Source organism: Archocentrus centrarchus, unplaced genomic scaffold (genome assembly GCF_007364275.1).
Source record: "Archocentrus centrarchus isolate MPI-CPG fArcCen1 unplaced genomic scaffold, fArcCen1 scaffold_64_ctg1, whole genome shotgun sequence".
NCBI lineage: Eukaryota > Metazoa > Chordata > Actinopteri > Cichliformes > Cichlidae > Archocentrus > Archocentrus centrarchus.
Window position 1 is genome coordinate 334,905 of NW_022060281.1, and position 144,179 is coordinate 479,083.

Here is a 144,179-nt window from a genome sequence, read left to right on the forward strand (position 1 = left end):
CACAGTCATTGAATTTACAAAATGAAATGTCAGAAATATTTAAAATAAAATTAAAATTGGACTGACATTTTTTCATGTTTTTATATGTTCATTAAAAATCAAATTTCCTAATCAAATAATTACCTAATAATATTAAATTATATTAAGCATCAATTCTGATGTTGCTGTCAGAAAGCAGCAGATGGTGCAGATGATCAAATCCTAAATATCTGTAACATCACTAATATTTGCAGTAATAAAGAATAACTTTGTTGTTTAGTGAGATTTAAACATGTTTTCAGAGATTATTGAGCAACAAAGTGATGCAAACTCTGTCCATACAGAACAAAATGTCTTGATGACATCAAAGCTTGGATGGCTTCAAATTTTATGAATTTTAACGATAAAACGATGAAGGTCATCGTTTTTGGTCCGGACATCACGGGGAGGGTCACTCCTGTGGATCTGGGTTCTTTATCTCAGTATGCTAAGCCCACGGTCAAAAATTTGGGTGTTAAAATGGATGAAAACCTTAAGTTGGAGGGTCAGATTAATGCTGTAGTTAAATCTAGTTTCTTTCATCTGAGACAGCTCGCCAAGATAAAAAATATCTTGTTGAAAGATCACTTTAATACAGTGATGCTTTGTTACAACCAGGCTGGATTACTGAAATTCTTTGTATTTTGGCGTTAATCATTCCTCACTGTCTCGTCTTCAGCTTGTACAAAATGCTGCTGCACGGTTATTGACTGGAACACGTAAGAAGGAACACATCACTCCGGTTTTATCTTCTCTGCACTGCTTCCTGTTTATTTTAGAGTTCATTTTAAAATTCTTTTATTTGTTTTTAAGTCCTTAAATGGCCTTGCACCACCCTACCTCGCAGAGTTGCTGCATCTACACTCCCCTTCCCACTGGCTCAGATCTGCTAACCAACTGCTTTTGGTCATACCGAGGACTAAGCGGAGGCTCAGGGGGGACAGAGCGTTCGCTGTGGCAGCTCCCAGGTTGTGGAACTCTGCCTATGCACATCAAACAGGCCTCTGCACTAGCTATTTTTAAATCTTCTCTCAAGACCCACCTTTGTCACCAGGCCTTCAATCAAGCTTGAGATGTTTGTATTGTTGTGTAGTTATTTCTTATTTTTATTTATTTATTTTTTAGTCTAATTTTATTCTGACTCTTGATTGTGTATTTTATTTTCTATTTTTTATTTTATTCTTGCTCTTTTATTTTTATATGTTACTGATGCTCTTATTTATTTTTATATTTTTTTGATGCTCTTATTTTTGGGTGTTGACTTTTACCTTTGTGTATTGTTGTTTTATTCTTTCAAGTTCAGCACTTTGGTCAGTGCTTACTGTTTTAAAGTGCTCTATAAACAAATTGGCTTTGCTTGGCTTTCTTATGGAACAATGGCTGCAGATGAATTCTCTACTAATTATGAACAAACTAACATGTAAAGCCTGAAGCAGCACAAACTGACTTTAAACACATTTTCAACTTCTACAATAAAACAACTGAAGGAAAATAAATGTTTGTTCTTACCTGTTACACTCAGTTTGGTTCCAGAGCCAAAGATGAGGTAGTAGTATCCTCCTCCCACAGTGAGACAGACTGATACAAAAACCTGTCTGCTGCTGAATGTGTCAGCTGAGGTGAATGAGTCCAAATGATGAAGCAGGATCATATTTCAGCTCCATGATGAGTTTCTCTAATGTTCATATCAACATGACTGTCTCTGCTTCTCTTTTCTTTTAGCCACACTAGCAGCATGGCTCTGATGTTAATGTCAGTCTGTTGGTCAGTCCACTACTTTAGTCCACATGGATTGGATCTGGACTAAAGGATGATGGACTGACTCCAGTTTTGTCCAATGCATCATCTGAGTGTGAGTGTGAGCCTGATAGAAAGAAGAAAATGCTTCAAGGCAGTGAATAAAGTGCTGTTTGAATGTGTGTGAATCTCTGAATGTGCCTTGTAGGAAAAACTGCTTTGAGTGCTCAGAGTAGCAAATCCCTCTATAAGTACCAGTCCATTGATCCATCAGTGATGCTCCCACACCTTTCTGATGTGGTTTTGTTGCAGCCTTCAAAGCACAGCTGCTGTATTTAGAAGTGAACCATGTTGGTCTGCACAGGCTCTTCTATTCTGAACACTGACAGGATTTCCTTTGCTGTTTCTGCTGCTCTGCCCATTTTCCTCTGTTTGCTGCAGCTTGATGGAGCTTCTGTAAAAACAGACCCAGAGTTATTTTTAGTGGAGCAAAGAGATGCTTCAGGGATGCTTCTGAAATGTGCTGCGGCAGGTCTGCTGGAATCATCAGTGTTGTATTGAGTGTCCTCGATCAGCTCCGGCAGCCTAGTTGGAGCACAAAGCGCCCATGCCTGCTGTTAAAAATAGTGCTTTGGAACAACCAAGTCCAACAGAGTCCAACAAAAACTGTGAGAAAGAGCTGGAAGAGAGCAGTTCATGAGAGAAAATCCAACATGTCAGAATTAAAGCTGCTCTCAGTAAAAATGGAGTCAAATTCTTCCAAAGAGCTGGACTGATTATCAGTTACTGCGGGTGCTCCAGCAGAGGAGGAGCGGGAACCACCAGAACTGCCAAACCCCACTGACACACATCACACACACCACAAATACCACACTCACAGACACACAACTATAGAAAACAGAGGAAGGAAAGAAAATAAATAAAAATATATCTGTTCATAAGTTTAAAAAGCATGTGTGTTAGTGTCTCAATTATAATCTGAAATAATGCCATTATTGCAGCAGAATGAGGAGAAACAGCTGTTCTCAAAGTGCACTGAAGTAAATAAGCGCATAATAAATTATTCCTTCAAACTAACCAAAGTGACATTTTATTATGCTTGAGAATTAATACTTACCGAATAAGCACGGATGAAATCTTTTTATTTTTTATTTTTTGGGCATTCATGTCTGGCAGTTTTCGCAGTCAGAATGATGATCCAATTGCACTATTGTACCAAACATATTTGTTTTTACAAGAAGAGCTCTATAAGTTTTCTATAGGCTATTCTTGTTCATTGTATTTTTATTTATATTTTATTTATTCTTGCTAAATCTGACAGGTAGGAAGAGAGATAGAGGAATGAAAAAAAGAAAGGGGAGATATATATGCACGCATATACAGATACACACATAAATACAGTCTTGCTGTAGTTGAAGTAATGTGTGTGTGTGTGTGTGTGTGTGTGTGTGTGTGTGTGTGTGTGTGTGTGTGTGTGTGTGTGTGTGTGTGTGTGTGTGTGTGTGTGTGTGTGTGTGTGTGCACGCCTCTGTGATGGAACGTACTCAATAATGAGGGCAAGAAGCCGCAACCACCCCCCTTCGGATCCAGAGGCAAGCAGGGAAAGACCCAGGGGACCCGGGTCATCCATGGCCCACCAGGAGCTCAGAAGACCTGAGGCCACACATCCTGATGGCAACCGTGTGCACACCTCAGAGGAGGAAGGAGGGAGACCCCAGATGGAGCCCCCACAGTCAACGAGCAGGAACTCAGAGAGCCTGAGGCAATGAGCAGCCCATCACCCTGGTAGGACAGCCCCCCCCAACACGAGCTGGGAATGCAGCCCCAAGACATCCAGTCATGCACCCCAGGACCCCCAGGCACCCAAACTCCAGGGGGCAATGGGGAGCAGTAGGGTGGGGTAACTCCTGCCCTCCGCAACTGTGTCCCACAGGGGCCAAGGCTCAGCAAGCCACAGACCCAGGTGCAGCTGTCCACACATATGCACATACAAACAGGTCATATACTCATACACACACACACGCCAGTCAGACATTCATGCACACACACACATGGACCATACATGGACATTAAGTGTGGGCGAGCGGGTACCAGCACCCCCCCCCCCCCCCTCCGCAAAAGACCCTACGTGTGTGTGATGTGAAGTTTGACTGAGTGGGAGCAGGAAATGGGTCAGGATACATATGACCGGGAGGTAGAAGACTACCCCCGGAGGGAGAGAGCCAGCAAACTACTGGCTCACTAAACACCCCAGTTCCCTACACCCAACCGCAAGGCAGGGAAGGCAGGTCCAGGGTCAGAAGAGGCCACACCCTCAGGCCACTGCCATGCCCAAGGCCAGCACACCTCCACACACACCTCCACACACACGCACACACACACACACACACACACACACACACACACACACACACACACAACAAACAAAAGACAACAACAAACATCAGGCCCACACCCACATACACAAACACAGCGGTCCTGAGTCCAGGACAAAACAGTCCCCCGTGGGAACAACTAAACGCCCCATCCAAAGGACATGCAGGCACCCCAGCATCCCAGAATGCAAGCCAGACATCTCAACATGGGCCAAACCACCCCAAACGGCGGCGCAACCAAGGGGGTGCAGACCACTACAGCACAGGAAGGGGAACAGCTGGGAAATGGGCGACCCTAGGCATCAGCGTCCCACACCCCATCACTCGCAGAGGAGGCAGGCCACCCGCTCCGGGGCCACCACTACCACCACCACCACCACAGGTACCCCTTCCCCCACATCCCAAGAAAATGACAGCATCCATCCAAGCCCCACCCCCCACCAACCAGGACCCGTACACAGACACCACAAAACGGCAGCCACCCAAATTCCCCCCAGCCTGCCCCCAGCACCCACAATCATATTTCCAGCATTTACTTCTGTGACCAGAACTGTATGATATTTCATACCATTGATAGATAGATAGATAGATAGATAGATAGATAGATAGATAGATAGATAGATAGATAGATAGATAGATAGATAGATAGATAGATAGATAGATAGATAGATAGATAGATAGATAGATAGATAGATAGATAGATAGATAGATAGATAGATCTCTTTATTGTCATTGTTACAAGAACAACGAAATTAAAAGTGCCATCAGTCGGTGCCTAAAAATAAATAAATAAATAAAAATAATAACCATAATAATACTAAGCATTTACACATAAAATAAAAAATAAATAACAAATAACATTCTCACATACATCCTACATGTCGATTTTGTGGTTTGTTTAACATTGCATTTAGTTTAGTTATAGCTGTGGGGTAGAAACTGTCTCTGAGTCAGTTCGTTTTTGTTCTTAATGCTCTGTATCTTCTACCTGAAGGCAACAGTGCAAACAAAGAGTGTCCAGGGTGAGAAGTGTCTTTTGTGATGTTTTGTGCTTTTTTAACACAGTGGTCATTATGCAAGTCCTCCAGTGAGGGAGGGCAGCCGATGATTTTTTGGGCTGTATTTACAACCCTTTTTCCTTGAGCCGCAGTACTGCTGTTATACCATGCACCAATACAGTATGTTAGTACGCTCTCTATGGAGCACTTGTAGAAGGATACCAGCAGATTTTGCTTGATATTGTTCCTCTTGAGAAACCTCAGGAAGTACATTCTTTGCTGGCCCTTTTTTGTCAGCTCAAAGGTGTTCGTGATGTGAACAAACAGGCTGCTGCCCTGTGTCTGCCACTCAGTGTAATGAAGTGAATTTATGAGGTGAAAATAGTCAAACAACAAGAGCGGCTGGAAGAGTTTTTGTTAAAATAAGAAAAGACTGAAGGAGGAATTGATTTGATTTAAACTCAGCCTTTGATAAATACTTCTTTTAATTATAAACTTAAAAGAATAATGTAATATTGTGTAGATTTACTTTTTCTTTTTCTTTCAATGCTTTGAAACCCTGTAAAAATTAATCCCCTGAGCTCTGTCTGTGACTCTGAGATGGAGGTGAAATGTGTGAACCTGGGCTGTGGTTTGCTGCTCTCTTCCTGTCACAAACACTGTTTGACATCTGTTCATCTTTTTGTTCAGGCTGCACGGATCATTTCTCACTGTGGGGACCAATCTTCACACAGGAGCAGTAGTAGGTGGCTGAATGATTGAGTTTAATTTGCTTAATCTCTAACTCCCAGCCTTTATTTGTATTTACAGAAGAGAAGTCATTGAGTTGAGGATGAGAAGAGTAACTTCTGTCTATGTTACCATTAGTCTTATCAATATCAAAAATCACTCTGAATGTTTCTTTCTTCTGGTACCAGCGTATATAGCTGTCAGCACACTGTTCAGTCCCTCCACAGCTGAAGGAGACTTTGTCTCCAACTCTCCTGGTCAATGTTAAATCGTCCTGAATCAGCTGTTCTGCTGCCATGGTAAGCAGTGCTGCAGAGACACAGACAGATAGATGAAGGTCAGTGTGACAGTGTTTGTTCCAGGTTGAGTTTGTTGGCTCCTGATTGGCTGCAAACACTCACCTGAACACAGACAGCACAGAGCAGCAGCTGGGAGGAAAAGCATTGTGTGCAGTGGTGTTTCCTCTGGTGAACCTGGGGAGAAGTGGCGCTCTGATGCAGCCGAGGCCAAACGAGGACGAGCTGCCAGATCAGACGAGGGCCACGTGCTTTCTAACGGCTCCTCAAAGCTCCCGTCGGCCCCTGCTGTGGGCGGCCCACAGATAAGACTGCTGCTGCTGATTGACAGCTCAGCTGAAGCTGCTGTGTGCTTTCATGGTCTTCATTTGAATCTGACAGCAGATCCAAAAATCTGGGTCACATGATGCAGAAAGACTAAAAACATTGATGTTCCCACAAACACATTCAGCTTGGAGCTGAATTTAGTAACACAGACTGTTACTGCTGAATCATCAGCTCATCCAGCAGACAATAGATTTCATTGTTCACACATTTGTTGCTCTTGTGTTATTGTTTCATACTTTATGTGTAGTGTGGCAGCTTTGAAATGCTTTAAGTGGAACAGCTTTTATTAAAAAATACATTTGATTTTCCATTATTGTTTGAGCTGATTTAACACTTCTATCTTTCTAATATTAGTTCTTAAAAATGGATCTCAGCTGAAAAGCCTCCAACATTTAGAGCTCACAGCACCGACTAAAAATAATCAAACTGTCAAATAAAAATAAATATAGTGTTCACAAAGATACAAAGATTCATGAATTGATCTAAAAGTTGTTATCTTTAATAATATATCAAACTAAACATTTTAATATACAGCACCAACTACAATAATAAAAACATAAAACACAGACTTTTTTCTTTTCCATTTATATTCTATTTTATTTAATTATTTTAACCATTTACTTTAATTAATATTTTCAATGACATTTAACATTAAATAAAATAGAAATTAATTAAATTAAAAATATAAATATAAAATACATAATACTATTAGCTTATTATAAATTAATACTTATATTAAGCTAATATTATTATGTAGTTTATATTTATATTTTTTCTTGTATAATTATGAAATTTATTTAATAACTTTTAGGTTTTTACATTTTTTTATTGGCTCTCGTGTGTTCAACAATCATAACGTACATTTACTGTTTATTTTAGTGTGAATATATAAAGTGTATAATTCTATTTAGAGGAGAGAGAAATTCATGCCTTCATCACAGTCGTCTGGACTATTGTAACTCTTTATGTGGGATGTGAACAGCGTCTTTCCGATCGCCTACAACTAGTTCAAAATGCAGCAGCGCGGCTGTTGACAGGCACTAAACGGTGTTTCACATTTCACCCATTTTAGCCTCTACACTGGCTTCCTATTTCTTTTCAAATCCAGTTTAAATACTATTTCTGGTTTTTAAGAGTATAAATGGATTAGTTCCTGTTTATTTAACTGAATTGTTGAGGAACTACATCCTGATTAGAGATACTGAGGTCCTCCGATCAAAAGCTATTGATCAGATATAAATCTAATTGAAGAGTAGAGGAGTTAAAGCCTTTGCTGTGGTTGCCCCTAAACTCTGGAATGACCTTCCTCTCCACATGAGAGAAGTTCATTCAACTACTTTTAAAAAACTTATTAAAACATTTTTATTTTCATCTGCATTTCTGACTGGTTGATAGATCTTCTTGGCATTACTATTACGGTCCTTCATTGTTTATTGCATTGATTGTGGTTTTATTGTGTTTTTATTTTTGTTTTATGTTCTTATGTTTTATATTATTTTATTTGTTGTTTTATTTGTTTTATGGCCTGTGAAGCACTTTAGTCAACAGCTGTTATTTTAATGTGCTATAAAAATAAATTGATTGATTTAATGCTTGTAGATATTTAAAAATTCTGATTAATTTTTGGTTCCTAGTATTAATGATCATGAACAGTTTTTGTATCAAGTTTGTCCTGATGTGTGATTATTATTTAATATTATAACAATGGTGTTCACCAACCTCACTGAAAACAATTCAGTTCATTTTTTGACTCCATCAAAGTTCATTTGTCAGCTCTGAGTTGAGGATTTGAGCTGTTTCTCTCACAGGTGAAGAACACAGATCCTTCCTGGAATCCTTCTTTAAGCAGAGTTCATGCTTGTAACTGTCATTGTGTTATTAAAGTGCAAAGCCACAGCTAACGGTGTGGAGGCTGCAGAGCAGAAACCCACACAGCCCGTCTGCTGCAGCACAGGAAGTTTGATCTTCTAATAACCGCTGACAACAGATTCATATCTGCAGCTCAAACCATTTTTCCACAACAGATTTTGTAATGCAGCTTTAAAATGTCATTTATATTTCAGTCTGAATGTGATCAAGTTTGACTGTCAAACAGTAATTAATGAGCCGTGTGGCACACCCACAGTTATGATAACTATTTATTAGGCCCGAGCCAACCGAAGGGTCGGCGAGGAGCCTATAGTGATTGTAAGGGGGTGGCGGTGCTAAAATGGGGGCGGTCGCATGGGACGCGGTCGCAAGTGACCCCGGACCTCATGGGGAGGTGCGCCAGGTCGAGACGTTTCCGAAAAGGTATATATGAGGGTGACTGGAAAAGCGGAATATTGGATTTGTTAGCGTTAGTCATTATTATTTTTCTTTATTCTTCCGATTCTTCTTCTTCTTATTTTTCTTTCTGCCAGTTTGACCTCAAATTTGACCCCCTGAACATGCACGAAAAGTCACCATTTTCGCTACAGTGGTCATGTCTGGTGAAAAATTTTGTTTTTTACTATCGCCAAGAGCAAACTCTCAAAGGGGGCTCCACGGCGCCCCCCGGAAATTTCATTTTTCGGCCCTCTATGGGAGAGGCCACGGACAACTTTCTCATAGAACCACGAAATTCGCGTCACACACAGATCATGTCAAGACAAGCAAAAAATCCTCTTGGAGCACCCCCACACAACAAAGAGGAAGTCAGCCATCTTGGCCTGAACTTTGACCTTTTCCAATTCAGCGATTGCGCACACCTCGTGTTTGAAACATCTCCTCCTAGGGCGTTATACCTACAGACACCAAAATTGCTGAGCATAATCTACACAAGTAGGGCATCAAAAGTTATTCATGGTTTTATAGAATATTAAACGGTCTTTTCACAAGGGGCCACTGAACTTGGCCTTTGTTTTGGCCTTTTTTTGTCTCACCTTTTCTGTCATCACTCGTACATGCTTTGCCCGATTCTTCCCAAATTTTAATGACTTATGCACAGTACCACTGTGAATCCATAAGTGGAGAAACAGTGGCAATTACTCCTATAGCGCCCCCTACATACTCAAACTAAAATTTACATGGAGCTCCAAAATTTTAGTTACTCCTAGAATTATGAAATTTGGTTTACACGTTCAGTATATGACCCTGATCAAAAAAGTCAATAAGACCCATGCCTCATTTTGCACCCCGCCCCCGTAACCACGCCCCCAATTCCCCATTCATTTTCAATGGAAAACCCCACATTTCTGCATGAGACACTTTATTCACGTCTTTTGAGCTGTACATTGACCACAAACATTTACAGTGAAGCCCATGATGATGTTACACTGCAGAGGGGCGTGGCCCTGGCGCCTCACGCCATGGCGAGCTTCGATCCTTCGCCATGACATTTCGATTGCCTCTCATTCTCACATACTTTGTCCGATTAAGCTCAAACTTCATAAGTGTGATAAGGACCCACCCCTGAACACATCCACAGGACATTATTGAATGCAGATATAGCGCCCCTAGTGCAACAAGGAAGTTGCTCTAATTCAAACACTCATTGTCCAATCTGCACCAAACTTCACAAGTGTGATAAGGACCCACCCCTGAACAAATCCAGGTGACACTGAATGACAGTGACAGCGCCACCTAGTGGAAACAGGAAGTTGCTCTAATTTAAACACTCATTGTCCAAACTTCGCAAGTGTGATAAGGATCTACTCCTGAACACATGCACATGACATTATTGAATGCAAGTTGCAACGCCACCTACTGGAAATACTCTAACTCAGGTTTTACATTCGGCAGACAAAGCGGATCGCTAGGCGTTTGTGAGGCTTGCATGTGGCTCACTGGGGGTTTGCGTGGCTCGCAGGCGGCTGGCTGGGGGTTTGCGAAGCTCATAGGTGGCTTGCTGGGCATTCGCAGGGGCTCACGGGCGGCTCTCGCGGGGTTTGGCGGGCGCGCAGGCGGCGAGGGCCTTTAACGCCGCTTGCGGCTTTAATTAATATTTGTAATTTACTAGAAGCAGAAAATTAAATCAATGACTTGTTTGTTTGTTAAGAAGGGTGGACTCAAGATACCTTTGAAAGTGAGGAAGACTATACATGAAGTACAAAAAAATTACACAAGAGCATAAAAATATAATATAATCTATGTGTGACTGAAGTTACTGTTTAGTACAAGTAAATTTAATGTGAAAACACTCGACACTACAGACTCAGTAACACAAACATGTGGATATGAGCTGAGAGTAAGACAAAGATCTCAGATGTGTGAATGGTGATCAAAGTGATGAATGAGATGAATGGATGAGATTTGATGGTGAGAAAAGGCGAGCAGAAAACAGTCAGTCAGCATGTGTGCAGTTGGTGGACGCTCCCTTGTTTCTGAGGATCATCAGCAGAGAGAGTCCACAGCAGTACACCAGACTCTTCACTATCAGCACTGTGGACAGCAGGCAGAGCAGCTTCACCCTGCACTGAGACTGGAAGGACCCTGAAGGACACACACACACACACACACACACTCACACACACACAGTGGGGTTATTCCTGTGAGATGAAGGAGAAAAAGTCCAAATAGAAACAGTCACAGCTTCTTCTTCAAGTGGATGAATGGATTGATTTGTGTTTGTGTCCACTTGGGGGCAGAAGAACTCCACAAGCAGCTAACAAACTGATCTCTGACATATTATGGTCTGTGTGCTGTTTGGTGCTGAGCAGCTAGTGTACAGTGGCTTTCTCAGAGCTTGTTTGATGAAGATATGAATGAGTGGAACAACTTTGAGACTGAGTCCCTAAAGTTGTTCCAGCTCCCTCATTGGACATTGGAGCTGTCCATGCAGAGAGGCAGCAGGTGATCTTACAGTCAGCTGGCTGCAGAGCTGGCAGGTCTGCTGGCTCTCTCTCTGGAGGACAGGAGGCTGCTGGAGCTGGAAGCTCTGAAACACAAAAGGAGTCAAATGTTTGGAGCTGCAGTGACAAATGTCAGTCCTCTGCTCCTCTGCTCTCTTTGACAGCATCTCCACATGAAGCTGAATCCCTGAAGCTGAACACAGTCAGCGAGCCTTCATTACCTTCTTGTGTTTGGGCCTCCACTGTGCCCCCCTCGTGCTTGACGGAGCAGCTGTATTTCCATGTGCTGTTCTGAGGGATCAGTAAGATGGAGGTGCTGTGTCCCGGCTCTTTGAGCTCCAGCTGCTCTCCCTCAGCAGGGGGCAGCTCCTCCAGCCCGCCGTTCTTCTTCTGTCTTTTCCAGGAGAACTGGACCAGAGGAGGAAACATGGCTGAGGCCACACACAGCAGGGAGCTGCTCCCCCATCACTTCCTTTAATTGTAATTTTTGTCTTAGACTTTTAAATTGATTTTTATGTTTAAAATCTGTTGAATTTTAGTTCAGTTTCAGTGTCAATCAGGATCTTTTCTCATTTATGTTTTTAAATATTCTCAAGAGAAAAATATTTGAGTCAAATCTCCAACTGTGGATGAATTATTTAAACTGCGTCAGGAGTTCATCTTCCTCTCAGGATGAACTGGAATAACTTTGTTTTCTGGTCCTTTGCAGTCATTGATGGTTTTATTTGTTCAGCATTTTCTCACCAAACTCTGATTTTCTGTTTGGTTTTTGGAAGAAGCTCAATATTGACCTCAATGCTTCAATCTGTTTCTTCACTTATTTTTTTATTCTACTTTTCTTTTTCAGTTCAAGGAACTTTTATGAGTTCTTCCTGATGATCTGCCTTCTGTTGCTCTTCCACAAAGTTCTTGTTGTTACAGGATGTTTCATCTTCACTCAGAGGCTTTTTTCCTTTATCATCATTATTTTTGTTGTTTCATTTTTAGCTCTCCTTAAACCTGATGACCCAAACAGCATACTCTTTGTACTGAACCTAAGAAACAGAGTCAGATATAACAGAGGTCTGCTCTACGAAGCAGGATTTGGGCTTAATCCTGAGTCCGCTCCATAACAAAGGCGGTTCGCTTATTATTGATAACCTGGGATTTTTGATGACTTTCCTTCCTGGTTTCAAATAAGCCAAACTTTATTAATACATCAGGCCTTTTCCAGTCTTACTGACATGAATGCTTAAAGCACAGACACATGCATGCAGATCTTTTAATACTACATACAATGTTTTTCCTGTTACAGACACACCACTGATCTGGCTGCAGCAGCTACGTCTGACTTTATGATAGCTTAGACATGCACAGGTGGTGAGGAGGGCTCCTCTTCAGCAGTGCGTGTCTCCACGGGGTCGCTGGGAGGCCCGCGGCCGATGTTGTTGACAGCCATGATGTGAAACTCATACTCAGAGTGTGGAGTAAGTCCATCAATCCTGTACTGATTGGTAGTCACACCTTCCACATCCTGGAAGTCCCTGTCAGAGGATTTGGCTCTGTATTGGATCGTGTAGGAGGAGACAGGTTCTGGGTCTCCAGAGTCCCACGTGAGAGTGACACTGGTGGCTGTGGTCTCAGTCACCATGAGTGAGGTGGGGGGCTTTGGTAAGGCTGGGGAGGCAGAAGCAAAGTGTTAGCTCTGATTATTAGGAATGATCTGTGGCCATCATTGACCATCCAAGAAAACTGCTCTGCTGTGTTGACTGCAGACAAACAGAGGGTCTGCATCATGGCTTCATTCAAAGAAGCTGGTCCAGACTGTTGTGATTCATCATCACTGACATTTAGTGTAACCATCAGTAGGCTTGTAAGTGAAATCAATAAACTGATAGATGACACAGTCACAATGATGCAAACACAGAGGTGGTTACAGTCACACACACACAGACCAAAAACAAACCAACATGCTGAAAGAAGAACATACAAGCCTTCATGAAGGTCCTAAAAACAGACTGAAACCAGAACATGTTCATCTTTTCCTCCTCAGCATCAGTAACATATGCTCTGATGCACTGAGGACAAAAACACTCAGAGACATTTAAATGTGGCTGATTCTGCTTAAAACAGAAGAATCCACACTGCTGTGGAGCCTCACAGAGAAACAGAAGCACTGCTGTGAAAACAGCTCTCACCTTTGACAGTCACCTGAGCCGTAGCTTCAATCATGCCCACAGAAGACACGGCCACACACGTGTAGTTAGCTGATACTCGAATGTTGGTGAGCTCCAGCTGATTGTGCCCCAATTGCATATCTTCTTCTGGAGTCAGGTCCACCAGGCCCCTGGTCCACTTGATATAAGGCATCGGTGAGCCCACTGCCACACATGTTAGGGTGACACTGCCGCCTGCTATCACTTCCTGGTTGGAGGGTAAAGTGGAGAATCTGGGCGGGACTCTTCGGACTAAGGAAATGAAAAGAATAAGGACGTAACAGGAGTCAACAGAAGGGCTCAAATCATACCATACCGGGGGTGTACGGGGCATTTAAGGGGAGAGTTTAAAGGCTGCATGATTTCATGAGATAACAGAATGATATTAATGATTAACTTGTTGGTGATATTTCTTAAGGTCTCCATGTTCCTTTTGTTCAAAGAGTCAAACCCAATTAAATCCAGAGTTTCCAAAAAATCACTGTTATGAGCAGGTTCTGGTGCAGGCTGTTTATTAAACATATTAGTTACACACAACACAAAGACAGTAACATAGTTTGTGTACTGTCTTTCCTTCTTTACATGGTTCAGAAGAAGGACTGGCAGCCAGGTTCAACACCTTTCTTCCATTAAGACTCTGGAGACATTTGCTCTCTGTCCACAGGTTTAACGTAGAAAGTGTGAAACTGAAACAAAAATGTAACACAATTACAATTGTAAAGTATAATCTTTAAATTACATTTTCTATATAGACTGTATCCACAACATAAAATAAACTAAATCGACATTATGTAACACACTGATTGCAAAAGTAAGCATAACTAAACTCTGAGTATGTGGTTCACCAGTTTATCAAAGTTACAAACCAAACTCCACTAATGTTACGAAATATGAGCACAGAACTAGAGGTAAGTATCAAATAAACAATATACATACAGACAATGCCACAAAGACGAAGGATGGAAGGCTGATGCATGAGGATTAGTGCCAGTCATCGAGGCCGTGTGTAAACCCCCATTAACTTCCTGTGGTGCCAAACTATTCACAAAACCACCTACTGGGGGTGCTAAGGATACATCTGCAACAACACTGTCAGCACACTCCCCGTCTGGCGTAAATGAACGCCACTATCAACATAAAACAAATAATTATATAACAGCTTAATCCTACTTTGAATGTAACAGAAGAATGAGCTCTGACACAGGTCTTAGAAACACTTTAGGTCCATCCTGTCTAGACACCTTGATCTCTACTTTGCGGACCTTGTTGTCCTGGCTGGGGAAAACTTGGGTGATAATTCCCAAAGGCCATTCATTTCTTTTAAGCTGCTGATCTCGAAGGAGCACAATGCTTCCAGGCTCCAGGTTGGGTTGATTGTTCTGCCACTTCCTTCTTGGCTGCAATGTCGAAAGATATTGTCGTCTCCATTTACTCCAGAAAGTCTGGGCCAAATGCTGGACTTGACGCCATTGGTGCTTGCTGATGTCTCTGATGTAAGAGTCTTCAGGTAGGGCCGATGGAATACCTGCCTTCTGAGTCAGAAGGGTTGCTGGGGTGAGCAAAATGAGGTCGCTTGGATCAGCAGATACTGGTATGAGAGGCCTAGCGTTGATGATCGCTGCCACTTCTGCCATCAGTGTAGTAAGCACTTCATGTGTCAAGCTTGATGTCCTGAGTTGTAGAAACATTGAATCGAGGATCCTTTTGGCTATTCCTATCATCCTCTCCCATGAACCACCCATGTGAGATGCATGCGGAGGGTTGAAGACCCACGAACAGCCCTTTTCTGCTAAGTACTTCTCAACTGCCTTAGAGTCAGTATTGGAAGGGATCTTTAGTTCAGTTGATGCCCCCACAAAGTTTGTGCCCCTGTCGGAACGTATTTGTTTCACGGGACCTCGAATGGCTTGAAATCTCCTGAGGGCATTGATAAAGCAAGAAGTGTCCATAGACTCTATAACCTCTATATGGACTGCTCGAACAGCCATACAGGTAAAAATCACAGCCCATCTCTTGCTATGTGCAAGACCACCTCTTGTGCGCCGTGCGACAACACTCCATGGGCCAAACACATCCAGTCCAACATAGGTAAATGGAGGTTCCATAGAGAGTCGATCTGCTGGCAGGTCGGCCATCTTTTGTTGTTCAGGGAGGCCACGGAGCTTTCGACAAGTGACACAGCGGTGCAGAAGGGTGCTAACCAGTCTTTTCATACCTACAATCCAGTAGCCTGCTGCACGGATGGCACCCTCCGTGAAATGACGTCCCTGGTGCAGGATTTGCTCATGGCAATATCTGACCAACAGTATTGCAATATGATGCTTGCCGGGAATGATCTTGGGGTTCTTTTCTTCTAGAGGAATCTTTCCATTTCTCATCCGACCACCAACTCTGAGAACATTGTGTGCATCGATGAATGGGTCGAGGGTCTTAAGAGGACTCCCATGAGGGATCATCTTATTCTTTTTAAGACATGCTACTTCTTCAGCATATGTCTCTTCCTGCACAGTTTGAATAATGATGTTTTCTGCCAGACTGAGCTGGTCAGGTGTCCATGCTTTCTGACACAGGTGCCATCCTCTACACTGCATACTTCCTGGGTCCTGATGTGTGCGAAAACTGTGCACAATATGAAGAAGGTGAGCGATGGCACGTCTTAAGGCTCGCCACGAAGAGAACTTGGTGAAGCGGTAGGACCCAAGCAGCCTAAGAGAGACCCGAGTTTGGAGAGTAGAGATTTGGGGGCGGATCTCCACATCTATATTTGGCTCAATAAGCTCAAAGGAATCTGGTTCTTGCGATTCTGTAGGTTGAGTCAGAAACAGAGGCCCACTGAGCCAAGAGGTGTCTGAAAGAAAGGCAGCAGGTACAGACCTTGTTGCATGGTCTGCTGGATTCTCCTCTGTAGACACATACTTCCACTGCTTAGGATGGGATGATCTTCGTATGCGCACAATACGATTGCTCACATATACATAAAAGCGCCTTGTCTCGTTATTTATGTATCCGAGCACCACCCTACTGTCAGTGTAGAAGGTGACAGCATCTATCTGCATGTCGAGCTCTGATGCTATAAGATCTGCCAACTCTACAGCCAGCACAGCTGCACAGAGCTCAAGTCTGGGTACTGTGTGCTCAGGTCTAGGTGCTAGCTTTGCCTTACCCATGACAAAGCCTGTATGGATGTTTCCTGACTCTTCCACCACCCTGAGGTAGGCCACAGCAGCGATAGCTTTTGTTGATGCATCAGAAAAAACACACAGTTCTCTTGTCTTTACTGTTGATAGAGAAACCTTGGTATAGGACCTTGGAATCTTAAAGCCTCTCAAGTCTTTCAAGGAATCCCGCCAAGACCTCCACTGTCCCTCCATCTCTTCAGGCAGTTGAGAGTCCCAGTCACATCTTTGTTGTGTGAGCTCTCTTAGAATGTGCTTCCCTTGGATGGTGACGGGAGCCACGAATCCTAAGGGGTCATACACGCTGTTTACCACTGACAAGACACCTCGGCGTGTAAAGGGCTTTTCTTCCTCTTCAACTTTGAAAATGAATATGTCTGACTCCAGATTCCAATTTAGTCCCAAGCTGCGCTGTACAGGTGGAACATCTGTGCTCAGATCCAAATCCTTCAAATCATTAGCACGATCTTGAGGTGGAAAAGCCACCATAACCTCTTTGCTGTTAGAGGCAATTTTGTGGAGCCTCAGGTTGGAATTTGCCAAAACATCCTGTGTTTTCTTCAGCAGACTGACAGCGTCTTTTACAGTCGCAAAGGATTTAAGCCCATCATCAACATAAAAGTCACGGTCGACAAACTGTTTCACCTCAAGGTCATGATGTGGTTCTCCATCCATCGCAGACTGCTTGAGGCAGTAAATGGCAACTGCTGGACTGGGGCTGTTTCCAAACACATGTACAGTCATGCGGTACTCCATGACTTCCTGTGTAGGACTGTTGTCTCGGAACCAAAAGAACCGCAAAAAGTCACGGTCCTCTTCTCTCACAAGGAATGAGTGAAACATCTGCTTAATATCTGCAGTTATAGCAATGGCTTCTTTGCGAAAGCGCATCAGAACTCCAAAGAGTAGGTTGTTGAGATCAGGTCCTTTCAAGAGAACGTCATTTAAAGACACTCCCTCATGTTGCGCACTTGAGTCAAACACGACACGGATGTTGCCAGGTTTCTTTGGATGATACACCCCAAAAATGGGTAGATACCATCTTTCCTGGTCTGGGATGAGGGGAGGAGCAACTTCAGCATGACCATTCTCTAATATTTTCTCCATGAATGAGAAGAAGTGCTGACTCATCACCGGTTTCCTCTCTAGGTTGCGTTTGAGGGAGCTGAACCGGTTAAGAGCTTGCTGTCTGTTATCAGGGAGGCGGCGTCTTGGCTGCCTAAAGGGCAGAGGGGCTACCCAACTATTACTGGTATCCTTCTTGAGTTCTCGTTTCATTATTGACATGAAGGCAAGATCTTCAAAGGATGGAGCTTGTCTATTATCCTCTTTGGTCAGTTGGAACACTGTGCAGCCTGGCTCAGTAACCTCCACATCATGGGCGTGATTTGGCTGCTTGGAACTGTATTTCTCCCTTACAAGTAGAACACTTGGACATGGTTCAAAAATGGTTGGGCGGTCCTGTTCAAGGGCATTGGTAAAGTAAGTCATCACACTGTGCGGCTTATGAACACGTCCCAGACAGACGTTGCCCACAATCACCCATCCCAAATCTAGCTCCTGAGCATAGGGAGCTTCAGGGGGCCCATTAATGCATTTGCGAACCTTATGAAGTCTAATGACATCACGGCCAAGTAGGAGCATAATGGGCACATCAGGTTCAAGCTCGGGAATAAGGTGGGCAACTGGTTTCAGATGATTGTGGTGAAGTGCAGCACTTGGCGTTGGAATCTCTGCTCTGTTGTCTGGTATGTCATTACACTCCAATAGGCTTGGTAGTAACTGCACTGTCTTACCGTCCAGTCATTCCACACAAAAACCTGCAGCCATTCTGCCCATGTTCTCAGTCATACCAGAGCAGGTTTTCAGAGAGTAAGACGTAGTAGGGCCTTGAATTTTAAACATTTCAAAGAAGTCAGAGTGAGCCAAAGATCTGTTGCTCTGCTCATCCATAATCACATAGGCTTTCATGGCTTTATTGCGTTCTCCCTTAGGGTAGACTTTGGCCAGACAGATCTTTCTAGCAGTTCTTGGCAATGCGGTCTCCTCCACAAATCTGAGTGCATTGGGTGCTGACTTCTACAGTTTGTGTGGGTTCTGGCTCCCCGCCATGCTCTTTCAGAGTCGGGTTTGAGTCCTTAACCCACGGTGCTTGACCTGGATGTAGAGCTGATGAGTGTCTATCACTGTTGCACTCTGTACACTTCACAGTGCTTTGGCACTCTCGTGCAGTATGTGCTGAGGAGTTGCAACACTTAAAACAAATGCCATTCTCCCTGAGGTAGTTCTTTCTTTCCTCCAAGGATTTCTCTCGAAATGCACGGCACTTCTGTAATGTGTGGGGTTTCCTATGTATAGGGCATCTCTTATCTGGATCCTCCACATTATTCCTGTGTCTGTCTTGGCCTGATTGTGCTGCAGCAGACACTTCTGTTCTGTGGACCAAGACCTCCCTTTGTTTGTTGACTTTCCAAGGAGGCTTTTCAGCTTTGACCACGTCAGTTTGACAAACAAAGTTGAAACTTGGATCATTTCTCATCTGTGCCTGTTGGTAGATGAAGGCGACAAAAACTGCGAATGGGGGAAATGCGACATGATGTGATCATTTGTAAGTGGATCCATGAGAGAGCCACTTCTCTTGTATACTGTACGATAGCTTCTGCACTATTGCATTCACACCTCTGGGAGTGTAAAGATAAGCAAGCCCAGGCAGATCTCCCTCTGTCTTAGCAGCATCTAGTTCCATCAGTAAGTCGCTAAGATCCTGCAGTTTGGAGTGGTCTTTATTGCCAATTTTTGGAAAACTATCAAGTTTTTGGAACAAAGCCTTCTCAATAGCTTCCGACGAACCATAACAAGCATCCAATCTACTCCAGATCATGTTCAACCCCTTAGCTGGTTGGTTTATGTGGATGGACCTAATGCGTTTTGCATGCTCGGTTGATTCCCTTCCCAGCCATTTGACGAGAAGATCCATTTCTTCATCATTTGTTAGGTTTAGGTCTCTTATTGCATTCTGGAATGAGCGACGCCAGGCCCTATAGTTTTCAGGTCTGTCATTAAACTGTAATAGACCGGTTGTAACTAGCTCACGTCGTGCTAGATATCGAACAAAGTCTGTCATGTGTGGATCAGCGGAGCAACTGGGCCACTGAGAGTTACCACATGGGAGAGAGGGAAGAATGTCCATGGTATTGGTAGTATTACAGGGTGGCTGATGTGCGGATAAGCCGCCTGAAGGCATCAACAGGTCCTTATAATCATTTTCTTTAATTGCTCTGTGCTGGTGCTCTCTCTGTTGAGCTGAGGTGTAATCCGCATCTGGTGTGACTAATGGATTAAAACTTTTCTGCTTACACACAGGATATGCGTGGGTATCGTAGATGTTAGTATTAGCAACATTAGGGGCGCTATCTCTCACTGTATTGAGACGTGGCGTGTACACCGAACTATGCAAAGGTAGCTCAGGAGGTGGCTGTCGTGTCTCGTCCTGCAAGTGTGAATCCTCCTGTGGTGCTATCTGTATATCTTCTGATACTTTTGCCTGTTTCTCCACATACTCTTTTGTGCGTTCAGCTGGGTCAAGTAATGTTGAATTGAGGGGAAGTTGACAGCTGTGTCTTCCTTCACTAGCTTCAACCACAGCTTCTAAAGCCTCTGCCTTTGCTACGGCTGCAGCAGTTTCTTTTTCTATAGTCAGCATCTCTATTGAAGCTTCTAGGTGAGCCTTTTCCATTTTTAACTTCATCTCCCTCTCTGCGAACAACAAACGTGCTTTTGCTGCTTCAGCATCAGCCCTGGCCTTTGCAGCTGCAGCACTTGCTCGTCCACTTGAACGTGTGGCTGACGTGGACACATAGGACCGTGTTGTCATTGAGGATGACTTTGAATCCATATCGTAGATAAGCGAAGGCTACGTAGCGTGATGACGATTGCCGTAGTCACATGCACCGTATTACCTTGTCTGTTAGTTGGTGTCTTTTCACTGTACTGTCTTTCCTTCTTTACATGGTTCAGAAGAAGGACTGGCAGCCAGGTTCAACACCTTTCTTCCATTAAGACTCTGGAGACATTTGCTCTCTGTCCACAGGTTTAATAACGTAGAAAGTGTGAAACTGAAACAAAAATGTAACACAATTACAATTGTAAAGTATAATCTTTAAATTACATTTTCTATATAGACTGTATCCACAACATAAAATAAACTAAATCGACATTATGTAACACACTGATTGCAAAAGTAAGCATAACTAAACTCTGAGTATGTGGTTCACCAGTTTATCAAAGTTACAAACCAAACTCCACTAATGTTACGAAATATGAGCACAGAACTAGAGGTAAGTATCAAATAAACAATATACATACAGACAATGCCACAAAGACGAAGGATGGAAGGCTGATGCATGAGGATTAGTGCCAGTCATCGAGGCCGTGTGTAAACCTCCATTAACTTCCTGTGGTGCCAAACTATTCACTAAACCACCTACTGGGGGTGCTAAGGATACATCTGCAACAACACTGTCAGCACAGTTTGTCTTTTTTTTTGCCCACAGCGGCTTTTGTCGACAGTGGAGAGAGACAGGAAATGGGGGAAAGATACAGGGGAAGACACGCGGGCAAACAGGCCGGGACGCAAACCCGCGCCGCCCGCACCGCAACACGGCATGTGTATGAGGTCGCCGGCTTCACCACTAAGCCACCCAGGAGCCCGACAGTAACATAGTTAAGACTGAGATACACACAGAGCGACAGAGAGAGAAGAAGAAAAGAGAGAAACAGAGAAAGATGCAGAAACAGGAAAAAGGAAAAAGAGAGGACCGGAAAGATAAAAGCAAACAAAAGTAAGTGTGAGACAAAGAGTGGCAAACATTTATATATTAAACATGATAACTGCCCACTTGCCTTTGACCCCTCCTAATTTACACAAAGTCTCAGCCCAGGAAACCTGAACCCCAACCAATCACCTGTTGAGGCTCTGCCAACTCTTGTCCCACGCGGGCTAAAGAAATCAGGGTATCTCAGTGGTTTACGACAGTGCAGGTGTCATAATGAAGGATCTTCTTTCTCTTAAAACCTCTGGTAAGATAACGCTTCTAGTGCCCACTTAGCCAGATTTTATCTCCCCCCTAATTCATGTTACAAAAACTCAGGGGAGGCCTAAGGAACTCCATTTTTGGAGCGTACCTGTCATAAGACTTTACAGAAATACAACCATGGGGTTACAAGAGTCATGTGAAGGAGAGATGTTCCTGCCTCCCACCAAGGCCTTGAGTACATGTGAGCATCAGCTATAACAGACCTTTCCTTCACCCCAGTAATATTAAAGCCTACAAGCGTTCATTAATTGAGTGTGTGTGTGACTAATATACTTTTATTACGTGATATAAAAATAGTGACAGTAGATATCAGTATAAAGGTGAATTCTCCAACACGCTCCACAAATGACTGAGACGTTTGACTTTACCGCGTACGTAGAGATTGGCAGGAGCAGAGTATCGGGTCCCAACGCTGTTCACAGCGACACATTCATATTTCCCCTGATCCAAATCCTCACTGTTCTCCATCTGCAGAGCTCCTGTGTGGAGGATCAGTCCATTTAGTGGCTGTGATAGTTCAGTGACCTCCCTGTTCATGCTCAGAAACAGCTTCACAAAGAAAATACTTAAAGCAATAAAAAGCATTTAGCAGGTCTGGCAGGTTTATAAAAACCTTTTGCTTTAAAGAGGAAAAATGACTCTGGGTCAGTCACAAATCAAACCCATCATAGTCACATTAAAATAAATAATAATTCAAAGAGACTGTGTGATAAAGGCCGAGTTATGCTGCAGAATAAACACATTAAAATGAAAAAAATCCTAAATGCAATGGAGCTGCATTTGAATGAAAAGTAATTAATTTAATTCATCTCAATTACCACAGGATTGCTGGTCTTTGAGATGGTTATGAATAATTTTTTCTCTAATGTCTAAAATTTTATTTGTAAAGAAATCCATGAAGTCACTACTAGTTAACGTGAAAGGAATACTCGGCTCTACAGAGCTCTGACTCTTTGTCAGCCTGGCTACAGTGCTGAAAACAAACCTGGGGTTGTTCTTATTTTCTTCAATTAATGATGAATAGTAAGATGTCCTAGCTTTACGGAGGGCTTTTTTATAGAGCAACAAACTCTTTTTCCAGGCTAAATGAGCATCTTCTAATTTAGTGAGACACCATTCCCTCTCCAGCTTTCGGGTTATCTGCTTTAAGCTGTGCGTTTGTGAATTATACCACGGAGTCAGGCACTTCTGATTTGAAGCTTTCCTTTTCAGAGGAGCCACAGTATCCAAAGTTATACGCAGTGAGGATGTAAAACTATTGACGAGATAATCGACCTCACTGGGAGCAGAGTTTAGGTAGCTGCTCTGCACTGTGTTGGCACTGAAGAGCATAATAATGAAGGAATTAGATCCTTAAACTTAGTTACAGCACTTTCAGAAAGACTTCTACTGTAATTAAACTTATTCCCCACTGCTGTGTAATCCATTAAAGTAAATGTAAATGTTACTAAGAAATGATCAGACAGGAGGGGGCTTTCAGGGAATACTGTTAAGTCTTCAGTTTCTATGCCATATGTTAGGACAAGATCCAGAGTATGATTAAAGTGGTGGGTGGGCTCCTTTATATTTTGAGAGAAGCCAATTGAATCTAACAATAGATTAAATGCAGTGTTGAGGCTGTCATTCTCAGCATCTACATGGATGTTAAAATCACCCACTATAATTATTTTATCTGAACTGAGCACTAAATCAAATTAAAAAGTCTGAGAAATCAGACAGAAACTGAGTAAGGACCAGGTGGACGATAGATAATAACAAATAAAACAGGTTTTTGATTTTCCCAATTAGGATGGACAAGACTAAGAGTCAGGCTTTCAAAAGAATGAAAACTTTGTCTGGGTCTGTGATTAATTAATAAGCTGGAATTGAAGATTGCAGCTAATCCTCCTCCTCGACCTGTGCTTCGAGCATTCTGACAGTTACTGTGACTCGGGGGTGTTGATTCATTTAAACTAACATATTCATCCTGCTGTAACCAGGTTTCTGTAAGGCAGAATAAATCAATACGTTGATCAATTATTAAATCATTTACTAATAGGGACTTGGAAGAGAGAGACCTAATGTTTAATAATCCACATTTAATTGTTTTATTTTTTGGTGCAGTTGAGGAGGCTGTGGCTCCCCCTAAAAGGGACCCACAGCCTCCCGTTTATGAGGAGCTGTAGCTCAGAAGGAAGAGCAGGTCATCTACTAATTGGAAGGTTGGTGGTTCAATTCCTGGCTGCCTGCATGCCAAAATTTCTTTGGGCAAGATACTGAACCTGATGTGTTCATTGGAGTGTGAAGGTTAGAAAGAGCTTAGATGTAAAAAAAAAAAAAAAAATGCAAACATGGATAAAGTGCTTTGAGTGCTCGACCAGAGAAGAAAAGTGTTATAAAACGAATCCATTCACCATTTATGATAAACATGCACAAATGAAATCACACAAAAACAAAGAATCAGAATATCCTCGTGTGCAAAATGACTTTTGTTGGTTGTATGAAACATTATCAATATGCCATAAAACCTTCAACATATTAAATCAGATCAAATTAAAGTGGACCTGAGCGAAGCTGTTTGATGCGCCCGTTGCTGCTGCTGATATTCACAGGAAGCATGTCCTTGAACCACGAGATCTCTGGCTGCGGGTCTCCACTGGCAGTACACAGCATTGTGGCTGTTCTGTTCTTTTCAACCACTTTAAGCTGGGGGCCCACATCAATGGAAGGAAAACCAAGAGGGATGTTGTTCTCTGAAAAATTGCAAAAGGCAGATTTACTACAGCCACAGACCCTGAGAGCTGCACAGATGGACAGACCAATCACTCAATAAGAGAGCAAATACATTAGAGGGGCTACAGCCCACAGAGTAATCAGACTACTGCAAGAGCAGAAGATACTACTGAGTAATACTATAGAAATAATGCTATAGATCTGCTACTGATTTGGATTAGGTTGGGAATAAGACTGCTGGTTAAACTTTATTAATAAAAAGGAATCTAATCAGATGTCTCATAAAAATCCTCCTGTAGTAGAAACATGATTGGTCTGATTTTCAGCTTGTTCTTAAACTGCTCGCGTTACATTTACTGACATGCTGCCTCTTTTTTGTCTGCTCTGTGACCTGCTTCCTGGCTGAGCAGAAAGTTCCAACATGTTTTAAATCAACTGTGATTGTTAGAAATCTAACCCGAGCTGCCCGAACAACCTGTAGCATTAACACCAGCTATCATGAAAATATTTGAATGCTTGGTATGTAGACACCTCTCCACTATCAGCCTAGAACATATCAGTCTGCATGCAGGGCAAATAGGCCGGCACTCTATTCTGCAACATCTGGAGCACATCTGTCAGACTCAAGGCCCACAGGCCTGCAAAATAATTACGTTCAGCCCTCAAGATAATTTCATTTGGATGCGATTAATGGCCCGCCGGCAAATAGCACTCCCACCACTTATACTGCAGTGCAACAGCTGCCGCGCAGGTCAAGATCTGCACACTAACCAGTTTTCCTGTATTGCCAATGATCATTGATCAGTGATCAGCAGATAAAAACATCATTCAGCACTTTTTACAATAACATTTAACCTGCCTGACCCCCAAATACAGCCAAATGAAAAGTGGCCTTTGAAAACAGGTGGGAGGCAGAGGACCTGTTTGCTGCCATTGGAGGCTTTAAAGAAAGTGCATCAGTGTGGTGTGGCCAACAGGAGCTTGGTGCAGTTTTATTGAGGAGCTGTGGAGACTTCTGCTGTAAGCGTCTGTGTCTGCAGAGGAGGAGAGGCAGCTGAACATGATGGTCCACGCTGCATCCAAAATTAAGGAGTGTGAAGTCCCAGTTACTGAAGTTTATGAGGACAGGTTGGACAGGAAGTGCCTGCTGAGCTTAAAGGCCCCTCCCACCCAGCTAACGGCCTTTTGAACTTTCTCCCCTCACAGAAAATCCTGAGCAGCATCAACACAAAAGTGACCAGATCCTGAAACGGTGCTAAGTAACTCTGACTCAGGCTGCCCGACTCCTCAACACCTCACAGATATTTTAAGCAAAACAACTTGAACTGTTCTATAAGCAATACTTATATATGATTTCACTTTGATGCTGCTATTCCCTTTACAGGAGTTTTAGTTTTACTGTTTTAGTATTTATTCTGTTTTATGGTCTCGAGTTTTATTTATTAATTTTTTTCAGGCGTTTATTTATTCTATTGCATCACACAGAGTGTTTGTCAGTCGATAATATCGTCATGGCAATAAAATATTCAACTGTGTGTGTGTGTGTGTGTGTGTGTGTGTGTGTGTGTGTGTGTGTGTGTGTGTGTGTTGCTGTATTTGATACAGTTTTGGATTTTGCTGCCTTTTTATTTTTGTACCTGATCAGCGAGTGCAGGCATTGTATTTATTCTTGAACCTTATAGTTTAGTACTATAGGGTTTAGTATTAAGTATTAAGAGTAATAGAAATAAATACAGAGCTCACTGTGTATTATCATCAACCGTGTGAGTTCTCATTATCATGTTTTAAATGAAGATGAGCTCCTCTGTGACACTGCCAGCAGCAGGAACAGAGTTGAAAACAGGACGGCAGTGAAAGTCTGATGGAGAGACGACTCAAAGAGGACCCATCTCACCCTGAAGCACTCTGAGTCTGGCACTGGTGCTGACCTCTCCAACACTGTTACTGGCCGTGCACTCGTAAAAGGCTTCATCTCTGGATTCACGCAGTGGCTGGATCCGCAGTACGAAGCCCGACCCATCTTCAAATTCAGTCACCTCAGAGAGGCAAAGCAAAGGAGGAGGGAAGTTATTTTAGGCCTCTTTTTCTTTAATAAAAACATGTTTGCTTCATTACAAGATTTGATCCAGTCCATCTGACAGCTTACACACAACTGATGTCAGAGTAACTAAATTCATATTTCTGAACAAATATGAGGTTATTAAAGCAGTCTGAGCCCCACCTCAGTAAACATTTGTCACATGTTGTGATTGGACATGCTCTGAGATGTGAAAGTCATGCATAAGTGTCCACCTCAAATCGCTGGGAGCTGATCTTCTTGCCTTTCTTCATCCAGCTGATCCTGGGCGTTGGCTCTCCGGTGGCCTGGCACACAAATGAAGCAGTTCCACCCGAGACGCCCGTCTGATCCTTGGGAGAGTTGATGAAACGTGGCAAGCCTGATGAAGATGATGTGAAGGAGGTAGAACAAGAGAAATAAGTTACTGCCAGGCGCAGAGGTTCAGAGTGACGGGAGAAGTTATGAAGTTATCATCACTGTGCATGTGACAGCAGAGTGTGTGATTGACCAGGACACCAGGAATCCCCGTCATCCTGCAGCAACGCTCAAACCAGGACACAGCATCAGGTTTGGCTGTGTCCCTGTGGCTCTGCTGCAGAGTACAGCCACTTAACGTGTTTCCAGAGTGGTTAAATTGTTTCCAGTTTAAAGTTATTTTATGTTTAAGATGTTTAATTTTATATGAATAACTAAGGAATTGTTTTACAACCCTTATGAATCTTGTACCTGGACTATATTTAATTGTATTTTGTCTAATAAGCAAAAGTAATCCACAGCGCCCTCTAGAGTTTATTCTTTGCCTCAGAATCATTCAGCAGTGTAGAAACTTTATTTTGATGCATCTCAAGATAATGAGCATATGGCAGCAACAGCTTTGTTTCTTTTCTAAGTTAAAAATAAAAATTTAAACCTTGTAGATTTTTCTCTCATTTTCCTAAGTGACGATGAAGCCCCTGCAGTCTGCTCAGCTCCCATTTCTGACAGAGTTTGAAGCCAAATACAAGATGAAGAGCAAAGATGACATCATGGAAGAGAAACCTGAAGGAAACTTGTCTTTTTAGTCTTTCTGCATCATGTGACCCAGATTTTTGGATCTGCTGTCAGATTCAAATGAAGACCATGAAAGCACACAGCAGCTTCAGCTGAGCTGTCAATCAGCAGCAGCAGTCTTATCTGTGGGCCGCCCACAGCAGGGGCCGACGGGAGCTTTGAGGAGCCCTCGTCTGATCTGGCAGCTCGTCCTCGTTTGGCCTCGGCTGCATCAGAGCGCCACTTCTCCCCAGGTTCACCAGAGGAAACACCACTGCACACAATGCTTTTCCTCCCAGCTGCTGCTCTGTGCTGTCTGTGTTCAGGTGAGTGTTTGCAGCCAATCAGGAGCCAACAAACTCAACCTGGAACAAACACTGTCACACTGACCTTCATCTATCTGTCTGTGTCTCTGCAGCACTGCTTACCATGGCAGCAGAACAGCTGATTCAGGACGATTTAACATTGACCAGGAGAGTTGGAGACAAAGTCTCCTTCAGCTGTGGAGGGAATGAGAAGTGTGCTGACAGGGATATAGACTGGTACCAGAAGAAAGAAACATTCAGGATGATTCTGCGTATTGATACAAATAATTGTAGTATTAATTCAGATTATGGTCATCCTCAGAAAGATGATTTTTCAGTTGAGGACAAACAGAATGGCTGTAAATTAAAGATAGAGAATATTAAACGTGATCATTCAGCCACCTACTACTGCTCCTGTTATAAATCTGCTCCCCACAGTGAGAAATGATCCGTGCAGCCTGAACAAAAAGATGAACAGATGTCAAACAGTGTTTGTGACAGGAAGAGAGCAGCAAACCACAGCCCAGGTTCACACATTTCACCTCCATCTCAGAGTCACAGACAGACTGAGCTCAAGGAGATTTTTCATTTAATAAAAATAAAAAATGTGGGTAAAATTTTTATTCTTAAAGTTCAAATTAAAAAAACCTTCTAAAATATAATTCAGGTAAATAATTGTTCAGAACTGAAATATCAGTGTCAGTTTGACTGGCGTTCTCTTAGGTTTAAACAAATAGCATGAGGCTGGAATCAAAATCATCCAAAAATTTGAGGACTTTATTATACGAGTAAGATTATTTCACTGACATAAACAACAACCCCTCTAACAGCAACCAGCTTCCTTCAGTACTCTACCTGCCACAGGTGAGCATCCAGATTAATCCACGTCTGAGTGTTGAAACCCAATAAACATGAAATAATCACAGACCAACAAAATATTAAAAACAGAAGGAAAATTTTATACATATATATATATATATAGATAAACTTTAACCTAACCTCCCCTAACCTGGAACTATGATTTGCTCCATGGACTCATAAGCAGGTGATTGAGCTCCACATCCTGCTGAGGAGACACCCAGAAGAAGGTGAGTACTGCTAACATTAATATACTCCAAATATTTATACTGCACAGAATCAAAGATTACACGACAAATAATAAACTGTAAACAGTTCTAAGGTTTTCTTTTCTACACAGGTAGGACGGCCAGTCCTCCATTTCTTCATCTTTCATAACTGTCACTTTAACAATAACACCAAAATATCAAACTCAGTAACTCCAATAAAAAATTCTCAAATAATAAATGTTTAATTATTTATTTTAAATATCGACCCTTCATAAAAGAATATAAACAGGTAAAGGTAATGAACCTTTGGTCTCCATTGCAACCAGTAAGAAAGTATGTAGACCCTTTAATGAGGTATTAATTATTACTGTATTAAATAGATATTATATCTCTCAGATGGCCTGGGAGTGCCTTGGGGTCCCCCTGGATTAGGTGGTACAGGTTGCTGGGGAGAGGGAGGTCTGGGCTTCTCTGCTTAGACACCCCCCCTTCCCCACTTGGTCCCAGGTAAGTCAGAGAGAATGGATGGATGGATATTTCAGATTTCTCCAGGCTTCATTTTTGTCCTTAACTGTTGTTGTGGCTGCTCTGTTCAAAGTGTGAGCAATCACATTTACTGTAGACAGTAAAAGGGAATCTAGAAAGATTCATTTTGTGGGACAGAAAGCAGCGTGGACGGCACTGAGACTGTACCGGTGTGCTGGGCAGGCAGGTGAGGACCCAAAGCAGGACACTGGACTCGATGTAAACTCAAAAGAACTCAGCTTTATGGCAAACAGGGAGGGCTGAACTGGACGAAGCAGGAGCAGAAACTCAGAAACAGGAACACACACGGCGACGATGACGAGGACACGACAACAAGCAGGGAAACCACAGGACTTAAATACACAAGTGCTGATGAGGGAAGAAGACACATTTGGGAAACACAGGTGAACAGCATAACACAACGACACAAGGAGACACAGGTGAAAACAAAAGTCAGAGGACCCAGGGCCATGACAGAGACAGCTGTTTCACTAAAACTCAGGTGTTCAGATCCCTGCATTACTTCCCAGAGGCTGTGGGTAAGTGTTGGAACATTCACACCTCATTCACACCTGTACCTGTATGGCAGCTGGTGTAAGCTCCAGCCACCCACCCCCACCCACCCTGAAAAGCATAAACAAAAGGAAATGAATTAATTCTCACAGAAGAAAGTTTCATGTGTCTTACAAGGCTGGACCTACAGCTCTACATTTTTTCTTGCTTATACCCACTCAGGTTGTCTCTGTGTAATAGTTTTTATATGTTTTATGGTGCTGTCACCTTGCTGTGCTTTCCTGATGGAAGCTGAAGCATCAAACTAAAAACAACACTTACATGTATAAATATAAAAATCTCATGTAAAATGCTGTTAAATCACTAACATGAGGAAGTGGCAGGGCAGAGGCCATGTACCTGAAACCACTGTTTTAAGGACAAAGACGGTAAAGTTCACACCCTCTTACATTGTTAAAGTAGTATTAAAACAAAACCAATGATGATAAGTCTAACAGTAAAAATAATATCAAATTTCAAAGTGTGACGACCCCTGACCTGTTTTCAGTCTCCAGGTGCTTCAGGTCTTTGGTGGGCAGGGATCGTCTGTGCCAACTGGGAACACCTGGGCCCTGTGTTCCCAGGATATAAATCAGAGGCAGGAACTTCTCCTGGGTGCTGTGCACCAGACTGCAGTCATGTTTTATTTACTACATTCACAACACTTACAAACATCTCTACACACATGCACATCATACACGACGGATTTTCACACCTGGCAGAAGAGTGTCGAATGAAGTGGGCTGAGGTTGAGATCTTGGTTATTCGATGGTCTGTGTCTGATACTATGTGGACATTCATGATTCCAATTTACTAGGTTGTTAAAAGTTGATTTATGAAATGTAACAAATAATCTGTATGATTTCTACCTAAAGTTGATAAGTGTGTGTGTGTGTGTAACACAGAAATGATTCAAGCATAGCATGATAAGGACGTTGTGTAATCTTGGAGATCACTGAGCAGGGGAATTGAGGAACTGAAACCTGTTGCCTAGGAATAAGAAGGAACAGAGGGGAAAAACAAGTTAAAAATAGTCTTAACTGGAAAGTACCAAACAAGCCATGCATTACGAGAAATGAAGTAATGGAAGTCAAATACCATAATTGGTAATCAAGCAGTGGAGTGATAATTTGTCATGATGATGTTTTAAAACTAGCCCTTCCTAGCACCAAGACAAGTCTGCACCTTGGACCAAGCCAATCCAGATGTGGACATTTAATTGACTTCAAACTGTCTTTGTGAGAACTCTCCCTGCATTGCCAGATGAAGATTGGAAGAACCTAAGCTGTTGGATTTCTAAAAGGACATCCGAAAAACAGTAAGGATTATAAAAGAAGGACAGTCAACTGAAGGAGGATAACATCTCTCTTTTGGACTTCTCCTTTTTCCCCCCAACTTCACTGAGGCAGCAACAGACTAGACTTTGGGTGTGGTAATGCGGCAGCTCGTCTTTTAACCGGTTTAAAAAAGCATGAACACATTACCCCAGTCCTGTCATCCCTTCACTGGCTCCCTGTCCATTTTAGAATCGATTTTAAGATTTTATTGCTTACTTTTAAAGCCTTAAACGGACTGGCACCTTTGTATCTGTCTGAGCTGCTTCACTGTCACACCCCTGTAAGAGCTCTGAGGTCATCGAACCAGCTGCTCTTACAGAGGCCTAAAACTAGACTAAAACAGAGAGGTGATCGAGCTTTTGCAGCAGCAGCACCAAAGCTATGGAACGATCTACCTCTCCATATCCGCACAGCTCAGACGATACACACATTTAAATCTCTATTAAAAACACATTTCTTTTCCTTGGCATTTGGCTGCAGTGCTACCTCCTTTTAGATGATTGTTTTATGGTATTTTATGGTACTTGTTTTAAACGTTTTAATTTTTAATTTTCTTATGTTATTTATTGTTCTTAATGTTTTTATTTATTTATTTTTATTTTATTATTTTATTTATTTATTTATATATTTTTATTTTTATTTAGTATAGTCCTTGGGGTTACAGATCTTGTACAGCACTTTGGTCAACGTCGTTGTTTTAAATGTGCTTTATAAATAAACTTGACTTGACTTGACTTGACTTGGTTGCTTCTGGCCAGGCACCAACTTGAAGTCTTTTCTTCTAAAAAAGGATTTTAAATGATTGGACAATTTCAAGCCCCTTCATCATCAACCCAGCTCATAAGTATTTACTCTGTTCAAGAAATGTGATTGTTTTACAATAATTATGAGATCTGATATTTAGGAGTGATTAGTGCATGTTGAGAATTGATTAAGGATTGATTCAGAGCTAAATGCACACTGCTTGAGCTGAAAACTTGCATAATAAAATTTGACTGTAAAAAGTCAATAAAATTCATTGAGAATTTATTCCCTTTTTATCGGTACACTTAATGTTCATGCAACAGTAAAGCCATAGACAAGTTAAGCTATAACATCAGGTTCTGTTTTGGACACAGTAGTCTCCAGTAATCCACTTCAACCTACTTATGTCCCTTGGGCTCATTGTCCGAGCCGATAAAAGAAACTGGTCGGTAACAAGCGCACTGATCAAAGGGGCTGGCTGCTATAACTAATTGGGCTGTATTCTGGGGTCGGCTGTGTGAGTCTTCTTGACCGATCGCATCAGAGTACAGAGGAAGCGGGGCAGATGTTAGGATTATCAGCAGTTAGAGCCAGACGAGCAGCCCCGCCACAGCTTAAGTAGTATCACTGAGTTACAGGAGAGGGTAATACCCCACTGACAGAATGGTAAATGGTAAATGGACTAGTTCTTATATAGCGCTTTTCTACTCAGTCAGAGCACTCAAAGCGCTTATACAACACGTTTTTTACATTTACCCATGCACACCCATTTATACAAGCACTTCCATGTTAACTAAGCTAAGTGCTTTTTTTTTTTTTAATTATATAACATCCACAAACATTCACCCTCCGACGGAACGGTCGGAGAGCAACTTGGGGTTAAGTATCTTGCCCAAGGATACATTGGCATGTAGCCTGGAGTAGCCAGGAATCGAACCCCTGACCTTCCGATCAGTAGGTGACCTGCTCTACCTACTGAGCTACAGCCAGTAGGTAGACCCTACTGGCTGTGATCAGGACCCTATGAAACGGAGTAGCTGTCACAGAGGTAAATACCTGTGGGATCTACCAAGAGTCAGAACCTTATCCCCAACTCGGAACTGTCTCGGTACCGCCTTCCTGTCGAACCTCTTTTTCATACTCCCCTGGGAGGATGCAAGAGCACTATGTGCCAGCTCACATACCTTATGCATAATCCAGCACATTTCGCATTGTAGACACGGGATCCAAAAAACATTGCTCTTTATACAACTGCAAGTGGCCACGTACTGTGTGTCCAAACACTAGTTCAGCAGGACTAAATCCAAGGGATTCCTGCACGCTCTCCCATACAGCTAAGAGAAGCAATGGCAGACTGTCATCCCACTCCTTGCCTGATTCCAGGCAAAACTTTCTCATCATCGACTTTAGTGTCTGGTGAAAACGTTCGAGTGCACCTTGTGACTCGGGGTGATATGCACTGGACTTACGGTGTTTTATGGATAGTGTTTGTAGGACTTGAGCAAATATTTTGGATGTGAAATTGGAACCCTGATCCGTTCGGATCGATTTCGGTAACCCAAACACTGAAAAAAACTAACGAGAGCTTTGACCACTGCTTTGACCTTCAGAGTGCGCAATGGAAAAGCCTCAGGGTATCGTGTGGCAGCACACATTATAGTCAGCAGGTACTGGTGTCCCGACTTTGTTCGTGGAAGCGGACCCACACAGTCGAGCAGGATGTGTTCAAACGGCTCCCCGATCGCAAGGATTGGGTGCAGCGGTGCGGGAGGTATGGTTTGATTTGGTTTGCCCCCCAGCTGACATACACGACAAGAGCAGCAGTAGTGAACCACATCACTCAAAAGAAAGGCCAAAAGAAATGACGTAAAATTCGGTGGTATGTTTTCTTTATTCCTAGGTGGCAAGAGAACATGTCATGAGTGAGGCTAAGAATTTGGGGTCTAAACTTCTGAGGTACCACTACTTGGCGAAACACGTTCCAGCCTAAATCATCAGACGAAGGAGGATGCCACATACGAATCAGCACATCATCCTCAATCCGGTAAACACAAGGATCCTGGGTGCTGGAGAGTGCGGCAGACAAACACTTGGCCAGCGAGGGGTCGGTCTGTTGCACGTGCACAAGCTCAGCCTTATTTAGGTCAAAAGAGACACGGCTTTCTCTGTGGGACGCTCCTTTTCCCCAGAGCCATCTAACGAACCAAGAAAAGTGTTGGACAGGTCAAGCCACTGTATTTACGGCTTTGTGCGCACATAACGACACAGGCAGGAAATGCTGGGAATGGATCCGCAGCAGTGCAGCCTGGCAAGTTAACGTTATCATTGGGGTTGTCGATCACCTCAGCGGATGGAAAAACTCTCTCTCTGGCCAAATCATTGCTGAGTATTAACGCAACCCCTGGCACAGGCAAACACGGGCGCACGCCAACCTTCACCAGACCCGACACAATAGACGAGCGTAAGTGAACATTATGCAGCGGGGCTCTCAACACACTCATTTTCAAGCCCCGCACCAAAACGTCAGCCCCACAGAACGAATCATCCGAAAAAGGCAACACTGACTGCAGAATAAGGGACTGCGCAGCCCCAGTGTCACGCAGTATGGCTACAGGCACCTGATCGTCCTCCCTCCCCGTCAGCGAAACTATCCCTTTTGTAACAAAAGGGCGGTAGCTATCCCCCACCTCCCCTCCATCCGATTCACACTCGTTTGGGCCCGGCGGAGCTACGGGGACAGACTGGACAAAACCCATGCTCTTCGGCCTCCTAGCGCTCTGATCGTGTTCTTTACGCTGGAGCGAGGGACAGTTAGCTACGAGATGTCCAATTTCGCGACAATAGAAACATTCCCGATTAGCCATGGGTACAGGGCTGGGCTGTGATCGTTTAGGAGAGGTCTTTCCCTGTTTCACGGGTTTGGAAGCCGGTGTAAGTTCGCGACGCGCAGACAAAAACATGCCGCGGTGCGTCAACACAAACTCATCTGCAAGCACAGCAGCTTTCGATAAAGACTCCACCTTTTGCTCATTCAAATACAACACCATGTTTTCTGGTACACACTTTTTGAACTCCTCCAGAAGAATCAATTCACGTAGCTGAGCAAAGTCTTTAACCTTACAAGCAGAGCACCATTTATCAAACAAGTGGGATTTTTCCCTGGCAAATTCCACATGCGTTTTGTTGGCAGATTTTTCACATGACCTAAACTTCCAATTCGTATGCATGCAGAATAGTGGTATTAACAAGGTCATAATCTAGGCTATCGTCTATGGATAGGCTTGCACATACCTCTTGCGCTTTTCCCACCAGTTTACATTGAAACAGCAGACTCCACACGTCTCTAGGCCATCGTAGAGTAGTCGCGATGCGTTCAAAGGCGCTAAAGTATGAATCAACCTCACTCTCCCTAAAAGGTACTGAATTGCTCAGGGACAGCTGCAGCAAAAAGGACATTAACAGGCGTGGAAGTGGCATTGGAATGCCATAAAGGCTCCAGCTCCATGGCTCGCAACCGAAGATGCATCAGCTCAACCTCCTTGGCCTTCATTTGGAGCTCTAACTCCTTCAGTTGCAATGCTAACCACAGGTCCTGTGCCCATACCTGCTGGCAAAAGACTGGCAGGGCCCGTGGCAGTACCCAGGCTGGTCTCGGACACCTCCACCCCAGCTGCCACCTGTCCGCCGGGATCCGCACGGCAATACCCAACCACCAAAAGAAAAAACCGCCAAGCAAAAAGCATCAACACACCAGCACACGCAAGAGAAAACAACAAACGGACGAGCCCCCACTTGATGTTACGCCCCGGTCTAGGGGTTAGAGCACAACACCAAAAGTTGGACAGGCGGCCCCCTTGCCTCAACCCCAAAAGCACCACACACTACAAGCAGGTCAGATATAACGATTTGACAGTTTATTGAATGTGCAAGAACTTAAACTCCTGGGTGGGCCAAGGCCAAACAAAACAAACAAAACAGCTAACCTAGGGGAGAGAAAACTAACTAAACCCTACCCAAACAAAACAAACAAATGACATTCACTATCCCTAACTCCCTAACCAAAAAACAGGAGAAAAGATCCCAAAAAGAATAACGCAGCGCAACCCTTCCGTTTCGCACCTGACACACGAGACAAAACACAACACTCTGCCCCCCCCCCCCCCCCGGGCGGCAGCTGCAAAGAGCCTTTGAGCGGTCAGCTGGCCATCAGCTGGTACCCGGAGCCAATCGCCAGTCGCCAGATGGGGCGCCAATCCCCCAGGACGTCCAATCGCCAGCGAAGGAGGCGGGGCCACCGAGAATGCCAAACTCCTGTGGACACAAACACTTGAAACATAGACATGTACACAAACAGTCACACACACAACTAACATTTCAGCCAGGGCCGTAACAATGTGGAGAATATCAAGTTCCCGGGCCTCCACGTAACATCTGACCTTTCCTGGTCTTCCAACTCCTCCCAGCTGGTGAAGAAGGCACACAAACACTCTTCTTCCTCAGGAAGCTGAAACGAGCTGGACTCTCATCTCAGCTGCTCCTGAACTTCTACTGGGCCACAATTGAAAGTGTACTCTGCCTCAGTGTGACAGTGTGGTTGGCAGCTGCACCGCACTGGAGAGGAAACAACTGGCCCGGGTGGTAAGTACAGCACAGGGTATTGTAGGCTGCCCCCTCCCAGACCTTGACTCTACATATGCAGGCCGGGTCAAAAAGAGAGCCAGAGCCATCGCTTCGGACCGCAGACTGTTTGCACCACTTCCATCAGGAAAGCGGTACAGAAACATACGGACTACCACCAACAGACCTCATCACCCTGCAGTCACTCATACTCAGACACCTCCCAGCAGCAACACCCAGACAATCACCCCCTCACTGCAGCCACACACTGCACTCACATACACCCCAACTTAACTTACTGTGTATTTTACTTATTGTTTATGTATAGTGTATATACATTTTTTTATATAACACGGTGGTTGCAATGGAAATTTCTCTGAATGTACAGTGACAATAAAGCTATCTTATCTTATCTTGAAGGTGAACCTGATCATGATAGTGCTTTATGAGAACAACCACTACATGGTGGTGGCCTGTAACTAAAAGTGGGTTCTTTTCACCTTGAGTTAAGTTTGAGACAGCGATGTGACCTCCTACTCTAAGGGGTCCATTTTTATGCAGATAAGGGTCTAAGTTCTTGAGAGGACTGGTTCTGGGTAGCTTCTCATTCTTTTGTACACACCTGATCTCTTCAGAATACACATCCTGCTGTACTGCTTTGTTGGACACGTGCTCCCTTTGTTTCAGTGTCCCCCCGAGTTCATTTATAAAGAAAAGGAAAGGTGAGACTTCTAACTTCGTTATTCAAGATTTATTAATCACCACATATAATACATGAGATCAAAAATAATGCAGAATAATAAAAGCATGCTTGGAGATTGCGAAATAATATCCCTTACCACGGTTAAGGTGTCACCTCTCAGTAAGCGCATGGCAATCTCAGAGTGTCTATGCGTGCCCCCATTGTTTTATGATTCTGGCCCCAAGCCAAATAAGGAGTTGTTTTTCCCAAGTTCTGACCAGAGCTCTCCCAGTTATGCGACCCCCACTACTGCCTAATGTAAACAATGGGAGACACACTCCTCTGAGACTTCTTCACATTCTTTCCCTGATCAGAATACTGCAACCTCCACAATAAACCTTATATTTTCACAAATCTGCAATAATCAATTCCTTCAATTCCCCCTTTTGAGCTCTTCTAGAGCTCACAATCAGTTGTAAATGCTTCTGCGGGCTCCCACTCCAGTTCCTCTGACTCCACTCCAAGCAACGGCATCTGATATGCTGGAGGTGGACCCTTAACCCCTCCTTCAATAGTTCTGGTAATACACTGAACACAGAGGAAACGGATGCAGGGCACACAACAGCATCCACAAGTGACCAAAATTCCTGCAAAAGTAGCCAATGACATCAACAGAGAGATAATGACACCCTTCCATTGCCCAAACACCCTATTGAACCATTCATCCACCGGATTCTCTAACCCGGAATGATCATGCATAGTTTTAGACAGTGTCCTAAGACCATCCAGGGCCCTAGCTACCGAGCCATCCGGAGCAGTATTATTTGGTATGAACGTGCAACACATGTCACCGAACATGGTGCACACTCCACCTTTTTCTGCCAACAACATGTCCAAAGCCATGCGATTTTGTACGGCCATTAACGACGTGGGGCCTAGTTGTTCCGCCAGGCCCTCCACGGCATCCCTGGTTAGATTTGCCAGTCTCAAGACATTGTAGTGTATATAATTTATGCGATCCACATTTTTATTTGGAGTAATTGGAAACAACGCCGAAATAATTGGGATATTCTCAAAGCCGGCCGCCACTTGATCTATCAATTTAAATTCATTTGGAACGCCCCGCGGTACACCAATTGCATCCAGATATGTTGGATTTCCGTTTCCCATGAATTCAGTTACCAAATCCCGTTTAATAAGAATATGTCGGCAACGTCGACGGATCAATCTCCGAGTGGATACTGGACTACCTCACTGACCGCCCACAGTACGTGAGGACACAGGGCTGTGTCTCTGACAGGCTGGTCTGCAGTACGGGGGCCCCACAGGGAACTGTGCTGGCACCGTTCCTCTTCACCCTCTACACTGCAGACTTCTCCATCAACTCCCCACGCTGCCATCTGCAGAAGTTCTCTGACGACTCTGCCATAGTTGGCCTCATCACAGGTGAGGATGACTCAGAGTACAGACAGTGGACTCAGGACTTTGTGGACTGGTGCCAGCGGAACCACCTCCTGATCAACGCCGCTAAAACCAAGGAGCTGGTGGTGGATTTCCGCAGGCGCAGACCCACCACACGGACACCGGTGAACATCCAGGGAGTGGACATTGAGATAGTGGACTCTTATAAGTACCTGGGTGTTCACCTAAACAATAAACTGGACTGGACTCATAACACTGATGCGCTCTACAGGAAGGGTCAGAGCAGACTCTACCTGCTGAGAAGGCTGAGGTCTTTTGGAGTGCAGGGGACACTCCTCAAGACCTTCTATGACTCTGTGGTGGCATCAGCCATCTTCTATGCAGCAGTATGTTGGAGCAGCAGCTTGTCTACAGCTGAGAGGAAGAGGATAGACAAGCTCATCAGGAAAGCCAGCTCTGTCCTAGGATGTCCTCTCGACTCAGTGCAGGTGGTGGGAGACAGAAGGACTCTGACCAAAATAACATCACTGATGGACAAGGTCTCCCATCCCATGCATGAAACTGTTGCTGAGCTGGAGAGCTCCTTCAGTGACAGACTGCTGCATCCTAAATGCACAAAGGAGCGTTATCGTAGATCCTTCCTCCCAGCAGCTGTAAGACTTTATAACCATCACTGCTCCCAACAAAAACCACAATAGCCTACACAATGTAGGATAATATATAATATACTGTAAATAGTCCGGCCTGTTAAGGTTCAACACACAGGCACATCATGTACATTGTATATAGTGTTATTATTAGTAGTATTAAGGTTAATATTGTTTGTTGATTTTATATATATTCTTTTCTTAATAGTGTGAATTATTATATCTTTATTTATATTTATAATAACTGCGGCTGCTGTTACACCCAAATTTCCCCTCTGTGGGACAATAAAGGCTGTTTCTTCTTCTTCTTCTTCAATGCTTGCACTGCGCTTCGCGAACCTACCTTAAGCGGGGTCACTCTTTCTCCCAATAGCAGCAGCGGAGTGGCCAATCGAACCATTGCACAAACTCCATCAGAGTTTTTTGGAATTCTTACAGTTAGCCGTCTACCCCCACAATAATAACACAACCCACTTCTAGCCCATGTTCCGATTTCATCCCCGCCTACCGTGGTGCTGCACCAATTTGAATCGATATTGCCCAACAATGTCCTAACAGAAGTTGGGTTTCCGGCTCGAGTTGTCGAGTTAAACTTGAAACAGGTGTAAGTTTGATTGCCCTTGACCGGTTCAAATGGGGCCGATTTGGTTTGGTTATCAATTGGGGGAAATATCGCCGCCAATGTAGAACAATTCAAGGGGGTCCCTTCTCGGGTCAATCCTAGCATACAATTATACCCCCATGTGTCATTCGGATATAATGGGGCGGGTTCAGTATATCTCCTCCGTGAATCGCCACCTTATCGTGGTGGAGGGGTTTGTGTGTCCCAGTGATCGCAGAAGCTATGTTGTCTGGGGGCTTGTCCCCCTGGTAGGGTCTCCCATGGCAAACTGGTCCTGGGTGAGGGTCCAGACAAAGAGCGGTTCAGAAGACCCTTATGAGTGAAAAAACAAGGGAACAGTTTACCCTGCCCGGGATAGGGTTACCGGGGCCCCACCCTGGAGCCAGGCCTGGGGAGGGAGCTCGAGGGAGAGCGTCTGGTGGCCAGGCATTAGCCCGTGGTGCTTGGCCGGGCGCAGCCCGAAGAGGTTACATGGGCCCGCCCTCCTGCAGGCCCACCACCCGCAGGAGGTGTCGTAGGGGTCGGGTGCAGTGTGTGTCGGGTGGTGGCCGAGGGCGGAGGCCCTGGCGGACTGATCCCCGGCTATCCAAACTGGCTATTGGGACATGGAATGTCACCTCTCTGGTGGGGAAGGAGCCTGAGCTAGTGCGTGAGGTTGAGAGATACCAGCTAGATATAGTTGGGCTCACCTCAACGCATGGCCTGGGCTCTGGAACCAGTCTCCTGGAGAAGGGCTGGACTCTGTTCCAGTCTGGAGTTGCCCTCGGTGAGAGGCGGCGAGCTGGGGTGGGTATTCTTGTATCCCCCCGGCTTGCTGCCTGTACGTCGGAGTTTTCACCGGTGGACGAGAGGGTAGTCTCCCTGCGCCTTCGGGCTGGGGAACGGGTCCTTACTGTTATTTGCGCTTATGCGCCGAATGACAGTTCAGGGTACCCACCCTTTTTGGAGTTGCTGGGTGGGGTGCTGGAGAGTGCTCCATCTGGTGACTCCATAGTCTTGCTGGGAGACTTCAACGCTCACGTGGGCAATGACAGTGAGACCTGGAGGGGCGTGATTGGGAGGAACGGCCTGCCCGATCTGAACCCGAATGGTGTTTTGTTATTGGACTTCTGTGCAAACCACAGTTTGTCCATAACAAACACCGTGTTCGAACACAAGGATGTCCATAAGTGCACATGGCACCAGGACACCCTAGGTCGCAGGTCGATGATCGATTTTGTAATCGTATCATCAGACCTGCGGCCGTATGTTCTGGACACTCGGGTGAAGAGAGGAGCTGAGCTGTCAACTGATCACCACCTGGTGGTGAGTTGGATCAGGTGGCGGGGGAAGATGCTGGACAGACCTGGCACACCTAAACGTATTGTGAGGGTGCGCTGGGAACGCCTGGCAGAAGCCCCAGTCAGGGAGATCTTCAACTCCCACCTCCGGCAGAACTTCGACAGCATTCCGAGGGAGGCTGAGGACATTGAGTCCGAATGGACCATGTTCCGCACCTCCATTGTTGAGGCTGCTGCTCAGAGCTGTGACTGCAAGGTGGTTGGTGCCTGTCGTGGTGGTAACCCCCGAACCAGATGGTGGTCACCGGAGGTGAAGGGAGCCATCAAGCTGAAGAAAGAGTCCTATCGGGCTTGGTTAACCTGTGGGACTCCGGAGGCAGCTGACAGGTATCGACAGGCCAAGCGGAATGCAGCTCGGGTAGTGGCCAAAGCAAAAACTCGGGTGTGGGAGGAGTTCGGTGAGGCTATGGAAAAAGACTTTTGGACGGGATCGAAGCGATTCTGGCAAACCGTCAGGCGACTCAGGAAGGGAAAGCAGTGCTTCACTCACACTGTTTATAGTGCGGGGGGGGTGCTGCTGACTTCAACTGAGGCTATAGTCGGACGGTCGAAGGAATACTTCGAGGACCTCCTGAATCCCACTGACACGCCTTCTGTAGTGGAAGCAGAGTCTGGGGATGAGGGGGATGACTTGACCATCACTGGGGGTGTGGTCACTGAGGTAGTTAAACAACTCCTTGGTGGCAGAGCCCCTGGGGTGGACGAGATTCGCCCTGAGTTCCTGAAGGCTCTGGATGTTGTAGGGCTGTCTTGGTTGACATGCCTCTGCAACATCGCGTGGAGATCTGGGGCAGTGCCATTGGATTGGCAGACTGGGGTGGTGGTCCCCATCTTTAAGAAGGGAGACCGGAGGGTGTGCTCCAACTTTTGGGGGATCACACTACTCAGCCTCCCCGGTAAGGTCTATGCCAGGGTGCTGGAAAGGAGGGTGCGTCCGTTAGTCGAACCTCGGATTCAGGAGGAACAATGCGGTTTTCGTCCTGGTCGTGGAACGCTGGACCAGCTCTTTATCCTCTCAAGGATATTCGAGTGTGCATGGGAGTTTGCCCAACCAGTCTACATGTGCTTTGTGGACTTGGAGAAGGCATTCGACCGTGTCCCTCGGGGTGTCCTTTGGGAGGTTCTGCGGGAGTATGGGGTGTCTGGCCCATTGTTGTGGGCCATTCAGTCCTTGTACAACCACAGTGAGAGCTTGGTCCGTATAGCCGGTAATAAGTCGGATTCGTTTCCTGTGGGTGTTGGACTCCGTCAGGGCTGCCCTTTGTCACCGATTCTGTTCATAATTTTTATGGACAGAATTTCTAGGTGTAGCCAGGTGGCGGAAGGCTTCTTCCTTGGTGGCCTCAGAGTCTCATCTCTGCTTTTTGCAGATGATGCGGTTCTGTTGGCTTCATCGGGGGGGGCCTCCAGCTCGCAGTGGAACGGTTCGCAGCCGAGTGTGAAGCGGCTGGCATGAGAATCAGCACCTCTAAGTCTGAGGCCATGGTCCTCAGCCGGAAAAGGGTGGAGTGCCATCTCCGGCTCAGGAACGAGTTCTTGCCTCAAGTGGAGGAGTTTAAGTATCTCGGGGTCTTGTTCACGAGTGATGGGAGAAGGGAACGGGAGATCGACAGGCGGATCGGGGCTGCTTCTGCAGTGATGCGGACGCTGCACCGGTCCGTCGTGGTGAAGAGGGAGCTTAGCGTAAAAGCGAAGCTCTCGATTTACCGGTCGATCTACGTTCCTACCCTCACCTATGGTCACGAGCTTTGGGTAGTGACCGAAAGAATAAGATCGCGAATACAAGCGGCAGAAATGAGTTTCCTTCGAAGGGTGGCTGGCCTCTCCCTTAGAGATAGGGTGAGGAGTGCAGCCATCCAGGAGGGGCTCAGAGTAGAGCCGCTGCTCCTCCACATCGAAAGGAGCCAGTTGAGGTGGCTCGGGCATCTGATTAGGATGCCTCCTGGCCGCCTCCTGGGTGAGGTGTTCCGGGCATGTCCCACCGGGAAGAGGCCCCGTGGTAGACCCAGGACACGCTGGAGAGATTATGTATCTCGGCTGGCCTGGGAACGCCTTGGGGTCCCTCCGGATGAGCTGGAGGAGGTGGCTGGGGAGAGGGAAGCCTGGGCTTCTCTGCTTAGGCTTCTGCCCCCGCGACCCGGCCCCGGATTAGCGGAAGAAAATGGATGGATGGATGAATGACTTCTTTTGAGTTTAGTCTTGTTTGAATGTTTCCCTGTATAATAATTTATGTGTAGTTACATTGTAATGGAAAAAGGCTTAAAAGATGATAATGTAAATTTGATTATATATATCTCAAAATAAAAATATGTTGGTTACAACTGTTGGGAGGGGTAGACCACTGGTGAGTACTGGTGACCACTGGTGAGTACTTGATTTGCATTTGTATGACTCACAGAAACCTCCTTTACATATGAGAGCCTGCCCTAGACCTGAGGAGAGGGGGGGAAGCTCAGGGAGCACTGACACAGAGAGTCCACGGCAGTTTCCCTACAGTTTATTGTTCTGGCCAAAGCCTCCTGCTGAGAGCCCTAAAGCTCAAGGCGCGCAGCAATATTACATACAAGAAACTGTGGAAAAACCCACTTTTCATGCAGTGTTATGAGCCTGGAGACGATGCTGTTATCCATCTGCTGGACAGAGCTCTGCATCACCTGGAGAAGCCGAGGAGCACTGTAAGAATCACCTTTTTTGATTTCTCCAGTGCCTTCAATACTATTGGGCCGAGTCTTCTGAGGGACAAACTGGAATACGTTGGAGTCGGTTGTAAACTGTCAAACTGGATCCTGGACTACCTAACCAGTCGACTACAGTATGTGAGGGCTCGGGACTGTTTGTCTGATACAGTGGTCAGCAGCACAGGAGCCTCCCAAGGAACAGTCCTGGCTCCATTCCTTTGCACCGTGTACACTGCTGACTTCAGGTACAGCTCACAGTCATGTCATCTCCAGAAGTTCTCAGATGACTCTGCGATCGTTGGCCTCATGATGAGGACAGCGAGTACAGAGGACTGATCTCAGACTTTGTGGACTGGTGTCTGAACCGGGATTATTATAGTTAACGAAAATGAACAAAATAACGAAAACTGAAATTGAAAAAATGTTGTTAACTTTAATAAATAAAAACTAAAATTAAAAGGAAAAAACGATAACTGACTAAAACTGTATTGTGAGTTTAAAACACTAACGGCACAGTGGCGCAGTGGTTAGCACTACTGCCTCACAGTTAGAATACCATCTGGAAGGCCTGGGTTTGATTCCACCTTGGCCCAGGCCTCTCCCTCTCTCTGTGTGGAGTTTGCATGTTCTCCCTGTGCTTGCGTGGGTTTCCTCCGGGTACTCCTTTTTCCTCCCACATTCCAAAGACATGCACTTACTGGGGTTAGGTTAATTGGCTACTCTAAATTGTCCATAGGTATGAGTGTGAAAGGTTGTTTGTCTCTCTGTGTTGGCTCTGCGACAGGCTGGCGACCTGTTCAGGGTGTACCCTGCCTCTCTCCCTATGACAGCTGGGAAAGGGTCCAGCCCCCTCCCCCCCGCAACCCTGAACAGGATGAGCAGAAGCGAATGGATGGATGGACTTAAACTAACTAAAATCGTAGATACAATGACCTTCCTTTTCTTGTTTGTCATTTGATTTCAAAGCCTTATGGATTGATCTTTGGAGCTTGAAAAAGGCGACTGGACTTCTTTTTGTTTCTTGAAGACGTTTCACCTCTCATCCGAAAGGCTTCTTCAGTTCTCAACCAAATGGTGGAGAGACCCAGGTATTTAAACCCCTGTGGGCGTAGTCCCCTGGAGGTGGTTATGACCCTCTATTGATCATGTGCGTGAACACATGTGCCCAGGTGTGAAGGGGGCGTGGGTCATATTTAATCAGTGGTTTCAGTTGAAACCAATTTAGGACTCCGCTCCATTGTTTCCTGTGGCCTATTGAGGTCACTGGAACAAAGGTGTGAATGGGGGTTGAGACGTCTGGGAAGGGAGCTCAGGACAGCACTGTAAGCGGGGGAAAGTTGGTGACGTAATCCACCTCCTCTGTTCAATGATGGTTGTTCACAGTGGACATAGATGGTTTCATAGATGTCCACTGTGAACAAATGATCACAAATGTCAGCAAGTTCCTGGAGGGAGCTGCTAAAACTGTCGGAATGGACGCGAGGGAATGAAGAAAGTGAACAAACAGGGACAAATATGTTTGCAGCCAAAAAACTGAGCGAGGACCAAAAGAAGTCCCAGCCGGCACCGCATATAAAACACCAGCACACGACCGTAAGGTAATGAACACACAATCCAGTTACACAAGCAGAAGTGCGACATGAGGTCGGCCACATATGGAGCATCTAACCAAGCTAGCTCCAAAAAAGAAGCTGCTGTTAATCTACTGCACTGACACTGAACTTTATTGGGAGTTTATTGTAGAATTTATTGAGTTTGGGAGTTCATGTTTTTCTTTGTTTCTCCCTGTTGACGTTCATGTGTGTCCTTAATATTACACACAATTAGCACATAGTGCTGCTGTCTGTGAACAGTTGGTTGTTGAATATATTTCTTTAAAGGTATCTTTGGTTGAGTTTTTATTACACAAGTGTTACTCTTGTACCTTGAATCTTGCACCTGACAAAGTATGAAAAACTAAAACTAATACAGAAACTAACGAAACTAAACTAAAGCTAACAGTAAACCAAAAATAAAAAATAATAAAAACGAGCAAAAACACTCTGAAAACTTATTAAAACTAACTGAATTAAAGAAAAAAAAGGAAAAACTAACCAAAACTAAATGATAATGTAAAATCCCAAACTATTATAACCCTGATACATACTGAGGAACGACTCCCACCCCATGCATGGGCCTGTGGCAGCACCAGCAGCTCCAACAGTGAGTGACTGCTGTACCCAAAGTGTGTAAGAGAGCACCATTGTAGGTCCTTCCTTCCTGCTGCTGTCAGAGGCTACAACCAGCACTGACCCACAGCAGACTGTTTACCTTATTACTCATTCACCCAAACTAAACAAGTGCAATAATTACTCCCTTTTACTAATGTGTATAAATGTGTATTTTTTACTGACGTATATAAATGTGTAAAGTGTGTAGAGATTTTTGTGGTATTCTAGTATTCTATCAGATTTTATATATTATTAATTCTTGTATTTGTGTTTTCTGCTGTCCCTTTGCTGTTGCAACACTGTAAATTTCCCACATTGTGGGACAAATAACGGATTATCTTATCTTTCACGTCTCCAAGCAATACATAACGCTGCAGCCAGATTATTAACACATTCTAGCAAACAAGCTCACAATAATCCGATTTTACATTCCTTACAGTAAGCTAAGCCTGTGGAACAGTCTACCTCTACATGTACGCTTAGTTGACTTTAAAACTTTTCTTTTAAAAGGCCTTCTGCTGAGAATTTTTATTGGTTTTTTTTTTGGTTTTTAGCTATTATGGTGTTTAATTACTGTCTTTGTTTTTTTTTTATTTACCATGTACAGCGCTTTGTGACAACTGACTGTGAAAGTAATAAACAAATAAAATTTGCTTACTAAAAGTAGTTTGTAGCCTTCCACAAGCTTCTCACAGTTGGTTTCTGTCCCAACTGCTGGATCTGGATCAGGTGTTTAGGACTCCTCTCTAACACATGATTTTAAAACTTATGACGACATTCATTTTTATTTATTTTCTTTCCTTCCTCTGTTTTCTATAGCTGTGTGTCTGTGAGTGTGGTATTTGTGGTGTGTGTGATGTGTGTCAGTGGGGTTTGGCAGTTCTGGTGGTTCCCGCTCCTCCTCTGCTGGAGCACCTGCAGTAACTGATAATCAGTCCAGCTCATCAGTTTGGAAGAATTTGACTCCATTTTTACTGAGAGCAGCTTTAATTCTGACATGTTGGATTTTCTCTCATGAACTGCTCTCTTCCAGCTCTTTCTCACAGTTTTTGTTGGACTCTGTTGGACTTGGTTGTTCCAAAGCACTATTTTTAACAGCAGGCATGGGCGCTTTGTGCTCCAACTAGGCTGCCGGAGCTGATCGAGGACACTCAATACAACACTGATGATTCCAGCAGACCTGCCGCAGCACATTTCAGAAGCATCCCTGAAGCATCTCTTTGCTCCACTAAAAATAACTCTGGGTCTGTTTTTACAGAAGCTCCATCAAGCTGCAGCAAACAGAGGAAAATGGGCAGAGCAGCAGAAACAGCAAAGGAAATCCTGTCAGTGTTCAGAATAGAAGAGCCTGTGCAGACCAACATGGTTCACTTCTAAATACAGCAGCTGTGCTTTGAAGGCTGCAACAAAACCACATCAGAAAGGTGTGGGAGCATCACTGATGGATCAATGGACTGGTACTTATAGAGGGATTTGCTACTCTGAGCACTCAAAGCAGTTTTTCCTACAAGGCACATTCAGAGATTCACACACATTCAAACAGCACTTTATTCACTGCCTTGAAGCATTTTCTTCTTTCTATCAGGCTCACACTCACACTCAGATGATGCATTGGACAAAACTGGAGTCAGTCCATCATCCTTTAGTCCAGATCCAATCCATGTGGACTAAAGTAGTGGACTGACCAACAGACTGACATTAACATCAGAGCCATGCTGCTAGTGTGGCTAAAAGAAAAGAGAAGCAGAGACAGTCATGTTGATATGAACATTAGAGAAACTCATCATGGAGCTGAAATATGATCCTGCTTCATCATTTGGACTCATTCACCTCAGCTGACACATTCAGCAGCAGACAGGTTTTTGTATCAGTCTGTCTCACTGTGGGAGGAGGATACTACTACCGCATCTTTGGCTCTGGAACCAAACTGAGTGTAACAGGTAAGAACAAACATTTATTTTCCTTCAGTTGTTTTATTGTAGAAGTTGAAAATGTGTTTAAAGTCAGTTTGTGCTGCTTCAGGCTTTACATGTTAGTTTGTTCATAATTAGTAGAGAATTCATCTGCAGCCATTGTTCCATAAGAAAAGCTCAATAATCTCTGAAAACATGTTTAAATCTCACTGAACAACTAAAGTTATTCTTTATTTCTGCAAATATTAGTGATGTTACAGATATTTAGGATTTGATCATCTCAGTAATTCTGCACCATCTGCTGCTTTCTGACAGCAACATCAGATTAGATGGAGAAAAGAATTTGATATAAATTTAAACTCAGAAAATTTTAACTTTAATTGTGTCAACGATTTTTTGCATTTATGTATTTTCTCTGTCATTAATTCAAAGAGTCTTTTTTTCTTTGGAAATGAATTAAAATATTAGCAATGATGAACTTAGAAGATAAAATGATCTCCTACAAATGTTTGATAAAATATGATGTTAAACTCAGATTTGTGTGTGTTTGATGTGTGAGTCTAAACTGCACATGACAGTAAAAACATTTAGTTTCATTTTGTTGTTTATTGTGAAAATGTAGAAAATAAGTTGACAGTAAAAATCTGCTGCTTCTACATTTATGTTAGTTTGTTGATGATGTGCAGAGAGTTCAGCTGCAGCCACACAGAAAGTCCTACAGCCTGAAATTACTGATATTAATAAATCTTTGTTTCCTTTAAGAATGAGTCATAATGCAAGTTGGAGCCAAAGATAAGAAATTAAAACTGAAATGAAGACGACTGATACACATTTTTATTTGTGTGTAATAATTGAATGTACTTGCTAAACAATTTATATTTTTATTATATTTGTATCATAGTGATATTAAATGACACATGAGGACTTTTGGATATATGAGTACGTTTTGAAAAGAAAGTATTTTGTGATGTAATTATATAAATAAATCATAATAAATGTAATTTATATAAAGAGAGATGTGCAAGAATATTCAAAGGAAAAACCAACTGTGAAAGTGGTAAATATAATTATACTAATTTCTGTTTAGTTATCAAATTGAAATCTAGCTGTATAACTTTTATTTTATATTTCTGCTGACATGAGGTTCTGACTGTGTTTGATCTGAAGCTGAATCCAGTGTATGTAGTGAACTTTGTGCTGTATTGATGAGTAGTTTAGTGATCAGAGTCCATGTAGTTTCCAGGATCAGACTGAATGCAGTGCAGTGCTGGAAGCTGCTGCTGACTGTGTGAATGTGTGTCTGTGCTGCTTGTTGCTGCTGTCAAACTTCAGATGAGCAGGTAGTGAAGCCCGTGGTGAGCGTGTACCCAGCAGCATCCAGAGCCCACCTGGAGGGGAGCAGCTCCCTGCTGTGTGTGGCCTCAGCCATGTTTCCTCCTCTGGTCCAGTTCTCCTGGAAAAGACAGAAGAAGAACGGCGGGCTGGAGGAGCTGCCCCCTGCTGAGGGAGAGCAGCTGGAGCTCAGAGAGCCGGGACACAGAGCCTCCATCTTACTGATCCCTCAGAACAGCACATGGAAATATAGCTGCTCCGTCAAGCACGAGGGGGGCACAGTGGAGGCCCAAACACAAGAAGGTAATGAAGGCTCGCTGACTGTGTTCAGCTTCAGGGATTCAGCTTCATGTGGAGATGCTGTCAAAGAGAGCAGAGGAGCAGAGGACTGACATTTGTCACTGCAGCTCCAAACATTTGACTCCTTTTGTGTTTCAGAGCTTCCAGCTCCAGCAGCCTCCTGTCCTCCAGAGAGAGAGCCAGCAGACCTGCCAGCTCTGCAGCCAGCTGACTGTAAGATCACCTGCTGCCTCTCTGCATGGACAGCTCCAATGTCCAATGAGGGAGCTGGAACAACTTTAGGGACTCAGTCTCAAAGTTGTTCCACTCATTCATATCTTCATCAAACAAGCTCTGAGAAAGCCACTGTACACTAGCTGCTCAGCACCAAACAGCACACAGACCATAATATGTCAGAGATCAGTTTGTTAGCTGCTTGTGGAGTTCTTCTGCCCCCAAGTGGACACAAACACAAATCAATGCATTCATCCACTTGAAGAAGAAGCTGTGACTGTTTCTATTTGGACTTTTTCTCCTTCATCTCACAGGAATAACCCCACTGTGTGTGTGTGTGTGTGTGTGTGTGTGTGTGTGTGTGTGTGTGTGTGTGTGTGTGTGTGTGTGTGTGTGTGTGTGTGTGTGTGTGTGTGTCCTTCAGGGTCCTTCCAGTCTCAGTGCAGGGTGAAGCTGCTCTGCCTGCTGTCCACAGTGCTGATAGTGAAGAGTCTGGTGTACTGCTGTGGACTCTCTCTGCTGATGATCCTCAGAAACAAGGGAGCGTCCACCAACTGCACACATGCTGACTGACTGTTTTCTGCTCGCCTTTTCTCACCATCAAATCTCATCCATTCATCTCATTCATCACTTTGATCACCATTCACACATCTGAGATCTTTGTCTTACTCTCAGCTCATATCCACATGTTTGTGTTACTGAGTCTGTAGTGTCGAGTGTTTTCACATTAAATGTACTTGTACTAAACAGTAACTTCAGTCACACATAGATTATATTATATTTTTATGCTCTTGTGTAATTTTTTTGTACTTCATGTATAGTCTTCCTCACTTTCAAAGGTATCTTGAGTCCACCCTTCTTAACAAACAAACAAGTCATTGATTGAATTTCTGCTTGTAGTAAATTACAATTACAAATATTAATAAATAGTTATCATAACTGTGGGTGTGCCACACGGCTCATTAATTGCTGTTTGACAGTCAAACTTGATCACATTGAATTCAGACTGAAATATAAATGACATTTTAAAGCTGCATTACAAAATCTGTTGTGGAAAAATGGTTTGAGCTGCAGATATGAATCTGTTGTCAGCGGTTATTAGAAGATCAAACTTCCTGTGCTGCAGCAGACGGGCTGTGTGGGTTTCTGCTCTGCAGCCTCCACACCGTTAGCTGTGGCTTTGCACTTTAATAACACAATGACAGTTACAAGCATGAACTCTGCTTAAAGAAGGATTCCAGGAAGGATCTGTGTTCTTCACCTGTGAGAGAAACAGCTCAAATCCTCAACTCAGAGCTGACAAATGAACTTTGATGGAGTCAAAGAGAGACGATGAAGCCCCTGCAGTCTGCTCAGCTCCCATTTCTGACAGAGTTTGAAGCCAAATACAAGATGAAGAGCAAAGATGACATCATGGAGGAGAAACCTGAAGGAAAGTGATTCTAAAACAGGCTGTTGTCTGTTTTTGAAGCTGTTTTCTTTGGTTTTAAACAGTGTTTAAAGTGACACCAAGAGAGCAACACTGACTCACTGAATGTGTGTTAATCAGGCGCAAAGAGCACAAACACAGCCACACAAACACAAACAGACACACAAAGCTGTTGGTTTCACAGCAACACATCATTATTTTAGGAGTTCAGTCCCAAAGTTGTCAGACATGTCAGAGGAGTCTGTGCATACTAGTAAGTTTGATTCTTTCAAACACAAGTATACTATGAACCATCAAATATCTATGAGACACTCAATGATGCAGCTACATTTATGGAAGATTTCCAAGCTTCAAAATAACTCTCAGAAACAGAAATGACACTAAGTCAGACAGATGTGCATTTCTATGTTTACAACAACTGCTTCTAATCTGCATAAAGAGAACATTTACAAGCAAACACAACATGTCAGCAGTCACATTTCTAAAGACGCATCATTTTAGGCGTCACCATGCATGAGGATTTTCTACAAAGCCAAATGGAAATGAGTGAAAAAGCTTTTTGGCGTTATTGAGGCTGTTCCACTTAAAGCATTTCAAAGCTGCCACACTACACATAAAGTATGAAACAATAACACAAGAGCAACAAATGTGTGAACAATGAAATCTATTGTCTGCTGGATGAGCTGATGATTCAGCAGTAACAGTCTGTGTTACTAAATTCAGCTCCAAGCTGAATGTGTTTGTGGGAACATCAATGTTTTTAGTCTTTCTGCATCATGTGACCCAGATTTTTGGATCTGCTGTCAGATTCAAATGAAGACCATGAAAGCACACAGCAGCTTCAGCTGAGCTGTCAATCAGCAGCAGCAGTCTTATCTGTGGGCCGCCCACAGCAGGGGCCGACGGGAGCTTTGAGGAGCCGTTAGAAAGCACGTGGCCCTCGTCTGATCTGGCAGCTCGTCCTCGTTTGGCCTCGGCTGCATCAGAGCACCACTTCTCCCCAGGTTCACCAGAGGAAACACCACTGCACACAATGCTTTTCCTCCCAGCTGCTGCTCTGTGCTGTCTGTGTTCAGGTGAGTGTTTGCAGCCAATCAGGAGCCAACAAACTCAACCTGGAACAAACACTGTCACACTGACCTTCATCTATCTGTCTGTGTCTCTGCAGCACTGCTTACCATGGCAGCAGAACAGCTGATTCAGGACGATTTAACATTGACCAGGAGAGTTGGAGACAAAGTCTCCTTCAGCTGTGGAGGGACTGAACAGTGTAGTAGCAGTATACCCTATGTGTACTGGTACCAGAAGAAAGAAACATTCAGAATTATTCTGCGTATTGATAGAAATAATTGTGGTATTAAGTCAGATTATGGTCATCCTCAGAAAGCTGATTTTTCAGTTGGGGATAAACAGAATGGCTGTAAATTAAAGATAGAGAAAGTTAAACTCGATCATTCAGCCACCTACTACTGCTCCTGTTATAAATCTGCTCCCCACAGTGAGAAATGATCCGTGCAGCCTGAACAAAAAGATGAACAGATGTCAAACAGTGTTTGTGACAGGAAGAGAGCAGCAAACCACAGCCCAGGTTCATACATTTCACCTCCATCTCACACAGACACACACTTCAGTCTGAATTTTTTACCACATTTTTTCTGTAGAACTATACTTACACTACTAGAGGATGACTCATGCTTCATCCTAACGTTTGTCAACAAAACTGAAAACAAAGTTTATACACACTTTTTTTTTTATCCTGTCATGTCTGGCAGGTTTTTCAAGCAGAATTATGATCTGAATGTGGTGTTGTGCCAAACATATTTGCTCTACTAAGATGAGGTCTATAGATTCTCTATTTTATTCATTCATGTAATTTTTCACATACATGCATATGTGTTGCAGCAATGCTGGAGTGGACAGGCTGGGAACAAAAGCAAGAAAGGAAAACAAGAAAAAGGGGAGAAAATAGAAAAAGAGGACAGTGACCAGTGGGGAGCAGTAGGGAGGGAAAACCCTGCCCTACTCGGCTCTGTGCGTGGGTTGTAAGGCACAACAAGCCCCCACATGTCTGGCCATACCCGCATGCACATGTTTATTATTATTTTGATTAACACTTGATAGAACAAACATCCTGACATCAAGGAAGAGGAAAAAAAACAAAGGCTCAGAATGAGCTTTTGGCTAAAAAGTCTCATGTCACTGGAGTAGTATAATAATGGTGACTCATAGGAGTGTTCATGTTGGTGTTTATGTGTTTAGTTACCAGCTGTGTTGTGCTGCTCTCTCATTGTTATTATTAGTTTGAGATGTGAATTACCCACGTTGTCTGGTATGGGGGGTGGCTAGTAATGGAACACCGTGACTGTGATGGCTGTAGCAGCGAATGGCTACGGACACCGTAACTGTTTCTCAGCATGGCTCTCCTCTGTGTGAATACATCTGTATTGACCAGTAATGGAATTCAGGTATTGGAAAGTTAGCTTAAAAGCTTTCTTTTCTTCGTTTTACCAGACCGTATATAACAGGGTTTTTGTGTGCCGCTTTAGTTTGTTGCACAATCTATTTTCTGTAAAAACCACAGAACTCACTGATTGGATTAAAAATATCAGACTATGTGTAACAATGCCAGTTCTTTGTTAATAGTGTTTATAGTTTACAGTTGTCTCTGCCAGTTATGTTCATATTTATTTATGTAGAATTTCACAAAGATTATTTTATTGAATTTACCTGACGTGTTTGTGTAGCTCCGGTTGGTGTGCGGAACCTTTCTTTTGTTATTGTTTTCTGTACCCCTACGTTTAGTTTTCTTGGACAACTCCTTTATAAGGAGCAGTCTCGCGCTCTCTCCCCCCCTTCTTCCTGTGGTATTCGGCGGGAGCGGGGCTTAAAGCGATCGTCACCAACCAGACTGTGATGTTTTGTTTACTATTTGGTCAGAAATAAAAGGAGATCGCCTCCAAATCACGTCGGTGGCCTGATCTGATCATTGAGGCACACAACGCAGAGAGCTGTAGAAGCCACCGGTTACACCCGTTGCATCGCCGGTCAGCGCTCGTCTGACCTCCCGGGTGTAGCTGCAGTCACCCTCGTCTCCTCTCCTCCTGCTGGGCGGCGCAGCCCGCGTGCGCCCTCCGGTCGCCGTGCACGCAAGGTGTGTCGTCACCATAAAGAGAGACTCGCACACATTCTCCCTCATTTCGTTTGTGTGTTTGTTATATCGAACTGCTCGTGCCCTGCCGCACATTAAGAGGACGTTCCCGACAATCCAACCCTCTTTTTCTGTTTTGAAATAGACGTGATAAACATGAATAAGGGATGTGTATTTTGAATGAAGAGTATATATTGGACTTCTACATAGAAAAGTAAAAAAAATTTTATTTCTGTTTATTGCTTTGAATTTTTTGAGGGATTGTGTGTGTTTATTTACATTCTGCTGCATATTTGATTGTGTGTTTTGATCATCCTTTTTAAAAATTTTTTTTTTTAATTTAATTTTTTTTTTTCTCTCCTTTGCCATTGATAATTTTTATTCATGATGTCAGGTGTAGACCCCTTTAAGGTTCAGTCTGTGGTGGGTTGTGGGCGTGGTGTCACCTTAGGGGTGGGAAGGGGCAAACAGATGCCTTCACAGTGTTTTGGTAGGGGTGGGTCTGTGTCCCCTGGTGTCCCCAAATATGCATCTGATCAATCTTTTGTCAACTCACCTTTGGTCCCCACTGCTAGCTCCATGCCCATTGCCCAGCCAAATTGTGAGCCCACACAGGTGGTTCCTGGTGAGGCCCTTGGTAGTCTGTTTAGTGATTTTGCTAAACAAATAGGGGATAGTATATCAGCAAGCCTTAGTGCTATACATCAACCAAGTGCTGTCCAGCCTCAGCCTACTCTGTGTCAGTCTACCAGTGATACATCACAGCTAAAGGTTGTTGTACAGTCTGATGCCAGAGCTCCACCTTATTTCAGGGGTGATCACACAGACACATTTTCTGTTCATGAATGGGAAGACATGATGAAAACTTACCTGAAGAGGGTTAAGTGTGACAGTCATGCTGAAATGTATGACTTGATAATGTCGAGACTGACAGGCAGAGCTAGAGATGTGGTTAAAGTATCTCTCCGCAGTCGTCCTGAGCTGTGTACGTCTGATCTACCCACAGCTGTGTTTGAGATATTAAAGGGGAACTTCAGTGAGCTGGCATACTCTAATCTGCCTATGAAAGACTTTTATGGAACCACTCCCTGGGCACATGAAAGTGCTCTTGATTACTGGATTCGTCTTGTTGTATAAGCGCTTTGAGTGCTCTGACTGAGTAGAAAAGCGCTATATAAGAACTAGTCCATTTACCATTTTACCATTAACAAATCCATCGATGCTGCTGATGAATGTCTTCGGAGGCGAGGCAAATTTGTGGAGGACCCGAGTGCTGAAGTGGTCATGATGTTCATTAATCACTGTCCTGACCCCACTCTTGCCTTGACTTTCCAGCTAAAGTCACCTGAGCAGTCGACCGCACCTGAGGTTCAGGAACGTCTCGACAATCACACGAGGAACAAGAGGAGGACTGTTTCACAGCCTCAGACCTCAGTGGGGTTGTCAGCTTTGAGCCAGAGCACTATGGCTGATTCTCTTCACCCTTGTGATTCTCAGGCTGCCCTAGTAGCGAACCAGCCAAAGACTCCTTGTAACTTTCCACCTGCAGTCACTGTGGTCTGCAGTCAGCCTGACTCTGATGATATTGTGGTGGGCCAAAATCAGTCTGCTCGCTTGTCTGTGCCCCCTGCTGTTCTTGATGTGCCTCCTGTTGCAGTGACCCCATCTGCTGCTGACAATGGCCTTACACAAGTTGTAACTATGTTTGACAGGGTTCTTTCTCTGTGCAATGCTTCTCTCACTGCCGGTGCAAGACCAAGCAACCACCAGCCTATCAGACGTCAGCCTGCCTGTTCCGGTAACAAACGGTGCCCTGAGCCTTGCAGAGTCTGTGGTTCGAAGGATCACTCGACACATGCACACTGCAGGCTTTATAGGTTATGCCATAACTGCTTCAGTCCTGGTCATATTAGGGCTCAGTGTTCACGTTCCACCCGTTATGGTGCCACTCCCACTCTTCCTCCCTCCAGTGCTGATTTAAACTAGCCTGCCTGTGTGATGAGAGGGGTAACATGGGCGATGCCGGAGACACCCTCAACAAAGAACATGATTTGCAGTCAGTCTATGTGAACTGTTGTAGCTCTCTCCCAGATGACACAGAAGTGATTGTTGTGGGCTCACACAGAGTAGCTGAAGCAAGTGACCTGTTTTATGCTTCAGTGACAGTCAATGGTCAGTGTACTCTGAGAGGGATGCTTGATTCAGGAAGCATGTCATGCACGCTAAGTGAAGAAGGGGAGTCCAAACTAAGAGCAGTAGGTGTTCTCACTGTTCCTCAACCTGTGCCTGAGAAGGTGGTCCTTGTTGGCTGTGGTGGCCTTGTAACAAAGCCCAAATGTATTTATGATCTCGACATTGAGATTCATGGCTCCAAGTTCTCTGTCCCTATGTTTCTTGTTCCAGGGCAGAGAGATGAGCTGATCATTGGAAGCAATGTCATCAGACCCTTGATCTAAAAGATGAGGTCTGATGTTAAGTACTGGGAGCTTGTAGGCTCCAGCACCTCTAATCCTGACTGTGAGCAATTTCTTGAATTGCTTTGTTGCACAACCCATTGGTCTGGGTCTGACATGCCTGACAAGGTTGGTACAGTTAAACTAAGACAGTCCATCACTCTTGCACCTCAACAGGAGTATCTTGTGTGGGGGAAGTTGCCCAACAATGCCCATCTATCACTTGGGAGCACTGTCATAGTGGAGCCCACCTCCTCCCGTTCAGCCCCTAGAGACATAATTGTTGGACGGGTGGTGACACCCATGTGGGGTGATCGCTGGGTACCAATGAAAATCTTGAACCTGACAAAGACTCCTGTGACACTGCATCGCAATGCAAAGGTGGCAGATGTCTTTCCATGTCTTGCTGTTGAGGACTTGCCCATCTCTCAGGGTGTCAGTAGACCACAGACCACTTGGACTGCTGAATCTGTCCCAGATCGGACGTCAAACCCATCCCAACGGCTGAAGGAATGTGGTTTGGCAGATATTGACCTGGAGGCGTGTGAGGTGTCAGAGGAGTGGACACAGCGGCTGGCTGATCTGTTACTTACCTACCAGGATGTCTTTTCTAAAGACAAGTTGGATTGTGGAGAGGCCAAGGGTTTTGTTCATCGCATTCACCTCACCGATGACCGCCCCTTCCGGCTTCCCTATCGTCGGGTCGCTCCAGCGCACTATCACAAGCTGAGAGAGGTTTTATCGGAGATGGAAATGAAAGGCATCATCAGTAAGTCAGTCAGTGAATATGCTTCACCATTGGTCCTTGTCTGGAAGAAGTCAGGTGACTTGAGGATCTGCACTGACTTTCGCTGGCTCAATGCCAAAACTGTCAGGGATGCCCACCAATTGCCCCATCAGGCTGATTGCCTTGCTGTCCTTGGTGGGAACGCCTTCTTCTGCACTATGGATCTCACATCGGGATTCTACAACATCCCCCTCCATGAGTCTGACAGACGGTACACGGCCTTCACAACACCTTTGGGCCTGTACGAATACAACAGGCTCCCCCAGGGTCTGTGCAACAGTCCTGCATCCTTTATGAGGATGATGATCAGTGTTTGGTGACTTGAACTTTTCTAGTCTCCTCTGCTACCTTGATGATCTGCTCGTCTTTGCCCCTTCTGAAGAGGAGGCTTTGAAACGTCTGGACATGGTCTTTTCACGACTCAGAGCAAACAATCTAAAGCTGTCACAAAAGAAGTGTCACTTTCTTCGCAGGTCTGTGACATTTCTTGGCCATGTAGTGGATAGCAGTGGTGTCTCAGTCGACCAGGGCAAAGTTAAGGTCATCTCAGCTTTCAGGAAGGAGGACCTCATGGACTCTGATGGGCTCACGCCATCTCAGAAGAAGGTCAAATCTTTCCTTGGGATGGTGCTGTATTATCAGCATTTCATTCCTGGCTGTTCTTCGATTGCAAGGCCGCTTTATGCTCTGACCGCTGGGCAGAAGAGGAAGGTTAAGGGCTCCCCCGGACGGCGGAGAGCGGGTACCTTCCGGGAACTGTCTCCTCAGGACTGGACACCTGCCTGTGAGGAGGCATTTGAGGGTCTTAAAAGTGCCCTCCTCAACAGTGTGGTGCTGGCACACCCAGACTTTGACAGGCCTTTCATCCTTTCCACCGATGCTTCCCTGGATGGTCTGGGTGCTGTTCTGTCCCAAGTGCCTGCTGGCGAGGAGAGAGCAAGGCCAATTGCTCTTGCCAGCAAGTCTCTCTCCCGAAGCCAAGCAAATTATCCTGCTCACAGGCTAGAGTTGTCTGTGACAAATTCAGCCACTGGCTCAAGGGTCACAGGTTCACTGTGTGGTCTGATAATAACCCTCTGACGTACATCCTAACAAAACCTAAACTTGATGCTTGTGAGCAGCGTTGGGTCTCCAAACTGGCCCCTTACTGCTTTGAGATTAAACACATTCCCGGACGTCTGAATGTGGTAGCAGATGCTCTCAGCAGGGACCCCTTTGTGAAGCCTCTGCGGGACCAGCTGTTGTGTGTCCCTTACTCTGAGCTGCTGGGACAGGCTCATGATGTCAGTGACGAACAAGTACAGGACACTTTCCGCTTTACTTGCCAGCCACAGTCAATGGGGGGCCCCTCTACTTCTGCTGCAGTTCATGGCTCACTGTCTGAGGATGATGTGTCCTCCCTTCTCTCCTCATTTGAAGAGTGGGACGCAGCTTCGAGACAACGAGCAGCCTCCCTTGCTGACCACCTCACCTCCTTGGAACCTGCTGGTCAGGATATGTGGCCTTTTTTGCCTCTCACTGATCTTCAGGCACAACAACAGAAGGATCCAGTAATCTCGAGGGTTGCTCACTATGTTGAGAGAAAGCGCAGACCCTCCAGACGGGAACGTTGTAATGAGAGTCAGCCAACCCTGAAGGTCCTGAAGCAGTGGGACAGGTTGACACTCATGGGTGGGATTCTCTACCGGGTCACAAAGGACCCTTTAACCAAACACAAGAGGTTTCAGTTTGTTGTGCCTGAGTCTTTGAAGGCTGATGTGTTATCGGGTGTTCATGATCATGCTGGTCACCAGGGTCAGCCTCGCACACTCTCTCTGGCTCATCAGCGCTTCTTCTGGTCTGGTATGGAGAAAGATGTGCGAGATCATGTGAAGAACTGTCAAAGATGCGTTCTCAGTAAAACTCCTGAACCTTCTGCCAGAGCCCCACTAGAAAACATCAAGACCTCTGCTCCTTTGGAACTTGTGTGTGTGGACTTTTGGTCTGCGGAGGACAGCAACAACAGATCGGTGGATGTTCTGGTTGTCACGGACCATTTTACCAAGTTGGCTCATGCCTTTCCCTGTCGAGACCAGACCGCAAAAGGGGTTGCCAAGAAGCTGTGGGACAATGTTTTTTGCATTTATGGCTTTCCCCAGTGTTTGCACTCTGACCAGGGAGCGAGCTTTGAAAGCGAACTTATTGCCGAGCTCTTGAAGTTGTCAGGGGCTGATAAGTCGCATACCTCGCCATACCACCCTATGGGGAACGGCAATACAGAAAGGTTTAACCGAACCCTGGGCAACATGTTGAGAGCACTGCTCCCTCGCTCTAAACAGAAATGGCCACAGATGATCCACACAATGACTTTTGTTTATAACTGCACCATTCACGAGACCACTGGATTTGCACCTTTCTATCTGATGTTTGGGAGAGTTCCTAGACTGCCAGTTGACCTAATGTTCAAGAATGTACTCCGTGATGAGACTGTGTGTGACTATAATGTTTATGTTAAGTCTCTTTTGTGAGACCTGCACTGGGCAATGACTCTGGCTCAAAAGAACTGCACAGCTGAACAAAAACATCAACGTGACCAGTACAACAAAAGGGTCAAAGGTCTGCCTCTGTCACTTGGTGATAAGGTGCTGCTGGCGAACAAAGCTGCCCGAGGGAAACAGAAGCTTTCTGACAAGTGGGAGCCGGTTGTCTACACTGTGGTGGCTTCGAAGCCTGCTTTGCACATCTATCGGATCAGGGATCAGGATGGGCACGAACGGGTAGTCCACCGCAATCTGCTGCTACAGGTCAACTTCTTGCCCCTGAGTGGAGTTCCGGATGGTGATGAAACAGGTGTGCCCTTGCCTGCCTGTAGTGTGAGCAGTGCCTCTCCATCTGACTGGAATGTGACTGAGATGTCTGGATTGAACAGCAACAGCTGAACCTGCCTTTGCTGGTTCTCTCTCTGGGGTTAGCGACTGGGATGGTGGCCGAACTGCTGCTTGGGTCAGCGAACAGTCATCTTTAGATGAACCACTTGGTTTGAAAAGTCCATCTCCTTCTTCCGCTGTGGTCGCCCCAGCTCCAGTTGGTCCTGCTGCTACTGTGGATCAGCCACCTGTTGCCCCTGCCCCCCTGCAGCAACCGTTGCTTGTCTACTATGGTCATCCTCGGGGACTTGATGCAGTAGACCGACTCACCTCGAGTTTTGGCAGGGTTATTCGACCCGTTTGCCGCTTAATCGAGTCCATGACACAACTTGAGTCTGTTCTGGGGGTGGAGCCAAGTTCTCCTACTGTTCTTCATGTGTAAAGCCTAAAGTTGCATGTCTAGCAATTTTGTTGTTTTTGTTTCATGGCATATTACATAACTTTTCATGTATTGCATTAGTGATGTACTGCTATTTGTACATCTTTATCTCATTTACCCTCTTTTGTCTGGCATGAGGATGCGCGGTGTATGAGGCACCGCACGTTATTTTTGGAGTACTATAGGTTTTTGCTGGGCGCCAAGCAAGCCTTTAGTTCTCCTATCCTTTTAATAGGAAACTTTTGATGTTGATTTTCTCTGCTTGAAGATTGTGTTTTTATGTGTATTACTGAGTGTAGTGTGTTGTACAACCCATAATTTTGTGTAATTCTAGGGGGGTGAATGTAACAATGCCAGTTCTTTGTTAATAGTGTTTATAGTTTACAGTTGTCTCTGCCAGTTATGTTCATATTTATTTATGTAGAATTTCACAAAGATTATTTTATTGACTTTACCTGACGTGTTTGTGTAGCTCCGGTTGGTGTGCGGAACCTTTCTTTTGTTATTGTTTTCTGTACCCCTACGTTTAGTTTTCTCGGACAACTCCTTTATAAGGAGCAGTCTCGCGCTCACTCTCCCCCTTCTTCCTGTGGTATTCGGCGGGAGCGGGGCTTAAAGCGATCGTCACCAACCAGACTGTGATGTTTTGTTTACTGTTTGGTCAGAAATAAAAGGAGATCGCCTCCAAATCACGTCGGTGGCCTGATCTGATCATTGAGGCACACAACGCAGAGAGCTGTAGAAGCCACCGGTTACATATGCTCAAACTATTCAACCCTCGTGTACGGCCCTGCATCCACATTCTCCTCTGCTGAAGGCAAAAACAGAATTTCAAGCTTTTCATAACCTTCTGCATAAGCTTTGCACAATGAGCAGTACAATATTTTTCCATGTTAAAGCATGAAGTGTCAGCAGGGTGATCAGCTGACATGGAGTTTTTGTTTGTTTGGAATCATTGTTACAAACGTGACTATTAAGAAAACGGTTTATACGCAGCAGTTTTTGAGGTGGGCAGTTGAATGTATCCTGACAGTATCTACTAAGCATAATTTAATAAATATCTATTACTAACGTGATTTTTAATTAAAGTAGATTTTTAGCTTGCACTGTAAACCCAGATTTTGATTCGACTTAAAAATATTGAGTTCATATTACTTAAAATTGCCTAGTATGTGAACATTACTTGTTAATGCTGAGTAAGCTGAACTGTTTCATGTCCTTATTTGTTGTAATTGTGTTTTTAAGTCCAATCAACAGCTCCTACTGAAATAAACTGACTTTATATTATTTAAATATCTGTCATTTTGCAATATTACTTATTAATGCTGAGTAGACTGTACTTTTTGATGGTCTATCTTATTGTAATTATGTGTTTGAGTGGCGTGGTGGTTAGCAGCGTTGCATCGCAGCTAGAATGACACCTAAAACCCTGCCTCTTGCTGTATGGAGTTTGAAAGAGTAGATATTTGTTTTTTGTGTTTATTTTTTGTTCACTCTCTGGTTCTCTACTTGTACAGTTTTTTATTGCTCCATGGACAAATGTTATTTGTAAATGTTAATGTACCAGTGTTCAGCGGGGCTGAGTTTTATCATGTTGATTCATAAATTTAAACAAACACAGTTCAACATCATAAAAAACATTGCTACAGGCAGCATGGTGGTGTGGTGGTTAGCACTGCTGCCTCACAGCTAGAATAGCTATCTAATGATCTGGGTTCAATTCCACCTTCACCTTGCTGTGCAGAGTTTGCATGTTCTCCCTGTGTCTGTGTGGATCTGAAGACAGCGAGTTAGTGGGGTTAGGTTAAGTGGTCACTCTAAATTGCCCACAGGTGTGAATGGCTGGCTGTCTCTCTTTGTGTTAGCCCTGCAATAAGCTAGCAACCTGTACTGTATGGGGTGTACCCTGCATCTTGCCTTATGTCAGCTGGGATGACATAAGTCCCCCCCCCCCCCCAAAAAAAAAAAAGATAGGGGATGAGGTTGGATGGAAAGATATATGTGATGGCATATTTTAATTTGTCCGAACTATAAAAAATAAGTTTGGTCAATTAGAACATACAATTTAGTCCAACTGGTAATGGAGTAGTGCTTACTTAACAGGCTGAGTTAAATAAATGGGTGGTGAATGATTGCTTAAACTAAGTATCTTCAGTTACTGAAACTCTGTTATTAGTACATTTAACATAGATCTTCCATTGCATTCCAAAAGGGCCTCAAATACATTGAACATAGTCCACTGCAGTTATTCAACTGATGCTCATTACTTAAAAAATTTAAGGCAACGAGTTACCTTGGTGTCTCTATTGGAATTTTTTCCACATTCTGTGTAAGCTTTGTGTGAAGAGTAACACAGCGCTCTGGCTGTTTCTTAGTTGTGAACACCACATTGTTTTCCATGTTAAAGCATGGAGCGATCACAGTGTGATCAGCTGACACAGAGTTTAGCAAGAAAAGTGTGATGCTACTATACCTATTAGTGCGTTAATTCTAATGTTTGTTTTCATTCGTGAGACAGTCACACAGCTGCTCTTTTAAACAATATCAGTCTCAACTATGCTGCAGCAGGGTTTCCATCGAGCCATAACGCTTCTTTTTAAAACAAAACGTCCCTTTTTACCCAAATCAACAGTTGGACGGCTCTCTATTCAGAGTGTTTCACTCCAATCTGCTAGGAGCATTATACAATGAGTGATTGTTTTACCAACATTTACTATGTTTCATGATAGCTGTTAGGCTCCTTAAACAAAGATTTGTAGTCTATCATAAACAGCAGCCATCCTGGCTACTTTATTATGTGGTTCACAGATACCTCACACAGAGTGCAGAATGTGCACCTACTCAAGCAGCTGTTTTACTCACATATTCATCTGCTGTATGAGTCTGTCAGTTTTAAGCAAATTTGGAAATGAAACATGTAATCCTAGTTTTTGTTTTAGCACCGACGCTGTTTCACTGAGCGTGATAAAACCTGTCAGTTTGGTGAAATCATTATGGCTGCAGAATCTCATTGTTTTTCTGACCACTTTATAAGTTTCACACAGGTTTACCCACAGTTTGATTCAAAGACACAACAGAATATCACACAGGGTGAAATAATGTCTCAGTGTTGTGTATAATCCTTTTTGTTTGTAAGTAAGAAAAATACAGCACTTTACCCATTAACCATGTTTCTATTCTTTCTCATCATTATCAGAGATTCTAAGTTTGTTAATGAAACATCTCTGCACAGTTTGTCTTCAACAGAAGTAACTCAATAGCCTACAGCAGAATAAAGTTGATTACAGGGTGTTGCTAAAACACATCAAATTGACTACTATGATTAAATCAACTTACAAAATTCCCACTCCTAAATAACCTTTTTTAAAATGACAATGCTAGCAGCCCTGTGCCTGCAGTCTGCAAAGGTTTAGGGTGTTGATAAATCAGAATGTACAGACTATCACGTTTTTCAATTCAGTTCAATTCAATTTTATTTATATAGCGCCAAATCACAACAAACAGTCGCCTCAAGGCGCTTTGTATTGTGGGTAAAGACCCTACAATCATACAGAGAAAACCCAAAAGTCAAAACGACCCCCTATGAGCAGCACTTGGTGACAGTGGGAAGGAAAAACTCCCTTTAACAGGAAGAAACCTCCAGCAGAACCAGGCTCAGGGAGGGGGGGTCATCTGCTGCCCCCCCAGCAGACTAGGCCTATAGCAGCATAACTAAGGGAGGGTTCAGGGTCACCTGATCCAGCCCTAACTATAAGCTTTATCATAAAGGAAAGTTTTAAGCCTAATCTTAAAAATAGAGAGGGTGTCTGTCTCCTGAATCCAAGCTGGAAGCTGGTTCCACAGAAGAGGGGCCTGAAAGCTGAAGGCTCTGCCTCCCATTCTAATCTTAAGTATCCTAGGAACCACAAGTAAGCCAGCAGTCTGAGAGCGAAGTGCTCTGTTGGGGTGATATGGTACTATGAGGTCTTTGAGATAAGATGGGGCCTGATTATTCAAGACCTTGTAGGTGAGGAGAAGGATTTTAAATTCTATTCTAGATTTAACAGGGAGCCAATGAAGAGAAGCCAATATGGGAGAAATCGGCTCTCTCTTTCTAGTCCCTGTCAGTACTCTAGCTGCAGCATTTTGGATCAGCTGAAGGCTTTTCAGGGAGCTTTTAGGACAGCCTGATAATAATGAATTACAGTAGTCCAGCCTAGAAGTAATAAATGCATGAATTAGCTTTTCAGCATCACTCTGAGAAATTTCAGAAATTTCAAAATTTCATCAGTCTTTTTTTTTTCTCCTCAGCTCTCAGCGGAGACGGTCGCACTTTTCTTCTCTCCCAGCCCTTCCTTTTTACCCTGCTTTGCTGCTTTAGAGCCTCTCTTCAGACAACTTCCGAATTGGAATTTATAATTATGGATCTGGTCAGCTGGTCTCTCAATGCCATTGTTTTTGATCAAATTTTCACCATGAGGAGATTGGGGGAAGGAGAACCCTATTCCGTCTTATTAATTGACATTCCAGCTGGCTACGTTATGGTTCCTGTGTGGTGTGGAAGATGACGTGCCTGGCCGTATTGTCAATGGAGGACACACACATTTGGCTTATTGACACTGGGGTTTCTCCGAATTGGACCTGGAATTACCTGACTTGTCGTTGCAATTCAGGAAGTCTAGGCAGCTGTCTGGCCTTGGTAAGGCTGCTTATGACGGGAACGCAGGAAGGTACAGACTCAAACTCAGACTCTGTATATCTGGAGCTGATTGGAGGGGTAAGATCTTGGAGATGTATCTACCGTATTTTTCGGACTACAAGGCACACTTAAAATCCTTAAATTTTCTCAAAAATCAGCAGTGCGCCTTATGTATGAATTCTTGTGGTACTTACTGACCTTGAACCAATTTTATGTGGTACACTGCGCTCAAAAATCTGTCAAAATGTTTAGTGCGACTTTGTTAAGGGACGCTTCACAAATATCAACATTTTCCAGAGCATACGACAGTGGGCAGGGGGGTAACACCCAGCGTGCGCTTTTCAAATAGTTAGAAAATGTCGGTCGGTCTGTGTAATTTGAGCGCTGCCATCTGACCGCCGATGCCCGAGGTATCCACACCACTGCACCATTACGTGGTCTGCAGTGATATTTCCTCCGCTCTAGCAGATCAGATCAAAGGCCTCATTGAATTCTGTAAAATAGTCCATCATCGATTCACAAAATGACTCTACTGACGATATTAGACAGGAACAAGCTGTGAATGCAGCACAGCAAGTATGGAAAGCAGCCGAAGCCACCGGAGATAAATTCAGCAAGAATTGGAAGCATTGTTCCAAAAATAGAAACCGTATGCAGTAAACTGCAGAAAACGATGATGGATTTTATTCAACATGTTCCTGGCCTATTTTCATCTATGCTGGCCCGGATATTTGTGCGTAATCTGGCAATCGGTGGCCGGCACTGTTGCCAGCTTTTGTGTAACAAAACTCGCTGTTGGCTGTCTCAAAAGTTGCTAAAGGACGAATCGAGGTCCGGGGGTGTGTGTGCGCAACCAAAACAAAACAGTAACAACAACAAGACTGACTCGGATAATGACGGGAGAGAACCCGGCATGCTTGATGCTGAAATCGCCCAACTGTTCAACTCAGAAACTGATGATGAGGACTTTGATGGATTTTTGGAAGATAAATGATTTAAAATGTGAGTATTTTTCTGTATTTGTTACAACCGAACAATATTCTGAGTTATTGTGAATGAGCTGAATAAAGTTCGACTTACCTGACCCTTTTGTTTCGCTGTACATATGTCTTATCATATGCCTTATAATCATGTGCACGGCTAAGGAACGAACCAAGAAGATTCGCATGAATTGGATTTTTTTCGCCACAGAGAGGTGCCAGAAAAACTGAAGGCTGTCAACAAATTAATCAATACAGTCTGTACCAAAACAAGTCGTAGAATCAGGAATTTGGCTCCCTGGCGTTCTTGGACTGCCGCTTATCAAATTGTCTCCTGGATGTTTTGTAGACAGATGCTCTATGCCCCAGCTGTCCCGTCTTCTTCTGACCTGTGTTGAACTGATCTCCCTGACCTAAGCTGCTGAGGAACTCTACGTCTTATCAGAACTGTTTAGGGATGGCACAATACCACTTTTTTATGTCCAATACTGATACCGATATTTTACATTTGGATATCTGCCGATACCGATACCAATCCAATCTTTTTTGTATTATTTTTTAAAAATTGTTTTTAAATGCCTGGATCAATTTTACATAAGTCAACAGTCTCTCACACAACAAAACTGAAATCTTTTAGTTGTCCCACATACAAGTATAAGGACTGGGGGGCAGAGCTTTTCAGGCAGTGGCGCCAAAGCTCTGTAACTGTTTACCACTCCATCTCCGCTTAGCTGACTCTGTGGCATCTTTTAAAAAACAGCTGAAAACTTTTCTTTTTAACCAGACTTTTTGTTGACTTTATTATTATTCTTTTTCTTCTAATATGGTAATGTTAGGTTTTTAACCTTTTGTTTTATCTGTTTTTTGTTAATATTGTGTTTTAATTATTGTACAGCACTTTGTGACTTTTTGTCTGTGTAAAGCGCTATATAAATAAACTTTACTTACTTACTTACAACAATCGCTCTATCACCTGAACCCTGTTGCTCCTATGTGAGAAGGTGATGCATTGGCTTATGGTATGTTGCAAATTTCATTAGGGCTGCAACTATTGATTATTTTATCAATCGAATATTCTATTGATTATTCCATCGATTACCCGAGTGACTGGATAAGAAATACTTTTTTCGTATTAACAGTTCATCTGCATATTTTAACTTCCATATTGCAGTTTTTCCCTGTGTGAAACAAACAGGGTGGATGGAGCAGCTACAAAGTTCTCTTTTCTTCACTTACTGATCAGGTGGTTGATGAAGGTCATTCAAGGCTCTTCTTTGGATGTTTCTGCCTGTTGTTCTGTTGTGTCCCACACTGCTCTGGGCTCTGGGGAGGCCAATCCGGGAGTTCCATTGTGTGCTTTTCCTATCCAAGTGTGTTTTTACTGCTCTAGCAGTGTGTTTAGGATCATTGCTGATAAATGAAGCTGTTGCCTATGTGGTGTCTGATATACTGTGTATTTTAAACTCCATATCTTTAAGAGAGATGTATTATAGCTGAGGCCCTTTGCCTTAAAGTCCTAGTCTCTTTGTATGCATTCCAAGGCTCCCTGTGTTGCTGAAAACTGGTGGAAACCAGTTCTATACATGGAGCATGCAGCAATGTAAACAGATGTTAGAGGCTATAAGGAACTGACTTTGTTCAGGAGAGACAAAAAAATGACAGTTGGTGGTCTTTCCCAAGCACAGACTTGAAAGACTATTCTTTCTTTTAAATAAATCTGCATTATTCTAACAAGAACTTTGTCAGTGGAGATTTTCTTCAATACATCAACATGGCATCAATATCAAAACACAACACTAATGGTGTCACAAACAGAGACCTGATGGCCGACAGCCTGAGCGGACCTGATCCACACCCAAGAATGCCGGCTTGTAGTGTGAGTTCTCTCTCTTCTACTTGAGTGTTGTTGCCTCCATTTGGCTCTGTGATGAGGCTGCTTCTATCACACTGTAAAGAATTTTTGTGTGGGATTTATGTTGTGTATGTTTTGGGAGTTAATCACTAAATTGGGGTTTTATTGTGGTGTTTTCAACCGCAATGAGGGGGGTATAGGCATAAGAGATGAAAAGAGGAAAAAGGAAAAGAAAAAGTAATTAGAAGAAACAGAAAAATAAAGAGAGAAAGGAAATAATAAGGAAAAATAAAATGAAGATAAAGAAGCTTATTAGTAATGAGTAAAGTGTGTTAAATAACATTGTACAGGTGTAGTATAGAAGGACCCTTGTCTATATTTAGCAGTATTGCATGGTGAAGATGTCTGTAGACACTCACTGTGTACCTGTGTGCTGACCTCTTCCATACCAGTGACGTGCGGTGAGGTTTGTGACGGTGAGGCACCAACTCGTCTGGAGTCGGATGTTCATATGCAAATGAGGAGGGCTGCCTTCTTGCTCCAGCTCCTCTACTATTGGTCAATAAACAGGAAGAAGCAGGATCCATGTGCAGGTTGATTGTGCACGCCTGCGCCTTTGACCTCATTTTAACAGCCCCCAAAAAGTTCGGCAATATCCGTAACTGACACACTCGCAAGCAAAAACGACTCCAAGGCATCAGCAGGCAGCAAATATCCAGGTGTCCCAGCAGTTCTTGTGTGGTACACAGACTTGTGCAAGCGACACGCCACCTCCTCCAAAATCTGGAGAACTAACGGGTCAGCTTCATTATCCATGTCTGCAGCTAAATGCAGTAGCCTCTCATTCAAAAATATCTACACTAAACAATAAATAGTCATCACTGACAGTATTGCTTTCAGTTAAGCTAGCAAGGTGACTTAATTCTTCTGGAATTGTCAGAGACAAGATCTGGAAAATTCACGGATGCTCATCATCTTTATGATATAGCGAAAGGTAAGGTTAACAATAACAGTATTTACGTGTTAGTTTGCCGTGGTAATGTTATCCAGCATTGTCATTTTATCATTCTGTATCTGTGTATAAAAGAAACAGTCTCTGATTGGAGAGTAAGCTAACATCAACTTTAGCCACAGGTAGCTAAAATATATACTGCTGCCTGTCAGTGCTGTAATGTTAAAAGGTTTACTTTCTATATTAATGTAAAAATCAGTGACATCTTCCAACACTGTTGTTTAGAATAGTGTTTTAAATATTGACCTGAAAGCTATATGCCAAACCATTTCCATGTTCTGTGATTCATAATTTTCTTTTTGCCTTCTTCTTGTGTCCATCTTTCTCAGCAGCAGCCCACCTAACAAGCATGTCAGTCATCAAGATGTTACTACAGTGTGCCATGCTGTTCCAATAATGAACAAAAAACTCTGTATTTGAGTTTCCACGATTTTCCAGTGGACACAGAAATACGTGTCTGTTGAGGGAGAGCGATCAGGAGAGATGAGGGCCAAGTTTTAAAATCCTTTGTGGAGGAGGACAGTGTGTGACAGTGTCTGAAAGGAGACAAACCAGGTCAGAGCCTCCCTACAACTCACACTTCTTGGATGAACATTCATTACTCCTGTGCTGGAAATCAAATCTCTCTGTACATCTAATCTGTGCTTTTTTTTTTAATAGCTATTAATGAATGAATTGATGTGAAGAATTCTGTAAAACGTTTTGTAAATAGCTTGTCTTGACTGATATGCATATGTACATCTTTTACATTTAAATTGCATATTTTTGTACATTTTACACATCTGGCAATGAAGCACATGGAGGAGAAAAAATGCTCAAATTAAAGCTTCCATTGTGGAACAAAGAAATGAGGTTTGTGGCAGTTTCTTGCAAACATTTATTAATTATATTAAACACTGTACATGGAGCAATGATGGTAAAAATATATATATTAGTACATACACAATTTAGGTCCATTTTGCATTGGCAGAGAAAATGTATTTACAAAAGGCATATCAATTGCATTTCAACATTAAACTAAATTCCTCAGGGTTTACAGCTTAAGAAGACATCCATGTAGATGTCATGATAGCAATGATCAAGTCTGTCTCACTGAGAGGATAAGCTCCTCATCCTCAAAATTTTATCATACAGATAATATAGAGGGCATATATGAAAGCAAAGCAATACATATACATACATATATATATATATATACATACATATATATATATATATATATATATATATATATATATATATATATATATATATATATATATATATATATTATATATATATATATATATATATATATATATATATATATATATATATATATATATATATATATATATATATATATATATGTATATATATATATATGTATATATATATATATATGTTTTTGACAATATTTATTTATTTACTGTTAATCTATTAGCATAACTTGTTCTTCAAATAGCCATTTAGATGACTGGGGGATGAATGAATGTGACTGCTGCCTGGGTCTTCTAGATTCTTATTTGTCTGCAGTGTTTATGTCCTGACATCAGACGGCTCACTGTGCGCCTTTCATCCTCGCTGAAGCTGTTCAGCCTGGGATGAGCGTCTTCCTACTCACGTCTGTATCTTTACAAGAGTTTAATTTCTTGGGACGTGGTGCAGTAGCGGGTGGACAGTAAAAAAATGCGCAGGTGTCTGTCTGTAGGCAACAGAAACTGCAGGACGCTCAGGCAGCACCGGGAAACCACATTTAACTTCTAAATAACAAACGATTGCATATTTTTCGTGACGGGTGGCAACCCTAGTCTATACTATAAGGATCTAATCAAGATTAGAGCCTAAAGATGTTCTATTTGCAAAATAGAAAGGTCACGTAATGTTAGCTAGCAAACAAATGCTATCCTAGTCTATTAATTAACAGCTAGAAAAGACAAAAACACGTACCTGTGTTCAATGAAGAATTTGTAGCCTTTGTCCAGTTGTGAACGTGTTGTTAGTAAAAACTTGTCTGCATGTCATAGCATATCCTAATACCGCATTAGACTGTGTAAACTCCATGGCCAAAGACTTGTGGCCAAAGGTGCAGGTATGCACAATCGACCTGCACATGGATCCTGCTCCTTCCTGTTTATTGACCAATAGTAGAGGAGCTGGAGCAAGAAGGCCGCCCTCCTCATTTGCATAATGAGGCAGAAATGCATACGGTAAAGGAAAAATAGGAGACAAGGAAATGTAAAAGAACAAAGTCTTGTATAAGGAAAAAGCAAAACAAAATATATACATTTCCTGATGAAAACGCACGTATAAGGAAAAGGAAAAACAAAATATATACAATATATATATATATATATATATATATATATATATATATATATATATATATATATATATATATATATATATATATATTTCTGCTTTTATTTCTAATTATGTCAGTTTTGATCCTCCATAACTGATGAAGACTTGAACCAAAAATTTCACATTTGGATTCATCACTCAATCAGACCTGTTAGCACTGATTTTCAGTCCACTTCTTGTATAATTTCATAAACCTCAGTCTGTCCTCCCTGTTTCCCTTCCTTATGAATGCCTTCTTAACAGCCAGACTTCCACTGAGACCATTGCTGATGAGGCTTCAGGGAGCAGTAGATGGATCAGCTCAGGGGTCAGATGCATCTCTCAGGTTCTGTTTCAGTTCTTTGCTAGATTTTTTTTCTATTTCTTAAGGACATGGCTTTCAGACACTGTTCATCTGCCGCAGATAGTTTTTTAGGCCTGCCATTTCTTTTATTCTTGACTTTTTCAGTTTCCTCAAATGTTTTAAGGACACACTGCACACCATGTTGAGATCTACCAAGTTTTCAGCCAATAATTCTTAGGGAATCTTATTGTGGATGAATGCTATTGAAAAGAATGGTATTTTCTTCTATGTCACCATGTTACCTTTGGCATTGCATTCTTGTTTCAGCAAGATCTCCCAGTGTTAATGTGGGAAAAACTCAGACTGTTAAAGTCTTCTCCAGCCCATCTCAAATATAAATGGGGTTAAGGGCTGGACTCTGTGCTGGCCAGTCCGTTGATCCATCCAGCCATTTGTTCATCCATCCATCCGTCTGTCCATTGGTCCATCCATCTATTTTCTTCCGCTTATCCGGGGCCGGGTCGTGGGGGCAGTAGCCTAAGCAGAGAAGCCCAGACCTCCATCTTCTTAGCCAATTCCTCCAGCTCATCCAGGGTGACCCCAAGGTGTTCCCAGACCAGCCAAGAGATATAATCTCTGCAGCGTGTCCTTGTCATGATCCTGGACCTGTGGCCCTGTGCGCCTTATTGTATTTGAGTTGTGGTGTTGGTTTTGTATTAGGATTTTAGTTATCATGGTTTTCTGTTTAGTTGTTTGTGATTAGTTCCTGTTTCCCTCATGTTGTCTTCCCATGATCTGTGTTCAGGTGTTTGTGTTATCCCTCCGATGTCTAGTCTGGTTTACCTCCCATGTCCTCCTGTTCCGTCAAGGTTCCTATGTATGTTTTGTTCACATGTCCTAGTCCCTAGTCTCATGTCTTGTGTTTAGTTTGACATCCCAGTATTCCTTGTGTGTTGTATCTAGTTTTCTGTTTTGGTCTGGTTTAGATTCCCTCTGTTAAGTTTACATGTGTGTCATGAGTAGTCACTTCCTGTTTTATTTTGACGATCTTGTCTTCCCCTTGTCTCATCAGTGTATTTCGTTCACCTGCGTTGTCACCTGTTTCCTTTTCCCTCGTTATTGCCTAGTGTATTTAAGGTCTCTGTGTTGTTTAGTTCCTTGTTGCATTGTCGTTGGTTTTTTCCCTTCTGTGCGCGCTTTATGCTACATTCATGTTTTTGCTGCCAAGTATTTCTGGATTAAAGCTTTAAGTTATCGTAACTTCCTCGTCTGAGTCCTGCATTGGGGTCCTCTGCCTCGCTGGCCGCAGCCTATACCTGACAGTCCTGGGTCTGCCCTGGGGCCTCCTCCCTGTACAACATGCCTGGAGCACCTCACCCAAGAGGCACCCAGACGGCATCCTAATGAGATGGCTGAACCACCTCAACAGGCTAATTTTAACGTGGAGGAGCAGCGGCTCTACTCTGAGCCCCTCCTGAATGGCCGCACTCCTCACCCTATCTCTAAGGGAGAGGCCAGCCACCCTTCGCAGGAAACTCATTTTTGCTGCTTGTATTTTGGATCTTATGCTTTTGGTCACTACCCAAAGCTCATGACCGTAGGTGAGGGTAGGGACATAGACTGACCAGAAAATTGACAGCTTCACTTTTAAACTCAGCGCCTTCTTCACCACAACACAGCAGATACAGCCCTGATCCATTTGTCAATCTCCCGCTCCCTTCTCCCGCCACTCGTGAATGAGACCCAGAGGTACTTAAACTCCTCCACCTGGGGCAGTAACTGTTCCCTGAGCCACAGTGAGCAGTCCACCCTTTTTCAGCGGAGGTCCATGGCCTCAGACTTAGAGGTGCTCATTCTCATACCAGCCACTGCAAACTATTCCACTGCGAACTGGAGGCCCAAACCTGCACTGTTACTGAAGAGCTCTGCAGAAATATTCCTATGTATCCAAACCTTGCATGTGAGTACAATTGGCAAATAAAATCTCTCGAATCTTGAGTCATGCTGATAAGAGCATTAAAAAAAACTCATCATGGAGCTGAAATATGATCCTGCTTCATCATTTGGACTCATTCACCTCAGCTGACACATTCAGCAGCAGACAGGTTTTTGTATCAGTCTGTCTCACTGTGGGAGGAAGATACTACTTCATCTTTGGCTCTGGAACCAAACTGAGTGTAACAGGTAAGAACAAACATTTATTTTCCTTCAGTTGTTTTATTGTAGAAGTTGAAAATGTGTTTAAAGTCAGTTTGTGCTGCTTCAGGCTTTACATGTTAGTTTGTTCATAATTAGTAGAGAATTCATCTGCAGCCATTGTTCCATAAGAAAAGCTCAATAATCTCTGAAAACATGTTTAAATCTCACTGAACAACTAAAGTTATTCTTTATTTCTGCAAATATTAGTGATGTTACAGATATTTAGGATTTGATCATCTCAGTAATTCTGCACCATCAAAATTGGGAAAAATACATTTTAAATATGTTGAATAAGAAATAAAGATTTTTTTTTTTCATGGTCCAACATTCAGCAACAGTCAAATGTTTAAACTTACCCATTAAAATGAATCGGTGTCTAAAGCTCTGACTGTTACTGTAACTTTGTTGGGTAATAAAGTCTTTTTGGAAATATATTAATATCTGAATTCACACAGAAATTTCAAACTGAGATGATGCCATAAAATTTAGGATAAAATCTGACTTTTTTTAGCATCAGATTTGTATTATTTCATAGTTGATGTGTGAGTGCAGTGAAACAAATTTCCTGTGGATCAATGAAGTATTTGTGACTCTGATGTTCTCCTCGTGCTTCCATGGATTCTCTCTGAGAACTCCCACTTCCTCCCACAATCCAAACACATGCATGGATTAGGATAATTTAAATTGGTGATTTTAAATTGCATTTATAACATTTATAGGTGTAAATGTTGTTTCTCTCTGTGATAGACTGGCAGATGGATGATAGATGGATATTTGGAGGGAACTAGAATTTCAAGATAAAATTAACAAAGTCATTTAATGAAGTTTCTTCTCTCGGGGCAGAGAATGTCTGTGAGATGTTTAGTGTCAGTCTGTTAATCCAGATCAATCCATGTGCTGCTAGTGAGGCTGAAAGAAAAGAGAAGCAGAGACGGTCATGTTGATGTGATTATCAGAGAAACCACAGCTGAAATTTACCTCAGCTGACACATTCAGCAGGTTTTTGTATTAGTCTGTTTCACTGTGAATAAAATCTTTGGCTCTGGAACTAAACTGTACGTAACAGGCAAGAAAAAATATAAATTTTCCTTCTGTTATTTATTGTAGAAGCAGAAAATGCAGAAACTGTGTTTAAAGTAAAACGTTGATCCTGGATTTATGTCATATTTTCAGAATTTGTTGATAGTTCATCTGTAATCACTGTTATTAAGGACAGGTTCTAAGAGTAATAAAAGTTTAGTTTTAGCAACATTATAATAATTTAGGATTTGATCATCTCTTTATTTCTGCACAATTTTTAGTTTTTGAAAATAGTCCAGAAAGTTTAGCAGAGTGTAAAATATGCAAATGTGTTTTAGAGATTTGTTTAAGTAGGTCATAAATCTTTGTGAGCTATCATGAGTTAAAACATGAAACAGAACAAACTTAATAAATTAAAATACTTATGGACACATGATTTCTTTAAATATTGATGGATAAATTAGGTTCAAACACATTATGTGTTTATCATGATGTCTATTTGTTATCAGTTTCAGTGAACATGTGTTCAGTAATATTTACATGCAAATATATATGATAGTGTAATTATTTTAAGATTAGAGATTTATGATATATATGAAATGCAAAAATGAAAAATATCAGTCTTTGTAATTTTGTTTGAAAGGCAGAAATATTTTATCTTGAATGATAAACTCTGTGATTAAAAATAGATACAATGTTAAAATTCTATTATCACTGAAATTATGTTTTTTTTTAAAAAGAAAAAAAAAATCAATCCATCCATTTCCAGTTCAGGGAGCCTTTGATGACAAAATACTGTCAAAAAGCTGTTTATTGACATGTAGCATAAATTAATATTGTACATGTTATTAAACAAATGTTTAGAACAATCTGTGGACGTGAATTTCAGTGTTTAAATTATGTTGAATTCTATTTTAACAAATGCTGAACTATGATTTTGTTTCATGTGTAATAAAGTACTTTATAAAATGACATTAATTCTTTGGAAGAAGAATTTGTTCAAATGTGTATAGAAGGTCTAACATGGAAAATATATTTTCAGTGTTATGAAGGTAAATGTTGATATTTTTAACTGTACTGAATCATTTGGAACTTAAAATAACAACAAAGCAAAAGTGAAAAAATTAAATGTTTTAAACATGAAAAATAAAGTTGAAACATATTTTATTTGAGTTTCTAAAAGCATGTTGTGTGTTGCTCATGTGAGCCGTGCTGACATGAGGTTCTGACTGTGTTTGACCTGAAGCTGAATCCAGTGTATGTAGTGAACTTTGTGCTGTATTGATGAGTAGTTTAGTGATCAGAGTCCATGTAGTTTCCAGGATCAGACTGAATGCAGTGCAGTGCTGGAAGCTGCTGCTGACTGTGTGAATGTGTGTCTGTGCTGCTTGTTGCTGCTGTCAAACTTCAGATGAGCAGGTAGTGAAGCCCGTGGTGAGCGTGTACCCAGCAGCATCCAGAGCCCACCTGGAGGGGAGCAGCTCCCTGCTGTGTGTGGCCTCAGCCATGTTTCCTCCTCTGGTCCAGTTCTCCTGGAAAAGACAGAAGAAGAACGGCGGGCTGGAGGAGCTGCCCCCTGCTGAGGGAGAGCAGCTGGAGCTCAGAGTCGGGACGCAGAGCCTCCATCTTACTGATCCCTCAGAACAGCACATGGAAATATAGCTGCTCCGTCAAGCACGAGGGGGGCACAGTGGAGGCCCAAACACAAGAAGGTAATGAAGGCTCGCTGACTGTGTTCACCTTCAGGGATTCAGCTTCATGTGGAGATGCTGTCAAAGAGAGCAGAGGAGCAGAGGACTGACATTTGTCACTGCAGCTCCAAACATTTGACTCCTTTTGTGTTTCAGAGCTTCCAGCTCCAGCAGCCTCCTGTCCTCCAGAGAGAGAGCCAGCAGACCTGCCAGCTCTGCAGCCAGCTGACTGTAAGATCACCTGCTGCCTCTCTGCATGGACAGCTCCAATGTCCAATGAGGGAGCTGGAACAACTTTAGGGACTCAGTCTCAAAGTTGTTCCACTCATTCATATCTTCATCAAACAAGCTCTGAGAAAGCCACTGTACACTAGCTGCTCAGCACCAAACAGCACACAGACCATAATATGTCAGAGATCAGTTTGTTAGCTGCTTGTGGAGTTCTTCTGCCCCCAAGTGGACACAAACACAAATCAATGCATTCATCCACTTGAAGAAGAAGCTGTGACTGTTTCTATTTGGACTTTTTCTCCTTCATCTCACAGGAATAACCCCACTGTGTGTGTGTGTGTGTGTGTGTGTGTGTGTGTGTGTGTGTGTGTGTGTGTGTGTGTCCTTCAGGGTCCTTCCAGTCTCAGTGCAGGGTGAAGCTGCTCTGCCTGCTGTCCACAGTGCTGATAGTGAAGAGTCTGGTGTACTGCTGTGGACTCTCTCTGCTGATGATCCTCAGAAACAAGGGAGCGTCCACCAACTGCACACATGCTGACTGACTGTTTTCTGCTCGCCTTTTCTCACCATCAAATCTCATCCATTCATCTCATTCATCACTTTGATCACCATTCACACATCTGAGATCTTTGTCTTACTCTCAGCTCATATCCACATGTTTGTGTTACTGAGTCTGTAGTGTCGAGTGTTTTCACATTAAATTTACTTGTACTAAACAGTAACTTCATTCACACATAGATTATATTATATTTTTATGCTCTTGTGTAATTTTTTTGTACTTCATGTATAGTCTTCCTCACTTTCAAAGGTATCTTGAGTCCACCCTTCTTAACAAAGAAGTCATTGATTGAAATTCTGCTTGTAGTAAATTACAATTACAAATATTAATAAATAGTTATCATAACTGTGGGTGTGCCACATGACTCATTAATTACTGTTTGACAGTCAAACTTGATCACATTGAATTCAGACTGAAATATAAATGACATTTTAAAGCTGCATTACAAAAGCTGTTGTGGAAAAATGGTTTGAGCTGCAGATATGAATCTGTTGTCAGCGGTTATTAGAAGATCAAACTTCCTGTGCTGCAGCAGACGGGCTGTGTGGGTTTCTGCTCTGCAGCCTCCACACCGTTAGCTGTGGCTTTGCACTTTAATAACACAATGACAGTTACAAGCATGAACTCTACTTAAAGAAGGATTCCAGGAAGGATCTGTGTTCTTCACCTGTGAGAGAAACAGCTCAAATCCTCAACTCAGAGCTGACAAATGAACTTTGATGGAGTCAAAGAGAGACGATGAAGCCCCTGCAGTCTGCTCAGCTCCCATTTCTGACAGAGTTTGAAGCCAAATACAAGATGAAGAGCAAAGATGACATCATGGAGGAGAAACCTGAAGGAAAGTGATTCTAAAACAGGCTGTTGTCTGTTTTTGAAGCTGTTTTCTTTGGTTTTAAACAGTGTTTAAAGTGACACCAAGAAAGCAACACTGACTCACTGAATGTGTGTTAATCAGGCCCAAAGAGCACAAACACAGCCACACAAACACAGACACACAAAGCTGTTGGTTTCACAGCAACACATTATTTTAGGAGTTCAGTCCCAAAGTTGTCCGACATGTCAGAGGAGTCTGTGCATACTAGTAAGTTTGATTCTTTCAAACTGTGGCCAATAAGTTCAAACACAAGTATACTATGAACAATCAAATATCTATGAGACACTCAATGATGCAGCTACATTTATGGAAGATTTCCAAGCTTCAAAATAACTCTCAGAAACAGAAATGACACTAAGTCAGACAGATGTGCATTTCTATGTTTACAACAACTGCTTCTAATGTGCATAAAGAGAACATTTACAAGCAAACACAACATGTCAGCAGTCACATTTCTAAAGACGCATCATTTTAGGCGTCACCATGCATAAGGATTTTCTACAAAGCCAAATGGAAATGAGTGAAAAAGCTTTTTGGCGTTATTGAGGCTGTTCCACTTAAAGCATTTCAAAGCTGCCACACTACACATAAAGTATGAAACAATAACACAAGAGCAACAAATGTGTGAACAATGAAATCTATTGTCTGCTGGATGAGCTGATGATTCAGCAGTAACAGTCTGTGTTACTAAATTCAGCTCCAAGCTGAATGTGTTTGTGGGAACATCAATGTTTTTAGTCTTTCTGCATCATGTGACCCAGATTTTTGGATCTGCTGTCAGATTCAAATGAAGACCATGAAAGCACACAGCAGCTTCAGCTGAGCTGTCAATCAGCAGCAGCAGTCTTATCTGTGGGCCGCCCACAGCAGGGGCCGACGGGAGCTTTGAGGAGCCGTTAGAAAGCACGTGGCCCTCGTCTGATCTGGCAGCTCGTCCTCGTTTGGCCTCGGCTGCATCAGAGCGCCACTTCTCCCCAGGTTCACCAGAGGAAACACCACTGCACACAATGCTTTTCCTCCCAGCTGCTGCTCTGTGCTGTCTGTGTTCAGGTGAGTGTTTGCAGCCAATCAGGAGCCAACAAACTCAACCTGGAACAAAGACTGTCACACTGACCTTCATCTATCTGTCTGTGTCTCTGCAGCACTGCTTACCATGGCAGCACAGCTGATTCAGAAAGATAAAATATTGACCAGGAGAGTTGGAGAAAAAGTCTCCTTCAGCTGTGGAGGGACTCGCCAGTGTGGTACCTCTGTAGACTGGTACCAGCTGAAAGAAAAAGAAACATTCAAATATCTACAGAGTATAAGTACGTACACAATAGAGAACATCAGACCTGATCATTCAGCCACCTACTACTGCGCGTGTTGGAAGTATGCTTACCACAGTGAGAAATGATCCCTGGAGGCTGAACAAAAAGCAGCAGATGAACAGATGTCAAACAGTGTTTGTGACAGGAAGAGAGCAGCAAACCACAGCCCAGGTTCACACATTTCACCTCCATCTCAGAGTCACAGACAGAGCTCAGGGAGATTTTTATTCACTGCTCTCAGAAATTCAATTCTATTGATTTCTATTTCATCAAATAAAAAAAGGAAAAAAGGGAACAACAAATTTAAAAAGCCAACAAAATAGCTGGGGATTGTAAGATAAGACAAGATATCTTTATTGTCATTGCACAATACAATGAAATGTTGTTGGAGAAATCCTCCAGGTGCTGACACAATTAATACAAAATAGAAATTTAAAAAACATATATAAATAGGACAAATAAGGATCTGGTATTTACAGTGAAAATGACAATAAACTATTTACAAAACACTGAGTGCAGTGTGCTGAAGTGTGAAGATGGAGCTACTGTATATTCTGTTGGGTTTGTTGTTGTCAGTGTTCAGTAGTGTAACAGCTCTATGGTAAAAGCTGTTTTTCAGTCCTGTGGTTCAGGTGTACAGTGTCCTGCTGAAGCATGTTCCAGGTGGAGGGGCAGAGAAGGAGAACGCTTTTTTGCCACGCTCAGTACAAACTGATGGAACACTGAATGTAATAAAGTCCTGAGAGCAAAGACTGTGGTATTGTTTCTTTACGACAAATATGAAGGAAGCAGATGGAGGATGGATTTATAAATGAAAGTATACGAGTGTAACAGTCTACAAGTATGTAGAGAGGGCCATTTAACTAAAGAATATAGGGTGCAATGGTGAGTAAGGGCTTTGCTACCTGTGATAAATCTGAGTACTCCTTGATAGACAACATCCAACAGATGTAAAGAGCTAGCAGAGGCCTTCAGATTCACAATATCCCCATATTTTAGAATACTCATAAAAGTGGCAGAAATAAACTGTTTTCTGGCATTTTGTGAGAAACAAATCTTGTTTTGAAAAAATAAACCTAGTTTTAGGTTAAGTTTTTTAGGCAAGTTTTCAATGTGGGGCTTAAAATTTAATTTTCATCTATTGTGATGTCACGATATTTATAAAACATTAGAAAATCAATGAGCACACCCTGTGTAAATAAATGCACAACTGCACCTGCAAGACCATGACCCAAACTGTTAATATAAATGGTAAACAGTGTAGGTCCTAAAACTGACCCTTGTGGAATCCCCCTAGAAATGTCCATATAACTTGATATTTGACAACCATAGTGTACACACTGTTTACTTTGAAACCGACCCATACTCTGCTCAGCAAATGTCCAAAAGCCTTTGACATGAAATCTTATGATCAATCGTGTCAAAGGCCTTGGACAGATCTATAAAGAGGGCAGCACAGTAGTCATTGGCATCAAGAGCTTCAATTACATTATTTAGGACCTTCAGGGAAACAGTAACTGTACTATGATGTAGTGTTGTAGTACTCGAGACCGGTCTCAAGACCACTTTTTGATGGTCTCGATCTTGTCTTGGACTCGACTGCATTTGTATTCGGTCTTGTCTCTGTCTTGAACATTGAGGACTCGGGATTTTATTTATAGACCAGTCAAGACCACAACTATGGAAATATCACTATATTGTCAGAATATTGTCCAGTTTATTTGTTAACATTCTTAATCTTATTGGAAGCAAAACATACTGATTCAAATTTTAAAAAGACTGAGCTCCTCTGCCTTCTCCCAGTGCTCCCAGTACCAACTGCAGAAATACACCGCTCAGAAACAACCAATTAATGCCAGGAGGAGGGTCTTAGCAGTGTCAGTCATGCTTGTGTATGTGCTGCTCACACTCTCCCCCTTGCTCTCTGTTACGCTGCAGCTTCTCCCCGACAGTAGAGCCTGTCATGAATGTTCAGGCTAGTTAGCATGGCCACCGATGACGGCAGATAAACAGTTTTCCTGGAACGGTAAGTTGTTTCTCCACCATTAGTACATTGAGCAGCGCATACATGAGGAGTGATTGACAGTGCTAAGACCCTCCTCCTGGCTCTGATTGGTTGTTTTTGACTGGGAGTAGTGCATTCAGTGTTGCCAACTTAGCGACTTTGTTACTATATTTAGCAGCTTTTAAGACCCCCATAGTGACTGGGAGTTATGTGTTTTGTGGACTTCGAGATAGCATTCGACCGTGTCCCTCTGGGTATCCTATGGGAGGTCCTGTGGGAGAACAGGGTGTCTGGCCAATTGTTGCGGGCCATTAAGTCCCTGTACAACTGCAATGAGAGCTTGGTCCGTATAGCTGGCAATACATTGGACTCGTTTCCTGTGGGTGTTGGACTTTGCCAGGGCTGCCCTTTGTCACCGATTCTGTTCGTAATTTTAAGGACAGAATTTATTCCACCTTGGTGGCCTTAGAATCTCATCTCTGCTCTTTGCAGATGATGTGGTCCTGTTGGCTTCATCAGGTGGTGGCCTCCAGCTTGCAGTGGAATGGTTTGAAGCTGAGTGTGAAGTAGCTGACATGAGAATCAGCACCTCTAAATCTGAGGCCATGGTCTTCAGCAGGAGGAGTGCCCACTCCAGCTCAGGGACAACTTGCTGCCCCGAGTATCTCGGGGTCTTGTTTACGAGTGACAGGAGAAGGGAGCGGGAGATCGACAGATGGCTCGGGGCTGCATCTACAGTGATGAGGACGCCACACCGGTCTGTTGTGGTGAAGAGGGAGATGAGTATAAAAGCGAAGCTGTCGATTTGCCAGTTGATCTATGTCCCTACCCTCACCTACAGTCATGAGCTTTTGGGAGTAACCAAAAGAATAACATCACGAATACAAGCAGCAGAAATGAGCTTCTTCCAAAGGGTGGCTGGCCTCTCCTTTTGAGATAGGATGAGGAGTGCAGCCATTCGGGAGGGGCTCAAATAGAGCCGCTGCCCCTCCACATCAAAAGGAGACAGTTGATGTGGTTCGGGCATATTCAATTCAATTCAATTTTATTTATATAGCGCCAAATCAAAACAAACAGTCGCCTCAAGGCGCTTTGTATTGTGGGTAAAGACACTACAATAATACAGAGAAAACCCAACAGTCAAAACGACCCCCTATGAGCAGCACTTGGCGACAGTGGGAAGGAAAAACTCCCTTTTAACAGGAAGAAACCTCCAGCAGAACCAGGCTCAGGGAGGGACAGTCATCTGCCGCGACCGGTTGGGCTGAGGGGAGAGAAAAGACTGTGAAAGAGAGCCAGAGATTAATAACAATTAATGATTAAATGCAAAGCGGAGTATAAACAAAGTAAATAAGGTGAATGAAAAGAAACAGTGCATTATGGGATCCCCCCAGCAGACTAGGCCTATAGTATATATATAGTATATATAGTCCTCCATATTTGTTTAATATGTGCATTGAAGGACATATCCTGGTCAAAAATGACTCCAAGATTTCTCACAGTGTTACTGGAGGCCAAAGTAATGCCATCCAGAGTAAGTATCTGGTTAGACACCATGTTTCTAAGATTTGTGGGGCCGAATACAAGAACTTCAGTTTATCTGAATTTAGAAGCAGGAAATTAGAGGTCATCCAGGCCTTAATGTCTTTAAGACATTCCTGCAGTTTAACTAATTGATGTGTGTCATCTGGCTTCATTGATAGGTAAAGCTGAGTATCATCTGCATCACAATGAAAATTGATGCAATGCTTTCTAATAATACTGCCTAAGGGAAGCATGTATAATGTAAATAAAATTGGTCCTAGCACAGAACCCTGTGGAACTCCATAATTAACCTTAGTGTGTGAAGAAGACTCCCCATTTACATGAACAAATTGGAGTCTATTAGATAAATATGACTCAAACCACTGCAGTGCAGTACCTTTAATACCTATAGTATGCTCTAATCTCTGTAATAAAATGTTATGGTCAACAGTATCAAAAGCTGCACTGAGGTCCAACAGGACAAGAACAGAGATGAGTCCACTGTCAGAGGCTCTAAGAAGATCATTTGTAACCTTCACTAATGCTGTTTCTGTACTGTGATGAATTCTGAAACCTGACTGAAACTCTTCAAATAAACCGTTCCTCTGCAGATGATCAGTTAGCTGTTTTACAACTACTCTTTCAAGAATCTTTGAGAGAAAAGGAAGGTTGGAGATTGGCCTATAATTAGCTAAGACAGCTGGGTCACTGATGGCTTTTTAAGTAGAGGTTTAATTACAGCCACCTTGAAGGTCTGTGGTACATAGCCAACTAATAAAGACTGATTGATCATTTTTAAGATTGAAGCATCAATAATTGGAAAGACTTCTTTGAACAGTCTAGTAGGAATGGGATCTAATAAACATGTTGCTGGTTTTGAGGAAGTAACTATTGAAGTTAACTCTGAAAGATTAAGATTAAGATTAAGATTAAGATAGTGTTTATTTGTCACATGCACAGTTATACACAGTACAATGCACAGTGAAATGTATTTTGTACCTGCAACCTTATATACACACACATATAAATAAGAAGAATAAAAATAAAAAAAAGTAATTCACACTATACACTATACTCTATATACTATACACTATACACACTTTTATAAATTATAATATTTACATTGTGCAATAACAGTCCAGTTAGGGCTCAGAGTTGAGCAGACGGATGGCTTGTGGGTAAAAACTCTTCTTCAACCTTTCAGTCTTAATCCTCAGGCAGCGGTAACGCCGGCCTGATGGGAGCAGGGAGAAGAGAGAGTGTCCGGGGTGGCTGGGCTGTTTTAGGATCTTCATGGCCCTCAGCCTGCACTGCTTGGTGTAAATGTCCTGCAGGTTGGGGAGGGTGGTTCTGATGGTCCATTCAGCTGAACGAACCACCCTTTTTAGGGCCATGAAGTCCTGCTTGGTGCAGTTTCCCATCCAGGTGGTGATGCTCCCGCGCATGATGCTCTCGATGGTGCAGGTGTAAAAGTTCCTGAGCACCTTGAGTGGGAGCTTGAAGTCTCTCAGCCGCCTGAGGAGGTAGAGACGCTGTCTGGCCTTCTTCACAGTGATGTTTATGTGATGAGTCCAGGACAGGTCCTGTGAGATGGTCACTCCCAGGTATTTGAAAGTGTCCACTCTTTCCACCTCAGCACCACTGATGACAAGTGGATGGTAGTCCCTCTGCTGCTTCCTGCTGAAGTCCACGATCAGTTCCTTTGTTTTGCTGACGTTGAGCAGGAGGTGGTTCTCCTGGCACCAGTTCTCCAGGCGGGAGACCTCTCTCCTGTAGGCTGTCTCCTCATTGTGAGAGATTAGTCCCACAACAGCAGTGTCGTCAGCAAACTTGATGATGACGTTGGACTCTGACGTGGCCTCGCAGTCATGGGTGTACAGTGAGTACAGCAGAGGGCTGAGCACACAGCCTTGGGGGGATCCAGTGTTGAGGGTGAGGGAGGATGAGGTGAGGTGACCCACTCGTACCACCTGTGGTCTGCTGGTCAGGAAGCTGTGAACCCACCTGCACAGGGATGGGCCCAGGCCCAGGTCCAGCAGCTTAGAGACCAGCCTGGAGGGAACTATGGTGTTGAATGCTGAGCTGTAATCTACAAACAGCACTCTCACATAGTTCCCCTTACCAGTGTCTATGTGTGAAAGGGTCTTGTGGAGGAGGAAGGATATGGCGTCATCTGTGGATCTGTCTGGCCGGTATGCAAACTGTAGTGGGTCGAGGGTGGTGGGCAGTGAGGAGGTGATGAATGTCTTGATGAGTCTTTCAAAACACTTCATCACCACAGAGGTGAGCGCTATGGGCCTGAAGTCATTGGGGCTGCTGGGGTGTGGTTTCTTTGGGACAGGGACTATAATGGACTTTTTAAAGCAGGTGGGAATCACACACAGTTTCAGTGAGAGGTTGAATATCAGTGTAAACACAGGTGCCAGCTGGTCAGTGCAGGTCTTAAGGACACGTCCACTAATACCGTCTGGTCCAGCCGCTTTCCTGGTGTTTACACGTCTAAACGCCCTCCTCACGTCGCGCTCCGTCACAGTGAGTGTCTCCGCCCCTCCGGCCGGGAGCGCAGCGGGCTGTCGGCTTCCCGACTCAAAGCGCGCAAAGAAGATGTTGAGTTCATCAGCCAGAGAAGCGTCGGCACTCACCGGGTGGGTGTGTGGTGCTTTGTAGTCCGTGATGGTGCGTAGTCCCTGCCACAGTCCCCTGGAGTCAGACTGTTGTAGTTGCTGTTCCAGTCTGCGGCCGTAGCGATGTTTAGCCTCTTTCACCGCTCTGCGGACGTTGTATGATGCAACCTTGTAGTCCTCCATGTTCCCAGAGGCGAGGCCGGAGTTGTAGGCAACGGTGCGGGACCTCAGGGCGTCGCGGACAGATTTATCCACCCACGGCTTCTGGTTGGGAAAAGTCCTGATGGTCCTCCTAAGTGAAGTGTCTTCAACAACTTTCCCAATAAATCCCACAACAGTTTCCGTAAACTCCTCGATGTCTCCGCCCGCGCTGCTGCGAAACATGTCCCAGTCGGTTGAATCCAACGCACCCTGCAGAGCGGCCTCTGTTTGATCAGACCACCGTGTCACTTCTCTCACAGCAGGGGGTTCCTGCCTGAGCCGTTGTTTGTATTTCGGCATGAGAAGTACAGAGGTGTGGTCAGACTTCCCAAAAGGCGGAAGAGGCTTTGCTTTGTAGCCATCTTTGAATGGAGAATAGCAGTGGTCTAGGGTCCTCTCTCCTCTGGTGGGGCAGTCGATGTGTTGAATCAATTCCGGTATCACTGGATCAACTGGAGCAAAAGAGTCTAAACAAATACCAGCAGTGCTGAAAGCAGCCGAACATGAAGATAAATCTTTGAGATGGTTTTGAATAATTTTTTCTCTGTCTAAAATTTTATTTGGAAAGAAATCCATGAAGTCACTACTAGTTAAAGTGAAAGGAATACTCGGCTCTACAGAGCTCTGACTCTTTGTCAGCCTGGCTACAGTGCTGAAAACAAACCTGGGGCTGTTCTTATTTTCTTCAATTAATGATGAGTAGTAAGATGTCCTAGCTTTACGGAGGGCTGTTTTACAGAGCAACAAACTCTTTTTCCAGGCTAAATGAGCATCTTCTAATTTAGTGAGACGCCATTCCCTCTCCAGCTTACGGGTTATCTGCTTTAAGCTGTGTGTTTGTGAATTATACCACGGAGTCAGGCACTTCTGATTTGAAGCTTTCCTTTTCAGAGGAGCCACAGTATCCAAAGTCGTATGCAGTGAGGATGTAAAACTATTGACGAGATAATCGACCTCACTGGGAGCAGAGTTTAGGTAGCTGCTCTGTACTGTGTTGGCACTGAAGAGCATAATAATGAAGGAATTAGATCCTTAAACTTAGTTACAGCACTTTCAGAAAGACTTCTACTGTAATAAAACGTATTCCCCACTGCTGTGTAATCCATTAAAGTAAATGTAAATGTTACTAAGAAATGATCAGACAGGAGGGGGCTTTCAGGGAATACTGTTAAGTCTTCAGTTTCTATGCCATATGTCAGGACAAGATCCAGAGTATGATTAAAGTGGTGGGTGGGCTCCTTTACATTTTGAGAGAAGCCAATTGAATCTAACAATAGATTAAATGCAGTGTTGAGGCTGTCATTCTCAGCATCTACATGGATGTTAAAATCACCCACTATAATTATATTATCTGAACTGAGGACTAAATCAGATAAAAAAGTCTGAGAAATCAGACAGAAACTCTGAGTAAGGACCAGGTGGACGATAGATAATAACAAATAAAACAGGTTTTTGAGTTTCCCAATTAGGATGGACAAGACTAAGAGTCAGGCTTTCAAAAGAATTAAAACTTTGTCTGGGTCTTTGATTAATTAATAAGCTGGAATTGAAGATTGCAGCTACTCCTCCTCCTCGACCTGTGCTTCAACAGGGTTTATACAGGAATCCTAGAGTTAAATTTATTACCTTTTACTACCTATTTTTACTACCAGGACGAAATCGAGCAGCAGCCTTTTTTGGGGTAGCGGTGGATTCACAGCACTAAGCCATGTAAGATGATAGTCCATCTCTCACCAAAGATAAAACTTTATCCCACTTACTTGAAGGTGTAACTCTGACCTTGCCTTGACTAAGACCTCATACACATTAATATTCCAAACACATTTCAAAAAGTGGCGCAGTAGGTAGGCGCCTGTCTTGCAGCCGGTGGGTTGCCGGTTTGAGTCCCTGTCCCTGTGCTGCGTTGTGTCCTTGGACAAGACACTTAAACCACATTGCCTAACAGTAGTGCTGGTCTCTGCCTGCATGACCGCAGATGCTCATCTCTGGATGAGTGATCTGGAACAAATCATTTCATTGTGTGCCTTGTGCGCACAATGACAATGAGTTGAATCTATCTAAATTTGTTTTTTTAAGAATATCAACAAAATGCAATGAAATCCAAGTTTCACAAGCCAATTATTTATTTTCCAATAGAATATTGGAATACTGGTTTGCTGCTGAGGTGTGACGGCAATACTTGTGCTCGTAGCTGACCTTGAGGTTGCAGTTGCAGTGCTTTGTGTAGCACCAAAAAACAAAATAGGGATCTGCTCAATACGCGCACAAATCCGCTGCTGGTGAACGGTGGATGCTCGGTGTGATTTGATCGCTGTCACACCGTTTCAGGTCAAATTTATATTTTTTCTGCACACTTTACAAAACGCCTCTCGATCATTCCCCATGACCGGCTTAACCCTCTGGGGTCCGGGATATATTTGGCCATTTTTGACTATTTTTGGTTTAGCTTCATAGTTGACCTTAGTTTACCTTGCCTTGTTTGGTATTTTTTTTTTTTTTTCAGCACGACCTCGTGTGTGACTGTATAGTTATTCTTTCATTTTGACATACTGTATTAAGACATTGGACTTATAATCACAGAAAAACATCAAATCAGAGTAGAAAAAAGTTAAAAATCACAAACATGCTTAATGAAATAATTTTACAATTAAAATGCAAACATAAGCTGTAAATTTGCAAAACTTGTGTAAAAATATAGTAAATAAAGTTAAATACAACTATTCACATTAAAATGCAGGAAAGGCCTCAGGTGTTTTTGTGTACAACTATTGGCAGAGCAATCAGGACTCACATTAAGATGCTAGACAAATTATTTATGCCACCTCAAAAAACAGTTTCTGTCCTCCACAAGACTGAGGGGCCCATCACAGGCAAAACTTGCCAGTAATGTCTCTTTTACCACTTTTTCACCTGCTCCGCAGCAGTCAAATGCACCCAAATGCATCGTGTTACCGCATAATTTTCTGATTGGTTGATTTTTCCACCAATAGGAAAGGGGTTGTCGGGAATTATTTTGTTTTGTTATTTTATTAAAAAGCACTTCCTGTTAGCGAAACTCACATTTTCGCAGTTTATTTCTGCACAAAACGTGCATCGAAGGTGAGGACAATATACAGGAAAAAGCATGGCGTAAATTATTGGGCATAACTCTGGTTTTATCTGGCCTATCAACGTAATTTAAAAACTAGTACATAGTTTGAAGATTCATGGCAGCAGCGTCCCGATGCTACGTCATCTAAAATTGGCGATGTCAGTTTGACACGCCAGCGCATCCGTGCACTCCGGAGGGTTAAGCCAGTCTTTGCCGGGTCATCGAGCCAAAGTTGTGAAAACTACATTTTCTCCTGACGAGGCGCAAAATGACTCCGCGCATGCGCACAGCAGATCGGACAGTGGAACCGCTCGTCTATCAACATCAGTTCAGGTCGTGCTGAGTAGTTATATTTCTATACAGATCTTATAGTTAAACGAACTTAAAACAAAAAGTTTGCATCAATGGAAAAGTCAAAATATATTGAAGGGGTGATGAAAATTTTACTACCAAGTCAAATTCTGTTTACTACCTTTTACTACATTTTACTAGCCTTAATTTGACCTCATTTAATTTACTACTTTTTACTACCTTTTACTACCCCGCGGAAACCCTGTTCAAGCATTCTGACAGTTACTGTGACTCGGGGGTGTTGATTCATTTAAACTAACATATTCATCCTACTGTAACCAGGTTTCTGTAAGGCAGAATAAATCAATACGTTGATCAATTATTAAATCATTTACTAATAGGGACTTGGAAGAGAGAGACCTAATGTTTAACAATCCACATTTAATTGTTTTATTCTTTGGTGCAGTTGATGAAGCTGTATTATTTATTGTTTTTGAATTTTTATGCTTAAATAGTTTTTTGCTGATTTTAGCTTTGTTTTTTGGTGGTCTGGGAGCAGGCACCGACTCTATGGGGATGGGGTTTTGGGGGGATGGCAGGAGGAGAGAAGCTGCAGAGAGGCGTGTAAGACTGCAACTCTGCTTCCTGGTCTCAACCCTGGGTAGTCAGGTTTTAGGAGGGTTAATAAATTTGGCCAGATTTCTAGAAATGAGAGCTGCTCCAATCAAAGTGGGATGGATGCCATCTCTCCTAACAAGACCAGGTTTTCCCCAGAAACTTTGCCAATTATCTATGAAGCCCACATATGACTAGGATGCCTCTTGGGTGAGGTGTTCCAGGCATGTCCTACCGGGAGGAGGCCATGGGACAGACCCAGGACATGCTAGAAAGATTATATCTCTTAGCTGGCCTGGGAATGCTTTGGGGTCCCTCTGGATGAGCTGATGGAGGGTTTCTCTGCTTAGACTGCTGCCCCCGTGACCTGGTCACGGATAAGTGGAAGACAATGGATGGATGGATGTATAGTCACATTAACGCTTGAAGCACAGGTCGCGGAGGAGGAGTAGCAGCAATCTTTAATTCCAGCTTATTAATTAATCAAAGACCCAGACAAAGTTTTAATTTTTTTGAAAGCCTGACTCTTAGTTTTGTCCACCCTAATTGGGAAATTCAAAAACCTCTTTCATTTGTTATTATCTATCGTCCACCTGGTCCTTACTCAGTTTCTGTCTGATGTCTCAGACTTTTTATCTGATTTAGTGCTCAGTTCAGATAAAATAATTATAGTGCGTGATTTTAACATCTATGTAGATGCTGAGAATGACAGTCTCAACACTGCATTTGTAACAGACCCAGGTTCTGAGCCTGTTTAACAGATTAAATGTTACTGTAAAACACAGGGAAATGATGAGACAGACGACTGGTAAAGTTTCTCAGTGCCTCGCTTCTGCCATATTGGAGATGGAGACCTACAACCTCGCTATTCTGTCTCACAGAGCAATGCGCCACCTTCTGGCATGGGGGGTGTAACTACAACTTAAACAAAGTCATCCTCAAAGTGATTTTTTCTCTCATTTCGACCAAAAAACAAATATCTAATGTGATTACACATTAGGGTGTCACGCACTCCCTGACAAATAATAATGGCTCCTGACATTCAAAACACAAAAGTCCACAAACATGACCTAAAATCAAATACTCAACATTGCATAGGTGTAGTGCACATGTAAGGCATAACTTGGTAAGGCACATAAGGAGCAAACCCTGCACCAAATGGCATGAAAGGTGTCGGTGCCCATGGCTGGTATGGAATATATGGTGCAGCTAGAGTGGATACCATAGCCTGTGGCTGTAGTGAAGTTTCACCTAGTGACTGATACATAAACATTTTTCTTGGCCTCCTTTCTCTTGCTGACCTTCTTAACTCAGTTTGTGGGTCAGTTGTTGGTATCTGAGGTGTTAGATGTCCTGGTGCAATGAACCACTCTGCCCTTTCACCTTCTTCTTCAGGGTGAATTGGCTGTGCCTGTACCACAGGAAGAGGGGGCATCTGCGGCGCAGGTGAATCATCTCGTTCAGTCTCGTTATGCCCACTTGGCACACTAATGCTTTAATTGTCTCTAGCAGGTAACAGGAAGTGGTCATTCGTGTCCTCAAGGACTTGGTGTCGTGGTCCTGGGCCGGTGGCCCAGTATTTTTTGTTATCTTTTTGTATTGGTCTGCAGTTGCTTTTTCTTGTTCCTTATGTTTTCCTGGTGTCAAGTCTGCATCTTTGTCTCCCTCTTCTGTCTTCCTGTTTTACTTTGATAGTTGTCTGGTCCATGTCTGTTGTCTTCAGTTTTGCTTCCCCCAGTCTAGGTAATCAGCGTCACCTGTTTTCCCACCTGTTTCCTCTTCCCTCATCAGCCCTTCTGTGTATTTAAGTCCCGTGTTTTCTCTGCCTGTTGTTGCGTCGTCTTCGCATGTTCTCCGGCTGTGTCTCTTGCTCTTCCCTGGAATTAAGTTTTGTATATTTTTGGTGCCTCGGGTTTTGCTACTAGCTCTGCCTAGTCCGGCTTTATGTTGAACTTCTGCGAATAAAATAGAATTATCTTTTACCTCCGCCTGACGAGTCCTGCTTTGGGGTCCTCTTTCTGCCTGCCGCACAGCCGGGACATGACACTTGGTTTGTCAGTGGTATTTCAGGTTGGCTACAGTTACTGTTTGTCCCCATGTGTCCAGTCTCTCTAGGAAACCTAAACCAGTACCCTCCTACATTCTCATCAGAACATGAGTCACTTGAGTCACTTTTCTGTCTGTCTTGGTCACTTAACTGAGTCTTTCTCCGTCTTGTCCGTCTCTCAGGTGCTCGCTCAGGTCTCAGAGGTGGAGCTTCAACTGGAAGGTCGTTAACAAGTAATAGGAGGTTACGGTGCAGAACCCTTGTCTTACTCCCATTACTGTTCTCAGGGTAAACTCCATAAACTGGATTTTCACCTACTTGCTCTTTAACCAGATAAATGGTCTTCTCCCAGTAGGAACGTAGCTTCCCTGGTCCCCCGCGTTCACTAGAGTTTCTGACAAGGACCCTATCACCGTGCTGTAAAACTACGCCCTTCAGCTTTTTGTCATAGTAAGACTTGCCTCTGATACTGGACAGTCTACTTTTCTCACTGGCTATCTTGTACGCCTCCATCATCTTTGTCGCCCACCTGTCTGCATAGCTTCTGCGTGACACTATCCGTTTCTCCCCAACTAGACCAAACAGTATGTCTACAGGGAGACGTGGGTGGTGTCAAATAGTAGAAAGTGGGGGGAAAACCCTGTGGATTCATGACGCATACAATTATAAGCATGTACAATGTGTGGCAAATGATCTTTCCAGTGTTCCTTCTCTTTTTCACCTAGTGTTCTTAACATCTGCAAAAGCGTCCTATTAAACGTCTCGGCAAGATTACCTTGAGGGTGATATGGTGATGTTCTTGAGTGTCCAGTACCTGATTTCTCCCTCAAGGTCTTGAAAAGTTCATTCTCAAACTCACGGCCTTGGTCGTGATGGACTCGTGCTGGGTATCCAAAGTGCGGGATGAATTCTCCAAAGATCCATTTAGCTGCTGTCTTCCCAGATTTGTGTGTGTTGGATACGCCTGGGCAAACCTGGTAAAGTGGTCTACGATCACAAGGATATATTCGTATCCCCCCCGCTGGGCTCCAGGTGAAGATATTCGACGCAGACCAAGTCTAAAGGCGAGCTGGATGTTATGGTGCCCATAGGAGCACGAACTTGGGTTGTTGGTTTCTTGTTGATGATGCATGGACATTTTCTGGTAACATAGTCCTCAATGTCTCTTTTCATGTATGGCCAGTAGAATCTTTCCCTTGCCAGTGCCAGTACTCTCTCTGTGCCAGTGTGTCCCATGTTGTCGTGTAGGTGTTTTAGCACAGTCTCCTTATATTTGGCTGGGAGGACCAGTTGTTGTCTATCATTTGTCTGTCTATACATTAATCCATTTTTTACATGTAGTTTGTTCCATTCCTGCAACATTTTCTTGCTGTTTTACTCACTGTGTTTCTGATGTCATTTGTTAAAATTGTCATTTTCTCCTTTAGTCTCATCTCATCAACAGTTTTGTCCTCCCTTTGTGCTTTAGCAAGCTCATCTTGGTCCATCACGGGAACAAGTGACTGTGGTTCTTGAGTTGCGTTGGCAGCGAGGGCTAGGGCAGCAACCCATGCAACATCACTTTCCTGAGCTGCTCTAGCTCCATTCCAAGTTGCTTGAACCACTTCAGGTGATAGGTTCTTCTGTGCATTCGTTAACATACTTGTCGATATTAAAGGGCAGCCGTGACAGCGTGTCAGCATCAACATTGGTCTTGCCGGGTCTGTACTTGACATTAAAGCGAAAGTCTGACAGTGCTCTGACCCAGCGATGCCCCACAGCGTTGAGCTTGGCTGTACTCATTACATAGGTCAATGGATTGTTATCCGTGTATATCGTAAAGTATGGGGCGTAATACAGGTAGTCTCTAAAACGCTCGCACACTGCCCATTTGAGTGCAAGAAATTCTAGCTTGCCACTATGGAGTCGATAATTCTTTTTGGCTGGAGACAGCGTCCTGGACCCATACCCTATCACCCTTAACTTCCCGTCCTGGCGCTGGTAAAGAACAGCACCGAGGCCCTGTTCTGAGGCGTCTGTGTGGGGGCAGAAGGGTAAGTTAAAATCAGGGTAGGCCAGAACTGGAGGGCTCGTAAGCATGTCAATGAGCTGTTCGAGTACTTGCTGGTGTTCACTAGTCCACATGACAGGGGTCCTAGATGACAACTGGGGACCTTTAGTCTTTGGCTGGGGAGACAGCTGGATTGACATGCTGGGCTTGACTTTCAATAGCTCATAGACAGGCTTTGCAATACGTGAAAAGTCTTGTATATAGCTCCGATAGTAACCCAAGAAGCCCAGTAGACGCCTGACATCACCAATTGTCTGCAGTGTTTTTGTCTCTAAAGATTGTACTGCCCCCAAGTCCTTGGGGTCAATTCTCACACCTTCTGCAGATACAAGGCGGCCTACATACCTTACTTCTCTGCGAAACAGTTCACATTTTTCGGGCCTCAGTTTGACACCATGTCTCTGGAGTGCTCTCAAAACTTGTCTGACACCCTCAACATGCTCTTCAAATGTTGGTGCATAGCACAAAATGTCGTCCAGGTATGGGATACAACAGTTGTCCCTGAGTGAACTTAACATCTCCTCCATGCTTCTTTGAAAGGCAGCGGGTGTGTTTGAGAGGCCAAAAGGTATCCGTACCCACTCATAAAGCCCCCAGGGGGTGACAAAGGCTGTGAGGTGACGTGAGCCTTCTGCCATTAACCCCTGGTGGTACGCCTTGCCCTGATCAAGAATACTGAACCATGGGTGCCCTCCTAGGGTGTCGGTCAGGTCTTGGATCCGAGGGACAGGGTGTTTATCAGGGATGGTTTTCTGGTTCAACAGACGGTAGTCTATGCAGAGGCGTAACGAGCCATCCTTTTTACGGACGCAAACAACTGGAGCTGCATACGGTGATCTTGATTTGACAACCCACCCTTTTGCCAGGAGGTCCTGTATGTACTCTTTCACTTCAGAAAACAAAGGCTTTGGGGCAGAGGAGTAAGCTTTTTGTACAGGGATGTCATCTTTGAGGTTGAGTGACATTTGTAAGCTCAGAATACAGCCTATATCATTAGCATCTTTCGCAAAAGCTGCTGACTCCTCATACGGCATCTTTTCTACAGTCTCTTGCTGCTGTTTCCCAAGATGGGTTACATCTACTGGTGGCTGCCACAAAGAGTGTGGAGGGTTTGTTTCAGCCTGAGCAACAGCAGCAGTCTCTGTTTTAGTGTCTCTTTCAATAGGTGAATCTGTCTCTATCACTTTCTTAATTGGCAGGATGTTACCAATAGCAGTCCTTCTCATTAAAACAATGTCATGTTTTGTGTGATTTTCTAGTGGAAGAGTTACATAAGGTACTTTACTGAGCTGAATCTCCAGAAGTCCCTCTCCCAAACCTAGTTGCTGTAACTGGGCACAACTCTCCTCAGGCTCAAACAAGACTAAAAACTCGCTTGGGTCAAGCTGAGGTGGGATTTTTACACTTTACCCAGGTAGTACTGCCTGCAGGGACTATCGTGTCTTTGTAGCCTACTCTTAAACGTCCCTGGGTTGTGTTCTCTTGACGTGTCTGAATGTAATGTACCATGCCCTGTGCTTCATCTACTGGAATAGACAGTGCTCCCCCAAGTAGCTTTGCTGAGCTGATTAGAAATGGCACATTCATAGAAAGCTCTGGGTCTTCATTGCCTGGTAGGTTCACATTTAATATTACCCACCCATCAAACGGGAGACACTCCCCATTGACTGCATAAATCGTTGGCACTTCTCCACAGTCTGTTAAACTCATGAGCTCTGATAGCGGGTGGACATTAACATCTGGAATGTATTTGTTTTTCCAAGCCCTGTCTATCAAGCTAGCCTGAGCCCCTGTATCTACAAGAGCAGTCACAGTTAAGCCATTAAGGAGACATTTTGTTGTTGCTTTCTTTCATATTAGTCTAACTATTGGCTCTTTGTTAGTTACTGTGATTTTGGATGGCTCATTTCTGTTCTCAGTGTCTGTTTTTTGGCTTGGTTTACCTTTGCCTTGCTGCAGGAGGCAGTCTCTGTGTCTAAGGGAGACTCTGGGGTTGTCTCAGTTACCGCTGGTCCCTCCGCAGCAACTGGCCCTCGTTTCCCTGCTGCTTTGGACGCTTCAAGCAGCCAATTGCTCTGTGGCCTTCCTCGCCGCATGAGAAACAGTGGGTGCAGTTTCTGGAGCCCACCTTTGCACACTTAGGACATGCATATAGTCTCTCTCTCTGCTTTGGTCTTGTTGTACTGTTGGGACACTCTTTTTGTACTTTCTCTGCCAGTGAATCTACAACCCTAGTGAGCGCATCAATCTTCTCTGACAGTTGCTTCAATGTATCCACTTTTGTTTTTTGTTCCGTAATCACTTTCTTTGTCTGCTTTGCTTTTCCTTTGTCTGCATGGGCAACATGAGCACTGACCTGTTTTGCTCGTTGTGTTGGAGCCTAATCTACGATAATGCTCAGATTCCTCACTGGTCACTTTCATAACATGTTTCAAGATGGTCTCATCGGTAATTGACTGATTTGTAAGCAAGGGCTTAAGCTCTCTTCTAATGTCATTGTCCTTGTGCCCTATTCCTTGATAAACTGTGTGCAGGAAGACACCTTGAACAGTTTCTGGACTGTACTTAATCTCAGAGTCAGACTTTTTGGACTCAAAAAGGATTCTCTGTTTCAAGCTGATCACCCAGTAGAGGAACTGTTGTGTTGTCTCATTTTCTTTCTGTTTTGCACAGATCAACTCTTGGAACAGCTCTGTGCTATTCCTTTCTCCAAGATGTGACTGCAAGAATCCCTTCAACTCAGAAACTGTCACGTCGTCTTTGTTAACTAACATGTCCTTGAAATCTCCCAGTTTGATGATTTTTGACACACCCCGTACAATCGCAGATTCTGTGAAATCGTCCTTTACACCCTCCTCTGTCTGGACACACTATTGTAGCTGATGTGTGATCTCCTATTTGGCCTCCCTGAACCTTAAAACTCACGTCTTGGAAGGTAAGGTAGGCCTTTGAGGGAAACTGCAGGGCTGGGAGGAGGTCTAAAGTTCTCTTGTGAAGTATGGAGTTCCTGAGCTTGTTGTATTGTAGGGGATTTCACCAACTCCTGCAATGTCTTACTAACCCTCTCATAGTCTGAAATCATTTTGAGGACTTCTTCTTGTGAGACATTAGGGCTAGGGTTGCTATTGTCCATTAACATTTGAGCTACATTGGACTAGGTGGTCTCTAGGGATGGGGGTGGTGCGTGGTTTGGTATTGATGTCTCCATATTCCTTTCCACAACACCGGTGGGGCTGCTGGTGGGATGTAGAAGGTCATCTACTAAGTTCTTAAGCACTAACAACTCCCACATCCCACTGTGTTCAGCTTCTAACATTACCTCGATGTACATAAATGAGTTGATGTGCTCAAAACTCCCTTCTGCATCCTCACTTGACAGCTTTGAGGGATCCCCGCCTGTTACTGGACCCACTTTCAAAGCAAATTGGAAGAGTTGGTCTGACGTCAGTGCGAACAGGCCCTTCCTGATGTCCCCCACACCAGGCTCTTCCTTTCGCTGTCAGCCATGTTGTCCTCCTCGTTGCTCTATGATGGGTGACTCAGTGCTGGACCTCCTCCTGCAGTGGTTAGCAGCTTCTCCACTTCACATCAGCTCTCCTTGGATAGTCAGTTCTGCAGCAGGTTCTATAGATGTGTGAAGATCAGCTCCATTGGTAGTGTGGAACCAATCCCCGTACGGGCCACCAAGAATCTGTAACAGACCCAGGTTCTGGGCCTGTTTAACAGATTAAATGTTACTGTAAAACACAGGGAAATGATGAGACAGACGACTGGTAAAGTTTCTCAGTGCCTCGCTTCTGCCATATTGGAGATGGAGACCTACAACCTCGCTATTCTGTCTCACAGAGCAATGCACCACCTTCTGGCATGGGGGGGTGTAACTACAACTTAAACAAAGTCATCCTCAAAGTGACTTTTTCTCTCATTTCGACCAAAAAACAAATATCTAATGTGATTACACATTAGGGTGTCACGCACTCCCTGACAAATAATAATGGCTCCTGACATTCAAAACACAAAAGTCCACAAACATGACCTAAAATCAAATACTCAACATTGCATAGGTGTAGTGCACATGTAAGGCATAACTTGGTAAGGCACATAAGGAGCAAACCCTGCACCAAATGGCATGAAAGGTGTCGGTGCCCATGGCTGGTATGGAATATATGGTGCAGCTAGAGTGGATACCATAGCCTGTGGCTGTAGTGAAGTTTCACCTAGTGACTGATACATAAACATTTTTCTTGGCCTCCTTTCTCTTGCTGACCTTCTTAACTCAGTTTGTGGGTCAGTTGTTGGTATCTGAGGTGTTAGATGTCCTGGTGCAATGAACCACTCTGCCCTTTCACCTTCTTCTTCAGGGTGAATTGGCTGTGCCTGTACCACAGGAAGAGGGGGCATCTGCGGCGCAGGTGAATCATCTCGTTCAGTCTCGTTATGCCCACTTGGCACACTAATGCTTTAATTGTCTCTAGCAGGTAACAGGAAGTGGTCATTCGTGTCCTCAAGGACTTGGTGTCGTGGTCCTGGGCCGGTGGCCCAGTATTTTTTGTTATCTTTTTGTATTGGTCTGCAGTTGCTTTTTCTTGTTCCTTATGTTGGAAAAGTTTCTCAGTGCCTCGCTTCTGCCATATTGGAGATAGAAACCTACAACCTCGCTATTCTGTCTCACAGAGCAATGCACCACCTTCTGGCATGGGGGGGTGTAACTACAACTTAAACAAAATCATCCTCAAAGTGACTTTTTCTCTCATTTCGACCAAAAAAACAAATATTTAATGTGATTACATATTAGGGTGTCACAGATTTAATCTATTATTAGATTCAATTGGCTTCTCTCAAAATGTAAAGGAGCCCACCCACCACTTTAATCATACTCTGGATCTTGTCCTGACATATGGCATAGAAACTGAAGACTTAACAGTATTCCCTGAAAGCCCCCTCCTGTCTGATCATTTCTTAGTAACATTTACATTTACTTTAATGGATTACACAGCAGTGGGGAATAAGTTTTATTACAGTAGAAGTCTTTCTGAAAGTGCTGTAACTAAGTTTAAGGATCTAATTCCTTCATTGTTATGCTCTTCAGTGCCAACACAGTGCAGAGCAGCTACCTAAACTCTGCTCCCAGTGAGGTCGATTATCTCGTCAATAGTTTTACATCCTCACTGCGTATAACTTTGGATACTGTGGCTCCTCTGAAAAGGAAAGCTTCAAATCAGAAGTGCCTGACTCCGTGGTATAATTCACAAACGCACAGCTTAAAGCAGATAACCCGAAAGCTGGAGAGGGAATGGCGTCTCACTAAATTAGAAGATGCTCATTTAGCCTGGAAAAAGAGTTTTTTGCTCTATAAAAACAGCCCTCTGTAAAGCTAGGACATCTTACTATTCATCATTAATTGAAGAAAATAAGAACAACCCCAGGTTTCTTTTCAGCACTGTAGCCAGGCTGACAAAGAGTCAGAGCTCTGTAGAGCCGAGTATTCCTTTCACGTTAACTAGTAGTGACTTCATGGATTTCTTTACAAATAACATTTTAGACATTAGAGAAAAAATTATTCATAACCATCTCAAAGATTATTCTTCATGTTCCGCTGCTTTCAGCACTGCTGGTATTTGTTTAGACTCTTTGGCTCCAGCTGATCTTTCAGAGTTAACTTCAATAGTTACTTCCTCCAAACCAGCAACATGTTTGTTAGATCCCATTCCTACTAGACTGTTCAAAGAAGTCTTTCCAATTATTGATGCTTCAATCTTAAAAATGATCAATCAGTCTTTATTAGTTGGCTATGTACCACAGACCTTCAAGGTGGCTGTAATTAAACCTCTACTTAAAAAGCCATCACTTGACCCAGCTGTCTTAGCTAATTATAGGCCAATCTCCAACCTTCCTTTTCTCTCAAAGATTCTTGAAAGAGTAGTTGTAAAACAGCTCACTGATCATCTGCAGAGGAACGGTTTATTTGAAGAGTTTCAGTCAGGTTTCAGAATTCATCACAGTACAGAAACAGCATTAGTGAAGGTTACAAATGATCTTCTTAGAGCCTCTGACAGTGGACTCATCTCTGTTCTTGTCCTGTTGGACCTCAGTGCAGCTTTGATACTGTTGATCATAACATTTTATTACAGAGATTAGAGCATACTATAGGTATTAAAGGTACTGCACTGCAGTGGTTTGAGTCATATTTATCTAATAGACTCCAATTTGTTCATGTAAATGGGGAGTCTTCTTCACACACTAAGGTTAATTATGGAGTTCCACAGGGTTCTGTGCTAGGACCAATTCTATTTACATTATATATGCTTCCCTTAGGCAGTATTATTAGAAAGCACTGCATCAATTTTCATTGTTATGCAGATGACACTCAGCTTTACCTATCAATGAAGCCAGATGACACACATCAATTAGTTAAACTGCAGGAATGTCTTAAAGACATTAAGGCCTGGATGACCTCTAATTTCCTGCTTCTAAATTCAGATAAACTGAAGTTCTTGTACTCGGCCCCACAAATCTTAGAAACATGGTGTCAAACCAGATACTTATACTGGATGGCATTACTTTGGCCTCCAGTAACACTGTGAGAAATCTTGGACTCATTTTTGACCAGGATATGTCCTTCAATGCACATATTAAACAAATATGGAGGACCGGTTGTCATGGTTGTGGTGGCCCAGTGTGTTTAGCTCTTTTTGTGTAGTCCTGTTTTGTTTTAGGTTTCAGGTTGTTTCTTGGTTCTCTTACAGTTTACTTCTCTACCATATCACCCCAACAGAGCACTTCGCTCTCAGACTGCTGGCTTACTTGTGGTTCCTAAGATACTTAAGAGTAGAATGGGAGGCAGAGCCTTCAGCTTTCAGGCCCCTCTTCTGTGGAACCAGCTCCCAGCTTGGATTCAGGAGACAGACACCCTCTCTATTTTTAAGATTAGGCTTAAAACTTTCCTTTTTGATCAAGCTTATAGTTAGGGCTGGATCAGCTGACCCTGAACCCTCCCTCAGTTATACTGCTATAGGCCTAGGCTGCTGGGGGGTTCCCATAATGCACTTGTTCTTTTCATTCACCTTATTTACTCTGTTTATACTTTACTCTGCATTTAATCTTTAGTTATTATTAATCTCTGTCTCTCCCCCCTCAGCAGATGACCCCCCCTCCCTGAGCCTGGTTCTGCTGGAGGTTTCTTCCTGTTAAAAGGGAGTTTTTCCTTCCCACCATCACCAAATGCTGCTCATAGGGGGTCGTTTTGACTGTTGGGCTTTCTCTGTATTATTGTATGGTCTTTATCTGCAATACAAAGCACCTTGAGGCAACTGTTTGTTGTGATTTGGCACTATATAAATAAATTGAATAAAATTCAATTGAATACATGATATAAAATTAGTAACAGTAAATACCAATATAAAACTGATAAAAATTCCCAACAGCTCCAGATATCATAAACGTGACTTTTCTGCACACAGACAAACACAAAATGCACCTCGTCCAACACTTATCACCACTTAGTAAAAATAGTGCCTGAAAATAACCCAACCCCTGAAAACTGCTATGCCTGTAGTATTGTCCCACACAGTACCAGAGCAGAGCTACTCCTTATGGCTGTGCTTGCCACACCTTGTGACACATGTCACCTACTCCACACATTAAAAACCCCACCTGGCCTAAAGCCTCACAACTACACAACTGCTTTGGAAGCAAAACGACAGTGAGTGTATTTCTTTTAAAGACCTGTCATGTCTGGCAGTTTTCACAATCAGAATGATGATCTGAATGCACTGATGTACCAAACATATTTGCTTTTACAAGAACAGCTCTATAAGTTTTCTGTAGGCTATTCTTGTTAATGTTTGTATTTTAATTTTTATTTTATTTTTTTATGCCAGGCCTGACAGGCAGGAAGGAAGGGGTAAAAAAAGAGGGATAAAGACAGAAAAAAAAGAAAAAAAAAACAAAGGGAGAAAAAATAATCGAAGAAAGGTAAATATATATACACGCATACACATTCACATATCTATACACATGCATAAACATATACACACATACGCACAATCTTGTTGTGGTTTGCTCTAATGTGTGTGTGTGTGTGTGTGTGTGCGCCTCTGTCATGGAATGTACTCAGTAATGAGGGCAAGAAGCTGCAGCCATGCCCCCCGTTATCCAGAGGCAAACAGGGAAGGACCCAGGGGACCCAGGCCATCCACGGCCCACTGGGAGTTCAGAAGACCTGAGGCCACACATCCTGATGGCAACCGTGTGCACATCCCAGAGGAGGAAGGAGGGAGACCCCAGACGGAGCCCCCACGGCCAAAGGGCAAGAGTCCAGAGAGCCAGAGGCAATGAGCAGCCCACCAGACAAGTGGGGCTACCTCAGCAGCTTCACCCACTAAACACTGTGTGACACGCCTGCCCCCCAAAGCCCTATGTGTATTATGATGATTTGTGAGCTGTATGATGTAATTAAAAAAGACGAGTGGGACATCACGCAGCATAGGGAGCAGAGCCGAAGAAGTGGCCCTACATGAGCCCCCCTCCCCCAAGACCCTACGTGTGAGTGATGTGATGTTTGACTGAGTGGGAGGAGGGAAAGGGTCAGGATATATATGACCGAGAGGGAGAAGACTACCCCCAGAGGGAGAGAGCCAGCTAACTACTGGCTCACTTAACACCCCAGTTCCCTACACCTAACCGCAGTGCAGGGAAGGCAGGTCCAGGGTCAGAAGAGGCCACACCCCCAGGGCACCACCGCACTCAAGGCCGGCACCCATAGCTCACACTACAGACAAGCACGACACAAGCACACACACCCCCACACACATACAAAAGACAACAAACATCACATCCACCCATCCACCCACACACACACACACACACACACACACAAACACACACAGGACCAACCAGCCCCCTGTGGGAAACTGCTGCTCCCTCACCTGAGTCCCCCCCCCCAACACACACACAGAATGTGTGGGTACCCCAGAATCCCAGAATGCCAGCCAGACATCTCGACGTGGGCCAACCCACCCCATACGGCGGTGCGACCATGGGGGCAGAGACCCCTCCAGCGCAGGGAGGGGCCCAACCTGGAAACGGGCGACCCTGGGCACCAGAGCCCAAGACCCCGTACCCTGACCGCCGCAGAGGAGGCCGGCCATCCGGCCCGGGGCCAGCACCCACCACCACGGGCACACCAGGCCCCACACCCCAAGACCATAAGAGCATCCGTCCAAGCCCCCACCACCAACAACCAGGGCCCACACACAGAAACCACAAAACAGCAGCCACCGTCTCCAGTTCAAGAGCCATCAGACATCCAAATGCCCTGGCCCACCACCAGCCACATGCTGGGCACACCGTGAGATGAGACTACAGCTGATCACCCCCACTAAGTGATGGAGTTGATCAGTGGGGACCAGAGAGATTCAAATTTGTCCAACTGTTTTTTAGAGGTGGCAGACATTTTTTCCAGACTAATGTGCTCTAAAAGTAAATTCCTATAGTGAGTAATACATAAATCATTTTTGGATTTCCAGTTCATGAGGATAGTTTTCTTAACAATGCATAAGGCAGTAAGAACTATGTGTGATACATTTGCTTCCATCACCTAAAACACACAGTTTTGGTGATGCTGGAATACAACAATTAAACCATGTGTATAAGTCCTCACATATCCTCTGCCAGAACCTCTGAACAGGTGTACATGACCAAATAGCATGCATAAAATTCTCAACATGATTGCCTGAACAATGGGTGCATATATTTGTGTCTCTGAGGCCCATTTGGAACATCCTGTGTCCTGTATAGTGTATTCTATGGAGAGTTTTGTATTGTTTAAGTTGTAAATTTGGACTTTTAGTCATTTTGAAAGTGTTAAAACATATCTGTGTCCGGAAGTTTTCATCAGGATGATGGAAAGATCTCACTCTCATTTTGATGGGAGGGAAATTGAACCATTAATTTGTAATATTAACTTGTGTATTTTTTGATAACAATTTAGGGGTATAAAGATTTTGTTACTAATACAAGGATTTCTAATTTTAGATTATTTAAATTAAACCTTGTCTGTATGATGGACCTCAATTACTGATAATACAAAATATGGAAAATATCTTGAATACGTTCTTCAAATGAAATAAAGGTTCCATCTTGAGTAACATTCTTTATTCCTTTCTCTTGCCATGCTGAAAAATTCAGTACTGTCTTTTTCTGACATATATCTGGATTGTTCCAAATGGGTGTCAGTTTACATGGGATAAGTGAAGACTTGGTTATATTTAAAACTTTCCACCAAGCTGTTTATGTTAAGGCTTTTAAAGTAGTTATGATGTTTAATACTGGGGCCAATGAAAGGTAAGTCAGAGATTTTCACTTTTCCACAGAGTGTTTGTTATAAATCCAGCCATGGGCTGTCTAAAGGGCTTGATTTGATCCACCTTGAAACATACTGCAATCTATTGGCTAAGAAATAGTGATAGACCGCCACTGCATTTTAGCTTTTGTAAAGTCTTCAAACTTATTCTTGATGTTTTATTTTTCCATAAAAATTTTGAAATGCTTGAGTCTAATGACTTAAACAAAACAGCAGAGTGTTTGTTAGGGATCACTGAGAACAGATAATTGATTTTAGGCAGAATCATCATTTTTACTGTGGAAACTCTCCCCATGAGAGATATAGGTAGAGAGTTCCAACGCGTGATATTGTTTTTAGTAGAGGAATATGATTCAACTGTAGCAGGTCTGACAGCCTGGGCGAAAAATTTATACCTAAATATCTAATGTTGCCCAACTGTAGTGAGGTAGTGATGGTGTTCTGATTGTTACAATTCAGAGGTAAAACTGTTGATTTACTCCAGTTGACGGAGTAATCTGATATGAGAATTTATCTATAAGTTTGATTGTCTTCAGAAGAGAGGTTTATGAGTTCCCAAGGAAAAGTAATACATCATCAGCATAAAGGTTTATCTTATGGTCTGTGTTCTCTGTTTGAATTCCTTTAATATCTACATTTTGTCAGATTGTTGCTTGTAAAGACCCATCTAACTCCCTCATGCTTACTGTGGTCCCCATAACATTTGAATGGTGTATTAAAGGGACCACTCAAAATGTGTTGAGTTTGTGGAATGAAGGCTTATGACTATTGACCAAAATCATGGTCTGGTTTTTGATGCTCTCATTCCAACCTATGGAGTGATGCCATCTTTAGATCAAATAAGAGACCTCTCTCATGCTGTGGGAGATCTTGCATATTCTACAGCAACAGGCATGAGTGAGCTGTCACAAGAAATGACTACAGTGAGAAAATTAGCAGCACTGGGCTTCATTTTACCATCCCAAGGAGGAACTTCCCATTGTTGGAGCTGAATGTTCCACCTTCATCACTGACCTCAACACAACCAAAGAGGACATCAGATCATTTTAAAAACATTGATAAAACATTATACAAGTCCACAGCTACTGGATTGTTTGACTGGCTCCAATACATGCTAGAAATATTTTACTAATATTTAGCTTGTTTGGTTCTGGAATTTTGATTATTAGTTTGTTGATTATCTGTATGAAGTGTTTTTGAAAACTTTTAATACTCCCACTATTATGAACATCACTGCTGTTCCACCTACAGAAGATAACTCTGAATATCTGTTTAAAATTGAAGTTGACTATGAGAAAAACCAAAAAGTGTGGATTGTTAAATCTTTCTAAGAAAGACAAAGCTGCACCATGTTACAGTAATATACAAAGGTTTTAATGTAAATAGTCCCTGAAGGCCACCAGGAAGCTTCCCACATTCTGCAGTGTGAATACTTGTTTCTGGGTTGGTTTACCTGCTCAGACCCACCCTCTGTGACTGTAAACCCACCGTACACCAGTATAATTTAATAAACACACGTCACTGCAAACTAGTTTTTCCTTCAACAGCTGCAGTGATTTGAATCATATTTATCTAATAGACTCTATTGTTCATGTAAACGGAGAGTTTTCTTCACACATTACAGTTAATTATGGAGTTAAATTTAAATTCACTTAAATTTCATTTATACTGCACCAAATCACAACAAAAATGGCCTCAAGGTGCTTTATGTTTTTGTAAAGACCCTAAAATAATACAGAGAAAACCCAACAGTTACAACGACCCCCTATGAGCAGCACTTGGTGACAGTGGGAAGGAAAAACTCCCTTTAACAGGAAGAATAAAACTGAATTGAAAAATATTTGAGCACTCAGAACACTTTCTTACTGCAAGCTTCATTCACTCAGTCACATGTTCACATTCCAATAATTCATCAGTGAAATTCAGGGTTCAATATCTCACCCAAGGATACTTTAACATGCAGACGAGCCACGAGAATAAACCATTGATGTATGCTGTGCAATGTTAAAGTAGCTGATCAAACCACTGGTGATTCTACACTGCTCTAAAAAATTAAAGGAATGCTTTTAAAACAAATCAGATGTTGATATGAACATTAGAGAAACTCATCATGGAGCTGAAATATGATCCTGCTTCATCATTTGGACTCATTCACCTCAGCTGACACATTCAGCAGCAGACAGGTTTTTGTATCAGTCTGTCTCACTGTGGGAATTTAGGCACTGCAAACAACCACCTCATCTTTGGCTCTGGAACCAAACTGAGTGTAACAGGTAAGAACAAACATTTATTTTCCTTCAGTTGTTTTATTGTAGAAGTTGAAAATGTGTTTAAAGTCAGTTTGTGCTGCTTCAGGCTTTACATGTTAGTTTGTTCATAATTAGTAGAGAATTCATCTGCAGCCATTGTTCCATAAGAAAAGCTCAATAATCTCTGAAAACATGTTTAAATCTCACTGAACAACTAAAGTTATTCTTTATTTCTGCAAATATTAGTGATGTTACAGATATTTAGGATTTGATCATCTCAGTAATTCTGCACCATCTGCTGCTTTCTGACAGCAACATCAGATTAGATGGGAATAAATTTAATATTTATTCATAAATGTACACAGAAATCTGAGTGTTAGTTATATTTCACAGACAGGAGTGAGTTCAGAAAGTGTATTTCTTAAGAATATTTGAATATGTGAGTCAAACTGATGCTGTTAAAAATTACAACAAACAGAAGCGATGCACTTGATTTAACAGCAAAATTAATCTGTTCAGAAGTAAAAATAATGAAGATTTTTAATGGTCAAATTAATGTATTATTTGAGAATATTCAGAATAAAAATATATAAAATTACATTTAACAGAAAATTCAACATTCATAGTTACACCAACTAAAGTATTTTTATCCAAATGCAAACTTGAAATTATATTTGAGATAATTACAATAAATTTTTATGAGGTAAATGTCTGACATCAATAACAGTATCAGACACTGTGAACATTATATCTAAACATTAAAAAATGATTAAAATAATGTTATCAAATCTTCTATATCAGGTTACTCTCAATGAACATTTTACATGTTTGAAAAAATATTTGTAAACATCATTTTGTAATAAAAATAGTAAGAACATTTTTATTAAACAAATTCAGATTTTTTTTCTGTTAATTTGATTCAAGCATCTGATGCTGATTGTGTTGCCTCCACGCTGTGAGCAATGAAATGTGCTTATTTGGATTTTTAAAAAAAACGAATAAAAAACTTTTACGATGCTAAATGTAATAATAATAATTATAATTATTATTATTATTATTATAACCATAAAAGTCATAAAGTGATGGAGTTTATTGAACCTGGCAGAGGACCAAAGGGGGAACCTGGTGCAGAGACGGTGAGGCGGTCGCAGCGCTAACACAAACACAAAGCAGTGACACTCACACACACACCTACACACAATCCACAGTCAGCAGGTAACCGAACACACTTGTCTTTGGATTGTAGATGGAAATCAGAGCGGCCAGAAAAGAACGACACAGGCACCGAGAGTTCACGCAAACACGCAGCAGAGCCCCACCCGACCAGCAGGTCTGAACCCGCAACCTTCTTGAGGCTGCAGGGCCAACACCTCACCACCATGTCACCATTTATGCTTCCACTTATTTATTAGAACATTAATAAGAGAAAACAGGGGGAAGAATTCCTGTGTTGCTCATGTGAGCCCATCTTGTACCCAGCAGGACCCAGAGTCCATGTGGAGGAGAGCAGCTCCCTGCTGTGTGTGCCCCCAGCCATGTTTCCTTCTCTGGTCCAGCTGTCTTGTAAAAGACAGAAGAAGAACGGCGGGCTGGAGGAGCTGCCCCCTGCTGAGGGAGAGCAGCTGCAGCTGATCCATGAGCAGGAGAACAGCACATATAAATGCAGCTGCTACATCAATGATGGTGGCAGAACAGTGGAGGCCCAAACACAAGAAGGTAATGAAGGCTCGCTGACTGTGTTCAGCTTCAGGGATTCAGCTTCATGTGGAGATGCTGTCAAAGAGAGCAGAGGAGCAGAGGACTGACATTTGTCACTGCAGCTCCAAACATTTGACTCCTTTTGTGTTTCAGAGCTTCCAGCTCCAGCAGCCTCCTGTCCTCCAGAGAGAGAGCCAGCAGACCTGCCAGCTCTGCAGCCAGCTGACTGTAAGATCACCTGCTGCCTCTCTGCATGGACAGCTCCAATGTCCAATGAGGGAGCTGGAACAACTTTAGGGACTCAGTCTCAAAGTTGTTCCACTCATTCATATCTTCATCAAACAAGCTCTGAGAAAGCCACTGTACACTAGCTGCTCAGCACCAAACAGCACACAGACCATAATATGTCAGAGATCAGTTTGTTAGCTGCTTGTGGAGTTCTTCTGCCCCCAAGTGGACACAAACACAAATCAATGCATTCATCCACTTGAAGAAGAAGCTGTGACTGTTTCTATTTGGACTTTTTCTCCTTCATCTCACAGGAATAACCCCACTGTGTGTGTGTGTGTGTGTGTGTGTGTGTGTGTGTGTGTGTGTGTGTGTGTGTGTGTGTGTGTGTGTGTGTGTGTGTGTGTGTGTGTGTGTGTGTGTGTGTGTGTGTCCTTCAGGGTCCTTCCAGTCTCAGTGCAGGGTGAAGCTGCTCTGCCTGCTGTCCACAGTGCTGATAGTGAAGAGTCTGGTGTACTGCTGTGGACTCTCTCTGCTGATGATCCTCAGAAACAAGGGAGCGTCCACCAACTGCACACATGCTGACTGACTGTTTTCTGCTCGCCTTTTCTCACCATCAAATCTCATCCATTCATCTCATTCATCACTTTGATCACCATTCACACATCTGAGATCTTTGTCTTACTCTCAGCTCATATCCACATGTTTGTGTTACTGAGTCTGTAGTGTCGAGTGTTTTCACATTAAATTTACTTGTACTAAACAGTAACTTCAGTCACACATAGATTATATTAGATTTTTATGCTCTTGTGTAATTTTAGTTCATTTGCAGCCAGTTTTTCTAAAGGATGTTGAATCTGCCTCCAACAATGTCCTCACAAAGCCCCCATTAAAAAAAGGAATTGATTCTTGCAGTAAATACAAATACAAACATTAATAAACAGAATCACACAGAAACATCCACAAGGCTCATTTTTGTGTCACATCATCATTAAATTTATGAATTAATTCTTAATTGTTGAAACCATTAATTACTGTTTGACAGTCAAATTTCATCACATTGAATTCAGACTGAAATATAAATGACATTTTAAAGCTGCATTACAAAATATGTTGTGGAAAAATGGTTTGAGCTGCAGATATGAATCTGTTGTCAGCGGTTATTAGAAGATCAAACTTCCTGTGCTGCAGCAGACGGGCTGTGTGGGTTTCTGCTCTGCAGCCTGAACAAAAAGATGAACAGATGTCAAACAGTGTGTGTGACAGGAAGAGGGCAGCAAACCACAGCCCAGGTTCACACATTTCACCTCCATCTCAAACGTAGAGATATTTCAGCAAACCTAAAAAAATCCAGTCAAAGTTATTTTCAGTACCACTAAATTATTCATTAAAAAAAAAAAAAAAAAAAAAAACCCTATCCAACTGTCCATGCTGCTTTGTATCCCAAACTCTGAACACACACATTCAGCTCTGGTGAAGTCAAGGATAACAAAGTGCTGCACAACAAGTAATTAAAAAAAAAATAAATAAATAAATCACTGACCAAAATAAAAAAAAAAATCAATGAGAAATAATTTGGAAGAAGGAATTAAATATAAACATAATTAAAACCAACTTTTCCTGTTCACAGAGACTCAGCTGTAAATGAGACCCAAACTGAAAGGCTAATGAAGAGAGGTGTGTTTGTTTTTGATACCTGCAGACTGTGAGTGAGTTTCAGAGCTGCAGCAGTGAGGGACCACTGAAGTTAGTTTGGTGCTTGGAGCTACAAACAGCTGCTGGTCAGCTGACCTCAGCAGTCACCGTGCAAGCTCTAATGAGGATTAACAAAGATTTAAAATGAGTCCTCACCTGCACAGGTAGGCAGAGCAATGATGCCAGGACAGGTGAAATATGTTCCTGTTTCTATTTCCCAGTCAGGAGTCCAGCAGCAGCATTTTGGAGCAGCTGCAGTCTGATAGTACTGCCTTCTCCAGTCTGATGTATAAAGAACTGCAGTAATCCAGTCTGGATGGGACAACATGGATAACCTTCTCATGTTATTAAAATAAAAACAGTTTGGATTTAAAAGAAGTTGGCTTTGAGGAAATATTTAATCTGCAAATCAAATAAGAGAAAATTAACACTGAGGTTCGTTACAGGAGGTTTAAAACATGCTGCCAGAGATCGAGAGATGAAGTGGATGAGCTTCCTGACAGTGATCAGAAGAAGAAGAAGAAGAAGAAGAAGAAGAAGAAGAAGAAGAAGAAACAGCCTTTATTGTCCCACAGAGGGGAAATTTGGGTGTAACAGCAGCCGCAGTTATTATAAATATAAATAAAGATATAATAATTTACACTATTAAGAAAAGAATATATATAAAATCAACAAACAATATTAACCTTAATACTACTAATAATAACACTATATACAATGTACATGATGTGCCTGTGTGTTGAACCTTAACAGGTGTCGGGTCGTGGTTTCGGCTCTCTCCCGCTGTTCTTCTTAGGGGAGATCAATGGAAACAATGCACCTTGAAAAACCACCACACTTCACAAAAACTCACTGGAGATGAGCAGGTTTCGCTTTCAGGATTTATTAAAGCCCAAAGTAAAACAAAGTACAAGATAGCAAAAAGTTAAACAAAATGCAAGAAAGCAAAAAGCTTCTCTGTGTATAACTGTGTATGTGCCGCCCTCTGCTAACGCTGCTGCAGCCTGCGATGTCCTCCATGCTACTACCAGCAGACTCCAAACACAGCACCCACAGGCCCTCTTTCTGATCTCAGGGGACTTTAACCACGTCTCCCTGTCCTCCACTCTCCCCACCTTCACCCAGTATGTCACCTGCCACACCAGGAATACCAACACACTGGATCTACTGTATGCCAACATCAAGGAGGCATACAGCTCATCACCTCTGCCTCCCCTGGGGGGCTCAGATCACAACCTGGTTCATCTCCAGCCTGTGTACAAACCCTTGGTACACAGAGAACCAGTTGTGACACACACAGTGAAGAAATGGTCTGAGGAGACTGAAGAAGCTCTGAGAGACTGCTTTAGCTCCACTGTGTGGGAAGAGCTTTGTGCCCCTCATGGGGAGGACATCGACAGCATCACGGACTGCATCACTGATTACATCAATTTCTGCGTGGAAAACACTGTGCCCACCAGGAGGGTACGGTGTTTTTCAAACAACAAACCCTGGATCAACTCTGAAATAAAGGCTCTCCTGAAGGAGAAGAAGAGAGCCTTTAGATCAGGAAATAAGGAGGAGCTGAGAGCCGTGCAGAAGGATCTGAGAAGGAAAATCAGGGATGGAAAAAACATCTACAGGAAGAAGATGGAGGACCAGCTACAGCAGAGCAACATCAGTGGGGTTTGGAGGAGTTTGAACTCAATTTCAGGCCACAAACCAAGCCCTAGGGTTGTGGGAGACTTAGAGTGGGTTAACAACCTGAACCAGTTCTTTAACAGGTTTGACCAGCCACCCACCCCTCCCCCAGCCCAGTCCCCCCTGCTGTCAGCCCCACCATCTTTAATGACTGCCAACCTTTCTTCTTCTTGGGACCTCACACCTCTCAGCTCTCAGCCATCACCCACCCCCTTCACTTCTGAGGACTCCATCTCACAACCCCCATCCCCCACCTCCATCTTGTCCCTCTCAACTCATCATGTGAGGAAGGAGCTACGTAAAATCAAGGTGCGAAAGGCTGCTGGTCCAGACGGCATCAGCTCCAGGCTCCTGAGGTGCTGCGCAGATCAGCTGTGTGGCATCATGGGATACATGTTCAACCTGAGCTTGAAGCTGGGGAAAGTACCACAACTGTGGAAGACCTCCTGTGTGGTACCGGTACCAAAGACCAAACATCCAAAGGATCTTAGCAGCTACAGGCCGGTAGCCCTGACATCGCATCTAATGAAGACCCTCGAGAGGCTGGTCCTCAACCATCTACGCCTCATGGTGTCGTCTTCGTTGGACCCGCTGCAGTTCGCCTACCGGCCTGGCATCGGGGTGGATGACGCCATCATCTACCTCCTGCACCGAGCTCTGACCCACCTGGAGAAGCCTGGAAGCACTGTGAGGATCATGTTCTTTGATTTCTCCAGTGCTTTTAACACCATCCAGCCAGGACTTCTGAGAGACAAGCTGGAACTGTCAGGAGTGGACCACCACATCTCCGAGTGGATACTGGACTACCTCACTGACCGCCCACAGTACGTGAGGACACAGGGCTGTGTCTCTGACAGGCTGGTCTGCAGTACGGGGGCCCCACAGGGAACTGTGCTGGCACCGTTCCTCTTCACCCTCTACACTGCAGACTTCTCCATCAACTCCCCACGCTGCCATCTGCAGAAGTTCTCTGACGACTCTGCCATAGTTGGCCTCATCACAGGTGAGGATGACTCAGAGTACAGACAGTGGACTCAGGACTTTGTGGACTGGTGCCAGCGGAACCACCTCCTGATCAACGCCGCTAAAACCAAGGAGCTGGTGGTGGATTTCCGCAGGCGCAGACCCACCACACGGACACCGGTGAACATCCAGGGAGTGGACATTGAGATAGTGGACTCTTATAAGTACCTGGGTGTTCACCTAAACAATAAACTGGACTGGACTCATAACACTGATGCGCTCTACAGGAAGGGTCAGAGCAGACTCTACCTGCTGAGAAGGCTGAGGTCTTTTGGAGTGCAGGGGACACTCCTGAAGACCTTCTATGACTCTGTGGTGGCATCAGCCATCTTCTATGCAGCAGTATGTTGGAGCAGCAGCTTGTCTACAGCTGAGAGGAAGAGGATAGACAAGCTCATCAGGAAAGCCAGCTCTGTCCTAGGATGTCCTCTCGACTCAGTGCAGGTGGTGGGAGACAGAAGGACTCTGACCAAAATAACATCACTGATGGACAAGGTCTCCCATCCCATGCATGAAACTGTTGCTGAGCTGGAGAGCTCCTTCAGTGACAGACTGCTGCATCCTAAATGCACAAAGGAGCGTTACCGCAGATCCTTCCTCCCAGCAGCTGTAAGACTGTATAACCATCACTGCTCCCAACAAAAACCACAATAGCCTACACAATGTAGGATAATATATAATATACTGTAAATAGTCCGGCCTGTTAAGGTTCAACACACAGGCACATCATGTACATTGTATATAGTGTTATTATTATTAGTAGTATTAGGTTAATATTGTTTGTTGATTTTATATATATTCTTTTCTTAATAGTGTGAATTATTATATCTTTATTTATATTTATAATAACTGCGGCTGCTGTTACACCCAAATTTCCCCTCTGTGGGACAATAAAGGCTGTTTCTTCTTCTTCTTCTTCTTCTTCTTCTTCTCCCGGGAGTGAGTGCCTTGAAGCCGTTACACGGAGATAAGGAAGACCAGAGAAAGAGCTTATCACCCAAATTCAGCCTGGCCTTTTATAGCCCAATCTCACACCTCCTGCAGCTGTTATCAGGGGAGGGGACATATTAAGATGCTCCTTTAAGCAACAGTTCTATGAATTGATCTCGGGGGGGCTAGCAAAAACCCATCTTTCCCACGTTCCGAAGTCCAGGTGCGCCTCTGCCCCTCCCCTCGGGATTCACTCCGGCTACTCGCCCTCCCCTCGGGAGAAGCTGGGTCAAAAGTGCACTGTGTAAAAGGTGAAGCTCCTCACAAAGGTGGGGGCTAGCATTACTTAATGGAAAAATCCCAGGTTGCCTGCAGAGCAGGCCTCAGCATTTTTACCTGTCTACAGCATGCAGAGCTTCAGTGTGTGAGTGACAATATAGGTGACAAATAATACATAATGTGACCATTAATTAGAGTGTGTGATTAATATATATATAACAATACATGATATAAAAATATTGATAGAAAATACTGATGTCATCAAGATAAAAATACACGACATTTCCCCCTTTGATGCCTACTGGTATCAACACAACGTATTTTTATCAATTCAAGAGTAAATATTTGTTTAAACAAGGTGAACATTGCAACACACTGCGTGAGCTGTTTTTATTGATATAATCATTTGCAAGCTTCAAACTAAATCTTCTCACTCACATGGTGTGCTCGTCACTCTGGAAGCTGTAGTAACAAACAAACTAATCTTACCAATACAGCATTCCCACTTACAGGGCACATCACGCAGGTCAGAGGCACCTATACTTAGGGGTACAGTATATAAAGCACTTAGGATATAGTGGACATATGAAAACACAAAAAAAATACAGCATTGGCAGAGGTTGTTTCAGAGCGAGATAGACTTAGCATCTTCCAGGTCACCATCAGTTCATCTAGCGGGCAGCAGCATCTTCAGGCTGCATTGGCTGGAGGGCCATTTCCTCCGGTGTTGCAGCAGCCTCTGCCTCAGGTTGCCAAGGGGCAGAGTCTTCCTGCCCTGCCTCCATGATTTCTTCTTGCTCCATCCTCAGCCGATCATAGCAGCCTCTGAGCCACTGGTTCTCAACCATGAGCCTTTGGTTTTCAGCCACAAAGCTCTGATTCTCCACAATGAGCCTTCGGTTGTCAGCCTCAAAGCTCTGTTTCTCCACAATGAGCCTTCGGTTGTCAGCATCAAGCCTTCGATTCTCACTGACATGCCCTCCAATGGCGATCAGGGCTGCGGTCAGCTTATGGTTGGCTATTTCACAATTGCTGTTGAGCTCAGCATTCTTGCCTTGCAGTTGGTTCACCGTACGGTTCAGGCCCTCGTTCTTTTCATCAGTGCGAGCTCGATCAGCCTTAATTTCTGCCATCTCGCAGTAGGCTCGCTGTGAGGCCTGCTCCCACTTGATGTTCTGTATCAGGAGGTGAGACTCGTATTGCTCCTTCACAAGCTCTATCTCCTGACTTCTCTCTCGATGGCGGGCGTGCTGAGCGCGAACCAGGAAGTTGTGCCTCTTGCGTCTCAGCAGTCGAGCCCAATCCGAAGGCAATTTCCGCATTTCTACTTGAAAGACCTCCCTTGGCAGCTGAGCGAGATACTCTTGAACTCTTGGATCTCTCAGGTCTCCCCATGATGTCATCAGTATCTCTGATGCATCATTTTCACCAGGGTCGTCAGAAACCCCTGGCTTCTCGATGTCATCCGGCCCTCCAGTGGCGGGTAGAGAGACTCCCATAAGCCCTCTCTCTGATGATGTCATCCCGCCACGATCCTGCAGATCCCTGGGTTCTGGGCTGGGTGGTGTCATCGGTCCTTGTTGCTCCCACTGCTCGGTGGCTCCCTCTGATGCCCTGGAAGGTCCAGGCTGCTCTGGATCCTCTCTGGATGTCCACACTGCTAGCTCTCCTCTCTCATTTGGCCGAGGCACGACCGGTGTCGGGTCTGCACTGACCACAGCTCTCAGCAGAAGCCTTTCCAGTATGGAGCCAGGCTGGGCTGCACCTTGGCTGGTCGGGTACTGTGGGGGACTGTCAGAGCACTCTATCTTCCACAGTTGCTTTGCCATTACTGCTTTATCTATATCACATGAAACACACTGTCAATAATGTTCATTACATATAAGGCTATGCTAACTCAAAACAAAAACATTCTCCTTTCTCCTTCAATAGCTTCCCCCTTTTTTTTTATTTTTTTTTTTTTTTTTATATATATAATTTGGTTATTACTGCAAGGGGAGGGGACTTCCACCTTCACACAGTCACCTTTTACTCCCAAAGCTCTGGTTACAACATATCACCATACTCAGCCTCATCCTCATCCTCTGGCATGCCAAGGAGAAATGTTTCTACCGGTGACTCTGCACGGAGTGGCTCCCGTCCCATTGCCAGGTCAGTCTCCGGCTCTATCCTGACAGGAAACTGCGTCATTGTTTTTATGGTTTTGTTAGCTAGTGCTCTGATCAGGGGAAACACACAGCAGAATATTAGTCCAAGAATCAGGAAAAACAGGAAAATAGCTATTCCTGCAGCACGAAGCATTTGAGAGATAGACAACTTCTTAAACCACTCCCAGATGGAGAAGGAAGTGGAATTCCAGCTGGAATCCTTGACATGCATGTCCCTTAACTCCTTCAATTTATCCAACACTCTGGTGATATTTCCAGTTCTTCCTGTGTGCATTGGGATGGCCGTACAGCAGTCATCCCCGAACCTATCACACACGCCCTGTTCTTCTGCTAACATGGTCTCTATCAGAAGTCTATTTTGCATTGTCATTATTGATGTTGCATGCAATTGCTCAGTTACCCCTTGCAGTGCTGCAGTAGTCCAATTAAGGAAGCGCTGTTGGTTAAACCAGAGGTAGTTCAACCACCTAGAGTTTTTAGCGATGTACTGTGCATTCACTATGTTTCCTACCAGGGGTATGGAGCCTGCTGCTTGTCCGGATATGATCCAGTCTTCACCAATGGCCTGAAACTCTGCTGGGATGCCAAATGGCATACGATCTGCTGTGACATAAACATTAACATTCGGTTCCCATGGAAATTTTGACTCTTCTTCTATCTCTCTCTTAATCCTGTTCCCTTTTAAATTATCTTTATTGTTGGCCATGTCTATCACATACAATTGCCCAGTTAACATTACAGGTGCACAAATTCCTGTCCAATTAGCTGGTAGCACTGACCTTAACTGTCTGTCTTCCTCACATATCCAGAACACATCTGCTAAAGGCAGGGTCCCCTTGGACAAGTCATAAACCCTTAACCACTGTGCATTAGTTTTGTTTTTCCCCATGATGAATGTGTCAACTTCTATTTCCCCTCTCCCATTTAAGACTCTAGCGCATTGGATTCCTGCTTGGAAAGTTGTGTTGCACAATTTCAAGCTCCACGTCCTATTACTAATTTGGAAGTAATAATTCTGAAATTCACACTGGAGCAATTTACTGCTCATGTGACTATTGAGATTAGATATTATGCGCTCATGTTCTTCTCCCAGGGCTACACAGAAAGGAAACACTAGGTCTCCTGCTGCATGAACTACAGGGGGTATCTGATATTGCTCAGGACCAATCAGTTTCAAAGGACATTCTCCTGATTCCTCACCCTGGCATGTTACCTGTGGCCTACTACCGTCTACATCTCGGGGTAGCGTGCAATAGGGCACGTGGGTGTGAGCCTTCCACATGACGCAATGAGCAAAACAATGCTTTCCCCCAATTGCTAAGCACTTTTCCACTCCTCCAAAGGGAGTGGCCAGGGCCTGTGGCACAGAGCGTCTGTGACACACTATGCAATCCTTTTTTCCTACCATACTTGCTGAAAACTTTAGCCACTGATAAAAGGAGTTAGTCTCCAAAGATGCTGAATTAATAGAAGTCAACCGGCGGAATTGCTGAATTAATTGCCTCTTGTCCCTACCACCTACTGTTACCCAAAGCCTTGCTTTTTCTAAAGTTATGGTTTTCCCACTTAAGATGTTCAAACACTGTCCCCAGTTGCAGATGACGTGTGATGCAGTCACCCCTCCCCTGCCACACTTTTTGGTAATTGCATGAGCTTTTATTTGAATTCCGTTAGTATCAAATACAATGATTAAGTTGTAAGGATCAGATTTAGCATAAGTGAGAATGATTTTTTGGCCACTGGGAAGCTTTTTTAATTCTACGGCTTGCACCGCTACTGCAGATAAGCAGTCGTGCATCCAATCATTTTTCTTATTGTATTTAGGCAAAACGGGCCCTATTTCTTGCCCTGTGTTACCGATATAGAGTGGTGTTATTAGCAACATGTAAATCATCAGCCTCACTTTCCAATTCCCTCTACTCTTCCCCCTTTGAGGCTTATGAGTACATGTCCATAATTTTCTAGTCTGAGTCCACTGTTTGTCCCTCATCTTCATGTTGACACCCTTTTTGTAGTCAAGCTATTTTGTCAAATGAAGTGTTAGATTTTAATGCTCCACCTACCGGGGGATGGAGTCGGTGCTTACTGGACTATTTCCCTGGATCACACCCTTCACTGCTGCCTGACTCCCTGCCTTCTCTATCCACAGTGTTGGCAAAAGCACAGTGAGAATCTCTGACTTTTTCCCCAGAGTGTTTTTGTGCAATCAGCCGTTGAGACCTTCTGATCCCAGCCGGGCCTGAAGTCTCCTGTGTGGGAGGTTCGCCTTCTCTCTCTTTGGTCACTGGAGGAGCTCCCTGGGCAGGTGTCTGCGCTTTTACACAAAAGTTCAAGTGGTACCACCCGTTTTTACCTGCAACTTTCACGGCCGTCGGTGTTGCATAGATAACGGTGAAGGGCCCTTTACGTCTGGGTTGGTCCCACTTTCTCTTAATCACCTTCAGGTATACCTGGTCTCCGGGCTGTATAGACATCAGCTGTTCAGGGATGTCTGCGTCTCTGTCCTCTGTTGCTCCTTTTACCTGTTGAAAAATAGCTTTGTGAATATTAGATAATTGTCTTAGGTAACTACCCATTTCTTTCTCTAGTTGCTCCAATGAGGGGCCTTCGTACGGCCCCCGAAAAAATGGTAGTGGCATCGGCCTGCCAGTAACCATTTCATGCGGAGTCAAGCAAGTGTTTCTGTTTGTCTGCGACCTCATGCACATCAAGGCCAAAGGCAAGGCCTGCAGCCAACTGAGCTTTTCTCCACTCTCCTTGATCATATCAGCAATGATCTTAGCAATTTTTGCCTTTAAAATGCCATTCTGGCGTTCCACAGACCCCTGGGCCTGTGGATGATATACACATCCAAACTTTTGCTTAATACCCAACATTTTCAACATCACCTGTACAACTTGAGATACAAAGTGAGGTCCATTATCAGAAGAGATGGTGTCAGGCAAACCAAACCTAGGAAATACCTCTCTGCTCAGGAACTTTGCTACTGTTTTGTTGTCTGGATGTCTGGATGGGGTAGCTTCCACCCACCGACTGAATCTGCACACCACCACAAGAACATATCTCATTCCCTCTCTTCTATTTTCCATCCCCATATCTACAAAATCAATCATTAGGTGTCTGAAGGGACCATCAGGAGTAGGGATGTGTGCTGTGGGAGCTGAAATGCTTTTTCTAACATTGTAACGCATACATACATCACATTCATCCAATGTTCTGTTCACCTCTGGTATTAGAAAGGGTGACCACCATATGTTCTGCAATTTCCTAAGCACCTCACGCCTATTACAATGGTCAATCCCATGCGCTTGTTTAATGGCCACACGCAGCATAGAACATGGCATGACAAACAGTCCTTGTACACTTCTCCACAGACCCTCATGGGGAGGAGAGGTGCTTCTTACAGCACCCCTCTGCTCCCACAACTGTTTCTCCCCTGGGGAGACGCTGTTTTGTGCTTGTATCAGTGATTGCAATGATGTTAGTGGGGACTCATGTGACTCCTCCAGCAGCACAGGAGCGAAAATATCTCCCACGGCTGCCTGTTTAGCTGCTGCATCAGCAAAATTATTCCCTTTAGCAATCAAAGTACCAGTTTTTTGGTGTCCTGGGCATTTGATTACTGCCACAGCACTGGGGAGCCGTAGTGCATCAATTAACTGTGACACAGCCTCTCCATGCGCTACAGGGGCCCCATCAGCCCTCTGAAATCCCCTTTGTTTCCAAATGTTAGCACTTACGTGACATACTCCATATGCATAGGCGGAATCTGTGTAGACATTAAGTCTCTTACCTGCACCCAGTCTACAAGCTGCAGTTAAAGCTTTTAATTCTGCGAGCTGAGCTGAACACGGCTGGTCAACCTGCTGCGCTTCTAGAGTAGTGAAACTTACATCTGCTGGATTAAGCTGAACGACAGCATACCCAGCCTGACAGCCTTGATTATTCCTGAAACAAGATCCATCCACAAACAAAGTTAGATCAGCTGCAATGGGTTCATTAAAAAGGTCTTCCCGGGCTCGCACAAATTTGTCGGTTTGCAATACACAATCGTGAGGAGTTCCTTCATCTGGTAGCAACATTCTGGTAGCAGGATTAACAGTATCACATCTTGAAATGGTTAGTTCTGGAGCAGAAAGGATTACCTCATACCCTGTACGCCTGGCTTGAGTGATCACAAACCTAGGACTACTTAGCAATGCATGCAATTGATGTGAGGTGTACAAGGTTACAGGATGCCCCATAGTTAATGATCCTGCTTTTTGAAAGGCAAAAACGGCGGCTGCCAGTCCCTGATAACAGGGAGGGAAGCCTGCCTCTACATTGTCCAGTTTTGTACTGTAGTAAGCCAAAGGTTGTTTTCCAATGGGGGTGTCCTGCATTAAGACAGCATTAGCATAACCCCTCTTGTTGGCTACATACAGATGGAAAGGTTTTGAGTAATCTGGGTTACCCAATGCTGGAGCTGACTGCATGTCCTGCTTCAACGCCTCAAACGCAGCCTCCGCCTCCGCTGTCCACTGCAATCGAGAATTAGCATTAGCTTGTCCTGCTGCCCGTAGAAGGGCTCGCAGGGATGCAGTTTTGAAAGCATAGTCACAAATCCACTGTCTGCTGAATCCTGCCATTCCTAAAAAAGTCAACATTTGGCCCACTGTCTGTGGTTTGGGGGCTTTAATCACAGTTTCTAGTTGAGAAGGAGCAATTAACCTCTGCTGTCCACTAAGTTGTCTTCCCAGATACTCCACTGTTTGTTGGCAAAACTGCAATTTTTCTTTACTCACCTTGTGTCCCCCCTCTGCCAGCATTGTTAACACTTTAATGGAGTCCTGCTCACACTGCTCCTTAGATGGGCTGCAGATCAACAAATCATCTGCATATTGTAAAACAGTGCTGGGAATATCTAAATGTTGCAGGTCTTTAGCTAAGATTTGGTTAAAGATTCCAGGAGAATCCGAGAACCCCTGTGGGAGTCTGGTATATAGGTACTGTTGATTTTGATAAGTGAAGGCAAATAGGTGTTGTGATGCAGGGTCCAGTGGAATGCTGAAAAAGGCAGAACACAAGTCAATCACTGTGTACCATTTAGACTCAGGAGGGATGTTGGACAGCAAAGTGTGTGGGTCAGGAACAACAGGTGTGTCAGTTTTGACAATTGCATTTATAGCACGGAGATCATGCACTAATCTATAACTATCAGAATTTGACTTTGGTATTGGAAGAATAGGTGTGTTGCAAGGGCTGGAGGCTTTAATGAGTACCCCAGCCTCCACCAGTTCCTCAATGGTGGGTTTGATACCTTCAATGGCGTGTGATTTGAGTGGGTACTGTTTAATGTAGGGCAATTTGACCCCAGGTTTTAGTTCGATTTTAACTGGTTGGGCCGATTTGACCCTTCCCACATCTGTTTTACTCACAGACCACAGCTGAGCAGGAACCTGCTCCAAGAGCTGCTCCTGGTCAATGGTTAATGGCAGCTGACTGGCGCACCTTTTATTCACTAATACTTTAGTGGCAATGCTTTGATCATTACTTTTCATTGAAATCCTAATAAACTCTCTATCTTTTGAAATGTGTATTAACTTGTTGTCTGTCGCCTCCCATTCTGATATGTGCAAGGCCTTTTTAATCATTGGTCCCATTTCGTGAGAGTCATGTCCTCCCGCGATCAGCAGAGTAACGTGTGGAGCAGCATTTGGCACCTGATACCAGTTTCTCAGTTCATCCGGCAAAGTAACAGCAGCAGCCACACCCTGTGGACCAATATAAATGTCATTGAGAGTGATAAAGAAAGGTTTTTTTATTGATTAGTTCATCAAAACACAGTTCATAGTCTTTATAATCCTGTTTCTCATCAAACAACAATGTACAGTGTAGTGGAAGCCTGGGTTCAGCAGCGTTCCTCACTTGAGTCCACACCCAGGGCTCCCACAATTTCCATTGGTTATGTAGCATGGAGTCTTCAGCTGCAAGTTGCAGCTAAAATACTTTAGGTTGTACCTGTGACACAACTTCTGTGTCAGCCTGCATTGTCATCATTCTATGCAGCTCCTCATGGGGGAAATCTATTTGTAGTCCATCCGCTGTGCACATGATTTTGGCTTTCAGAGCACACAAAACGTCTCTTCCCATGAGATTTATTGGAGTGTCAGCTGAATATAATAATTGTGAAACAATAACTTTACCTGCCACTTTCATCTGAACGGGTTGGGTCAAAGGAATTACTTGAGTTTTTCCAGAGAAGCCGACGGTCTTCACAAATGATGAAGATAGGGGAAGTTCCTGTCCCTCAATTCCGATACAGGAGTAGGTGGCCCCTGTATCAATCATAAAAGAAAATTCGTGTCCTTGTATTTCTACAGATATGACAGGTTCGCTTGATGAATTAAAAGATATGACCGGTAATTCCTTTTCTTCGTCAGGCCTCTCCGAAAATTCCTATGGCCATCTTGTTGCTGGCCCAGCCCAGGTGTTTGCGGGGCAGTCCCTCTCGAGGTGTCCTGGCTGACCACACCCCCAACATGCAAAGTTACCTCTAGGTGGGCCATACATCTGATGAGTGGCTTGTGGGGGTCCCTGCAGAGGAGCTGACTGTGTTGCTCCTCCTCTCCATCCTCCACGCCGGACCCCTCCTCTCATCTGAGGCCTCCCTCGTCCACGAGCTTGCGGGTAAAAGTTCTCACCCTGGTTGAGGTGCACATGTATAACAGGCAGAGATGATTCAGGCAGAGCATTTAAAGCATTTGGGGCTGGAATTCTACCTGTTACCCGCGCAGGGCCTCCCGCTGGTGCTGTAGGCAGTGAGTGTGCCGGAAAAGATGCTCCATAGCTCTGTGCAGGGCCGACTGTCGGTGCTGTGGCCTGGGTCTCTGTAGGTGCCGTTATCAGAGGAGCTTGTGTCTTGGCTTTCTCCTTCTTCTGCTTGGACAGCTCTCCCAGCTGAAGCTGAGTCAGCCTGTTGGCTAAGTGCTTGCTGGTCTCCTCCTCCTTCAGCTTCTCCTTCCTGTAATAGTTCACGTGATGGACAACATGTTCAACAAACAATGACCATTCCATTTTATTCAATCCCACCACCTGCTCCAGTCGCAGCTGCACAGGAGTGGGCAGGCCTCTTTTTATCATACTTTTAAACAGAGTCTCTGTGGATTTGTTGGCGTTCCACGCGCTCCCAGTTTCATCCTTCCACTTGCGCTGAAATGCATACAGCCACTTCGTGGGGCACTCTTCCTCTTTCAGGCTCTCTCCTTCCAGCTTTGAGGGATCTCCGTTGTCAGGATACTGCTTTCTTAGGGACTCCCACAAAACAGTTCTGTGCATACCTAAGTTCACATCATCCAACAGGTTGCTCTGACAAACTCTGCTCAGTTTAGCAGTCTCAAAAATGTTTATGGTGGCGTGCTTTCCAACCGCATGCATTAGCAGGGCCTTAATGTCCCCTAATGCCAGAGTAACCCCTGCAGTGTTCTCTTCCAAAGAAGTAATGAACTTACTTGCACCTTGTGTTAAATCCGGTAGTCTATCAGCCAATCCTACCATGTCCATGAAAGACCAGGGGACGTAGGTGGACACGCCTCCTTTCCTCATGATGGGGCACATGGGGATGCTGGGTTCCTCTTCATCCTCGACAGAAAGGTCTGGCCACTCCGGCTCTGGACCACAGTCCTTGTGTCCTTGAAGGCCTCCGGGCAGGCTGTATGCTCGCTGCACCATTCTGCCGCTTCTCAGTCGTATCCCTCTCTCTTCTGGCTCTGTTGCAGGGAGTTTGTCTTCCTCCCTTCTGGGCTGCCGTTGCCTGGGAAGAGTGCTGTGAAAATCTATGGAATTATCTAGAAAAGGATTGCTAGACACACGGTTAGAGCGAGAGAAACAACCGGTCGCAGCAGGTTCTCCTTTTTCTGGTAGATCTTCAGTGATGGTTCCCTTCAGCTCAATTCTCTTAGTCCTTGAGCTGTCACCTCCAGCCCTGGCTAGAGAAGGCATAGAAGAAGAACAAGTTTTTTGATTTGCTGTTTCCTGCTCTCTTACCTCTTGGGTTTGTTTAGTCATCCACTGATCCAAGCGCATCAGCGTTTCCTCCAGCATAGCTGTAGTGTTTGACAGTCTTTTATCAGCACCCAGGTTGCTCTGAGCTCCCTGCTCCTGCTCTTCATTGTTGACTCGTGCAGCCTCACGGTCCCGGTGAGGCCTGCTCTCCCTTCGCTCCAGCTCAGTCAGAGACCAAGCTTGGCCAGCCTCGATATCCCAGGTTCCGGGGGTGCACTCGCTTCCCTCCTCGGGCGGTTTCTCCAGTCCGCTTTCTCTCCACCTGTCTCTCAAAGTCACAGTTAGTTTTCCTTTTAATTCACAATCCATTTCTTGTGCCTCCACTCCTTCTAGCGGTTGCTCAGAGGACATGCCCCTCACTGGGAACTGGCCTGCATTCAGGGAGTGAGAGGGTGACTCACCTCGCCACTCAGGGGCAGAGGGAGTCACTTGGCAACACTGAGACCCCTGCTCCCCATCTTTTTGCTTCATGTGTTCTCTAAGTTTTTGTTTTAATCTACTTCCCTCCAATTTAAACCACCCCAGCACTTCTTTTTCTTTAATTCTTTTGTCCTCCTGCTTCCTGCTGCGCCGCAGGTCAGCTGCCATTTTCTTATTTATACTTAATTCCACCCTATCACAACTTGCCACATTGAAAGTACCACACACTGGCCACTGATTCTCCCCCTTGGTTCTATCATGCCATTTTTGCATACATTTTGCCACCCTCCGGCGATGCCGAGGGTGTTGTTTAATTACCATTTTCATAGGTGAATTTGCAGAACTCCCCTTTTTAGACTGGTTGTGTCCCATCTCCCACGCCTGTTCTTCCAAGAAGAAAAGTAATAAAAGTCAGAGTCACCGGTTTGCAGGGTAGATTTGTGAACACACAGTTATTTCCCCAGCTATCACTTTCACCACGTTCGTTTGTGTTTCTATCAATTCACATGTTATTTGATTTTATCCAACACATAGCTATTCATTCATGAATTTAATTTTAATCTACAGGGATGACCTTCTGACCTACTGGGAGTTACAGGGCTACGGCAGCATTCAGCAGCAGCTCTCCTTTTTTTTTTTTTTTTTTTTTGAATCTCCTCCTTCAGCAGAGAGCCTCTCTGCTCCTTCCCTCTTTGCGTCAGCACGCAGCAGCGGCAGCACCTCCTCCGAGGCGCCAAAGCAGCCAGACAGCAATCACCCCACCTTTTTCTTTGTCAGTTTGACTCCTCCTTTTGATTTCTGTTTTTTTTTTTTTTTTTTTTTGAAAAGGCTTCTTAAACAAAACAAGCACTTCCGGTCGACCAGCCAGTTGCTCACAGATCAGCTCACATTCCACAACTCTCTGCTATCCCTAAATGTTTTATTTCAATTTATTATTTCTGCACTAAGAGTTAACTTTTATTCACAAAAGGATTTCCTCAGCTTATCTCCTCCTCAAGGTCTCACTCTGTCTCTCCCCACAGCTATTTCCAGTCCCCGACTGGCTAATGTTTGTTTATATTTTAGGCTCAGATTATTTCCAAGCTATATATTATTACTATTTTGCTACTATTGTTATTCATGCTTTTGTAGCTATTTTATTTAATTCTTTCTTACTCCTTCTTCTCCCAGATATCTTAACATTTGTTTCCCCTTACTCTCCATGTTATAATTAATTCTTACCTATTCTCTCAGGCTTTTTAAATTTCATTTGACTCTTTTTCTAATTGATATTACTCCTATTATTGGTCTTAATCAATCCAATTATTATTATTATTTTTTTTTTTTTTTCCAGAGGTTTGTCACATTTAAATGGGTTACTCCTTACTCAAATTTATTTAAACTGCTCCTGATTTCCCCTTTTGGTCTATCTGCCTTAGTGGATTTGACGGTAAATGTCCCGATGACCAGAAATATCTCTATTTGATTACCCCAAATAGCCCTATTTTAAGCCCACAACGGTCTACAAGCTTACTATTCACCCCTATTGACAAAAAGTCTCTCGTTAGTTTAGTTATGAATAACCTCTCACGAGTTTCTATAAGCCGCCTCTATTCTCCTCTATTTTCGGTCTCTTCTTTGCCACTTCAAACCCCTTTAAGCTACTCAACCCCAAACTTTTAGCACTTTGTGGTCACGTAGCTCAAACCCTAATAGTTAAACTCTCTAGTTTACGCCTTATCCCCAATTTTATGCAAGCCTTCATGAACTGTTTGCATGAAGATAAGACAGACAGCCTCTTCTCTCCTTACACACACACACACACATCCACAGGCAGGCAGCCACCCACGCACACACACATACAGGCAGGCAGACACACACACACAGACCTGCAGCCAAGGCCTTTGCAGCTGCAGCAGCTTCTCTCCTCCTTCTCCCACAGCAGGTTATATTCTTGAAGCACAATTTACAGCAATAACAAGGATAAATGAATTATACTTTTCAAAAGCAGAATATACAGCAGGGAATAACTACAAGCCCAGGCAATATGTACAAAACATTACTTAAACACAACTTAACCAAATGGCACCACTCATCCAGTGCCTGACGTCATAATCACCAGCCGAGTCTCGATGCCTTATTATCAAAGGTTTCCCCCTTCAGAGAGCTACCCCTAAGAGCTTATCTCCGACTCGCCCCTGGTTGTCGACCCCGACCGTGGAACCCCGCTCGTCAGAGCCCGAACCTTTAGCGGATTCTGACGAAACGTGCGGTAACCGCCGTGCGACTTTTTGCTAGCTTTCTTTTTTTCATACAGTGAATCCTCCAGGCCGAATCTTCAGTGCATTGTTACCGCAAAGGTCTCAAAATATTAATCATGGGACCCCCAATAGCTTACTTCCGATACACGACCTGGGCAATATCTCCCGCGGCAGATAGCAGCCTGAGCTCGTCCGGCCCAAGATAAAGGTTTGGACCGGATAATTCTCAGCGGTAAATCTCCGCGAGGACCTATCACTTTATTCTCTTCAGCGCTTCTCAATAAATACCACAGAACAGATACGACAAGATGAACAGACAAAACAAACACCATTCACAGCTGCAATCTCACTCTCAACACGCATTCATTCCGCTCCAGAGTTCAGCAAAGCAAGAAAAACCCCAAACACAAAACCTGCTCAATCCAGGAGTCTCCTTTTATCCAGATTAGACCATTTTAGCTCAAAATAGCTGACCACAAAACCCTTAAATTTTACAAATTCTTTATCCAGAGCAAGACAGCTGTTTTATTTTGAAAGTGTAACCAGGAACTTGGGCGGAAGTCTCAGTCACCCGGACAACACCATTGTTGCAGAAAACTGCTTTACTTACTTTTGCGCGCTTTTGGTGTTCTCCGTAGCAACGTGAGGCTCCGTCCAAACCCTAGGTACCTCTCCAGCTGTTCTTATCTCGGAGTCCTGCCGCGGTCGCCAAGATGTCGGGTCGTGGTTTCGGCTCTCTCCCGCTGTTCTTCTTAGGGGAGATCAATGGAAACAATGCACCTTGAAAAACCACCACACTTCACAAAAACTCACTGGAGATGAGCAGGTTTCGCTTTCAGGATTTATTAAAGCCCAAAGTAAAACAAAGTACAAGATAGCAAAAAGTTAAACAAAATGCAAGAAAGCAAAAAGCTTCTCCCGGGAGTGAGTGCCTTGAAGCCGTTACACGGAGATAAGGAAGACCAGAGAAAGAGCTTATCACCCAAATTCAGCCTGGCCTTTTATAGCCCAATCTCACACCTCCTGCAGCTGTTATCAGGGGAGGGGACATATTAAGATGCTCCTTTAAGCAACAGTTCTATGAATTGATCTCGGGGGGGCTAGCAAAAACCCATCTTTCCCACGTTCCGAAGTCCAGGTGCGCCTCTGCCCCTCCCCTCGGGATTCACTCCGGCTACTCGCCCTCCCCTCGGGAGAAGCTGGGTCAAAAGTGCACTGTGTAAAAGGTGAAGCTCCTCACAAAGGTGGGGGCTAGCATTACTTAATGGAAAAATCCCAGGTTGCCTGCAGAGCAGGCCTCAGCATTTTTACCTGTCTACAGCATGCAGAGCTTCAGTGTGTGAGTGACAATATAGGTGACAAATAATACATAATGTGACCATTAATTAGAGTGTGTGATTAATATATATATAACAATACATGATATAAAAATATTGATAGAAAATACTGATGTCATCAAGATAAAAATACACGACACAGGCCGGACTATTTACAGTATATTATATATTATCCTACATTGTGTAGGTTATTGTGGTTTTTGTTGGGAGCAGTGATGGTTATAAAGTCTTACAGCTGCTGGGAGGAAGGATCTGCGGTAACGCTCCTTTGTGCACTTAGGATGCAGCAGTCTGTCACTGAAGGAGCTCTCCAGCTCAGCAACAGTTTCATGCATGGGATGGGAGACCTTGTCCATCAGTGATGTTATTTTGGTCAGAGTCCTTCTGTCTCCCACCACCTGCACTGAGTCGAGAGGACATCCTAGGACAGAGCTGGCTTTCCTGATGAGCTTGTCTATCTTCTTCCTCTCAGCTGTAGATAAGCTGCTGCTCCAACATACTGCTGCATAGAAGATGGCTGATGCCACCACAGAGTCATAGAAGGTCTTCAGGAGTGCCCCTGCACTCCAAAAGACCTCAGCCTTCTCAGCAGGTAGAGTCTGCTCTGACCCTTCCTGTAGAGCGCATCAGTGTTATGAGTCCAGTCCAGTTTATTGTTTAGGTGAACACCCAGGTACTTATAAGAGTCCACTATCTCAATGTCCACTCCCTGGATGTTCACCGGTGTCCATGTGGTGGGTCTGCGCCTGCGGAAATCCACCACCAGCTCCTTGGTTTTAGCGGCGTTGATCAGGAGGTGGTTCCGCTGTCACCAGTCCACAAAGTCCTGAGTCCACTGTCTGTACTCTGAGTCATCCTCACCTGTGATAAGGCCAACTATGGCAGAGTCGTCAGAGAACTTCTGCAGATGGCAGCGTGGGGAGTTGATGGAGAAGTCTGCAGTGTAGAGGGTGAAGAGGAATGGTGCCAGCACAGTTCCCTGTGGGGCCCCCGTACTGCAGACCAGCCTGTCAGAGACACAGCCCTGTGTCCTCACGTACTGTGGGCGGTCAGTGAGGTAGTCCAGTATCCACTCGGAGATGTGGTGGTCCACTCCTGACAGTTCCAGCTTGTCTCTCAGAAGTCCTGGCTGGATGGTGTTAAAAGCACTGGAGAAATCAAAGAACATGATCCTCACAGTGCTTCCAGGCTTCTCCAGGTGGGTCAGAGCTCGGTGCAGGAGGTAGATGATGGCGTCATCCACCCCGATGCCAGGCCGGTAGGCGAACTGCAGCGGGTCCAACGAAGACGACACCATGAGGCGTAGATGGTTGAGGACCAGCCTCTCGAGGGTCTTCATTAGATGCGATGTCAGGGCTACCGGCCTGTAGCTGCTAAGATCCTTTGGATGTTTGGTCTTTGGTACCGGTACCACACAGGAGGTCTTCCACAGTGGTGGTACTTTCCCCAGCTTCAAGCTCAGGTTGAACATGTATCCCATGATGCCACACAGCTGATCTGCGCAGCACCTCAGGAGCCTGGAGCTGATGCCGTCTGGACCAGCAGCCTTTCGCACCTTGATCTTACGTAGCTCCTTCCTCACATGATGAGTTGAGAGGGACAAGGTGGAGGTGGGGGATGGCGGTTGTGAGATGGAGTCCTCAGAAGTGAAGGGGGTGGGTGATGGCTGAGAGCTGAGAGGTGTGAGGTCCCAAGAAGAAGAAAGGTTGGCAGTCATTAAAGATGGTGGGGCTGACAGCAGGGGGGACTGGGCTGGGGGAGGGGTGGGTGGCTGGTCAAACCTGTTAAAGAACTGGTTCAGGTTGTTAACCCACTCTAAGTCTCCCACAACCCTAGGGCTTGGTTTGTGGCCTGAAATTGAGTTCAAACTCCTCCAAACCCCACTGATGTTGCTCTGCTGTAGCTGGTCCGCCATCTTCTTCCTGTAGATGTTTTTTCCATCCCTGATTTTCCTTCTCAGATCCTTCTGCACGGCTCTCAGCTCCTCCTTATTTCCTGATCTAAAGGCTCTCTTCTTCTCCTTCAGGAGAGCCTTTATTTCGGAGTTGATCCAGGGTTTGTTGTTTGAAAAACACCGTACCCTCCTGGTGGGCACAGTGTTTTCCACGCAGAAATTGATGTAATCAGTGATGCAGTCCGTGATGCTGTCGATGTCCTCCCCATGAGGGGCACAAAGCTCTTCCCACACAGTGGAGCTAAAGCAGTCTCTCAGAGCTTCTTCAGTCTCCTCAGACCATTTCTTCACTGTGTGTGTCACAACTGGTTCTCTGTGTACCAAGGGTTTGTACACAGGCTGGAGATGAACCAGGTTGTGATCTGAGCCCCCCAGGGGAGGCAGAATTACAAACCAAACCATTGATACTAAGGGGCAGCACAGAGAGTGGGAACAAAGCAGCTGATCAATATTTGTGCACAGAAATGGGGACACTGATCAAAGGTTCTTATAGTAACACTGACAGAAAGTGAAGAGATCCCAGTATAAACAGTAACAATGCTGAGTGATAACCTGGCCTATAGCTGCAATTCAGTGGTTACCTTCATAACTGTTTCACTTATGGCATGAAATACTGAATTAATAATTTTCTTTTCTGCAATCTGCTAATAATGAATAATTGGTTGAGTCAATGTATAAATAAGTTGATGGACAACAATAAATATCTTATGATCACATCAAAAATGAGAGATTTGGAAAGAGAACAGAGCGAGGTGAGCGCCCAAAACATGAGAGGTCATTATGTTACAGTAGAAGCTGAAGCTGTGAGGACAGGGCTGCTAAAGTTTAAAAACTGAAAGAAATACTGTCAGCATATAATCCTACAAATGAATACTTCATCAACATAATTTTTTTACTTAAGGTTCTACTTCTGCTGCTTAAAATAAAAATAGTAAGAAATAAGAAGAAATCAAATTGCACTGATTATTTCAGTATCATTCTGTGACTTCAACCTTTAGGAAGTGAAGCGTTTGACATTTCATATTAATTTTACTATAAAATGTAGTAAATAACTTTAAAAAGGTGTTATCGAATAAAAATCCTCAAGATTTCAGGACTGGGCTGAGTGAGCCCCAGGTGTTTCAAGATCCTAGTATTGCCCCTGATAATGAGCTGCTCTTTCATCAGGCCCTGAAATATGAGCACAAAGCAGTTATTAGTGTTGGAAAATCCTGGTGTGTCACATGTTCCTGTTAGTTACTTGTGTCCAGTGAATACAGTGTACTTGCAGATTAAGCCTGAATATATTTCATTAAAACAGACTGTTGTGTGTGGTTTTCTACTCATCTTGCTGATCTTTATATTACTGTATAACAAGGCTGTGCGAAGTAGGTGGTGACATCCTCTGTCACCAAAGTCAGAATCACAGCACCCCCGACAAACGTGCAAATAAGTGTTAAAACACTTTTTTTGTCATTTATCTGAGAAATGTGTGATAGACAGTTGTAATAAATAAAGAGAAAATTATTCTTTAAATACATCATGGTCAAATTATATTACACTGTAGTCACCAGTAGTAAAATATGGTGCATCTTTTAGAATGACCTGTGAGTTAAGTCCTATCACACACTGTAACAGTGGTATGAAAAGATTATTTTTAACTATCACTTTATCAGAAGACCAGCTTCATCCCCCTGAAACCCTTGTTGTCCTCATCCAAGTGATTATTCTTCAACTTGTGCTTTAAATCATTTAAATCACTGTGTACGACTTTGGATACTGTGGCTCCTCTGAAAAGGAAAGCTTCAAATCAGAAGTGCCTGACTCCGTGGTATAATTCACAAACGCACAGCTTAAAGCAGATAACCCGAAAGCTGGAGAGGGAATGGCGTCTCACTAAATTAGAAGATGCTCATTTAGCCTGGAAAAAGAGTTTGTTGCTCTATAAAAAAGCCCTCCGTAAAGCTAGGACATCTTACTATTCATCATTAATTGAAGAAAATAAGAACAACCCCAGGTTTGTTTTCAGCACTGTAGCCAGGCTGACAAAGAGTCAGAGCTCTGTAGAGCCGAGTATTCCTTTCACGTTAACTAGTAGTGACTTCATGGATTTCTTTACAAATAAAATTTTAGACATTAGAGAAAAAATTATTCAAAACCATCTTAAAGATTTATCTTCATGTTCGGCTGCTTTCAGCACTGCTGGTATTTGTTTAGACTCTCTGATTAAGGTGAAAAACTGGTGAAAACTGACATACAGGCAGCAGCTCCAGACTAGAACAGAGTCCAGCCCCTCTCCAGGAGACTGGTTCCAGAGGCGAGGCCATGCATTGAGGTGAGCCCGACTATATCTAGCTGGTAGCGCTCAACCTTACACACTAGCTGAGACTCCTTCCCCCACAGAGAGGTGACATTTCATATCCCAAAATCCACACAGTAAAAAAAATTCCGTAAAAAAACAGGACAATGTCCTGGTAATTTTCTGCCAGGACATTGTCCTGTTTTTTTACGGTCATTTCCGTTAACTGAAATACAGATAATTCCGTAAATTTACAGTACCTTTTCCATATCATTCACGGATATTTGTTAATTTAATACAGATAATTCCGTAAATTTACAGTACCTTTTCCGTACCACTCAGACATTTCTGTTAATTCAATATGGATAATTCTGTAAATTTACAGTACATTTTCTGTACCATTTTATGGACACTTCTGTTAATTCCACCACAAATCATTCAGTAAATTTACAGATATTCTCTAACCTTAACTGGCAATTTGCTAAATGTTCTGAAAATGTCTTTACAACTGAAAATTCTGTTAACTGAACCTGCACCATTATGCTAAAATACAGATAGGCGTGAGGATTTAAAAAAGTGCCAATAAAGCAACATAAACAAAAGACTAATAACCATTATGTAAACATAAATTGAACAAATTTATTTTTCCTTTTGTAACACCAATGTATTCATAAATGCCTTTAATTGCTATTCTTTCCTTTAACAAAGGTAACTGGATAAAACACTGTAAGCAAGAGTTTTGTTTAAAAGAACATTATACAAAGATGCATATCCATTAAACAATAAACAGAGCTGTTAGAGCTGTATAATACTCCAGAAACAGAATTTGTTATACAAATTCTATACTACTAAAACTATACTACGACAAAACCAGGCTAGCATTGTTATTTCTTTCTTCCCCAGTAACATGAATAAATAACTGAAATGGGAAATTATTTCTGTAAACTGCATAAAATCTACTGTGATCAATGCCCTGCTACTGATAAAAGTCCAATCAGTGACTTATTTAAACAGATTAACAAACATTTGAAATGTTAATTCATTTGCAACAATGAACAAATCAACATTAAAGTGCTACTTTCTAAAATGTTAACCACCACACATACAAAATAGAAAATGGAAACAACCCTTTAAACTTCGAGCAAAAACTTAAAAAAAAAAAAAAAGAAAAAAAAAAGGTGTTTTCTGGCAGCACTAAACCACAGCTGCAATACAAATGCTACAGTATTTTTCATTATGAACATTTCTTGCTAAGAACAAAGATCTTTTTGTTTGACCTAAATGCAAACTGTGGCATTTCACAATATCAATTGGCATGCTTCTGCAAAATTACTGGATTCCATTTTGTACTCTGTGTAAAAAAGTTGTCCAAATAGTCATGCTTGCTATTGATAAAACTGGAGTTTTAAAGGAAAGGCGCAGGGAAGCTGTCCATGTGTATGTAAGTGAACCTTTGTCCATTTGAAGAAGCTACTAAAAGCAGCCCAAAGAGTTCCATTTTGATTTCCAGTTTCATTTCAAATTTTCCAGGGATTTTCAAAGTTGTTGAGTTCAGTCAGGAACTTGAGCAGTCTTGGTGGAATGTGTGGCTGCTTTTTCCCTTTCATCTCAGCCTTTGACCCTCGTTCAGGATTTATTCCCAGGAACACTCTGTGGAATATATAATATTTTTTGTTAAACAAGTGAATGACAACTACAGAGTAATGTGTAGGATGAGATGAGACTGAAGGAAAACAAATATATCAAAAGTGATCTAGAGACTTGGGAGTATACTTGGGAATTATTCATTAAGATAAAAGGGAAGATCCCACCAAAGTGCTCCACATTGACATACATGCAATTCAAAGGTCTTCCACATTTGGTGCACTCTTGTTATTTATTTATTTTTTTTATTTAACCTTTATTTATACAGGTAGTCCTACTGAGACTCAGTGTCTCGTTTGCAAGAGAGACCTATGTGCGCGCATGCATGGTTTTGTTTTTTAACTGCAATACTGGTAAATTGATATTTTGTTAAAAATACAAAATAAAGCTAAGCCAAATTGGAAATGCTAGACCTGAACTCATGCATCTCCTGCCCAATTCCAGGAAACAAGTTCAACAAACTGAGTTAAAAAAATAACCTGAGTTTATTAACTGAATTTGCTATAAAAGGCAGATGAGAGAAAGTTCAATCAACTCAGACTGTGTTCACCTTGAGATAAAGGCATGTGAGTAGATAAAGAAAGCCACCAGCAATAGAGCTCCAATACCACGCATTACCATGATGAGTGAATAAGAGGCAGAGCCTCCATTTTAACCCAGTGGACTGAAGAATTAAAAAAAAAAAAAAAAAAAAAAAAAAGGTGCCAGCGTGATTAGTAATATTTATCTCACAAAACAGGAGGAAAGTAAAGAGAAATTCTAATCACCTTGATCCACTCTGTTATCACACAGCATAAAAGTTAAAGTTATACAGTAACAGTCAAAAGTTTGAACACACATTCTCATTCAGTGTTTTTTTCTACATTGTGAATTAATATTGAACTCATCCAGACTATGAAGGAACACATAAGGAATCATGCAGTAAACTTTAAAGTGTTAAACAAACCAAAATATGTTTTACAGTTTAGATTCTTCAAAGTAGTAACCTTTTGCTTTGCACACTCGTGGCATCCAATAGTCTTGAAGGAGTTCTCAGAGGTGCTGAGCACTTATTGGCTGCTTTGCCTTCAATCTGTGGTCCAATTCATCCCAAACCATCTCAGGGGGGTTTAGATCAGGTAATTGTGGAGGCAAATCAGATAGGATGGCATGTCACTGTAAAATGCTATGGTAGCCAAGAAATTAACTCTTGAGGTGTGAGCTGTTAACTGAAAGCCATTCCAGGTGACTACCTCATAATGCTGACTGAGAAAAATGCCAAGATGTGCGAAGCTGTCATCTTAGCAAGAGGTGCCTACTTCAAAGAATCTAAAAATCTAAAACATATTCTGCTTTGTTTAACGCTTTGTTTACAAAAGAAGTCTATATGCATTTATTTATAGCTTGGATGAATTTAGTATTAATTTACAATGTAGGGGAAAAAAAGAAATCTGCCACGATGTCTAGAGACTCTTTAATGTCTGTCAGATGTGCTTAGTGTGAGCCTGCTCTTATTAGTTCAGAGAACAAAGAGTCAGTTGTGGACCTGCCAGCCTTGCAGTGTCATATATGGTGCCACCGGTGAAATGTCTCAAAGGTATGAAAAAATTAATACATCACAATCCTCCATTTAACATCAAAATTTTAAGTGCCTACCTTTGGATGAATTCCAGAGTGAGTGACATCCCCTTCGGGTATTTTATGTTCAAGACATAAAATAAAGCAAAAGCGTAGGCCAGGGCCACGATGGGGGAACTGATGTGGTCATTTACAATTTCTTGGTCGACAGCTATCTTGAATCGTTGGTCTCCTTAAATCATAAAAACACCAGTATCACAAAAGATAATTGTCATGTCCAAATGCAGTATGTTGTTTACTTATTTATTAATTGTTAAGATTTTGACAAACACCCAGTGCCATTCAGGGCTGTGCTAAATGTCATGCAGCCATCTGCCACCAGATGGAGGTGCAACCCTGAGTTTGCTCTAAAAAAAAAAAAAAAGAAAAATTAAAAAAAAGAAAATAAAGACAACCGTGTTAATCGTGGCCTGATATTTTTACTAGGTCTAATATTATATATTATATATTTAGGGCCCGAGCACGAAATGTGCGAAGGCCCTATTGTAATTGCTTCGTTTATTATTTTGAGTAAGGTGTAAGGTGAGTAAGTAAGTAGTAAGGTGTAAGTGTCTTAATTTTAGAATCATCCCTTAGTCACCCCCCCCCCCCCCCCCCCTCCGTTTAGTCGGCTAAAATTGGACATTAATTTTTCCTGCTATGGCAGTTGGCAAAGAGTAATATAGGCTACAAACCCATGACAAGTATCCAGGGGGTGCACGGGATGCTCACTCCAGGACTTCTGGAAATCTGTTGTTGTAAAATAAAACAAAGAAACACAATGAATGTTCTATAGATTTCTTTACTGCCAAGCTCCTCCAATTAGTCAACAATTCAGAGATGCTGAAAGATCAAGTTTAAAAAACAGCAAGGAGTGTAAAATAATTTTACTAAGTAGCAAATAATCTTTTCCCCTTTGTTTCCTACCATGTGTCATGTCATTTTAGAACAAAAGTGTTGAAAGTTTTTTTCATGCCTCAAAATGGGCATTTGGGAGGTAAGCATAATTTTGCATTAAGTTTAAGGTATTTTGGCCATTACATTCAAAAGTGTATCTTACACTTGAGTAAACTAAACCAGACCAACAAAAAACAAAAAACAAAAACAAAAAACAAGACATTTTATTCTCAGAAATAAAATTAAAAGAAAGAAATAAAATTTAAACCCACCTCATTTTGGTACAAAAGATGGTCAGGGTTTTTCTTGAAGAATTTTGCAATCCCAGCAACCAGTGGTAATGGACCTTCATGCATCTCGATTCCTTTTAAGTCAAGAAATTCCTTGATGGCCTTTTCTTTTCTTGTCAGTTCATCTGATAGCCTTGTTTGAACTAGAACGCCAAGGAGCTTCTCTGTGTGATCAGAAAGGTGGACACATTGCAAGTCAACATAATTTCCTAAGGATTGTGACACAAAAACTGGATCAGATCAGTCAATCTATGTTCTGATCCATTTAATTCAGCCCTGTTCTGAGTTAACCTTGCCACATTTCAGTAGAAGCTAGTGGGAGAGCTAAGGCAGCAACCAAGCAGACAGTAACAGCAAAGTGTGATCATTCCCAATTTACTATAACAAAAAATTCTTAATCAAATTATGACAAGCATTGTTTGTGATTCCTCCCCCCTCTTTCACTTACACCAGAGCTCACAATGATGGTAAAGTGTTGAGTGCAAGGAAGCTCAAATGACCACGTTCCATAGTTCCTCTTGTTCTCCGTTGCAGAAAGCATTTAAGACTCTTGCTCCACACATCAGAGCCGTCCTATAAAAAAAGAATAAAAGCTGCTGAAAGATAATTTACTAGATTCAAATGGTTCACGTTCTCCTCCCTCTCACCCACGCCTGAGCTGGCCAACCACACCCTCAAAGGTATGGCTCACATGAAGAGTAAGCTATATCTCCAGTACCAATGCTGCTGAAAATATTTAACTATGATACAGAAGCAAACCGAACTTTACTTCATATATGTAATCACAACAGCTCACTTATGTGTCTTCAAGAATATGCCACATACGTTAAATGACCTGCTAAGCACTACAGAAACCCACTAACATTGTTTTAAAGACAAATATATCTGCTGTACATACAGAAATATCAGGTAAACTTTCAACGGATGGATCTCTCTCTCTCATATATATATATATATATATATATATATATATATATATATATAAATAATTGACAAACCAAGTTAAACAGCACACATACTAAAGAAATTGTTTTATTAACAAAAGTAGTAAGTCAGTTAGGTCTGCAACAATTTGATTTGATTCATTTGATTAGTTTCAAACTAAAAGCGGAAAATGTGCAAACACCATCTCCCATCGGTCCTGTTTACACTATATTTTGCGGGGCAAAATAGGGATCAGCTTTACTTTCAGAGGATCGTAACCACAGACATATATACGTCTATGATCGTAACACAGACTAGAGGAAGCCACAATACGGCATCAAGTCACGTGGTCCAATCAGATTCAGGTGCATTCAATGACCCGTAGGACCAACGATTATCACAGAATATTACATGCATATTATCTAACTGTTCACCGTCCCTGAATTAGCAAACTGGCACTAATTAGCCCCCACTTCCCAACACACACGTGGGCTGAAAGTTTTTTCTGACAGTACCCTAAAACAGTGACACGAAGAATGCGCATTTTCGTACATGTTTAAAACAAACCATTCCACACCAGGCAGGCAGTCCTTTACAGAATGACAGGCCAACAAAGCTAACGTTAGCATTTGTAATCCCTTAAATAAAATAAATATGAATCACAAATGCAGTGGTCAGCTCTGTACTAAAACATTAGCTAAAGTCAGTTACAAAACACAAAATATAGATATTATATTTGCATTACAAGATTTTACCAAACTCTGTCAAACGATCGTGTATGCCTGAGGATAAAAGTGGGATTAGCAATAAAGAGTCGAATCTAAATGCAATTGTTGAACGTAACTAGCAGACAGAAAAACTTAGTTTAAGTCACAGTCACAGGCTCCTTCTGACTCTTCTGTGAAATCGTCAGAAATGGGAATCCGCTACGGGCCAAATATCTTGATAATACTCGCTAGTTCATTAGCTGGTGGACACGTATTTAGCAAAGGCGTAGACTATTAGATATGGGGAAACAGACATCTGCCGTTAGCATTTCTTTATACCAGTCCTTGTCAAATAAAAGCTGACGATTACACAGCCACACCTAACATACTTTAAAAATGAAGTACAAATAATGTTAGACTTAAGTCACCACATTACTCTGCAAATTATAATTTTGTTCTCGGTAATGGCAGACGCGGGCTGGCCATTCTTACAACAAAATAATGTTTTCAACATAGCGCATTTGTAATAAAACATTTTAAGATAGTCATTTTTTAATTAAAAAGATATTTACCTGAAAAAGCGTGCAAAATCACATCCGACTCTGAATGTCGAAGAAGATGGCTGCTTTGTGTCTTAAATGTTCCCGCTTCTTGTCGATTTCCCAGAATGCAATGCGTGATTTAAAAAATATGGAAAAAGGCCTGTGAAAAACAAATACGGACAATTCCGTCATTTAAAAACAGTAAATTGTACTGTATTTTCACGGATTTTTTTTACAGTGCAGTTGCACTAGCCAGGGATCAGTCCACCAGGGCCTCCGCCCGACACACATTGCACCCGATCCTTACGATGCCTCCTGCGGGTGGTGGGCCTATAGGAGGGCGAGCAGATGTCTCAGGCTGCAGCTGGCCGGGCACCACGGGCTAATGGCCACCAGACACTCTCTCTTGAGCTCCCTCCCCAGGCCTGGCTCCAAGGTGGGCCCTTGGTAACCCTATCCCGGGCAGGGTAAACAGTTCTCTTGATGACTCTTTCATGGGGGGGGTCTTCTGAATCGCTCTCTCTGGCCCCTCACCCAGGACCAATTTGCCATGGGAGACCCTACCAGGGGGACAAGCTCCCAGACAGCATAGCTCCTGGGATCAGTGGGACACACAAACCCCTCCACCACGATAAGGTGGCGATTCACAGAGGAGAAATTGTGGAAACGAGATTTAAATATATTGACACATACTAAATGTATTTTTTTGTCTTCACCATCTCCTTACAGGTAAACAGCATTTAGAGTTTGATTAACACCAGCTACTGCAGAATATGGCAGTAACCCTTCAAATGCAATAAAATTTGAATCTTCAGAGACATATACAACTTACATAAGAAATCACCCTCTAATCTGTAGCTTAAATATTTCTGTTTAAGGCTACAACTTTGACCCGTTTAGCTAAGGACTTGATGAATGTTATTGCTACTTTACTAAACATGTAACTTCATACAAAGTTGGTTGTATATAGACATAGGGTCATCACCACCCTCCACAAACGCTGATGACCCTATGTCTATGCACCTGTCTGATTGCACTGATGTACATATTAGTGGAATATAGTTTACATTCTTTTATCTTTTAATTAGTCTCTGCACTGTATATTTTGTAATTTTGTAATATTGTGTTATAGTTATAGCTCTAATATCTCTGTATATTTGCAATTTGTATACTTGTATATTGTCTTATAGTTTTTATACTTATTTGTTTTTTCTGTAAGCACGAAGTACCGCAGCAATTTCCTAATGCTGTGAACCTGTTCACCCATATGGCAATAAAAACCTTCTGATTCTGATTCCTTCTGATTCTGCTTTCTCACCTAACAAATGATCAATAATCTATACTGATGGGGACCATATCAAACCTGGGTGCATTTTGTATTTGTAAACAGATTTGTACACTGACTTTACTGAGTCGAGGACTGATGTTAGTGTCATCCTTCACGCTCCCTCGATAAATGGAATTAATATGAATAGCAGCCATGAAAGCATTACTAATTAGTTACCTTGAGTGAAAACACATTTTGTTAGTAAATGCAGAAATGAGAAAATCAAATTTATTATGAACAGTTCATTATCTGTACCCCGAGTCACTAATTAAACAGAACTTTTATTCTCATCTAATAATGTTTTGGCTGGGATACACATTTGTTATGAGGTGACTTGACATTTACCACAGTGATATTAAAGAATTTTATGATAGTTGGCAGAGATTTGCTGGTGAATGGATTGTTTTTGTAAAAGCCTGTCATGTCTGGCAGATTTTGCAAACAGAATCGTGATCTGAATGCACTGCTGTGCCAAACATATTTGCTCTTCCAAGATGAGCTTTATAGATTCTCTATAGGCTCCTCTTGCTAATGTTTGTTTTTTCTTTTCTTTTATTTATTTGTTTACATATACATTGTGATTGCGTTAGTGTCTGTGTCATGAAATGCACTTACCAACGAGGGCAGAAAGCCGCTCCGCCCACCAGAAGCCAGAGGCAGGCAGAGAGGGACCCAGGAAACCCGAGCCATCCACAGCCCATCGTGAGCCATGAAAACCCCGGGACCCAGACCCCATGGTGAATGGATTATTTAATAGAGTTAAAAGTTTCCTCTAAAGTGACTGACAGCATGAATCCTATACTTCAAAAAAAAAAAAAAAAATATATATATATATATATATATATATATATATATATATATATATATATATATATATATATATATATATATATATATATATATACACAGAATTTATACATCTATATTTTTCATGGGAATCTAGGAAAAAAAAAAAACAACCTAAATTTATATTGAACCCTCTGGAGTCTGGAGTATAATTGGCCGTTTTTAATTGTTTTTAATTTTACTATTCCCCTTATAAAAACCATTTACTTAACCTTGTTTGGCATCTTTTTCAGCAGCCTTACATGTGTCAGTGTACAGTTATTTGTTTTCATTTTGGCATTTTTTAACTGAAAACCACAAATATATTTTAACTATTTTTATAACTTAATAAAACTACAAGTTGTCATTTTTAAAATTTATAAACAAACAAATATAGCAAACAAAGTTATATATTAAATATTTTCATTAAAATGCAGGCAATGCCTCAGATGTCTTTTGTACAACTATTATAGAACAGGTGTCACAATAAGATGCAACAGAAATTATTTGTGCCATTCCAAAAAACAGTTCCTGTCCCCCACAGACAGAGGGCGCCATCACACGCTTTATCAGCCCCCTAACGCAAGGTATGCAACAGCAGTCACACACCACCATCACAGTGACTCCCACTGCAACAGAGACTGGAAGAGACTTTATTAAACCACTTCATTTACCAAACCACTGCTCCAGCTTTTTGGAAAAGACCTCCTCAATCCCAGAGTTCTCAGCCAGTTTCAGAGACAGCTTTTTAAGTCCCTCCTGGGCTCTGGTGACTGATCTGTCAGAGGTCATATTATTGGGAATGAAAGTACAACATGCCTCTCCAAACATAGCACAAACCCCACCCCTCTCTGCCAGCAACATGTCCAGTGCTATTCTACTCTGCCAGGCAGACTTGTCTTGTCTAGTTGCTCACTGACTCCTTCTATTGCATCTATAGTGAAGTTAATGAATCATTGTTGATTGTATAAATTATATTCACTACAATTACATTTTTATTGATGGTCACCCACCTAGTGTTGTAGTACTTGAGATCGGTCTTGGTCTCGAGACCGCTTTTTGATGGTCTCGGTCGTGTCATGGACTCGGACCTTGCGGACTCGGGATCTTATTTCAAGACCAGTCAAGACCACAGCTGTGGAACTATCGCTAAATTACCAGAATATTGTCCAATTTATTTGTTAACATCTCTGCTTTTATTGGATTCAAAACGTACTGATTCAAATCCAACAAAGATTGCGCTCCTCTGCCTCTCAAAGGAGCGCACCTCACAGACTCCGCCCCAGCTAGGTCGCTGTTATTATCGCTGCTTACGCCTGTATCATTTCACCGCAGTTTGCAATCTACCACAGAGCACGGACAGTTTCATTCACAATGTGTACGTTTGATCGCACTATGGTCACGCGTGTGCTGCATACATCGAAATAACAACCGCATGAACACGAAGAGAAGTAAGAGGGAAAATGAAGATCAAAGGAAAATTTCAGGCTTCTGATTCAACAAAAAAATCCCAGCATGGAAGGTAAATACCAACCTTCATGTATTTTGATACACAAACTAAAAATTTAATGCAAGTTTTAGGGCTGCAACGATTCTTGGAGTAACGCAATTTGATTATTAAAAATCCTCAACACAAATTTGTTGCTTTGATGTTGAACTCTGCAGCTCAGGTGTCTCCGTGTAAGCGGAGCATTTCCTCCACATTAGTTCTCCATCGCTGTAACAGATTTCCGTCATTTGGAAAAGAACAAAAAAAAAACAAAAACGAGCCTTTAACACGAGTGGATCGCTGAGATGTTTTTCCACGCCCCCACTTCTCTGTGCTGTGAGTCCGCATGTTTGAATGTGCGCACGTGTTGTGCAGAGGATGTCAGTTGTTATTTTTTCTGTACATCAGCTGTAGCCACCAGAACAGATCTATAACCACAGTGTACTGGGGAAAGGGGGGCTGCCATTAGCACTAGCAATCGTTCGGTGCCCCCCCCGCCCTTCAGTACAGAGGGAATCCGTCAAAATGTTTTTATCAACCACCTGATCAGCAACATGAAGCAAAGAGAACTTTGTAGCTGCTCCATCCACCCTGTTTGTTTCACACAGAGAAACATCTGCAGTACGGAAGTTAAAATATGCTGATGAACTGTTAAAATGAAAAATGATTTCTTGTCCAATTACTTGATTAATTGACGGAGTAATCAATTG

General features: G+C 43.2%; 4 protein-coding genes and 1 pseudogene across 4 annotated transcripts in view; 3 read left to right on the forward strand and 2 right to left on the reverse strand.

Moving 5' to 3' along the window:
- Nucleotides 1-6,470, reverse strand: part of LOC115777691 (immunoglobulin lambda-1 light chain-like) — a 15,586-nt gene extending 9,116 nt beyond the window's left edge. The window contains exons 1-3 of the mRNA XM_030725636.1: nucleotides 6,259-6,470; nucleotides 5,849-6,166; nucleotides 1,528-1,575 (exon numbers count right to left, since the gene is read on the reverse strand). Of these exons, the coding sequence (XP_030581496.1) occupies nucleotides 1,528-1,575; nucleotides 5,849-6,166; nucleotides 6,259-6,301 (409 nt within the window). The 5' untranslated portion in view covers nucleotides 6,302-6,470. The remainder of the gene's footprint in view (nucleotides 1-1,527; nucleotides 1,576-5,848; nucleotides 6,167-6,258) is intronic.
- Nucleotides 6,471-12,226: 5,756 nt separating this feature from the next.
- Nucleotides 12,227-27,061, reverse strand: LOC115777677 (receptor-type tyrosine-protein phosphatase F-like). Its single transcript, XM_030725623.1, has 7 exons — nucleotides 27,007-27,061; nucleotides 26,763-26,908; nucleotides 26,365-26,506; nucleotides 24,302-24,490; nucleotides 22,127-22,237; nucleotides 13,469-13,738; nucleotides 12,227-12,947 (listed from the first exon to the last, which is right to left on the reverse strand). Exons 1-7 carry the CDS (start codon nucleotides 27,059-27,061, stop codon nucleotides 12,634-12,636), a joined length of 1,227 nt encoding a protein of 408 aa, XP_030581483.1. The 3' UTR covers nucleotides 12,227-12,633.
- A 718-nt stretch (nucleotides 27,062-27,779) lies between these two features.
- LOC115777688 (immunoglobulin lambda-1 light chain-like) lies at nucleotides 27,780-50,782 on the forward strand. The gene is made up of 6 exons (XM_030725634.1): nucleotides 27,780-27,884; nucleotides 27,977-28,300; nucleotides 48,199-48,246; nucleotides 49,552-49,854; nucleotides 49,990-50,064; nucleotides 50,489-50,782. The coding sequence occupies exons 1-6, from the start codon at nucleotides 27,842-27,844 to the stop codon at nucleotides 50,635-50,637; spliced, it is 942 nt and encodes a 313-aa protein (XP_030581494.1). The 5' UTR covers nucleotides 27,780-27,841; the 3' UTR covers nucleotides 50,638-50,782.
- A 1,998-nt stretch (nucleotides 50,783-52,780) lies between these two features.
- LOC115777678 (immunoglobulin lambda-1 light chain-like) lies at nucleotides 52,781-78,174 on the forward strand (annotated as a pseudogene).
- A 25,452-nt stretch (nucleotides 78,175-103,626) lies between these two features.
- On the forward strand, nucleotides 103,627-110,107 carry LOC115777679 (uncharacterized). Its single transcript, XM_030725624.1, has 6 exons — nucleotides 103,627-103,831; nucleotides 107,226-107,279; nucleotides 108,502-108,585; nucleotides 108,738-108,971; nucleotides 109,107-109,181; nucleotides 109,622-110,107. Exons 1-6 carry the CDS (start codon nucleotides 103,627-103,629, stop codon nucleotides 109,768-109,770), a joined length of 801 nt encoding a protein of 266 aa, XP_030581484.1. The 3' UTR covers nucleotides 109,771-110,107.
- Nucleotides 110,108-144,179: the final 34,072 nt, after the last annotated feature.

Coding starts and splice junctions, on each gene's coding strand:
- LOC115777677 (XM_030725623.1), bottom strand. CDS start 27,061: ATGACGGGGATTCCTGGTGTCCTGGTCAATCACACACTCTGCTGTCAC. Junction 22,238..24,301: donor CATCAAACAGCTTCGCTCAG/GTCCACTTTAAT, acceptor TCCTCCACACAG/GAGCTCTGCAGATGGAGAAC. Junction 12,948..13,468: donor GGCTCAGGTGACTGTCAAAG/GTGAGAGCTGTT, acceptor CTGCCTCCCCAG/CCTTACCAAAGCCCCCCACC.
- LOC115777679 (XM_030725624.1), top strand. CDS start 103,627: ATGCCAGCCAGACATCTCGACGTGGGCCAACCCACCCCATACGGCGGT. Junction 107,280..108,501: donor AACCAAACTGAGTGTAACAG/GTAAGAACAAAC, acceptor TTTGGATTGTAG/ATGGAAATCAGAGCGGCCAG. Junction 109,182..109,621: donor AGCTCTGCAGCCAGCTGACT/GTAAGATCACCT, acceptor TGTGTCCTTCAG/GGTCCTTCCAGTCTCAGTGC.
- LOC115777688 (XM_030725634.1), top strand. CDS start 27,842: ATGCTTTTCCTCCCAGCTGCTGCTCTGTGCTGTCTGTGTTCAG. Junction 28,301..48,198: donor TTATAAATCTGCTCCCCACA/GTGAGAAATGAT, acceptor CTGTGGGAGGAG/GATACTACTACCGCATCTTT. Junction 50,065..50,488: donor AGCTCTGCAGCCAGCTGACT/GTAAGATCACCT, acceptor TGTGTCCTTCAG/GGTCCTTCCAGTCTCAGTGC.